Source organism: Saccostrea echinata, unplaced genomic scaffold, assembly GCF_033153115.1.
Source record: "Saccostrea echinata isolate AGI-Se365-2 ecotype Australia unplaced genomic scaffold, CSIRO_AGI_Sech_v1 ptg000046l, whole genome shotgun sequence".
Lineage (NCBI taxonomy): Eukaryota > Metazoa > Mollusca > Bivalvia > Ostreida > Ostreidae > Saccostrea > Saccostrea echinata.
Genome location: NW_026889795.1, coordinates 7,860,598 through 7,962,923, shown reverse-complemented (window position 1 = coordinate 7,962,923; position 102,326 = coordinate 7,860,598). Strand labels below are relative to the sequence as shown.

Here is a 102,326-nt window from a genome sequence, read left to right as displayed (position 1 = left end):
AACTTTTGTAAACGAGCTGAGTAAGTGTTAATCTGTTTGTCTAGGAGTTCTTGACCTTTCTCAGTTAGATCCCTGTGACGTTTCGGCCTGGCAGAGGCCTGGTTTTTGTCATCTTCTTCTTGATCAACCATCTGGTGTTCGTCATCTTCTTCTTCTTGATGATGATCACTCATCCTCAAATTCTGGGTTTGGTTCTGGCCAATTGACATTTATTTACTATGCTGTCTGGAACAGCTAGCTAAACCTCACACCTCACACCTCATACTTGATCATTGAAGAACACATGGTAACTGGTTCCATATTTATTAACAAGCGAATTCATATTCCAATCAGTGAATGAGCGAATGAGCCTAGGTGAGTGAGACAAAGTGAGCCTATGTGAGTGAGCCTGAGTGAGTCTACACGAGCGAGTAAGCGAATGAGCGAGTGAGCGAATGAGGTAAATAACTGAAATAAACAAAATCAAATACTATAATACTGATATACCAAAAAGACAATAACGGTGTTCCATAGAAATAGCTCACTTATAAACCTTATCATAATAACAAATTACTATAAAGCATATTAGATAAATTGAATAACAATAACTAATTCTCGTGACTTCAGTGACTTTAAACTTTACAAAAAATACCGGTCTGAATAAGTTTTCAATACACAAAAACTCTATAAATAATCACCAAAAAACTTTACAAATAATAGGTATGAAGTTACAAAAGTTTCCTATAAAAACTTACATGGTAATAGGCCACAAATCGTAAGAAGGTAGAATGTTACATGTACATCCTCATGGATGGAACTCTAATGGCAGACTGAATGAAAACTTGCACGAGAAAATGAGGGAGATAACTCCTGACACAAAAGATTTCCACTCAAGGAAGATAATTCAAAAATTTACAAAGAAGGATAACTCTTTCTGATATCTGAATAATACACATATTTCACTCCGTATAATTACACAAAAAAGCAAACAAAAATAAATAAAAAATAAGAACTGTGACAGCACAAAGGGAAAGAACATTCTGATTAACAATCTTTTTAATGTTTAGAAAACCTTTAATTCTGAATAACTTCTCCCACCTCAATCACCATATACCAACACTTAAACTTATATGTATAGAGCAGCCCGGTCCTCCGGGCTGCAATAAAACCTCACCCTATTCAACAGATTGAAGACAAATGAACTATTATTAGAGTTCCAAACACAGAAGTTTCTTTGTGCTTTGTACGTGAATCTATTTATGTTCATGCAGACTCAGGAATCGTATACGACAACTGGAGATGTGGAAATTTAAGGGTTTTAATGAGGTTGCTTAAAATTTCAAGCTGTTTCAATCTAAATTTTTTTCAAAGAATAATTTATTTATAAATATAGCGGCGCCCAGTATAAAAATATGTGTCAATCTTTAGGTCTTTGAGGGGCAAAGGTTCTGACAGAATGGTTGGTGCTGTTGGGATTCTCCTTCGGGACATCTTTCACATTTTATGAGTCTATAAGGGGCAGAGGTTCTGACAGAATGGTTGGTGCTGTTGGGATTCTCCTTCGGGACATCTTTCACATTTTATGAGTCTATAAGGGGCAGAGGTTCTGACAGAATGGTTGGTGCTGTTCGGATTTTCTTGAGGGACAGCATTCACATTTTATCTTACAGTATCAGATAACCAGTTTTTGGGTATAAAACTAACCATACCTTTACTAAAATTAAAGATTGTAAGGGTTTAATCCAAAATATTTTTGACAGTTCTTTTTCGGACCTCATGTATTCCATTTCCAAATGTTCTACAAACAAATTACAAAACCTGTCATATTTTGATAACAAATGTTTCGTTTTATAGCAACCTTACTGAAAAAGATTTTATACAAAGACTGAAAATTTGACTTGTAAATCTTCAAACATTTATACACTATGCGGACTCATTTATATTGGGGAAAAATTTATTTCAAACCTATGTCTGACATTCTCCTTTTGAGAAACCTTTTAAAAGGTTCACTCAAAAGGAGAATGTCAGGCATAGGTTTGAAGTAAATAATGGGGGCCATCAACATCTCTATAAACATTTCAATTCCTGACCACTCTATTATTTCAGTTAGGGTTAGAAATTGGGAAAATTATCATCCAACTACTAGTCCTACTTTGAGTTCTCCATTCCGTAGACAACGTTAAGAATACTTGATCAAGAAACTAGGCACCGCCTTTCCATATGGTTGCAACGACCACATAAATAATGTAGGGAATCTTTCAAGCCCACAATGTGCAAATGTGAATGTGAGGGGTCTTTCTAACAATACACCAGGAAGTAAGCATAGTCATGGACATCGGTCATTCAATAAACAAAATATACATGTATATGATGTCTCTTTTGATTCACTTCTGCCTAACGTCAATAAAGAATTAGGTCTTCATCACATTCGCATTTAACTTTATTCGGTTTCCTTGAAATTTTTAAATGGACTTTTTGAAGAAGTTAATGCAAGTCCATATGTAGATTCTTCAGCTGCAGAATACAAGCTAGATTTTTGTGATTATGTTTTGCCCAGCATAGGCTCTTTAAGCCATCACGTGTGTCGGGAGATAATTCTGACTCCACCCGTTAGTTCCTTAAGCTTGAATTTGCAAACAAAGCAATAGATGCTGTGAACATTAGTGATATTCTTACATGTAATCATAAAAAAGTTCAGTCTTGCATTCCACCATATTTCAAGTTGAAGTCTAAAGCTACACCCTGCATTTCCTACAGATATTCCAAAACTATTGCGTCCAAACTTTTAAATTATAAACAAACCATACAGTGCCTCAATATTGAACATCTGAAACAAGTTCCTCTTAGACACCTGATACCACCTCTGGAATTTCCATGGGTCCATGTTTTATGCCCTCTTCACATATTTGTAATGTTTATAGATTTTTTGAGATCGATCATTGTTGGTTATCTTCACATTCTACATATGAAGATAGAAAACAGCGAATAAGCTCAAAATATAATAAAACAATACAAATTGAGAGCAGGTCAGACACAAACTTATGAAATTCTAAAGGTGGATCAAGTGCCATGGAAGAATAAAATCCTATTTTCTCCTTTCAAACCCGACATTAACCCTTTCTCATAATCAAGAACCCTGAGTTACGCATTGTAAAATCAGAGCAAAATCAACAGCGTAATAATTTATACGACAAACATATCAGTCAACATTCGACCAAACGAAAGTTGCAATTGGATTTACTATCAAGTCACTGTAGAGACCTGGAGATTTGCAAAATGTTGACTTTTAACAGGACTGTTGACCAGACCCTTGTTACATCAACTTATTTCTCATTAGCCTTAATTCATTATATACAGATTTGCAGATCTTGCAAATTGAATCTATCTGGAGACAAACACTACATCCAGTTGATTTGGTTTGTTTCTTCATAAATAAGAGAATATTGAAACGTTGATGTCACCATGAACTTTATAAATTTATGTTTTTAATTAAGTTTACTATTAGTGTCTTTACCGCGGAGCAATAACTGGAAAGATTTGAAATGTGCAGCCTTCGTCATTTCCATTTGATGATAGACAATGTAATGGGCGGGTACAATTCGGCGCGGGCATCTAAAAAAAAAATATGGGATTGAAATTCTAGTTTGAAATTCATTTTCAATTCACCTCAGCTATTCTCATACGCACAGTATTAGTGATTGATCAAGAAGACAAATAATGTCAATTTCGGAATAGTTTGACATTTATGTAAATCAGAGTTTTCTGTTCATTTTTTAAAATTATAATAATATAATTGAAATAATAAGATGACGACCATTTGATTCATTAAGGGGGGGGGGGGTGGTGGTGGTAAATTTTAGAAATAAGAAGGAATGTTTTTAAGTTAGGACACCCCATCCCGTCCCGTTTTCGCTTGTCCAACTTTTTTTTAAGTATAGTTAAAAAAAAATGTCTTGTTATCCTAGAAATAAATATACAATGTATTCTGTTCTGTGAAGGCATGAACAGAAATGAATTTAACCCCCCCCCCCCATCAGAAATGAATTTAACCCCCCCCATCTTAAAATCAAATGACCGTCCATTTAAATAATTAATACATATGTCTTCTATATCTGTAACGTTTGTTTGTCTTTAAACATATTGGATTAAAAATTCCGATCTACATCAATTTCAAACTACTTGAGAATTGAAATTATATATCTTTTGGATCATACACTTTGATTAACACTTTGCGTATGAAAATTGCTTTGGTGGATTGAAAATCAACTTCAAGTTTGAATTGCAATCCTATCTTTTTGCAGACGTCCGTGTCGAATTGTGCCCACCCATATCATTGCCTATTATTAAATATTTTGACTGCAACAGATTCCAGTCTTGCCAGTTAATGTTCCGCGGCCTTATCTAGTAAAATATCTAAATGTGAAACAGATTCGTCAGACTTCTTGTTGCATACAGTGGGATAATCTGTAAAAATCAACACTTCAGTCTACAAATCAATTTAAGAGTTACATTAATAAGTTTGATTTTTTTCTTTGACTATTTCCCTTATTTCGATGTCTCCCAAATTATTCGGTACTCAAGAGCATGTTCTGAGTACGATCAATTTTTAAACCTAGATAGGCTACTGACAGATAAGTTGATGTTACAGGGATTTCAACAACCTCGTTAACAACACAATTGTTTTTAATTCTAATTTTTACTACGAAATATTTCGTCTAATTAAACAATACCTAATGCTCATGGCGAATGTGACCAGACAACAGGGTATGCTTATATGCACTTCTCCTTGGCACATGCTCCCACCTCTTGAATTTCCGGGGGTCCGTGTTTTGCGTCCTGTTTACAGATACGTATTATTTTCATTTTTTTAGACCCATTTAATTTTGTATCTTTATCATCTTCATTTAAGCTACTTGGTCTTTGCTATCAAAGCAGTTGTCCCCAGAATATATTTTTTCTTTATTATCACATTAATTAAAAAACTACTAGTATATTGTGGCCAAAAAAAAAAAAAAAAAAAAAAAAAAAAAAAAAAAAAAAAAAAAAAAATATATATATATATATATATATATATATATATATATATATATATATATATAGGATCTCCCATGATTTGTAGTTGGATATGATTTTTATCCAACGAGTTGTGTGTTTTTTATCCCCGAGCCTTGGCGAGGGGATAAAAACACACAACGAGTTGGATAAAAGTCATATCCAACTACAAATCATGGGAGATTCTTTTTATCCCATGTTTAATACTTCACAACCAATGTTTTACACTGTTTTATATAGGACTCCACTTTATTTTACTTCATCGCGCTAACGCAAAAACCATTGTGACGTCACAACTGTGGATTATGAAAAAATTATCCAATGAGTCATATCCACGGGATAAAGGGGTAAACATGGGATAATATATATATATATATATATATATATATATATATATATATATATATATATATATATATATATATATATATATATATATATATATATATATATATATAATCTGCTTACACAAGCATTCAATATTTAGAAGTGTTTTTCCTCCGTGTCAAACAAAGAAAAAAATTCCACAGAATAGAATTTTCATCTATAGCTATACAAATTTAAAGCAGAAGAGAGTGAAATGAGAATGTCAGTTATAATTATTATTTCAAAAGTGAACATCTACAAAAGATATACACTAAAAACTCTACAAACAATTTAATAAATTAACTCTCTATCTGAACATGCAACAAAAGTCTAGAATAAATTATTTATTTTTCTTAACCATTATTAAATTCAAAAAAGAAGTCTCTGTTGAGACAGTAACTCTATTAACCTTAACTTCAGTACAAACCTGTAGTTAAAACAAAGGAGGAGAAAAGTAGCACTTGAACTTGAAACTATAGAACAGCAATAAATAGAATAATGATTCTTGCTTTAGTTTCTTTTTGTGGCAAGATATCTTTCATCAGACTATTATATTAGAATCAGACCAAAACTGTAGGAGGAGTAGCATTTTGAAAGTATTTCACAGAAATTTCTATTTTTAGTAGCCATGGCTACATCATTCATTGAAATCAAAAGCCGATGTACAGAATTATGTATCCTAGTGTAGTCTACTTGTGTGCCAAGTTATATTGAAATCAGACAAGTAACGTTTTTAAAACTTGTTTACAGACGGACGGACGGACAGCTAGACAGACAGACAAACAGACGGACGATGGACACCTTACTATCGCATAAGCTCTTCTTGTCCATGACCTATAGAGCTAATAAGAGAAATGAACATCTACCTTTCTTGAAAGATTAGGCACGGAACGCTTTTCAAATTCTGTGTTTGAAGAGAATTGTTACATGACAAATTAACGAATAAATATTCTTCTTTAACTATGTTCAAATTCAAGTTATAGAAAATATAAATAATTCAATATTTTCATGTTGAAGAAAAATTTCCATAGAAACATATATCTGAGAATAAAACGGGCACAAAATAAATTAGAATTTCTACGTCCTTTCACCACAAGCGTGCATGTCTTTGGGAATCAAATCGTTGGATTATTGTCCGCGTACCACGGTTTTACTCACATAAATGTTCGTGTAAATTAAGTACAACTTGAAATTTAAACGCGTACCTTTGTCATTATCACAGAGATGTTTACTTAACCATCATTACAGAGATATTAACTGACTCATTATCACGCAGATGTTTACTTAATCATTATCATAGAGATGTTTACGTAATCATCATAGAGATGCTTACTTAATCATTATCACAGAGATGTTTACTTAATCATTTTCAAAGAGATGTTTATCATTATCACAAATATGTTTAACTTAATCATTGTCACAGAGATGTTTACTTAATCATAAACTTCGAGATTTGTACTTAATTATTTCATGGAGATACTAAATCAATTATTTTCATAGATATATTTAATTAATCATTATCAAAGAGATATTTTCTTAATCATTATCATAAAGATGTTTTGTGATCATCTCTTAACATCTAAGTACAACTCTATATCAAAACATCCATATAACGTATGTTATGTTATATTCGTATTTTATGAACAAATGTAGAAATGCACTTATTCGTAGTTAGTTTGAAGAGATAAAAAAGAAACCCAGTTCTACTTTTAACTGCCCCAAAACAGTCATAACCCATGTTATGAGACAAGAATTTCTATTTAAAAATATCTATGCTTAACTTGATATTTTGATGGGGTTTTTTTTTTTCAGAAAATTAGATTGTGTTGCATAAATTCCACTATCAAATACAATATCAGCCACAACTTGATTTTTTTTTAAATTATCAAAAATCTGTTGAAATTCGACAGATAACGAAGTGTTGAAAGCATTGGTTTTCATAAAAAAAAAAATACGTTTCTTAGGCTAATGTTATTACGGACTTTGTAATGATTAATATGAATTAACTGAACAGTTTTAAATCTAAGTGACATTTAAATAAGCTAATGAATTCATTTTTTTCTTGAAATGTAAACTAAATTATTGGTGATGTAAAACTTGTACTTAATGAATCCACATAATAAATACAAATTAAAAACAATTTACAAACCATTACATTGGAACCAGATGAAACCTTGTATGTCTTACATAAAAAAACTATAAATTTTCTTTGAAATCCAAATTGATTGTTTACACCAAGGAAGAAAAAGTATGAAATACGGAAATTCAGAATACATGTGCATCAATTAAGGCGACTTTAATTATCTTTGAAGTCTTTTGAGCAACCTTGCAGGCAATTTACAGTCTGCGCTTCTTTGATAAATGGACTCTAATTTATAAGAGCTGCTTTTGGTTTCTTAAACATAGATAAGGAACCTAAGCTAAAGGTAAGTCGTGTTATTCTCTGAATACATGTTTCTGTGTTTCTCTCTCCACTAATAATACTGTGATCCTCTTCATTTTGATGACCAGATAACACAATCCTATTCGATAACACAAATGTGTCCATTAAAAATAAATGTTCATGTAATTCACAAATAGTTATAAAGCAACATTAGAATTCTGATAGATACTTTCTATCAATTTTTTTGAACAAGAAAAGCTATTGACAAACAGTCTCATTTAAATTCAACATTTCGCAAATAAGTTTGTTTTTCTTCGTATAACAGACAAATAAAAAATTAAATTTTGACGTTATCATTTCTATCTGTATCTATAACTGGGTGAGAGAAAAAATATCGAGTACCATTGATGCTTACGTCGCATAAATAGAAGGGCAAAGAAATAACCTTTGGCATTGTTTCAGTCGCATTACTTTAAAAAGGAATCTATTCTGTGTTTACTGATTTATTAAGGAATGTTTTTAAGCTTTGTGTGAGTTATTGGTGTGTCGCACTAGCGCTTCATGAAAAATATGCTTACGTGCAAGTCTGTGTAATTTACACACCAATAACTCACACAAAACTTCAAAACACTCCTTATATTTACATTTTACGTGCTCAAAGGCACCAAAAATATACTCAATGTTTGAATTATTCGCTGCCCGATATTGTTATATTTTTACTAACGTCTCTGTAGCTTATTGTGACGTCACTTTAGCGCGAGTTTCTCCGTGCATATTTCTACGCCTGAGTATGCACGAAAATGGCATTCAAATCAATTTCACAGTCGGCTTATTAGAAAAATACAGCAAATGTAAATAATGAAGTTTAATGATACTATAACAATTGATGCCTGAATTGATATATATATTTTGAACCTATTTTGGTTAAAAATGATGCAAATATCAAATTTTTGAAATAATGAAAAAAAAACTGTAAACTTTCTATTATGTTTAAAAGTCTACCTTTTTGAGATTACCCTAATAATACTTTAAAATTTTCGTTCCCTTTATTCCCTTCACAAGTAATTGTGAAACTCGGAATGAAAAATTAAAATTTATTTGGTAAAGCTTACTCATTTCACTTATATAAACAAGACTTTATTTGTTATTTTTATGACTTTTGAAAAAGTTTTTTGCTTGTATCATCTATTCCTTGGTAAAAGAATATATTCATAGTGGCTTAGAAATGAAATAAATAATATTTCATGTCATTATTATATCATTATTATCAGCGTTTTAAGTGCTTGAAAATTTATCTTTATTATACATCAAGCTATTCGAATTCATCATTGGCTTTAAAAAGGTTGCAATATTCATAAATGACAAGTATACCTTACTTTAATGAATTTATAAAGAAAAACAATGTCCTACAATAAATATCAATATTTTATTATCTTTTCATTTTAGAGACCAATCATTCTAAAGTGAAATCTACCAATATGCTCAAATTTCTGGCAGCAATTGTCCTGGCAACTCTAATTCAGATTTCATCGTCACAAGATCCGACGTTAGACACTCCCCTTCCTCCGACAGTCCCTCCAACTTTCGACTCTACCATCGAACCTCCTGCCCTTGACTCTCGTCCTCCTACAGGATCTTCTCCATTCGACTCCCTTCCACCAACAGAACCTCCTCAACTTGACCGTCTACCACCCACGGAGCCTCCTCAACTCGACCGTCTGCCACCAACAGAACCTCCTCAATTCGACTCACTAGCACCAACAGAACCTCCTCAATTCGACTCACTACCACCAACAGAACCTCCTCAATTCGACCGCCTGCCCCCCACGGAGCCTCCTCAATTCAACCGTCTACCACCCGCGGAGCCTCCTCAATTCGACCGTCTACCACCAACAGAACCTCCTCAATTCGATCGACTCCCACCCACGGAGCCTCCTCAATTCGACCGTCTACTACCCGGAGAACCCCGTCAATTCGACCCTCCACCCTCTTCAAGACTTCCTCTTTTTGACTCTCCACTTCCTGCAAGACCTCGTACACTAAACTCTCCTCTTCCTCCCATGGGCTCTACTTCTCTCGATTCGGCTCCTCCTGCCGTTCCCTCTTCCTTAGACAATTATGGCGGGAATGTTTCCAATTACAGTATCATGTACACCAAAAACCTGCAGGACATAATGCAGAGGTTTAAAATCTCAGTGGCGGAAATGGAGGCGATGTTGGAAACTTACATAGATGGCGGGAATCCAACAATTACAAAGACCGTGTATAACCCTGATACCGGCACAAACGAGGTCAGTCTCTCTCTCTCTCTCCATTCTTTTATGCTGATGCATATTTATATTCATTATTTTATATAAGTATTATATGATTCAGTTACAAACTCCCATAGCAAACACAGGTAAAGCAATCATGTTATTTCGTTTTGATCATGGAGACTACTCACATACCAAAAACTATATTTTATTTAAAAAATACAAAACGGTTAGAGATGTAATACCTTTTACAGAATTATATGTGCACTACAGTAAAACACTGAGAAAAAAAAAAACAATCCTCCTGTTAATATATTTTTTTAATGAAAGAGAATCCCAAAATATGAAATAAAAACAAACGAGTTTTAAACTTTGAAGCAATAATTGAAAAGAAATTTTAAAGTGTGGATATCTTATGCATTTTATTGAGAGAAAACAATCTTCTGACTCTGTTTTTAGCATGTATTCTTTATCATGATTACAGACCGTGACACTTGATTTCAAGAGCATTGCTGAAGGTGAAGGGTTTCCAACTGAAGCCCTACAAAGGCCAAGACCGTCTGCTCGATCCGAAGCCCCACGAACCACTGATAATGTCTTGAATTCAGGTCCTGTTGGTTTGAACACAGTGCAACCCACAGAAACAATGCCTAACACAGTTTCTTCACCAATGTCTGAATTTCTGAGGAATCCAACTCCGGTGGTAGGGAACGCTATATCACGTGATTCCAGAGATCTAGATCTCACTGCGTTCAGAGAACAAGAAGCACAACTTATCGATGACCTGAAACTACTGATTCGTCGTCGAGAGGCATTAGATGAAAGTTTTTCCAGAGGAGAGTTAACTGATGAGAATTATCGAATTTCCCTAGAAAACACCGATATACAAATACGTGATAATTACGCAGTTTTGAAACAGATTCAAGACGCCATACGCGAATATCTTGGAATTGGAACCCCACAAGCGTTCAGTCAACAACCCCCAATGGTGACACCAGAGGCAACTCCAATAGAAGATTTTAGGGGTCCAGATTCAAGCGGCGGTCAACCATTGACTCCAGATGAAGAGCTGGTATTTATTCAGTCAGAAATCGATAGGTTAAAAGAAGCCAACGCTGGACTTTTGCGCAGACTTCAAAGTCTACAGATGCCAAATATTGACAGTGCTGCTCCTGCAACAATGAATGATATGCCTCTAAATCCAACAGTAGGTGGGTCAAGTCTTGATGCTATGAATTTTATGGATTCCATGGATGGAGCAATACCATCACCATCACCTGCACCAGCCATTTCAGATTTAGATACCTTTGTTAGACCTTCGCGTCCAATCCAAGGCACTGGTTTTCCAGACACATCGACTGATCCAATCATCGGTAATCGGATAGACGGAATTATTCCAGGTGAGGAAAGTAATGTTATTCCAAGAACACAGATTCGTAATAACATTGAAAATCTTTTGAATGAGTACAATCGATTGAGTCAAAGGGAAGATGCAATACTGCGCATTCTAAATCAAAATGGCCAAGTGTCTGATAACTTTCCACAAGACATGGTGGGGCTAACACAAGCTACAACAAGACCTGTTGATGATTTAGGGGCAGAAATGGAAAGAGTACGTGAAAACATTAGGCGTAATGCAGTGGACACTCAAAATGAAATTTTTCCTATTGAATCACAAATGCGTGCTGCAAGAAGAGATTCAGGTCGTATAGCCACCCTAGAAGCACCGTCCAGTGAAATTGATGTGAGTACTGTGGGACCTCAGGACCCAGGAGTGGAGAGGAATTCCTTTCCCGAAATTTTGCCTTCAGTCCAAGACACTGGTTTTCCACAAACGTCTAGTATTCCAGTCGCTAATGATGGGATAAACGAAGTTATTCCAGGTGAGGGAAGAAACATTATTCAAAGAGCACAGATTCGTAATAATATCGAAAATCTTTTGAATGAGTATAATCGATTGAGCCAGAGAGAGGGGGAAATTTTACGCACTCTAAATCAAAATGGACAGGACGTGGTTGGACAAACGAGAGCTAGTCCTGTTGATGATCTTCAGAGAGAGATGAACCTGGCTCGTGAAAACCTCATAAATAGTCCACTAGATAATACAAATGACATGCTTCCTATTGAGCCACAAGGGAGTGCAAGAAGAGTTTCGGGTCGCATAGCGACTCCAAGAACATTGTCTATTGAACCTGATTTCGCTGCTGCTGAATCTCAAATCCCAACAGGTACATCGTTAGGAACAGGAAATATGAGGTCACAATTCCCTGAGACAATGAACATATTAACAGAAGATACAAGGTCTCAATTCCCAGCATTAGATAGAATAAACATTGTGGATGATATTGTTACACGCCGGCCTGTCTTAGACACTGACGCAAGCAGAATAGGAGAGTCGTTTGTGAGTCCAAGGGTTCCAGCTCAAACATTGGATGAAATCTCGGTCTTGGGCACCGATCGTGTGCAACCCATTGTGGACCGAGGAGGAGAAATCTTACCCGATTCACAAACATTAAGTAGAAGTGCACAGGGTGAAAGTCTAATTTACAACGACGGTGATATAACCATGTCCGCCGTTCAACCCGTTGGTTCTCTAGAAGGTGATACTACTGTACCTATCGGACCAGTAGTTCCAATTAGCGGGTTTTCGTCCGAAGCTTCTGGTCTCCTGCTACCAAGAAATGATGCTATGTCGCTTCAAAGCAGACAAGTTCGATTCTTTAGTCAAAGGCCCACAACCATGGACACGACAAGTAGATATTTTCTTCAAAATGGCGGACGACGACAACTTCGTTATTTGGGTGGCAGAACAACATTGAGACAACCTTTACGATTAATATAATGTATGCAATGCTGTGTTAAGCAATCTATGACGGTCCTTATAACACCTGGGTATGTCGTATTCAATTAATGTCTTCCAACCTTTTTTTCTTCCTGAGATTATCATAAACATGCTAGTAAAGCGTTGTGTACATGGAAGTTATAAATGGAGATAAATATTACTACATTAGTGATGAAATTTGAATATTTGTTTAACGCATTTAATATGATAATCATATGATGGAATGTTAGTGAAAGTACTAAGTCTTCATTTTAAAACCTTTAAAATGACTTAAAATCATATATCTATTACTGTTCAACATTCTTATTTAAAGCAAGTATCTTAGATGAGGGGCAATTTATTGCATGGATAAAGATTAGGAGTGGGATTGGGATTGGGATAAGGATGAAGAATGGAATAGGAATAGGATTAGGAGTGATTTCTTTATTTTTGTACCTCCATTCTAATTTTTCTTCAATGTATATACATTTAGGCGATCGAAATGTAGTATTTTAAATATTGTTTTTTTTAAAATGTTGTTTATTGTGTGAAATAAATATATCTGAAGAAGCATTCTTGTTTTTCAGTATTTTTAACATTCAGTAATTCTTGTAAATTGATTTCAAAATCAGAGGTTGAAAGGGTCCAATGTTTTTACTCTCTCTCTCTCTCTCTCTCTCTCTCTCTCTCTCTCTCTCTCTCTCTAAATGCTTTTAACATATATTTTAAGAGTAAAAAACTGTAGATCACGTAGCATGTTAAATAACAATATAAAAAATAGAACTAACAATTTTTTTTATCAAATGTGCACATGTAAAAAAGAAAAAGGATGGGGGAATATAGTAGCACAATTGTGTGTTTGTGTGTGTGTGTGTGGGGGGGGGGGGTTTAGTATGTCCGTCTGTACGTAATGGAAGTGACGTAATTTACATGGGGATCGAATGCTGCCTTGATTCATCTATATGTATATTTTAATTTATTCTTCTCTTGTGTCATCTCGTATTCCAGTCACAAAAATAAAATTAAACGAGGGTATTATAAAACATAACATACAGCAGTTTGCCTTTTTCCAAGTGTAACTATTGAAAGTTTTGTCAACATCACTATGAGCCGCAGCAGCGGCCGATCTATTTGTGATTGTGTTAGAAAGAGAACATGGGGAAATGAGATGTTATTTTTTCATTATTAGTTGGGTAAAATAATTCATTAATGATACAAATATAAAGATTATGAGTAAAATGTTTTTAAAACTTGCTTTAAACTTAGTTTTTTTACTGTAGTTATTATGTTTAAATTTTATTTTCTATTCTTATCAAATAATTATTAATTTATGATTTTATCAAAAGGGTTTACAATAGGTACTCCGGCCCAGACATGGGAGTGTATAAGATATGAACGCAAATCATTATGATTTTCCGGATAATAATTGCAGTGGCAAAAGTGATGAATAATAAGTATGTAAAATTGAAAAGTTGATAGAACTAGTAAAAATTGCTTTGAATAATCATGCTAATTGAAGACTGGAAGTCTGGAAAAAAAATGTTAAGTCTTTCATTCTTTGAAAATCTTATGCTTTTCTTGGACGCTTAAGACAGTACCTTTTAAAAATGTTTAGATTTGGTTGCTGCCGATTTGATGCTTTGCATCAATTTTACTTGTTCACTGTATGTAGATACGTATTACCTTCGTACACTGAAGTCGATAAATACAGGTTTACGTTTCCGCAATTATTCGCAGAAATATTTATAAATTCACTGGTCATGAAGAATTGTTTTTTTTTTGTCTGTAATCAATAACAAAATCTGAAAATCAACATGTACTGTGTGTGAACGCGGGGGGGGGGGGGGGGGGGTGTTAAGTGAATAAGTGCCTGTGTGTAACGGAAGCTAGGCATGTAATAATTTATATCAGGATAGATATGCATTCTTGCGAGAGGATGCTCCGCTTTGCGGTGCCCTTGTTAAATTTAAATTTTAAATGTAAAGATACATTTCCACGAAGAAATATTTAATGTAAGAAAAGATAGACTTTAAAATATTACATTGCAGAAGCAAAATGATGTTATTTAAATTTACTTTTGCAATTCCAAAATATGAATGTCCTGTAAAGTTATTTGATATACATATTTTATCTGCGACCCAATACTCAAATTCATTTTAAAGATTTTATACTCATACTAGCAAAATTCTCACAAGACATAAGTTTTATTTATACGCTTAATATATCTCTATACATGTAAGTAGCAAGTAAGTACCGGGGTAAGTAAGAAAATTATTTATTTATAGTGACGTGTGTACATAATTAAATTCTTTTGTTTACAAACTGTATAAAATAACAATCAACACCCTGCCCATCGGGCCTATATGCCACTTTAAACACAAAATTGAAATACAATATATAAAGAAAATAAATAGCACAACGTTAAGAGATAAACAAAAAAGTAAATAAAGATAACATGTATTTACAATATTTTTATGTCGAAGGAAGGGTCAATTTAGTCATTAACCACAAATCTCCCTTAGCAAAGGGATTGGTTTATGATTTAAAAATCAAAATCAAACATCTCATAATTTATTTTGTTTGATCTGAGAGAATAAAATATCGAACAGTCTTAATTTCAATACTTTAATTACTCGGAAACATTAAATTTGATGTAATTGATCATACGTAACAATTCTACATATTCACGTGAACTATTATTGATGATACAAATTATGTATTCTGTATAATGATTGATGAAGACCACAGCGTGCTTCCCAATAACTCTATACTTTAGATGAGCTCCTATAAATATGCAGACACCTGAATGTCATAATTCACCACAAAGCCTTTTTTTTTTGGTTATGATATGTTTATAATTGTATAATATAGGGGAATCTTTTGAAGTGAAGTTTTTTACAAAGCAGAAAGAGAGAGACCTACACACCAAGTGTGTTATCATTTTATATTAGTGAGTTGTCATTAGATGTAAGTATACGTGTATATACATATATTTCATGTTGAAATTAATATGTATTCTAATATGAAAATGTATACAGGAATTTGACATGGATTCCTTAAATTGATCCTTGCTCCTATTCTGTAGCATTAAAGAAAATACTTTTATTTCATCCATTTCATTGAAGCTTCATAATTTGAAAAAATATATATTTTCTCTGGTATTCTATAGAGATTTTTTGAAATAATAATCATAGTATCAAAAAGTTTATGCTTCAATTTGCTAAAAAAAATAATAATTGTAAAATGGAACATAATAATTTCTATTATAATTTTTTAAATTTACTATGAAAGCCTTTTCTCTTTATAACTTTTGTATTTGGTTTTTATTTTGTCATTGAATTATTTGATATTTTATTTGTTTAAGTATTCCATTTTTAAATTCTAATACATATATCGTAGTCGAAAATATTTTTATCTAGACCAAAAGCACTAACAGTCGTGAAAGGAGGGAAGGCCTTATTCTGACCAATTAATTAAAAATTTTAAAAAAATGAAAATGTTAAGAAGGAAATCAAACCAGTTAATATCGCCATGGCATTTTACAACCTTAGTATTCAGTAACAGTTTGCTTATTTTTATCTAGCAAATGTTTTTATATCTAAACTATTTGATAGATTTCTCACTTTGCATATTTTCAATTTTTGTTAGGTGTGCCTAATTTTTCCCTTAATTCTAATGCGTTTCAACTGAAATTAAAATTTGTTACTAACTGAAACATGTCTTTAAAATGTCATGATGCGTAATATAAAATCAAGATTTTGTCAATACTCCCAAATATATAATTATGCTAACCAAATGTAAGGTTTCTCACTACTGAAGCTAGGAGCCTGTCTCTTTGTATTCTATTCTTAAGGTAAATTCTTTGCTCTTATTTTTATAAATGTCTCAAATAAAATGGTAAAACTTAATCTATTCCTGCAACAAATCATCGTATGTAACTATAACTTAACAGTATTGAACTTGTGATCTCTAAATTGTTACTGGTTATATGTAAAAAAAATAAAATAAAATAAAATAAAATAAAATAAAAATTATAAAATGATTCTTTTAGTCATGTTTTCCCGTCTTGTATGTAACAATAACTTTACTGAATGATATATTTGTTGCTGCTTGGATGTAACTATAAATTAAGAGAATTATGCGTATATTCGTCTCTTTGTGGCTGCTAGTATGTAACAATTACTTTACAGAATGATGCGTATGTTTTTCTCTTTATTTTTGTATGTTAACATCACTTTTCAGAATAAAGAGTGTTGTCATCCATTTAATTGTTGATGGTTGTAAGTAACATAATTTTACAAAGTGAAGCTTGTAATTATCTATCTGTTGCTGCTTTCCTCTCAGAATGATGCTTTTGTTGTTCTATTTGTTGTTTATTTTACAGAATGATGCGTTTGTTGGTCTCTCTGCTGCTTGCATGACAGAATGATGCGTTTGTTGATTTCGTTGTTGTTTATCTTACAGAATGATGCGTTTGTTGATTTCTTTGTTGCTGTTTATTTACAGAATGATGCGTTTGTTGGTCTATTTGTTGTTTATTTTACAGAATGATGCGTTTGTTGGTCTCTCTGCTGCTTGCATGACAGAATGATGCGTTTACTGATTTCGTTGTTGTTTATCTTACAGAATGATGCGTTTGTTGATTTCTTTGTTGCTGTTTATTCACAGAATGATGCGTTTGTTGATTTTGTTACTGCTTATCTTATAGAATGATGCGTTTGCTGATTTCTTTGTTGCTGTTTATTTTACAGAATGATGCGTTTGTTGGTCTCTTTGTTGCTGCTTGCATTAGAGAATGATGCGTTTGTTGATTTCTTTGTTGCTGCTTTTCTTACAGAATGATGCGTTTGTTGGTCTCTCTGCTGCTTGTATGCACACTGAGGAAAGGAACAGCTGATCATGTCAACAAAGACCCACCCCCGGGGGCCTCCGCGGACCCACAACTACAGATTATTTACAATGATAGGTTGAGAGAAGTGATGAAGCGATTTAACATCACGGAGGCAGACATGAATATAATGTTGTCAAATTTCGTAGAGGGCGGGAAGTCTCCAACTATAACAAAGAGCGTCCTGAATTCTAACACCGGCCTCCAAGAAGTAAGAAACTAATGACTACACTAGGGAAAGTACATGTACTTACTTCTACATACTGGTATTTCTTCTTTTCCTGCAGCTCTGTGAATCAAATGTTAAAAAGAAATTTTGTTAATCTGGATGATTCAGAAATATGGTTGAAATAAATTGTCTTTAATAGCAGGCGTTGGAGTGACGTACGTACTATGTACACATTCATGGTCGTCATCATTAGCACAACCATTGGTTCTTAAAGGGACTTAAACGTGGTCATTAACAGAAACAACCTAACAAAAATTTACTATCGTTAACTATAGTAAATATACTTTGATACTTTGATTTACTAAAGTTTACTGTGGAACTTTTTATAAAGATTTAGAGCCTATTTATTTCTCTAACTACGTACCAATGATGTGAATTTTTAGCTCTACTGGTCAGAGACCAAAAGAGCTTATGCGATAGTAAGGCGTCCGTCCTTCCGTCCGTCTGTCTGTCTGTAAACAATTTTTCAAAACACTACTTTACCTACAGTTTTGGTCCGATTTCAATATAACTTGACACACAAGTAGACTACACTAAGATACATAATTTAATGCATAGGTTTTTGATTTGATGAACGGTGTTGCCATGGTTACTAAAATAGAAATTTCTGTGAAAAACTTTCAAAATGCTACTCCTCCAACAGTTTTAATCTGATTGCAGTAAATCTTGCCACAAAGAGACTAAACCAAGGACCATTATTATAATATTTATTGCTGTTGCAAAGTTTCAAGTGCAAGTGCTACTTTTATCTTCCTTTGTTACAAATACAGATTAATAGAGCTACAGTCTCGTCCGAGACTTCTGGTTAAGATAATATCAGAAAATTGCTGAAAAGATTTTAAAAAATAAAATATACCAATCTGAAAATCATAATAAAGAAACTTTGATATACTGTAAAAATTTGATTTACTTAAGCAAAAACTTTAGTTTACAATAGCTCTTTTTTGTTAGGTCACTTTGAACCAGTATATTTAATTGAAATCTATTTGAAGAGGAAGTTGCCGTTGTTTTCTTTTTACAGGTATTTCATATGAGAAAGAGTGATGAGGATTTCTTACATGTGTAAGCTTGTATATTTTAAGAAAGATTACCGGAAGTGTGTTTCGTTGTTTGTAGGTCACATTGCATCATCTTTAATTCTCACACGCTACACCTGAAATTAATAGAACCTTATTTTACAATTGTAAACACGTCACCCCCGAACTGAACTTCCCTGACAACTTATTCCTTATTCTTGTGTCTTATCTATTTGTAGACGATCACGTTGGATTTCCAAGGCTTTACAAATGAATGGCTATCACAGGGGAAACGAGACGGCACCGCCCAAGTCAACGATCGCCAACCATCAGCAAACAAACCGAGACTGGATGCACTCGATTCGGTAGATCTAGCGAGTCTTGAAGAACAACGGAAGTACCTGATCCGTTCGATTTTGACCCTTGATGCCGAGAGTACGGATCTTCAAGAGGATCTTGAATTTGGAAGAATTACTGAAAATGTATACCGAGAGAGGGCACTATCTAACAGGCGATTATACCGCGATCTAATGGAGCAGCTGCTTAAAGTAGGTGTCACTGTTTTACACGTAGCATACCTATCAAAAAACTCTCTAGAGAAAAGTTCATCATTAGATATGATTGAAACTATATCTAAAGAACTACTCAGTTAGTTGCCGAAGTCAATATGCGGATAATATATAATTAAAAGATATTTATCTCTATTAATTTTTTTTGTTGATATAATTTATTTATGAATTGTGTGATGATGCCTTAAAAGATAATCAATATTTCATAATTCAATTAATAAGTTGAATTTAAAGATGCACTTGCGCTGATTAGATGATACTCAGGCTGATTAGATGATACTCAGGCTGATTAGATGATACTCACGCTGATTATATGATACTCACGCTGATTAGATGATACTCACGCTGATTAGATGATACTCACGCTGGTTATATGATACTCACGCTTACATATACATTTTGTCAATTCAGAGTTTCCATGTTTAAAACGATCTAAATGAATACGAAACTGTGCCATTTTACAGGTTCAAAATATTCTAAACGAATACGAAACTACAGGGGAATCTTCACCTAAGGCAGCTATGGCAAGGAGAGATTCGTCACGTGTTATAGCAACAGACACTTCCGGTCCAGTTACAGAGGTAGCGTCTACGCAGCAAGTCGTTGTCGAGAGTGAGCCAATAAAAAATAACGACGCATCAGTGCAGCTAAAATTATCTGAGCTTGAAGAACTCCGTAAACAAAATGCTCTACTTAATTTGAGAATTCGTGAAGAGCAGGAAATGTTATCACCTTCAGCAAACGGAATAATACAAAGACCCCAGACGCCAATCTCGTTTTCGACAATTATACCGGAAGGACGTGTTTCTTCTGCACGGTCTCCGGAGAGCGTTCGAGAAAAGTTGCTTGCAGAATATCGAGCTTTACAAAACAGAAAACGCACAATTTATCAGCTTTTGCAACGTTATAGGAGATTACTTTAACCTAATAGAATAGTGAAATATTTTTGTATCGTTCAGATAGTGAGAGATCAATATGTTGTGAAAAATTTCTTTCAGTGTACGCTTATTTAACAAACTAATCGTGAACACTATATCTCTTTGCACACTTGATATTCAATGCTGTCTGGCGGCGCAGACAAGAAATCATGCGCATGTGCGGAACATTGCTTACTGACAGTCGCAAATTAAAACAGGATTCATGCGACAAAAGATTGGACGTCTACCACATTTCACCTATTCGGCAGAACGGTGTATGTTACATGTGTGATTATAAGAAGTCTCGATGCATTGTAATAAATATGCATGTCATCTTTGTTTGCTAACATGCACAGGATAAAAGTGCACCTTTCAGTTAACTGATTGGTCACTAAAAGGTCTGGAATGGTGACTGAAGGCGGAGCTCTGCCACTCAGTCACAATTCAGTTAACTGAATGGCAGAGTTTCATCCTGTGAAGTTCGTTATATAAAATATCTTGTTTGCATGTTGGAATAAGAATTTCCTTGAAATAACCAAACTTTAAAGTATTTGTCTTTTCAAATGACGTGTACATCTCTTCATAAAAACCGTTCACGGTAGCTCAGTAGAGCGCTCGCTCCGTGATCGGAAGGTCGTGAGTTCGAACCTCGGCCGCGACTGACCTAAGCCGATAAAAATGGGTAGCAATTGTTCTTTCGCCATGCGCTCGGCACTTTGAAGTGAAAGTTGCGGGTCCTTCGGATGAGACCTTAAAAACCGATGTCCCGTGTCACGGCAGGCGTTGGCACGATAAAGATCCCTCACTGCTCAAGAGTACATGTACCGAGTAAAGGTCAAAATTTGAAGCCCTTCACCGGTATATGGTCACGTCTCTCTATGAGTGAAAACTTCTCGAATGGGACGTTAAACAACATACAATCAATCAATCTCTTCTTTAAAAAATGAAAAATACGAAGCTTATCACATAATAAAAAGAATCTGTACCCTAAATCTAGTGATTCACATTTGATGTCATACATTTCAAAAACTAATTTATTTTAAAATTGAAGTAGAAAATGCATGTGCGTGTACTTATGAAAGGAATAAAGTAAGAGCTGCGCATGCGCTAATATCAGTCCACAGATCAATATCATTTGTCCTTAGATAGATAGATAGATTGACTGATTGCTTTACTCCCCTTGTAAGAATTTTTTAGTCATGTGCAACATCACCATAAAGCGACGAAGGACTTCAAATTTAGACCTTTACACTGCACTTAGGGCAGTGAGGTTTCTTTATCGTATCAACGCCTTCCGCGTCACGATACCTCCATTTTTATGGTCTTATCCTAAAGCCCTTGACTTTCATTTCTAATGCTGGACGGTTGGTAAAGGAACAGTCAGTCAATACGTATACCTATGTAATGCGTCATAAGTTTGACGCGGCGCCGGGGGCGAGCATATAACCCGATACCTCCTGATCACTAAGCAATCGCCCGACCATTAGGCTAGCTGACCGGTCAGTTGTACTAGATGTACATAGAGTGTATTGATTGTTCCTGTTTGCAATATTCTGTATACCCTTCTTTAGCTGAAATAAAAAAAAATATCTATATATATTTATAATCAGTGATATTTTCTTGAGGACACCTGAGGTATTTATATTTGTATCCGTATGATAATCCGTCGTTTGTTTGATTGTCAGTCATGTTTGAGTTAATTAAAAGAAATGAAATTTCTAATGAATTTTCTAATCCTCTTCCAAGTTTTATTTTGATCGCTCTTTATAAAAAAAAAAGTCGACTACAAATACATTAAAAAATTGTGTGTGTTCCTTTTACCGAATTTCGACTTGAATTAAACCGGCGAGCTGTTAATTCTTAATTTCCTGAGCCGTTAAGTTAAAAACACAATTTTCACAAACTTTTCCTGCACAAGGTTGCCAAAATGCATGACTGCGTGCTTAAAAAAAGTAGAAAGTAATTAGACCTTTGTATATTCTCATAATTCCTTAAACATGTGCTTCTTTCAATATTTAAAGTTCCCTCTATAAGTTTTATTTTTTAAAACTTAAGCAAAAATTGTTGTTACTTTTCATATTTCACAGGGAATCCCAGTTGACAATCCGGATTATCCGAAAAAAATATTTTCGCCAAAAATCCTGCTTTTCTTTGTTACATAAACAAGTCCTTTGTTGCTTTGTTTTTTTTCATTTTAAGAAAAAGTTATTACATGTATTGCAACGATAGACTAGAATTAAAAACCACAAAAAGAAGACTCATCTTAAGAATTTCCTACATTTTATGCAGATAATGCACTTTACAAATTAAACTGAGAAGAACTTATTCTAGAAAATCAAAATTTCAATAGATCAATCTTACTCCAGAGAGGTTGTAATCATTTGTTAGGGCAAATGAAATGTATGCTGATTTATTTTCTTGCATAAAATGTGCATATATATATATATATAGAGAGAGAGAGAGAGAGAGAGAAGAAAATGATAACATGTAATTCAATGTACTCTATTTAGATCAAAGGTTAAAATTTAAAGCATTTTATTCTTTTAACAAATAATTGTCACAAAAAATAATCAATCATAACGAAATATGAAACCAGAGAATGTTACTAAAAATAGCGATTTATGTCATCAACTGTGTAGCGATTCATCACTTTGAGTGGTCGATATAATACACCTTTTGTAGAAATTGGAATGTCGTAAAAACAAGTAATAACACCAAGCTTTTAACATGCTTCGTGCATTGATTGGATTTAAAAAATAAATACTACCTCCTTTCATTGAGGCAATAGGTATTGTTTCCGAGGCTTTTTTCCCCAACCTTGCCTTTGTGTGTGTGTGTGTGTGTGGGGGGGGGGGGGGGGTTAACTTGTTATGCTTATTGATCCATTTGGTTTTGTTAAAGAAATAGATACGTATTAGAAAAGACCAAATACAGATAATTAATTATACGAAGAAATAAAATTTAAAAGAAGAAAAAAGCAATAAAAAAGGAAAGGAAAGAAAAGAAAACGAATAAATAATAATAATAAGTAAAGATATGGATTAATATTCAAAAAGTATTTAAAATTTCCGAGATCTTAATTCTTTTTTAATTCAGTTTTACAAGCATGCACCATTAATCATCAGAAAAGTAATATATCATATTTTATTACATTTTCAGCAGTGAAATACTGTGATTTATTTATTGAATAAAATTGATATTCTCTTACAGTATGAAAGGATACCAAAATGATATTCTCTCACAGTGTGAAAGGATATCAAAGTAAGTAAAAAATAATTTCTGGCCTGTCATAAGATAGAGATAGTAACTAAGCATCTTGATAGAGCTAAAACTGCAAATTTCTTCCCAAATATGTTGCTAAAATCCATGCTATGTGATGTTTTCAATCACACAACTGCTAAGCTACGATCGACGTCTCAACCGCTCAACTATGACGTCAAGCCTATGACACTGTGTTAAGAAAAGACAGAGGCAAAGGGAAAATCAAAGAAAATGTAATAAACAGAAAATTCAATGTTTTGTAGATGAATATGGAATTTATTTCACTCGTGAGACAGGATTTTTTGATATTTTCACTCGTGCTTCGCACTCGTGAAAATATCAAAAAATCCTGTCCCACTCGTGAAATAAATTCCATATTCATCTACAAAACATTGAATATCCTCTATGTAAATACACATATATATATTTGACGTTTAACTGACATTTGGCATGCATCTTTAAAATTACGCAGTTTCATTATCGCCTTAATAGTACCTGAAAATTGTATTGGATGCGTGTACATGTACAATTAGTTAAATTGAATATGAAATGATTTAAGATATTTCATGAAGAAATACTTGGCTGCAGATAGCGATATGCAGCATATACATGCATTAATAATTGTATAAGTGTTTATTAGAAAATGTTATGACAAGCCTACAAGAGATAGATCTTTTTTTTTTCTCGAGTAAATAGTAAAAGGGTTAGCCATAAACATGTAGTGTCTTTACAACGCCAGATTATGTCAATCAATTTACTGTTCCTCTTTCTACTTTGTTTTTGTATACCCAATCATTGCTCAGAATATTCCTTTAACTAATGCATAATTGAAATTAAAGTATTCATTTTCATCTGTATATTTATATTCATGAACATTTTTTTCCTTAACTGAAGAAAACGACAATGACATAAGCTTCAAACGGATTTTTAATTTCATTTCTAAGCCTTTTCGAATATTTGTACGTCAAATAAGAAAATTTTACAGAAAAAAGTTGCATTTTTGTTCAAATTCAACACCGTATATTTCACAAAATTTGGTGACAGTTTGATTTTATTGGTTAAATCGTTTACAAAAATGTATTTACCAAATCACTTGTTCAGTGATCAATCAACTTGATAAACTAGCCCATTATTCACCACAAAAAAGTGTGAAATTTTTTTTAGAGATAATTCGAGAGGAAATACCTATCTTCACAAGAAGGTAGAGTTCGACATAAACAATGATACATCAGTCTTACTGTGAGTCACCGACAGGTCTGCTTTCTTTGTGTAACCGCCCCCATCCGTCAAAATTTAAAAAAAAAATCGAACAGCTGTTTTATAATTCCGTTTGTTGTTTAAATACATGTATATATAATTTTTTTAATTTGTGTCTGTTATGTGTGAAGTTTGTGTCCTTTCCGAAAATATTTGATATTTTTCATGCCAAATTTATATATGAGAATGATAAAATTTGAGGAAAAAAATATTAAATTGTTTGGAAAGGGCACTAAGATTTAAATAATAAGTGAGGAATTATCTGTATTCATAAAAAGTACATGTTTTGAAACATTTTTTTCATTTCCTACATATTAGAGGAAAAATATCCATGTAGATGTGAGCATTCCAATTTATGTATTTGAAGACGGCTGGGGGGGGGGGGGGGTCTGTTTCCGTTTATATGCTTCAACAAATTAACGATTATAATCTATTCCTTTGATAAATGGATATTTACAAAGTAAAAGAACAAAAATGAGGATTGAAAGATCTAATGCACTTTTCTTGATCACCAAAAGTGCAAGTTAAACAGAAAAATCCTGCATGTATATCAGTTTCATTACAATTTATCCGATCTTCTCTATGTTTAAGAAGACTAAACACTTAATTTGACAACCTACCTTGGCAGTGCATGCGCACGTGCGGCGTATAAAAAAAATATTAAAAATGTCTTTTTAATGAAATTCCTAACCTTGAACGTTTCTTAAGTAAAAATTGATTGATGTATATTCAGGCTTTTACGCTCTGTACGTGATAATACATTAACATTTTTTTTTCGTCTTCGTCATATTTTGTAGCTATACGGTGCTTTCTTCTTCAAAAAAGTCTTCGTTTTTTTTTAAGTATAGCTTTTTTATTATATCAATCAATATTATAATGAAGGTATAAGTGTACATGTACTTAGCAATATACATCTGAATAAATTATAAAAATTAAAATACGGTATAAACCATATTCCTTATTACTCTAAATCTTTTATTTAAAAAAAAAAAATACACATTTCATTTTCATTTCATTTCATTTTATTCACTCACACCAACATCAGTGGTACATGAGGTACAATAAATTAGTCGTCATAATTGTGACAAAAATAATAAATTTAATTATGATACAATAGCATAAATGAGGGGCATATACATATGTACATAGTATAGCAATAAACATACAATGAAAGAAGAAAAGAAGAAGAAAAAAATGGTATGATAACATTTAAATTATGGAGGACAGACGGTGTCGTTTATTTTAGATATAAATATACAAAGGTTTTTTAAAGTTTTTAAGTTTGTCGTTGACATAATTTCAGAAAACTTAAGTGTATTCGGCGTTTTACAAAATCTGGGATGTAAAAGATTCTTTCTGATGCTGTTCAATGTTTTACATTCTAGGATGAAATGATATTCGTCTGCTATTTGCCCTGTATTACACAATTTACAAACTCTTTCATCCAGTGGAATATTTAACCATCTACCAGTTTCAATTGGGAGGTGGTGGTTTGAAGTTCTAAATTTTATTAGTATTTTTTGGAGTTTACTAGGTAAAATACTTAGATATTTTTCAAATCCAAAATCACTCTTAAAAATTTTGTAAATTTGACCTTTTGATGAATTATTTATATCACTATGCCATTTTTGAATAAATTGGTCGCTTAATCTTTGCTTCACTGCTGCAAGTACCCAATTCCTGTCAATGGGACTTTGTTCATACCAAATGTTGGAGAACCCACAAGAGGTTAAAATTTTATAAATGAAATCTACCCATAGGTTTTTTGGACCTCCTTGAAAATATTGAGAACATAGATATTTATACAAAACACAAACTATTTTGTTTTCTAAAGAATTCGGGGTAAGTAATTTTAACCAGTAGGAGATCATTCTTGTATAAATATTAATATACAATGGGAATCGCCCAGTCTCCCCATACACCATATACGAGGGCGTACTACTCTTTAAATGGAAAATATGTTTTAAAAATTTTAAATGTACACGTTCAATGATGTCGAGATTTTCATAACCCCAAATTTCACAGCCATAAGTCAAAATTGGAACAACAACTTTATCAAAAAGATCTAACTGACATTCAATTGGTAAGTTAAATTGTCTTATCTTCCTTATAACACCATACATTGCTTTCTGTGCTTGTTCACATAAATGTTTTTTGGCCTTACAAAATGAACCTGAGCGTGAAAATATTATCCCAAGATACTTGAATTCTTTTACATTTCCAATTGCATTATTATTATAATAAAATACCTTTTTTGACATTGGTCCTTTAGAAAACACTAGAATTTCTGTCTTACTAACATTAACATTAAGTTTCCATTGTGAACAATACAAATAAAAATCATCCAAAGCCTTTTGCAGATCTACATCTGTTTCAGCCAAGATAACAGTATCGTCTGCATATAACAAAATGAAAAGCTTAAGATACACATATAATTCTTCTTCAATAGCGTCAGTTATGCTTTGTAAACCAATAATATTTCTGTCCGAGAGAAACTCTTCCAGGTCATTAATATATAAGGAAAATAAAAAAGGCGATAGATTTTCACCTTGGCGAACACCAACATTACAGTTAAAATAATCTGTGATTGTGCCATTCAGATTTATCATAGATTTAATTCCTATATACATATTTTTGATGTAGTTAAAACATTTTCCACTAACCCCACTCTTAAATAGCTTATGCCACAATCCAGATCTCCAAACCGTATCAAAGGCTTGTTTAAAGTCAATGAAAGCGCAGAAAAGTTTTTTCTTTCTTTGAAAAAAAATCTGACATAAAAACTGTAAGGTAACTATATGATCTAAAGTTGAGTACCCTTTTCTAAATCCTGTTTGACTCTCATTAATTAAGTTTACTTCTTCAGCAAATGTTTCCAAACGTGTGCATAAAATACTTGTAAATAATTTTCCTAAGCAGCTCAATAATGTTATGGGTCGATAATTTTCTGGTTGTGTTGGATCACCTTTATTTTTATAAATAGGTTTAACAATGCCAATTAACCATTCATCCGGGACGGTACCTGAATCAAATATTAAATTGAACAGTTTTCTATATACGGGTAAAAATATAGTAATTGTTGAAGTAATATGTTCATTAAACACTTTGTCAAAACCACATGCTTTGTTATTTTTAAGCTTTTTGACACTGTTCAGTATTTCTTCATCACTGATAGCACAGTTTAGGATATCAACTGAAAAATCATTTGAAAAATTCGCTACATCTTCCTGTTCATCTAAGTTATCAGGAACAACATTACAATTTTTATCTTCATTCATATCTTTCAAAAAATTATACATGTCATTTATATCAACAGCACATTTCTTATTTTTATCGGATGCATTCAAAATTTTCCAATAATCTTTGGGATGTGTAGAATGCAAATCTTTGAGTTTTTTGGCAATATTCTTTCTATTATTTTTTATGCTCTCATCCATTGTTTTCTTATATATTTTACTCATAGCATTCAAATTACGCTTGTTTTCGGTCGATTTATTTCGATTATACATACGTTTAGCGAGATGAAACTTTTTTCTAGCGTTTCTACAGTCCCGATTAAACCATTGCTTATTACAATTATTTTCAACCCCAGCCCTTCTATCTTTATGGTACCCAAATGTTTCTTTTGCCGCACTAAAGAACACGTCACATATATCGCGTGTTACAAGATTGATATTTTCCTTTGTTACATGAGTATTATCACCGCCTAAATCATCAAGTTTACTTTCAATGTTATTTACAGCAAGTGTTTCAATATTACCACAGAACTCCACTGATTTGTTAGGACACCATAATTTTACACCTGAGTGATTTACACCTGTGTCGTTTGAAATAACAGTCTTACAACTAGATAAAGATACTGATAAGGCATTATGTACATCAGAATATAGGTTACAAAATTCGACAACATCAAAATCACTAAACAAATCAAAAATATGCACACTGGCTAAAACATAATCTACAGTGCTGCTATTTTTACAAGTTAAATCTCCCTTAAGTTTGTCGTTGCCTACACGACTATTTGCAATATACATTTCATTATTCCTACAAAAATCAATCAATTTATGCCCATAGTTATTTACCGTGGTGTCTTTAACAGTTCTTTCTAATGGTATATTACATTTTTCAAATATCGTGGATCTTGTTAAAATATCAGTATACATGTTTTCATTACAATTGTTTTGGTTCAATACAAATTCATCAGCTGTGAAAAAATCATTCATATTGCCTACTCTGGCATTAAAGTCACCAAGCATACAAAAATAATTTGAATCTTTATTAAAGTTGAGGAAATATTGTTCAATTTCTATGAAACAATCAGGGGAAGAATATCTACTTCCTTCTGGAGGTATATAGACAACTCCGCAAATTATATCTTTAGTAGTATTAAATAAAATTTTGTTTATCTTGAACCACATAACATATTTACAATCTGTATTTATCATGCTAACATATTTCACAACAGTATCTTTAATAGCTACAATAATCCCCCCAGATCGGGTATTGGAAAGTTTACGTCTATTTTTCATATAAGTAACAAATCCAGGTATTTGTATTTTATCAGAATTATCAGTTTTAGTTTCTGTTAATCCAATTATATCATATTTTGAGATGAAATCAACAAATTCCCTATAATTCAGTCTGTTTTTTATCCCACATACATTTAATGACAAAATTTTTACATTATTTGCAAATTGAGCATTACGGCGCTGGGTCTGTTCCTCCGCGCGATCCTATTGTCTGTTATGATCCGGAGATGATCCATACCGGGCTCTTTTGTTATCCCGTCTAGGCGTCTGGGTTGGAGCTCCTTGCTCTTGTTGTGCTACTCTTGCGTAACTCTGAGTCACTGGGGCGGATTCAGGAGGTGCGATGTATTTAACTCCATTTATGAAGAGAGTGTCTCGAACTAGCTTTACACGTTTGTGGTCGAGTTTTGCTTGGCGCATGACTGGATACAGTTTTTTTCTCCTATTCTCGATCTCTTGGGGAAATTGTTCATTCACCCACACATTCGTTCCATGTAATCTTCGGGCTGCATTTTGCCGGATGTACTCCCTATCCTTATAGTAGGTAAATTTGGCTACTATATTTCTAGGCCACTCGCTGAATTCATTTGCTCTGCCCATTCTGTGCACTCGCTCGAAAGGAATGTCATAATCAAGCCTGAATCTCCGACGTATTAAGTTCTGAATCACAGCCTCTGTATCCTCATCCTGGTCCTCTGGGATCCCTGAGAATACCAAGTTATCCCGCATTGATCTGGCTTTGAGATCCGTCACAGATTCTTCTAGTCTTTCCTTGGCTTCTTTTAACGCTTGGACTTCTGATGTCAATTTTTCTTCTAATGTTTTCTGAGTAACTGTATACTCGTCCAGGTTTTTCTTGACATAATCAACGGTCTTTTTATTTTTGTCTGCTGTTTCTTTCACCGAGTCAAACACATTACCTAATGCGCTCACATTAGTTTCAAGCTGTCCAAAATCATTTCTAATCTTTTTCACATCAGTATCAAGCTTTGAAGAGGATGATTTAAGTTCACTTATTGATGTCTGTATAGTCTCTAATGAGGTCATTCTTTTTTCAATTTCACACAATCGTGTCTCAAACCTTTCATTTTTTACTTCAATATTCGATAGTTTTGAATCCATCTGAGTAAGTAATGTATGAATGGTTGACAGTGAGATTTCGCCCTCATTAGATTGCCCAAAAAGTACAGTACGGCTCTGTGCCAGGATCTCTGAAGTTTCAGTCGCAGACATTGCAAATAATGAGTATAATACTGTAGTCCAATACTCTAATGTAATATTAAAAGAGTAATAAGATGTTGACGCAGAATAAATCAGCAGTTCATAACTATTGTCATTAAGAAACGTGAGTTGTTCTCATGAATTCTTACACTCGTTCTACGGGAAAACACCACATAATCATCAAAATCACCATTTCGGAGCATTAAAATACAATGCAAAGTGATCAGATAGATCAAATAGACTCTCTTATGGATTAACACAATAACTATGCCCTCTCAATCTCAAAAATATGAAGTTACTTTGATGTTTTTGTCGGAGCCTCTTGATAGACGACTTACCGCTTCGAATGACCTTCACCTTCACACACACACCCAAGGTTTGGCGTTCAGTGATTAATCTGTAGATAATGCAAACTACTGAAACTAAATTAATTACGGTTGATTAGTTTAATTGATTATCGATAGGGGGATATATTCGATCGTACAAGAGTTATCTACATACAAGGTAAACTAGACAGGTAGGTGAAACTTTTATTATTTAGTTTGTTTTCCAATATTTATTCGTAAAAATAAAATTCTCATTATCTTAGCAATATTTCGGGTAAAAAAAAGAAAGAACTGTAGAATTTTATTTATTTTCTAAAGAGGTATAATAAGTTGTGAGCGTTTGTGAATTTTAAATTCTGTCAAAAGATATTGCGTTCCTGATGCGATGTCATCGCAGGAATTTATTTCGTATACATCATCACAGACTCTTAAAAAGCATATCTGCTTAATTTCTAAGTCCTTTTTATTTCTCTTCAATAATATTGTATGCTCAAGTGAAACTTAGTTGAATTCAATTGAAAACATCTCATGAAAAAATAAATAAATTCGCCTTACACACTGTTTATTTGTTCTTTGAAAACTGAATTTATCTTTTTTTTAAAAATAACGGTTTGAAAAAAAAAATACTTACTATACATCTGCAGATAAATCCAGAACGATACTGAATAAGGTGGAGATGCTTTATCTATATTACTTTATTATTTCCGACTTTTGTGAACTTCATGCACTGTCTCAATATAATTATTTATGCATTTCATGTACTTATATTTCCAAATAAGGTTTTCCGAGGTTAATAACTTCTGACTGCATTCAAAGCTCCTCAGAATTCAGGAACGTTCCTTCCCCCTTCAACGTTCCTCCCCCCTTCCCCCGTCCAAAATTTTATGTTTTCTCTCCATAATGAATTAAGAGTTGTGAATTTTGGACCACTGACATTTTAGCTGATATGTGGACTAATAAATCATAAGAAGAGTTAAAAGATAATGGTATCTTTTTTTATAAATATACTTTTATACAGTATTTATTAATTCAATCGAACCCCCCCCCCCCCCCCCCCGCTATCCATTTCTCTCAATAAGCAAAAACGTCGATATGCTGCCTCATTATAATGTGACTGTTTCTATAGTTACCTTTCTTTTTTAGGATGGCCCGTATTTTGATGTTACTTGTATCGCTGAGTTTGAGTGGGTTTGCTTTATCTCAGGAGCCAGACAGTAACTCCACCACAGTAGATCCGCCGATCCAATCCGAGGTACCCAGGGATCATGCAGACGTTCAAATTCTTTACACGGACGAGTTGATGAAGGTCATAGAGAAATACGGACTGACTGATGACGACATAATGCACGTCACTAATAAGTTCAAAGAGGGCAATCCTCCCACTGTGAAGAAACTCATCAAAAATCAAGAAACCGGGGACGAAGAGGTAAAGAGACATTAGGGGGGCGACCATTTAATTCTGAGGAGGGGGAGGAATTAGGCTTTGGAAATAAATTATCTGCATGCCAGTAAGGCTTGCCTTGTCCTACTACCCCTCCTCCCCACGAAATAGAGATTTAAAGGTTGGCAATCCCCCTCCCTCCGTTTTTTTTTGTCAGACTTTTATCTTCTGAAATAAAGAAGAAAATAAATAATCTCTCCCCGATTATCTTGGAAATAAATAATTCTGTCTTTAACCGTAATGAAAATAAATATGACCCGAAAAAAATGCTATCAGCTCTCCCCCTCCTCAGAATCATACATGTATGTGATCATCCCCTAACTTGATCCTCATCCAATTTCAAGTTTATTCAATTCATGGTCCCCATGTGTAAGGAAGAGGTTCGCGGGAGGCGGGGAGGGGGGGGGCAAAATATATCAAAAGTTTGTGTCGGTAGAATACTTTTTTTTTTTTTTTTTTTTTTAGAAAATAGGGCCACAATTTATCATATTGTCGTTTAGTAATAATACAGTATTGAATTATTAGAAATTTATATAATGAGTACAAAACAATACATTTAAGTGACGTATTCCAACTTGGCCTATGCATATGGTGCTTCTTATCCTAATTCTTTCGTTATACTACAGGCAGGGATACAGATGTTCAAAACAACTTGGTATAATTTTTAGATTTATTAAATACATGTATTTTTTTCCAACTACACTTTTGTCTTGACGGCTCGACGTTGCACCAGCTATAATTAACAAATAACAAGTTGGAGTAAAACAAATTAACCACAAAGGAGAGTAAGTGTAACGTAAAGGCGTGACATCTTATAGATGGACAATTACATCAATATATCAGATAAATAGCATTGTTACTAAAATCACCCGTAAATCCCCGTCGTGGTCAAGGTGTAAAAATTATCTTTCATGGGATTAACTCTGTTTAACGCCAAATGATAATTCGATAAACTGAAAAAAGATTTTCATGGAATTTTAGACATTTTGCTAAACAAATGTGCCAAATCAGAAAACTTTCTTGAGAATTATTTAAAAAAATAACCGTAAGAAAATTTAAGTAAGAAGACAGTAAAAATGATGCTGAAATTTTGGAATCTTGGATTTTTTTTCATCACGACAAAATTAATTTTAGAAAACTGTTTTAAAGAGAATTATTTTTTCCGTCCTTGAAGGCATATGCAGGATCCATTGCTCAGTTTGCAAATGAATGTAGATACTGCAAGAATTACCAAAATACTCAAATTTCTATCTAAAATCCAATTTGTTCATGTTTTAACAACTTCAGATAAATTAGTTCTTAAAACGTGTCACTTGTCTAACAAAACTGCTTGAAAAATGTTGCTGCCTTTAGAATTCCCTCCCTTTTCTCCGGAATTATTCCCCTTCTCTACAGAGTTACTGCCCTTCTCCCCTGAATTGATGCCTCTTTTTCCTTCTAAGCTGAGCCCTTTTGAATTTTAATATGAATCAGCTTATAAGAGTCATCAATCTATAAATCCTTGATATAACATTAATTTATAATTTGAATATTAAGCGACATATAAACCTACGCATCCATAATCGCTATTTAAAGCATTATAAGTTTGTAGTTTTAGTTTTAAAGATTGACATTAATGGATGAATTTATTTGTGTTTCCAGATGGTCGAAGTAAATCTTAAAAACTTTATTGCTGGAGGTCACGTGACAGATTTGACACCGATTCTTTCTCCAACGGAAGCTCCATCAGAAGAACCAAGCTCTATAGACAATACATTACCCCCAGTAACAAACCTAACACAACCGATACCCGAACCGGAAGTCATGATGCCAACAAGAGAGGAAATTCTGGCTGGTCTCCGGAAACGTGAGCAGGATTTACTGGTAAGACTAGAAGAAAACCGTAAAGACTACGAACAAATAGCCCAGGAATTGATGGAAGTCCGGAAGGAAATAGTTATGAATACTCCTGATGAGTATGACTTGTTAGCAGGTGACGTAGTAACCGGGCCGGATGTCCCTCCCCCAGTTATATTATCACAACCTCCCGAAGTGCCTCCAAGTTCTTTTAGACAAACGCCCCCGGAAATCACTCCTAGACCTTTTAGACAAACGCCCCCGGAAATCAGTCCCGACGATGAACAAATTTTGAATGAGCAAATCGCCCGTGAGAATCTTCGAGCTCAAAGATTGGCAATTCTCCGGAGAATTCTTCGGAGGAACATCCTGAGAAGACGATTGGCAGCCTTGACCGGATTTCCGGCCAGTCTTCCTAGATCTAGAGAATTCTTTGTTCAGCCATCAAGAACCATTCTCATACCGACTCGTCGATTCGGTACACCTCTCATGGTTAGAATTAGCCGCCGGCCTTTATTCGTCATGCCCACTCCGGTCACTGTTCCTGTGGTGCAGCGTCAGCTTCCGGTTGTTGTAGATGTGCGCAATCCAGAAATCGAAACTAGACCTTTTGACCCAATACCACGTGTTACTGATATAGTGGTAGAAGAAGATACACAAGATGATACGGATATACCAAGGCCAGACATCCCCGCTCCAACAGAGAGCGTACCAGATAGTCCAGTTCCGGTTGTTTAACCAAAACAAAACAAAGAAACTAATCATATGACCTCCTAAATTTCCAACGGCAAATACAATGAGTTTTAATAAATAAAAAATGATAATAAAATGGATTTTTTATTTACATCAAAACTGTCTCTAAGTCAGTAAAACGAATTATATGATTTAAAACAATTATTGTTAAAATTGATTTGTATTAATTGTTTTGTTTGTTTTATTTCCTTAGAGTGTAGCTAGGCAGATCATTGGATGATAAAGCCTGACGCTCGTTTTACAAAATGTTCTCAATCGTCAGACGAAAATTTCCTCAATAATATATTTTTTCCCAAAAGTTTTTCATTGAAGTATTGGTTCTTTAACATGTTTCAAAAATGAATAAATAAATAAATAAAATTAAGGTACCTTAACACGGATTTCGACAAGATACCAGAGGATGTTATGTACTACAAATGTATATAATCCTATTAGATATTACTACTATTGCCAATATCACAATTTTTGGCATGTTTATCTTAGAAATTTTGAAAACAATTTAAAAATCACAAGATAATGATAATTATGATTAATTTGTTGTATATTACGAAGAAATACAAAACAGATATATTCGAGCAACGTGTCTATGGCAAGGGTTCTCAAAGTTGACAAATGCACTTTTTGACACATTTGAAACAAGCAAAGTAAAACGTTTATTATTGCTAAGACATCGCGCTGAAGATTAAATGTTTCATATTCACTTAATTTAAAAGTCCATGGTGAATACAGCCAAATTGCCTTGTTACTATATGGAAACAAAAAAGTACAACTCACTTTTGCATCGATTTGCAGTAATTACTTTTTTCACAATACTCTTGAACATGAACAAATGACAGTACATACAAATGATAGAAAATGTACTTAAATGCCTGTTGAAAAAATTATAACATTTACATCTTCCCTATAAAATTGGAACCACAAATATAAACAGAGAAGATTTTTTAGGCCTATTAGATGATTTTTTAGGCCTATTAGATGGAACTTTATTTAGCAAATGAAACGCGATAGTTTTCTAGAGAGTACGAATGTGTGTTATATTATCTTTGTCCGTCATTAATAATTTTTCCTTCATTAGTTGAATGACCAAGGGATCGTCAACTCATGATTTAAAGTCAATTTAACTTAATTTGTCTTCTACAATCATCATCCGTGATCATTCAAGAAATTGATTTGAATCAAGCTAATAGGGTTATATATTAAACTTTTCCCCCTAAAGATTGATACAATTTGGATTATGTTTCTATTGTCGGTAAGACGGTTTTGTTTTTTGGTCCTTTTGTTTTAAATACATGTAATTCCATAAAACAAAGCAAGATTATTTGTTTTTGGAAGAAACAAAAATCGTTGGTTTCAACAATTTGTTTACCTAGGATTTTAAAATTTATTTTTCATTTATATTAGTCCAGAGTGACCAGTATGAAGATCCGTTTTCTCTGCATACTTGTGGTTCTGAATTTCGCTGAACAAAACTCCGTTGCACATTTAATGTCTAAACAAATCTCGAGGCCAAGTCACAGTGTACCCATGCCATTACCCAGAACATCCGGGGATTTCCAGCCACTTACATACGGTCACGAGTTTAGAGGACAGGCCCAGCTAACAAAAAGTTTGGTAGAAATGATAAACCAACTACAAGAATGGTCAAACGACGTGTCTCATATATCAACACAATCTGGACTAAGAGGAAAAGACAACAAAATTCAGAGATTTTTATGCTACTACGATATATTTTGTAAAGAACTTTTATATATCGGCAATGCAAAGCGCCACCTAGAAAATCCTATAGAGGAACAAAGCGAACTGTATCGGCTTTATCTTCCGGTTGGATTTCTTAATCCTCTGCATGTTCAAGAGACAGAGAAAATGTATGCTGTGTTAAATCACGACAGGAGTTATCGTTCTTCTGTCTACCCTTCGACAAGATTGACAGCAAAAGAGACTCATTTGTCGGAGAAAACAACACCTCCGGTCTTATAACATCTTTGGTTCTGATGATATTTTGTTTAAACTTCCTTTGTGAATTTTATGTGAAAAAAAACTTGAATGTAGCGAATGATTTAGCGTTATCCGTGACAGGAAGGATAACTCTTTATAAAGAAACGAAATGAAAACAAAAATCGTAGATTTCGATCATAAGTACACACTGTAACTTTGTGTAACAATTATGTTCGGAAGAAGAATTAGATGAGAGAGAGAGAGAGAGAGAGAGAGAGAGAGAGAGAGAGAGAGTATAAATGGTCATTACATACTACATTTACTAGAATGACCCTGAGTGAAACATTATTTTGATATACTATTTGTGCAGTGTATACATGTATACTGTCGATCACCATATTTTGGCAACACCTTTTTTCCTGAGAAAAATATTTAGGATTTATAAGCGAGAGACACTAGTACTTATTGTTGTATATACATGTATTGTATATGCATATCTTAAAATCAATAAAAACATACGCGAGAATGAATTTTTTGCGAGCAGTCGGTCTCACTTGATTGCGCAAAAATAAAGCCCTCGCAAATAAAACGTGATTTACAGTATGTAAGGGGGAGTCTGGGGTACGCCTGATCCACAGTTTCAAATTGTTTTATAAGAATGAATGTAAAAGCTTTTGGATAAATTCTCTGTTACAAAATATTTATCGACTGATGTAAAAATCTTTAAGACAAAATATCTTTGAATTCACAAAACTTATTTCAGCAAAAAAAAAAAAAAAAAAAAAAAAAAAAAAAGCATACTTATTTAAATAGAGTCTTTTGCTAACAGAATTGCGTTTCAATTTTATATTTTAATTTACAGTTTATGAATTTTATTGGTTGTAAAAAAGTATACAAGAACCTAGTGTACTATCGCATGTTGACAAAATTGAAATAGAACACGCAGTCTGGTTATAACTTAGGATCATCTTATTTCGCGTAATTCTCTTTAACATTGGAATACTAGCAAGCGAAACCCTATGTTTAATTTCATGGTTATTGGTTGAAAACATCTTTGAATATTATGCAATTACAACTCAAATTTTATTTCCGAATTAAAGAACGAGTTAATTAAAACGACTTCTGGGTGTATTGGAATTTGTACGAGTTTGCATTGTTTTCTTGTGAAGTGGTGTGCTACCTTTGTACTTGTATACTGCCATAATCTTCAACCTAAGCGTACATAAAACCTGATACAGTGACGTAATATTGTCAAGAGTTTCTGAGGTTTCCTGGTGCGTCTTGTGATGTTGATTACTTCACACTATCTGTGTCTTGTAGAGTCTACAATATATATATATATATATATATATATATATATATGTGTGTGTGTGTGTGTGTGTGTGTGAGGGTGTGTGATATACGTGTATGACGTGCCGACTGAACACCTTAACTTCCCACATGCAAATGGACACTTCTTGTAAAAGGGAGTTAGAGGGAAGAAATGTTATCTGTTTGACTAAAAATAACAACTAAACATAGAATCAGACTTAATATGTATCGAAAAAGGTTTATTTCATTCCTTGATTTTTCACATACCAAATGAACACTTAACTGATACACAACCAATTGAACACTTTCATTTACACACTATCAACTGAACACTTCTAAAGCACACAGTCAACTGAGCACGTCTGACACACACTGTCATCTAAACACGTATAATACACACAGCCAACTAAGCACATTTAGCACACACACAGTCAACTTAACACCACTGATACACACGATCAACTGAGCACGTCTGACACACACTGTCATCTAAACACATATAATGCACACAGTCAACTAAGCATGTTCAACACACACAGCCAACTATAATCACTTCTTAAAGACATGCATGGTTACCTGTGCACCTCCAACACACAGTCAACTAACCACATGTGACACACACAATCAAATAACCATATCTGATACACGCAGTCAACTAATTAAAAACATCTTAAGTATACGATTAACAATACCATCTCCAGAGTCACCCGTGTGGCGCAGTGCAGGTTAGAGCGTCTTCTCTAGAGTCGCGAAGTAAGGAGTTGATCCTTACGTCGCGGGTTAGAATCCCACTGTGGGACCTAGAGACCGGTCCTTCGGATGAGACCGTATAAACCGAGGTCCCGTGTCGCAGTAGGTGCTGGCACGAAAAGATTCCTCACTGCTAAATTACCGTAAGTGTCGAGTACAGGACAAAATTTGCAGCTCTCCACCGACAAGTGGTGACATTTCCATATAAGTGAAAAAATCTCGGGTGAGACGTTAAACAACATACAAACAAACAAACAAACATCTCCAGATAAAAAAAAATTTAACAAGATAGAAATATTACGTCGATCTGCCCCGTAAACATAGTCAGGTATACATATTCTTTATAGACAAAATTTAGCACATCCCGGAATTCATGATCACTGATCAACCGAATCGTACAAAAAGTACCCACTCATGTGTTTTGGTTTTTCATGGTGAGAACACTTACATTGGAAAACGTTTAATTTTGTCAGTTGAAGCACAATGATATCAATAGAAATGAATCTTTTTTTTAAATTTACTTTGAAAAAGTCCATTAATTTATTTTATTCTGAATTTTAGCACAGCCAAGAAATGTAAATAAACATATTTTGAAATATTTTAAGTAACTATATAGATATATAAGAAGACGTTCTACTTTCCAATTTTTCCGTTTGCACAACTTTCATTCATCGTGCGTTCAACGTCTGTTCACCATGAGCTCATAATGCGCTCATTTCACAGTTTTGCGTTCAGCGTTCACCAACCGCTTGCGTTAACTGTTCACAAAGCATTGTTTTAAATATATTTTATTGAATACACAAAAGGATAGGAAACAAGTTCTTAAAACTAACTAGTTATTTTCTTTATATATTACAATATTTCATGCAAATTAAAGAAAAATAATACAATTGATACAAGTGAAAATGCTATTAAATAACATATCAACTAGAGAATCTACATGTTTCGTCAATAAATATATGAACGTTAACAGCATTAACAGCAGCAAATATACTGCTATTTATCTGTAAAGGCAAATTAACATCATTAATAGTAGATTTATATCAATAGTGACCAGTTCAAGCATGAACAAGCGATTGAAAAGATTACTTTTTGCATTAGAATAATTTTTGCATGCTAAAAAGAAATGTTACACATCTTTATGTTTTTGAACATAAAGGACTATTAATAATTTCCTTTATATAGATCATAGTTTAGTATACAGTAATGTCGTAGCTTAGTATGAATGATATTGATATCTTGCTTTACCGAAAGAAAAGTAGGATGGTGGATTTTTAATTTTTTGTTATCAATTTTTTTTTTCGAAATGTATGTTGAGATGGCTTTTCTGACCTCTGTTTTTAATAGTCAGGTACGACGGAATTTCTAAATAATTCTAATCTACATCTTGGAATTAAATAATCTTGTTTGTCACGGGTATTGCATATGGATACATTATCAAGCTTTTTGGGAACACTATTATGCAAAGATTCAGGTACTCTTCCCCTAAGAATTTTGAATATAGTAGTCATTTTTAAAGTTTCCCAACCATTTTCAGAATGAAGTGCTTCTCTAAACAAAAAATAGGTAGTCCTGTTACAATTCTAGCGGTGGAAAGTTGTATTTATTCAAGGTTTAGAGCAGCCATCCAAAACAACTGAAGCATATTCAGGATAGGTCTGATAAAGAGCTAGGTTCACTTTGTGCATAAAATGGCCCTGTCCTTATATCAATTAATTGACTATCACCCTCTGTCCCATATCATATATCAAAATAAAGTAGAGACTTGGTGCTTTCATTTCCTATAACAAAATTTCTTTTTGAGAATCCAGGTATTGGAAAACAGGCTTTGGAAAATGCAATGTTCTTGAATTTTGCAGAAAACATGCGTATTTGACTACCTTCAGCAAAGATTTAAAATATGAGCACAGCCCACGATCCAAAAATTAAAACATGTTTTGTGATCTTCAGAAGCAGATCTTTCATTATGTAATTGCATATTTTGGATCAAAGGTTGTGCTTTATATGAAATATTGAAAAAATACCTAAACTTTTGGCCATTTTTAAGGGAATTTACAGGATATGGGAAAAATGAGGCAATTTATGACGTCATATTGCATTGACTAGAGAGAGAATAACGTCAAGTTCAATAGATACACTGTCACCAAGGGTCCACGTTATAAATGTTGCATTTTCAACTAAAACTGAGCAGTTTCGATTTTTCAGAAATTCTCAGGGCCAAAAAAAGGCCCTAAGTGGCTCTTGCTCTTTAAAATTTTTGATGTTTTTCCTACCCATTTTGAACATCATATTTTTAGAGGCCATTTTTTTTAATTAGCACTGCATACCGTTACAACACCAATAAACATAATATCAGACCTAATATGTCTTTAAAAGGTTATGTCATTCCTTGATTTTTCACATACCAAGTGTACAGTTTACTAATACACAACCAATTGAACACTTTCACCAGAACACTTCTAACGTACACCGTCAACTGAGCACGTCTGACACACACTGTTATCTAAACACGTACAATACACACAGTCAACTTAGCACATTTAGCACACACACAGTCAACTGAACACTACTGATACACACGATCAACTGAGCACGTCTGACACACACGGTCTTTTAAACACGTATAATACACACAGTCAACTAAGCACATTTAGCACACACACAGTCAACTTATCACTGCTGATACACACGATCAACTGAGCACGTCTGACACACACTGTCATCTAAACACATATAATAGATGTATTAGAAAACGTTCTATTTTCCCATTTTTCCGTTAGCTCACTATTCTTTCACCGTGTGTTCAACGTCCGCTCACCATGAGATCCTCATGCGCTCAATATTCACAGTTTTGTGTTAAGCGTTCACTATCCGCTCGCGTTAACTGTTCACAAAGCACTGTTTTGAACATATTTTATTGAATACATCAAAAGCATAGGAAACAAGTTCTTATAACTTACTAGTTCCTCTCCTTATATATTACAATACAGTATGTCATGCAAAGAACAAGTCTCAATAAGTCTTATCTGTGGTCCCCGGTTACTCATCAAATTTTGAACTTTTATTAAAAACCTTAAGAACTAAATTATATTATTAAGTGATGTTTTTATTATTTGAGTCAACATTTGAAAATGTCAAACAATAGGTATAGACAACATAAGAAGCTGCGTTTTGAAGGTTGGGTCCCTTGATTTTCATGAATAACAAAAGAAATCAGTTACAGGTGCCCACTTCAAAGCTTTCGTGAACACCGAGCACAGGTTTGTTCAGAGTCGAGTTCGAAATATAATGTGTATATTATACATGTATGTATAAAGGTCCAGTGAAAATATCTTTGTTGAACAACCTTGTGCTCTATGTTTTCTAATTAAAAGTATTGTGATTTTGAATATCTTCATTTACTTGCGATTAGCCTCATTGTGACCTGCTGAGAATCATAACAAGCCACGTGGATTTGTATCGTCACGGGTAAATGCCTCTAGTAAATGTGCTCATTCGCAGTTGAAACGTGCTCAGTTTTATATCGGTCAGCTTTGAGTTGTTTCGTTCATCTTATTGTATAGCGTTTATTGCAAACAATTGGTAAATAGAAAAAAAATATTTGTAGTTGATTGTAAAGCTTGAACATTTGATTTTTTGCAAGAAAAATTTCAACAATGTTTCTTTCTGTCTCCTCTCTGAACCATATTTTTTTTCACTCGAAAGGTCCGTTGTTTGCTTTTATCATGTAATTCATTGAACCTTGCATTTTTCGTTCTCGTGAATATTGTTTATTTCCTAACTCTTAATGCACCTTGCCAAAACACAATAAAACTTATAATTTGTACGAAAATACCTATAAATAACAGCGCAACACCCCCATCCTAATAAAGAACGTAAATAAATCATATATGATGTAAAAGAAAAAATAAAGATATGAAAGATGTGAAAACCTTTGTTATAAACCAAAGTTATAAACAATGTTCTATTATTTGTTTGTAATTTTTTTAACAATTATTTACAATTATTTGTAAAATTACTTAATTTTTGTCCGCAATGTGTACTTTCACAGTTTCAATTATCTTCTTTCTATAGTATCTAATTTAAATGTCTCCGCCCATTTTCATGTACCGTAATTGAGAAACCGTAGTCTGTTCGGGGGAAAATGTTTCGGAATTTTTAAGTGTGATAGGTGTTAAAAATTGGCTTATTTTTGGGATATGTTAAATTATTCATCATATATACACGATATTTTAATTAGAAACACTCAGTTATACACAATGAAAACTTATAAAATACCATGTGCTAATATTTAACCGGTAAACTAAGGGTGAAAAAAAGGGACCACGCTACTATACTTAAGTGGACAACTCCTTAAGAAAAATAAAACAATTGATATAAGTGAAACTTCCAATATAACTTATTGTTATATTACTTGAATCTTCCAAGTAGGTTTCTATTTTGTCGTAACAATTTGATATCGTATTCTTTTTCATATTGTTGACTAAATTTCGGACCTTTCTATATGCGAACCAATAGGAATCTTTTTTTTTAGTTTATAGTGCTTTGTTACGAAGACGGTTTCCAATTCTTATTCGTTATTGTTTCACGTAGCACTGAATTTAACCATGGTTTTTCACGAGGACGAATGGTTACAGTTTGTTCATGTATACATTCATGAACACAGGAAAGGTATTCCGATGTAAAATGTTCAGCTGCAAGGTTTATTGTTTCATTTTCGTTGCTACTTTTTGTCCAATCACAATTTCCGATTAATAAGAGAATTTACTTTTTGAAATCTGAATTGTTATAAGCCCACACTTTATGCTTGTACGAACGATTATAATTTATACTGAAAGAAAGCGAAATATAAGTTGCTCTATAGTCACTGATAGAAGCGCCTATTGTTGGAGTGTCCGATTCGCATACTTGAATGTCAACAGATGTAAGAATTGGGTCAAGAAGCGTGCTCGACGTGTGTGAAGTTCTTGTCGGTTGTTTTAAACATATTTTATTGAATTAATCAAAAGGATTGGAAACAAGTTCTTGCAACTTACTGGTTCCTCTCCTTAAATATAACAATATGTCATGCAAATAATACATTAAAATATAATATTTTCAAGTGATATAAGTGAATAAGACGTCAATTTAAAATCTACATGTTTCATCAATAGATTTATGGACAGCAGCAAAAATATTGTTAGTGTATTTGTAAGCACAGGCAAATCTTTATCACCCCATAATAACAGGTTTTTTTTCAATTGTAACCAATTCATCAAGCAAAAACAGGTGGTTGAAAAGATTGTTCCTAGTATTTGCATAATTTCTACAAGCAAAAAAATAATAAGCCTCTCCATACTTTCCGCATGAACAAAGGGGATTGTTGATGATATTGCGTTTATATAGATCATAATTAAGTAAACAGTTGTGCCTTAGTTTAGTATGAATTATGTTTGTGTAGCGTTTGCCAAAAGAAAAATACGTTGGCGGATTGCTGATTTTTGTACAAGCTCTCAAGTTTTTACGGAATCAATTAATTGGAATGGCTTCTCTTGATTCTCATTTTAATAAGTTCAATTGTTTCACAGCTTCTGGTACAAATGGCCTTTTGAATAGTTCTAATCTACATCTTGGAATAATAAACTGCTCTTTATTGCGGGTATTGTATTTTGATACATTTTCATGCTTGTTTGGTATAATATTACTTAAAATATTCAGGAACAGTCCCTTTGTGAATTTTGAACATAGTAGTCATTTTTGCAGTATAGCGCCTAAATTTTAAAGTTTCCCAACCAGTTTCTAAATAAACTGTTCCTGTAGACGCAAAAATAGGAAGTCCTGTGAAAATTCTAGCCGCAGCTAGTTGGACTTTTTCAAGCTTTTTCAGAATCATGTTTAGAGCAACCATCCCAAACAACAGAAGCGTATTCAAGCATTGGTCTAACAAATGTAGTGTACAATTTTAAAAAGTTATTTCTACTCAATTTAAACTTTTGTTTTTTCAAAAGCCCAAGTTTTTTTATAAGCATTGTTTACAATACCGTCAATATATGCAGACTAGCTAAGATTCTGTGACAATATTAAGCCCAAGTGTCTATGGACTGTAACGCACTCCAACCTACCTCCTTTAAAGAATAATTTAGGCAGGACAGAAATAGATTTCGTGTTAAAGAAAACAACCTTTGTTTTAGATGTTCTAGTCGGTTCGAATTCAATGATATTGTTAACAAGTTTGTGTGTTGAAACAATTTCATGAATTATGTTTGTTTGTGGAGCATTAAGAAGATCTACCTGTACATTCAAGTCACCTACTAATAATATTTGAAGTTCGCCTATTTTGTCAATGGACCATGTGAGTTATGTCCAAAATCTTCTATCCCAGTTTGGAGGACGAGATATGCACTAGAGGTATTGTGGGCACTGAGCTCACAAAATTATACCCCCCCCCCTCCCTCGCGACCAAGCCTCACACATATAATAGTAAAGTCTTTTTTTAGCTGAGGGAAACTCCAGATATCTGTCAATCAGAATATAAAATAGGAGGTGCACAATGGTACAGTGTAATAAAAAAGATTCTGTGAAAGTCTCATAAATTTTATTCAGTGGTATATGAGGAGTTGCAGAAAAGAGATGGGAGTCTTCAAGTGATGCTGACATAAAATAATACACCCCAATCATTATAAACTCTGCCTTTCAAGCGGAGGTGTAAAACTATCTGTTTAATAGTTTTATCAAAGTTGCAAACTTTGAAATGCGCCTGATACAATTAATGCCTAAATGCGTATTTATCTCTCTTATGAAAGGATGTGATGGAATTACTAATCAACCATTAATTGTAAGTTTTAAAGAAGATGGGCTAATAGGGCGAACGATATTCCTTTAGTGCAACAAATATGAAGGTGAAAAATTAAACCTCAATTATAACAAAATTTTCTTTGATATTTCATCTGACATAAAAGTATACTTGATATAAAATCTCAACAATTTGCAAAAATCTAACAAAGAGTGAAATCATTTGCCCATGCATAGAATAGCATACACACAATGAAGAGGGCAAAAGGGATCATTTTCTCATAATAATTATAATTACCTATAAAACAGTCATAACCCCTCCAATTTAATTTAAAATTTCGCCAAATGACGTTTCATGTATCGACAGGTGAAATATAAATCTTTATGCGCTACAAATGTACAACAGTGCAATTTTTAATTTAAAAAAATGACTATGTACTGTAAACGTGTGAAAAACCATCTTCGCTAGCCAAGGGTTTACGATTCGCTCCACCCGAGTAGATTTTGGATCGGAAACCCTTGGCTAGCGAAGATGGCGAAAAAGTGACATTCTCCAAGAAGTATGTTTTATCTAAATATTATAGCTGTATATTTTTAAGGATCATCCGAAAACATATAATTTTTGCGTATTTATTGGAATATACGAAATAGTTTTTATCTGCAGAGTTTTACTGGTTTCATGCAAATAGCGAGCTCACAATAGAACCTGTCTGCAAACTTTTCTAATAACCCTAATATATTTCTAATCAAATGAGGAATAACGTCTAATGAAAACACTAAATGTGAGTGTCCAAAAAAGGTAGGTATACATTTTCTGATAGAGCTCTTTATGGATATAAGGCCTCGACGGAGATTACGCAAGTTGGTTACTGGTTTGAGTTTGGAATGGGTTTTTTCTGGGGCAGAATTGTCTGAATTAAAAATAATATTAATTACAAATTCTGATTTTATTTCTGTGATTTTTTTTTTTTTTTTTTTTTTTTTGAACAATAATTCCAACATGTACATTGTTGAGATCAACCATTGAACTGTTCAACTGATGTGCGCATCAAATAAGTTAATGAGAGCAAAAGTTAATTAAATTTGATTTTCGATTGCAAAAATGAAATTATTTTCGCAATAATTAAATTGATATCTTGAAATAATTCTTATGTATCATATTTTCATGTAAATTAGGTTAATTAGTTGAATTTGATTTGTCGGGTTACATTTGTTGAAAAACTTTATTACCATCTGAATCATGAAACCACGCCCCCAGCATGGTGTAGAACAGCAATAGTCACCATTAGTTATGCACGTAGCATCGTCTCTGAAACTGGGGGACAGGCGGAGAAAAAGTGACAACTTACCTGAAAATCTTGGACCAAAAAAAGGAAACTTGTCCAAACTCGATATCATCTTTCATGCTGATGGTGGTGTGGTAGTGGGGGGGGGGGTTAGGGGGAAGTTTCCAAGAATTTTCTTTTAAATAACATTCGCATCGGAGGATTTGCAACAAAATGTGGGGAGTGGGCCGCTAAGTCGATGAACTTTTACTATATACTATATTAGCAGTTAAAAATAGGGCACCCCCCCCCCCCCGATGCATGCTACGTGCCTGTTGCCCTCAACTACATGTAATATTTATGCAATATTGCGACAGAGACGGTTATTGTAAGGGTTTGTACGGTTAACGCATTGGCTCGATTAGTAGAGGCCTGGACAGACAAGACATCCCAGGTTCAATCCCAAGCACAAACGGATTTCTGTTACATTTGATGTCCAATGTTGTGATTGGGTATTCTTTATCGGGTAAATGTGATTACCCCCCACCCCCCACCCCACCCAACCCCCGGCTCCGGAACTACCCTACATGTTTTAGCACTCCTTAAGAAATGAGGTCACATCTATCTCTGGAGGGGTACAGTTTTATATTGTGTGATACACTGATTCCTTGGGTTAGTGGCTTAATTCCTTGGCTCGATTGATAGAGTATTGGACTGGCATGTTAGAGATTAATTCTGGGTCCAATCCCAAGTGGAGGCACAAATCGTTTTGTTACAACATGTACAATATCTTCAATGAGCTCCATATTTCATCCCTGCAAACGTGCTTGGAATCTTCTATATTTCGGTGTTCAGTAAATTATAATACACGAGGAATCATCAGTACATGTCACTCTGGCAAGACTACAACAAGACTACCAATTAGATAGATTAAATAAGTCGATTAGATAAATTATTCACGGAAGTAAACATAGCTAGAGAGTAATGTTTATTGACTAGCATGTTATGACTTGTAAACAGGAGATTATTTCGTTTCAGTTTTCACCATTTTGCAAAACTACCTGAACATCTTTCTGGAGTACTCATTCAAACTTCTTCAATCAGTTATTTATGTCCCCGGGGCCCGTTTCATCAAGGTCGACGCCAAGTCGTAGCGCCACGCCGGCGTAAAGTCGGGACTAGCACAAAGATATGCATTTCATTAAACAGCGTATCCTAACACCTTAGGCCAAATTTTTACGTCTACTCATGGGTAGGTGGAAGTTCGGGCGTGTACATAAAATAAAGCGACTTTACTGATCTGAAAACAATTTAGCCATTCCTTAAGAAGAATTACAGTAAATTCTAAGAATTTAAGTCTTTTTAATACAAACGATGCATTATTTAACTTCACAAACTATGAATATTTGGGGGAGCGGAAATTGGGGGGGGGGGGGGGTTACACCCATTTAGGGAAGTAGTTGACATGCAGTATTTACTTAACTTTAAAAAATTTCTTCATAAAAGATTGTCTTATTAGGGATTCATTTTTACACCATGTCTTAAGTTTTGATAATCCTGCATTTATACACATTTGATTGTTGTATTTTGAGTACGAGGTATTGTTTATACATTTTGTGTCATTCACTGAAAAGAAACCTATTAAAATGTTTATTTTGAAAAAAAAACTATTTTCCCTAACATTTTTTTTTAAAAAGGAAGCACAGTTATCTTCTTTAGGTTTGGTTAATATCTATATTCAAAAAAATATTTTTTTTTAACTCATCGTAAAACCAAGTAGGCTTTTTAAAAACTTTATCGTGCTCGAAAACTCCATTTCTTATTTACTCCACGTCCACATGCGTGGATCTCGGGGGGGGGGGGGGGGTAATGGAGAGTGTCCAGTCCTCTTCGCCGCAATTTGCGGAGTTATATATTCAGGTATACAAATCAAGAGTAAAGAAAGTAAAAAAATGCAAATGACCTTGGACCCCTGTTAAAAAGTTAAGTTAGTAGGAAGAACCATATATTTATCAAGTTTAAGAATTGAAGGGAAGGACGAAGGGAACACCCCCTCCCCCCCCCCCCCCCCCGAGATTTTCAGTTTTGGGAAAGAAAATTACGATGTTTAGCTTGTCAACAAGTTTCTCAGATGGAATTTTTGTTTACTGATGACCTACCCTCCCCACTCCCTTGAAAAAAAAATCGCGGAACCGCCTGCGCCCAGTAAAAAGTTGTTAACGTTCAAAAGACGAAAAAGATTCCGGTTGATTTCGTAAATATACTTGACTTTTGATGAAACTGGCCCCTAATCAGTAATGGTGTTTCCACTTTCAATTAAATATCATAATGATTGTTTTTTTTTAAATAAAAAACTTTTTAGAAATACTTGCATACGTAGTTTCAAGAGAAATGAGCATTATAAATTACAAGTAAAAGACCATATAGCAGTATTCTGTTTTCTGTAGAATGTTTTTGAAACTGGTTATAACCTAGAAAATTTAAAATGGGCCAAGAGAGACCTGTAGCGGCACATATTTTTGCCTTTGAATATATTGTCGCTGGCGACATTATATAAAGAATTGAGCTTTGGCACATATTGTCGCCCACCGGTACAAATTGTCGCCCAGAGATAAAATATACCTGCACACACTATCGCCGGCGACAAAGTGTGCAGACCCTTGTGACACATATTGCCGTCCTGAACATCAGAGTTTGCATGATGATAATCGCTGATTGCAATTAAAATTATTTTTACTACTTATCAATTAATTGAAAATTCATTGCACACAACGTAGCCTGCTGCGTCATTGTGCAAAATTGTAACTGCTCACGATGTCACTCGTTCAGCAGAAGAAAAATAAGGCATAACTATTATATCAGCACATTATGTCAACGACAATATGTGCCAATGAACGACACTATATGTCACTTTAAAGGATGAACCTTCATAACATTGCGATTTCGCCCGCTTACATTAGTTAATAGCTCTAAGCATGGGCTTCTCGATTACGGCTTTGTAGGTCATTGTTTTATTTGAATAAGACGGGGCTTAAATTAGTGTGTGTTAGAGATGATCTAAGTTTTATTAACGAAATTCAGGTCATAACCTTAAATTCATTTGCAACTTATTGTGTCAAAACCCTGTATTGCAAATGTTTTTTTTTCACATGCAACAGTATCTTGTTCGGTCCTAGTGAATCAGCAAAACATATAGTGGAACTCTTTATCAGACTCATTCAATGTTCACCTAGAAGCTGAACTACATGTATTCGGTCTACCAGAAGATGAACATACTTCTTGGACGACCAACACTTATCCTGTCTGAAGGGAAGGAGATTGAGTTTGAAAAATTCAGTGCTCAAATGTTGTCACATCCAGTGCACTCTACAACAAGCTGCAAGCAAGAATTTGTCAACGAAGAGTCCAACCCCCTTGTCTGGCTAACCTTTACTATAAAATCGTGTTCTATAATAAGTGTTATTTTCTGCTTGTTGCATTTTTTGGTATTTTTTCTTTCGTATTTTAATTATTTAAGGGAGCCGACTGGGGTTTATTGTGTGAAAACTACTATAGAGAAACTCTTTAATTTTATTCCATATGTACCTTACATTGACTTAAGTATATATGCCAAGTTTAGTGAAAATCTACTGTCTGGTAATTTTGTAGGGACCATCTCAAAATACAGGTACATTTACTATAGGATTATACATGTATAGGGAAATACCATTTTTTCGCACTTCGGAGCAAATTATACAAATGCTACTATAGACTTTTTGCCAAATTATATTATTTGATGGATAATACTATATTGTACATTTTATGCAAGAAACACAAAATTCTACCTTCTGGTTTTCAGAGGGAACATCTCAAAATGCATGATATATTCCTGTTTTTCTGGAGTACAACAAAACATGACCTGTAGATACCACAGATTCACATAAAAAATGATAAAAATGATTGTGAAATTCTCAATTTACTATGCTTAAAATTTCAAGAGCATCTATTTTATAAGTAAATATGCCTTATTTTACCCTGCTGCGCGAAGTATTGCGCAATGAAAACCCTAGTCGGCCCCCTTAAAACGCAGAGGGAGGGGGGGGGGGTGTCTCTCTCTTTATAGCGTGATTAATTTATAATTTATTATGGTGCAATTGCCTTGCTAAAAAATCTCTGTTACAGAGAGAATCAAAGATGAATGAAACGAGTTATATTTGAAATGATAAATTTACTGGAAATTTTAAATTAAAATGTACACATTATGAATATAGAATGGAATCTGTAAAAAAAATGTTCTTGGGGAACTGAAATCTTGCTGACTTCGCCTCGGGAAATAGGCTTGCTTTTAGGAGTACATGTATATCTTAATACTATTGTCGTCTTAAATGATTGATTAAAGGGAACATTAAGTATATTCGAATATGATAATGAAAATATCCGCAAATGCTTTTGTTCAACCTCCTCTTTTTCAAGAAGTGTGATTGCACTGGTCTGTAAAATTATTTCAAAGTCCTTGCAAGTAATCTATACTTCTATTTTAATGATGTGCACTGTTTACGCCTCAAAAACACGTGGAATTTATGGAAATGCTGTTTATAATCTTGTAAGTCGTGCCTCAGCGTGTGGACGCTACATGTACGTCCGTCCTGCAAAATGTAGGTTTTAGACTTGTAAGACAAACCTTACCGTGTGTACCGGCCCTAACATCGACTGCTACCGACACACGTTCCTGGGATATTTTTTTTTAAAGAAGACAAATTTGGAGTAATATTAAATTCAAATCCGTAAATAATAACTCCAATCTTTAATTAAAAAGTTTTAAAACTAAAGTTGTTACAAATAAAAACATATCAAAGGGAGGTTGTATTGAAATAGGTCGGCCAAATGGCTGAGGGTGGAGTGGGGGGATGTATATCGAGTCATATGTTTTGGAGGGTGCGTATCATTACCGCTACATTTTCAAAATTTTCATCACTGCTGCATACTCATTACCACTACAAAAAAGATAACATTACCGCTACATTACCTCTACATTGCCTCGTTCATTAGCCAGCGGTTTTTTTTTATGTACATATTGATTAAAAGTACAACAAACACTTGTATAAGACCTTTTTTTCTGCTCACCACGAGGGAAGTGAATATTAGACTTTGAGCAGATTTTTTTTTCACTTTTTTATATAAAATCTATTTTATGTAATAAAACATTTTAGAAAATATTAAAACAGAGAAATTGTTCACGGATAAAACACACGGTCTTCACAGAATTGATAGATCTTTGAAGGCCATTTGCTTGACGTAGGCCTACTGCTGTCTGGAAATCTCGTCATTTTCTTTGAATTTCGTTGATGAAAGGTATTAAATATACATGTATCGAAAATTATTAAAATTAAACAGCAATTCACATAACTTGTCGTGTTGACGTGCTACACGCACTTTTGAAGAACTTCTTGAGACTATTGTTAACAGATACAGTACACTCCGGATACAAAGTAAAACAGGTGCCAGGGACGAACAATTTTGATCCGTCATTATACCGCATAAACGAAAAAAGTGACATCTCTGATTTTAGTATCCATGGACATCATATTATATAAATACTGCATGTATATAGTTATATACATGTAAATGTTACCCTCTACTACATGAAGTATTTATTATATCATTCTATATTATATTATTCTGAATGTTTTATACAAATACAATTAAAGATGAAGCGCTCGCGCATAGATTGTGTGTGTGTGTGGGGGGGGGGGGTGATATCATCCGTCCTCAAGCAATGTTGATTGTTGTTAAATTCTATCTGGAAGGCGCAGTTTCATCATTCAGAGGATAACGGTGTTTTTAACAAATGTTTCTCGACGAATCAAATTCCAGTAATTTACATGAAAGTATAATACACCAAAATAACGATGTTGTATTTCAGGGCCCTCAGATACTCACTCTTGCTAAAATCTATAGTAATTATATAGGACAACGCTACTGGACTAACAAGCTCACTTCATAAGGCCACAGTAAATTAATGCTTTGTTTTACGTCTCCGGGCGAGCAGTTTTTTTCTGAATATTAAAATCCAGTAAAACTGAAAACAGAACTTCCCAGAAATACAAATAAATTGAGAAGTAATACTTCCTTTAAAGAGAAGTGACTGATGCTATCAAAACAAAGGATGCATTAATTAGTTTTAAGCTCTACTTTTCGATTTTATGTGATAGAAAGATCTTATGCAATGGTAGTGTCCGTCATTTGTAAGTCTGGACTTTCCACTGTCTGATCTACTTGTATTTTTTCAAATTGCTTCTCCTCTTACAGTTTTGCCCGATTTAAATAAAACTTGGAATACAAGTAGAGTACGCTAAGATACACTCAGTTCTTTGTTTCACTTTTTTATTTCAGTTAATGGTGTTGCCATGGTCACAAAAAAAAAAAGAATTCCTCTGAAGTTCAAAAATGCAATACGATTGTGATACATATATTATAGTATAACACCATGATTGCCTGACGTCACGTGCATCAGGCAGTATAAGGATTAATATTTCAGGGATCCGAAACTAAGCGATCATTCTTAATGAACTAGATTTTGTGCAAGCTGATTTACATTGGAATTTGTTACCTGCATTTAAACAAATACAGTTTGCAGGAGAAAGAATCATATACCTGATGCAAAATAATGATGTGTTTAAACCCTTCAGTTTTTTGCATGCACATGTTTATTCTTTGCGTTTCTTTGTACGGACATGTCCGTATAACATTTTTTCTGCGTTTCTAAACTACTGGATCAGTCCGTTTGCCTTCTTCGAAAGGGGTGACACAATCATTTCGCGCCAAAAGTCACGTAAATTATCTTCGCACCCTTTTCTTGGGTTGTTCTATTGAATGGGTGTGATAACTTCTATGGAAATAAGTAAATTATAAATGTTCATTCTTTTAACACGATTCTTAAGCTCCAGATTTTTTATTAACAGTAAATTTTATCTCATTTTTAAAGAGAACACATTGTATATGGACAGGCAACACTAAAGCAATGGATTTGCTGATTATTCTTACTATTTATCCTATAAGTGGACTAGTCTAATCATAAACAAACTCCCTCCACCTAGTAATGGGACATCCCTTCTTGATTCAGTCTGTTTTCCACCTAGCCTTTCTTTTCAGTATATCATTTATTTATAATGTACGTTACAAGGTTAGGTTTTTAAGAAAGCTTAGAAAGTCAGCGAGTAGCATATTATTTCATGCTTTGTGATGAACAAGGATTTCCTTTTAATACAGTGACAAGAGTGTAGGTCAGTGCCCTTAGAGGAATGGGCTTCACTCCACGACATCATGATCTGCACTGGTTTTCATTTCATAAAAAACAGGTTATTATAATTATGAGAAAGCCTAGGTCCTGAAATCGGTTGAAAAGAAAAACTTAACAATTTCAAAACTGTATATAAAGATGTATTTTAAACTCAATTATAATACATGTACACGTATATGGTAAGACCATCACCGCCTGAGTTTTGTCCGGGGGGGGGGGGGTTATTAGTATCTTGTTTTGTGCTAGCTATAAAGTGTACAGGTCATTTAGTTTGATTTCTAGAGCAGCATTGAAGCATTTTTGTCTCAAGCACTTCAAGACAACTTTCCCAGTTAAAACTGTTCATAATTTACTTCATCGTCGAGTGTGCATGAGGCGCGCTCTCTAGTAAGAGAGTACATGTAATATGAATTTCTTAAGAATCATCTATTTTTCTTAGAATTATCAGTGGCGGATCCAGGAATTTCATAACGAGAGGGCGCAGTAGAAGGCAGGGGGTCTGGGGGCTGTATTGAAACCCCAGTGGGTCCAGGGCTCCAGGGCAAAGCCCTGATGGGGGTTCGGGGGCGAAGCTCCCGGAAGCTGACGAATTCTTACAAATAAGAGGTGTTTTTTCCTTGATTTTAGCATAATGAACATATAAGTTCTACATACAAAAAATTCAAACGGGGTGGGGGGCGCACGCCAGGCGCGCCGGTGCTGGATCCGCCTTTGATTATAATCTACGCTAATAAATGACCAAATAGTGGCATGTCTTAGATATTCGTTAATCTGTTGTATTTGGTTATCACATTTGAGAAAGTCAATTGTACATCTTGTGTAATGAAGTATCGCAACTATGTCACTCCTTGATGACGGAAAAATCTTGCATATACGTTCCATAGATATTGATTGATTACATGTAGTCAGGCAAGCTTTTTGAAAAGCTATTACACTGTACTTGTACACATTAAAATTGCACTACTCAACGTTGTAGTGGTTATCTACATCGATAAAATTTCTTAGATACCACTGGGTTATGATCTTGATGAATGCATTCTATAGAACACATTGTCAAAGAGGAAGGACAACAATTTAATACCCAGTCTTCAGATAATGCGTTCATTCGTTGAACTTTATGCTTTTTTTTTAGTGGGCGGGGGGGGGGGGGGGGGGTTGGCACTGAAACTCGTGCTTAATTATCATTTTTTTTTAAATTTTCATTTTGAATAAATAATTAATGAATTATTAATTGGGAATAAAATCAAGACACTTCAACTCCTGTAGCATGAAAATTGTATTTAGTGAAAAGAGGTTTTGTGGATTTATGAACTCCGCAATGTGCTCTCCACAGAAGAAAGAAATAATCAAGATAAATTGGTTTCTTAAGTATTTCCAAAATTTCTTTAATGGGGTGTGCTCCAAAGCCCTGATTCAATCACACCTGTATCCAACCTTATTAATAATATATTATTTTTCTTAACCCCTTCCATCAATATCATGCAAAGCGGGAATTATGAAAAAAGGGGAGGATTCTCATATAAGTACCCAAAACGTGGAGCGGGAGAGGGGGTGCATAACATTTTCACCGATTCTTTTGTTGAACGTAGGACGGTAGCAGGGAGAGTGTGGCTGATTTTGGTCAAAATTTGAGGCATGTTACCGGATATTGTTACCGGATATTGCATATGCAAACAATGAATTTTTTAAGCTTGGTTACAAGTTCTAAAAAACTTTTGACCGACACAATCAAACATACATATATATTTGATAAAATGAATACGAATTTACTTAATTAATTCATTTATGTAATGAGAATATTTTAGCACATTAATGAATACGGGCTAGGCTAGTGGATCAAATAATAAAATAATAAAATAGACTGAGATTTGAAATATAAATAGTGAATAAAGCCTATCTCTTTACATATTTTCAAATTTGATTTAAAAAAAAAAAGATGAAAAAGTGATTGCAAAATAAAAAACCACCTGACCAGAAGGCCCACTTTAATCTTAACAAATAATTTCATTAATAAGGCAACTAATTCTGAACAATATTTGCATATATAATATACTGTTACATAGACAGAGATGTGTGTCATGTACAACCAAGTACAAATTCAAATTACTTATTAAATAGGTAAAACCCCTTATAAAAACTTCAAAGGGAAAACTTGACCCTTATGACTATAGGCTTAATTCATCTTTTTCCATTAAAATCATTTATTATTTTAAAAAAATCAAACTCGCTGTGTTTCTTCAGAATAGGGTGTACTTTTATGTTCCTAAAATTATAAGAATGAAATCTAATACACTGAAGATGCCAAAGCCAAAATGCTTGCCTGAGTCATTTTGTGTCTATTGCTCTTAAAGAGATTATTTTTAAAGATTTTTCCCCTCCATATTCCCATGAAAAATGTTGACACCTATATACATGTAAAATTTAACCCCTAATTTTAGTCCTTTTCTAATCCAAATGTCCATAATTTAAACAAAATTAAATACTGACACATAGATACATGCAAAATGAAAACCCTACTTTTAGCCCTTTCCTAACCCCAATGTTTATAATTTGAAAAAACTAAATCTATATGATGTTGTAATGTTGGCATATGAATTTGCTTTATAAATGTCACCCTGCTAATTATCACTTATACATATTCTCAGGCAAAACTTTTAACCCCTCTGCAGCTCTATCCTCGCCTTATGGCCAATGAAAAAAACTTGAATCTATGCTCATTAAGAAAACTCTTGGATAACATTTGTCTTATATGATCAAGTTGTTCTTAATTGTTCTTAAGGTATTCAATGTATAATGACCATATTCTGTACCTAATAAATGAATGGTCCAGTGTTTTTAATCAAATTAGCATTTTGAAGATGTTATCAAATAAAAGTACACCACCAAAGGAATTTACAAAATTTTGATTATTGTCCAATTAATTGCACCTTGAATATTATATTGAAGTCTATGGGCAGCGCATGTTTTGTTTAGATATTCAAAAAGGTAATTTGAACCTCATACAAATCTCTTGTGAAAATATGCATAAACTCTCTCTTTATTGAAATATGAAATAAAATAAGTCATCTACCACAGATATATTGACAAAATTTAAATTTTCTTCTTTGCATCAAGGGCAGATAACTCTTGAAAATGTTTACGGTGCAAAATGGTCATGCAGTTTCTAATATGTTATCAGTCATGTGAATTTGGTTCATTTTACTTTCATCATTAATATCTAGCAATACATATTTAACTAGTTTAAAATAATTCAAAATTGCTCAATATTCCTTCATTATACATTGAATACCTTAAAATAACAGATTTTTAATGACATTATCCCATTTTTCATATTTCTTCATTATCTCCCCTTGAAAAAAGATGCAGCACCTTTATTTGAATAAGCTTTATTCCTTTTAAGCAGAGATACATTGTACCAAATGTGGTTTACATTGACCAAATGTTAGAAAAAAAAGAAAATGTTAAAAGTTAATGGAGGACAAACAGTCAAAACATAAGTGTTGCATTGTTGGATACCAGAAACTTCTTTTTATCAGAATTGTGCAATTGAGCCTTTGGATCAGGTGAGCTAAATTCCATATCCATGTTTAGCTATGGACCTCACTGTTTAAACAGGTGTGCTATATCTTCTTGAAGTAATGTACACCATATACAAATGTTATTTTTAAGGCAACTCACTTCAATTTATTAATACTGGTACAATTTAGAAGATCTGAATTCCACTGGCAACTGTCAAAGGCAATCTAGTCTCACTTATAGATGAATCAGAATGTTTTTAAATGTACTTTTAAAGCTTTAATTCAATTGTCACAGCAGAATTTGTTTAACTTCCAAGAAATATTTTTCGAACTGGCTGGTTCTCTCAGTTGGACATTCAAGCACTCAAAATGGCTGCATGATTATTTTTTCTGATGAACACTAGGAATTTTCTTTTGTCCTGGTTTTCTTCTTTAGCCCACCATCTTGCATGCATCTATATTGAAATTAAATTTAAATGATCATTTAATCATGCATGTTTAAAAAAAAACACTTCAAATTATCAAATCCTTCCTGCATATATATATATATATATATATATTTACATTTCCAATGTCTTTGTTCGAGATAAAATTACAAATTGTAAAAATACTTTATTTCTACATAAATCTACTGGTTCATCGATAGGCGCGGTTAAAAAAAATCACGTGCGGGGCGGGACAAATAGAGACAGAAGCAGGGCTATTAGCACGGGAATTTGCAGAATCAGGAGCATGTAAATATAAGGAATAACTGTCAGATTTTTTGGATTCATGACGATGATCAATCGATTGGCTTGCGTGATAATTTTATGCATAAACGCCTTTGGCGTTTATGCAAATTATCACGCAAGCCACTCGATTGATCACATCATGAATCCAAAAAATAAGACAGTTATTCCTTAAATATATATCTATCTATATATATATATATATATATATATATATATATATATATATATATATATATATATATATATATATATATATATAACAGTGTATTATTTGAAATTGGAATTATTCGCAAATGTACATGTAATCTGGTTCCCCTTAAAAATTAGAAAGGCTATAATTCTGTCAAAAATCAATAAAGTGGAATGAAATGCAAACTTGATCTGTAACTTAATTATCAAGGTACACACACATGTACTAAAAATCAGCTAAATACACATGTACACTGTATCTGCGGGTGTTTAGTATGCTGGCATATTTCTGCCCTTTACATGCAAGTTAAATTATGTTAACATGAAACATAATTATGTAGACATGCAATTTATCTATGTCAACATGCAAAATAATTATTTTAACATGCGAGATAAATATGTAGACATGCGACTTATTTATGTCAACATTCAAGATAATTATGTAGATATGCAACTTATTTATCTCAACATGCAAGATAATAATGTTAACATGCAGCTTATATTTTTCAACATGCGACTTATTTATGTCAACATGCGAGTTATATTTTACATGCAAGATGATTATGTTAACATGCAACTTATTTATGTCAACATGTGACTTATTCATGTCAACATGCAACTTATTTATGTCAACATGCGAGTTATATTTAAACAAGCAAAATAATTATGTCAACATATGCATGCAAGATAATAAGTTGCATGTCTACAAACATATCTCACATATTGACATAATAAATTAACCCGCATGTCAACATAATTATCTTGCATGTTGACATAAATAAGTTGCATGTTAACATTAATTATCTTGCATGTTGACATAAATAAGTCGCATGTCTACATAATTATCTTGCATGTTGACATAAATTAGTCGCATGTCAACATAATTAATTCTGTTACATCTTGCTTGTATGATGTCATATAATGGTGTGCATAAGTAAAGTTTAAAATTAGATTCTCTTGAGAAGTTGGAAACTTGCAGGTAACATAATTATTTTGCATGTTGGCATAAATAAGTTGCATATCTACATAATTATGTTGCATGTAAACATAATTTATCTTGCATGTAGAGGGCAGAAATATGCCACCGATGCCCATAGTTTAGAAAAAAATCCAGAAAACCAAGTGATAAAGACTGACAGACAGACTGAAAGACAGATAAAGGGGAAACCTGTAGTCCCCTTCGGTTTCACTGGTCAAGGGGACTAAAATAATTACATATGGTGTACAAATATTTTGGAGACTCTCTGGAACAGTAGTATATTCATTAATTTTAAAATGAACATCATGAAAATATTGATCTTAGTACATGTACATGATGTGTCATAATAGAACATGCTAACTAAATAAATTAAAAGGAAAATCCCACTTTTCAGAGCACGGTTTTAATAAAACAAAAAGTGTGGAAAACCAAATGGGACAGACTGACAGACAGTCAAGGAGAAAATCTATAGTTCTCTCCAGTTTAAACGACATGGGACTATTAAAATAAGAAGTTTACACCCCCTCAAATGTTAAACATATAAAAAGATCCTTCTTTTTTGGATTGAGATTTTTTTTTTTTTTTTTTTTTTAAAGTGATATTCTTACATTTGGTGATCCAAACAGAATTATAAAATTTAAAACTAGATTTACATAAAATTTTAATGAATAATGAGTAGAGAAAACATTTTTTAAACATTAGAAATTTTAATCTATCCATTTTAGCAAATATTTTTCATCACTCGAATCATTCTTGCTATGGCAGATTAAATTTGAAAAAAATAATTATTAGATGCGTAGGTTGCAGGGGCTTTTGAATTAAAAAAATATTGTGTAAAGGAAGTCTTAACATACAAATATTAGCTGTACATATATACATTAAATATTATACAATTATTGCTGGTTTTTGAGGTCAATACAATGATTTAGACACCTGAAGAGTACAGTATTCACCGAGCCCGAAGGGCGAGGTGAATATTGTACTTCGAAGGTGGCTAAATCATCGTATTGACCGAAAAAACAGCAATTATTGTTTTATTATATGATTAAATGACACACACTCATTAAGCAATCCATGCCATCTTACTTGTTCACATCTATTGAAGTACTAGCCGAACATAATGAGAGAAACAGGGTTAAAAAAACAACCAGTTTTATCACATGTATTTTGGAATTTTTAATTCTAGTTTAGGGTCAATGTAGAGGAAATAAATGTCAGGCACATATATAGGATTGATTTTGAAAATGGGGGCATTAGAAGGGGAAAAAAATAACAACTTACCTGAAAACAAACTTTTGACTAGCCCCCCCCCCCCCCCCCCCCCAAAAAAAAGGAAAAGAATTCTCCCAACTCAAAATTTTATTTAGTGGGATATAAAGATCCATAAACGAGGGGAGTGGGGCTTTCATTGAAATTTTTTATACTTAAAATTTAAAATAAAACTTTACATTCTCAAAAGGTGGGGAGAGAGCGGCAGTCCTCCTGCAACCCACCACTCCCACCCCTCACCAAAGAATCAATGTGCCTTTCATTTTATGTTCATATGAATGGAAGTCAGGTGCAAGTGAAATAACTTTCCAAAACTATTTGCATCAATTTGGAATTTCCCTATCTATTTTTGGTCAAATGTAGAATAAATAATTCCTTATATTGACCTGAAAGGTCACGTGCAGGTCAATATAACGTAGTATTTTTCTAACATTGTTGGATCTCAGCCAATCAGAGAGATGGGAATTATTCAATCATATAATAAATAAATATATATATATTACCGTATATACTCGCCTATAAGTTGGTTCGCATATAAGTCGGTTGTATTTTTTTAGCTTTTATTAGAGGGATTGACCATGTTGACCGTCTAAAATATCAGTCTTTTTATAACTCGCCTATAAGTCGGACAAAGAGTTTTGGTCCAAATTACAACTCCCCAAAAACCGACTTATAGGCGAGTATATACGGTATATATACACTGTACTGTAGAAAGCCTGTCCACTGCTAGAATTCATTCACCATTTTTTAATAAATATGTTGTCAACTTACATGACTTAGTGTCTTCAACTTATCCCTCTTATCAGTTAAACTTACATAATTAACATGATTAACCATGTTATCTGACACATTTGCTTTCAACAGATTTTATCATAATCTAAAAATATCTCATGATTTTATTGCAATTATAAATTCATAAAATTTATATGTCCTTATTTGTCGCACATAGTCTCTTAATTAGGGGTGTTTGTTATACATGGACCAGTATATGGAGATAACTTTCAACTGAAGTTGGTTACCAGTTAAAGGCAATCTTAATTATCTTTACTTTTTTGGTTGTCAATTTAAAAATCAGAAAAGAATTCAAGTCATCTTAATTTAAGTATGACTTCACTGTACTTTACAAAATGTAAACTTTTTTTTTTTGAGATAAAGAATTTTGGATTACCATGATTACTGATTCCATAAACATGATAAATTATATTTATAAACAAACCTTATCATAATGATTGAAGAACACATTTATTCTTATTAATAACAATTTTACAGTGGAAACTTCAAGGAATTTTTTTTTAATATTCTATAGAACACATAGAACAAAAGTAAAAAAAATTAAGTGATATGCATCAATATATATCATAAAACACAAGTCAAAATATTGTGACAGTCATGATTAAATTTTTTTGCATTTTGATACTCATCCCTACTTTTAATTAAATGAATATTTACTCTACACTTTGTGTAAGTTTTGAATGAAAAAGCATTTATGAGATTAGACTCAAAGCAAAGCTAGGGGGCTTATGAACAACAAAACAAGAGGCCCATGGGCAACAACACTCACCTATCAGTCACTTTGGCCCTGCTGTTCTGCCACAGATTTTTCCCCCAATATACATGTGTTCCTAATGGCTATGTAAAATTTTGATCGTCTTTTGTGGCCCAACCCTATATATAGGGGCCATCATTTAATAAACAAGAGGCCCATGGGCCACATCGCTCACCTGAGCACATTGGCTAGGCAAAAGCACAATCAGTTCAGTATTGAAAAGACCGGGGGGAGGGGGGGGGGGGGGGGCTTGAATTTTAAACTACCTGATGATGCTTCCATGTAAATATAACAAATGGCTTTGTTGTACTTGAGAAGATTTTTTAAAAAAAATTCCCATATATTCCTTTGTAAAAATTTGATCCCTCATTGTGGCTCCTCCCTATCCCAGGGGTCATCATTTGAACAAACTTGAATCTACACTACCTGAGGATGCTTCCATATCAATATGACTAAACATAGCTTTTCTGTTCTTGAGAAGAAATATTTTTTCTATATGTTCTTATGTAAAACTTTCCATCCCCCATTGGGCCCCATCCTACCCCTGGGGGTCATCTTTAGAACAAAATTGAATCTACACTACCTGAGGATGCTTCCATATCAATATGACTAAACATAGCTTTTCTGTTCTTCAGAAGAAGATATTTTCCTTTATATTTCTATGTAAAACTTTGATCCTCCATTGTGGCTCCGCCCTACCCCCGGGGGTCATGGTTTGAACAAACTTGAATCTACACTACCTGAGGATGCTTCCATATCAATATGACTAAACATAGTTTTTCTGTTCTTGAGAAGAAATATTTTTTCTATATGTTCTTATGTAAAACTTTCCATCCCCCATTGGGCCCCATCCTACCCCTGGGGGTCATCATTTGAACAAAATTGAATCTACACTACCTGAGGATGCTTCCATATCAATACGACTAAACATAGCTTTTCTGTTCTTCAGAAGAAGATATTTTCCTTTATATTTCTATGTAAAACTTTGATCCTCCATTGTGGCTCCGCCCTACCCCCGGGGGTCATGGTTTGAACAAACTTGAATCTACACTACCTGAGGATGCTTCCATATCAATATGACTAAACATAGCTTTTCTGTTCTTGAGAAGAAATATTTTTTCTATATGTTCTTATGTAAAACTTTCCTTCCCCCATTGGGCCCCACCCTACCCCTGGGGGTCATCATTTGAACAAAATTGAATCTACACTACCTGAGGATGCTTCCATATCAAAATGACTAATCATGGTTTGCAGTTCTTCAGAAGAAGATATTTTCCTTTATATTTCTATGTAAAACTTTGATCCTCCATTGTGGCCCCGCCCTACCCCCGTGGGTCATGGTTTGAACAAACTTAAATCTACACTACCTGAGGATGCTTCCATATAAATATGACTCATCATGACTTTGCTGTTCTTGAAAAGAAGATTTTTAAAGATTTTTCCTATATATTTCTGTGTAAAACTTTGATCCTCTATTGTGGCCCCGCCCTACCCCCAGGGGTCAAGATTTGAACAAATTTGAATCTACACTACCTGAGGATGCTTCCATATAAATATGACGCATCATGGCTTTGTTTTTTTGAGAAGAAGATTTTTAAAGATTTTTCCTATATATTTCTATGTAAAACTTTGATCCTCCATTGTGGCCCCGCCCTACCCCCAGGGGTCATGATTTGAACAAATTTGAATCTACACTACCTGAGGATGCTTCCATATAAATATGACTCATCATGGCTTTGCTGTTCTTGAGAAGAAGATTTTTAAAGATTTTTCCTATATATTTCTGTGTAAAACTTTGATCCTCCATTGTGGCCCCACCCTACCCCCGGGGGTCATGATTTGAACAAACTTGAATCTACACTACCTGAGGATGCTTCCATATAAATATGACTCATCATGGCTTTGCTGTTCTTGAGAAGAAGATTTTTAAAGATTTTTCCTATATATTTCTATGTAAAACTTTGATCCTCCATTGCAGCCCCGCCCTACCCCCGGGGGTCATGATTTGAACAAACTTGAATGTACACTACCTAAGGATGCTTCCACATGAGTTTCATCTTTCCTGGCCCTATGGTTCTTGAGAAGAAGATTTTTAAATGATGCCATCATTTTTTCAGTAATTCCTAATTATCTCCCCTTGAAAGAGGGCGTGGCCCTTCATTTGAACAAACTTGAATCCCCTTTACCCAAGGATACTTTGTGGCAAGTTTGGTTGAAATTGGCCCAGTGGTTCTTGAGAAGAAGTCGAAAATGTGAAAAGTTTACAGACAGACAGACGGACAGACAGACAGACAGACAGACGGACAGACAGACGGACAGACAGACGGACGCCGGACAAAATGTGATCAGAAAAGCTCACTTGAGCTTTCAGCTCAGGTGAGCTAAAAATGAATCTACGCTACCAGAGGATGCTTCTTACATTATTATGTTTCATCGTGGCTTTAATGTTCTTGAGAAGAATTAAGCATTTTAAAGATTTATCCAATGTAATCCCTATTGTGGCCCCACCCTACCCCCAGGGGCCATGATCTGAACAATTTAAAACCTACACTACCTAAGAAAGCTTTCACCTATTTTCATCTTTTCTAGTCCAGTATTTCTTGAGAAGAAGATATTTAAAATTTTTCCTATATATTTCAATGTAAAGTTTTGATTCCCTATTGTGGCCCTATCCTACCCCCAGGGGACATGTTTTGAACAATTTACAATCTACACTACCTCGATCAGGAAGCTTTCAACTAAATTTCATCTTTACTAGTCCAGTAGTCTTGAGAAGAAGAATTTTAAAGATGTTTTTCCTACAATATTTTCAATGTAAAACATCCATTCCCTATTGTGGCCCCACCCTACTCCCGGGGACCATGATCTGAACAATTTATAATCTAATCTTCCTTAAGAAGCATTTATATGAGTATCAGCGTTTCTGCCACAGTGGTTCTTGAGAAGAAGATATCTGAAGATTTTCCCTATATATTTCATTGTAAAATTTTCATCCCCTAATTTGTGGCCCCATCATGCCCTGTGGGGGCAAGATTTGAATAATTTACAATCTACACTTCCTCAGGAAGCTTACATATAAGTTTCAGCTTTTCTGGCTCATTGCTTCTTGAAAGAATATGTTTCAATGGCCCCACCCTATTTTTGCATTTCTTGATTATCTCCCCTTGGAAGGAAACTTGGCCCTTCATTTTAAAATTTAGAATCCCCTTTACCCAGGAATGCTTTGTACCAACTTTGCTTAATATTGGCCCAGTGCTTCTTGAGAAGAAGTTGAAAACATGTGAAAAGTTTACAGATGGACGGACAGACACTGGACAATATGTGATCTAACTTGAACTTTCAGCTCAGGTGAGCTAAAACTGGAAAAAGGGTGGGAAGGGGGGTGTTAAGTCATACATGCACCTTGTCCATTAGCTTTCACGAAAATTAAAAATATATGTACATGTATTTTTAAAAAAATCAATGTGAGAAGCTACATCAGGGTTTGAAATTAACAGTCGCCCACTCGCAATTTGCGACTAATGTTCCATATGGGCGACTTAAAATTACGTTCAAGTTGCCCACATGGCGATTAGAAAATTTACGATAATAAATATTTGTTTTTTAATTTTGTCTGAATGTTTTGTTTTTTTCTCTTGAAAAATTTCATAATCAGTAAAGTGCTTTATGATTACCCGTAAGAAGTACTTATACATAAAGCGTCTAAGTGATTGTGTCAGGCACAATGTGACATCGACGGGTCAATAAGCCCAAGAAACCAAAAAGTTCTGTTGTTATTTGTGAATGAAAACGTGCCATGTGCTCTATATATGATATTGAATGATCATATCAATCTTCATAAACAGAAGAGTTCCACTTCAAATTTAGATAAGTCGTGCATAATGTTACAACGGATAGAAAAGAAACACAAAACACATGATAAAAAAGAAAAGAAAAATGGGGTTATTGTTTTTATATTCAATAGAAGGTGTGATAATCTGTGGGTGAATAAATTTTGATGTGGGTCCCAGAATTGAGGTTCAGTAGCCCACATTGCTATCAAAGATTACAAGTTAGTTTAAAACCCTGTACATGTAAAAATTAGTTAAAATTAAATGGTAGTAATTAAAATTGCTAGGTCATTAACAATCAAGATAATTGATATAAATGTCTAATTCACTTACCAACAATGAGATCCAAGTTCAAAGAGCCATATTTCCAATGGTTGATTCTTTGTCATCAAAACTCCTAAAATCCGTCTTAGTCTAACTCGCACATCTTCCTTAAATTTTTGAGAATCATGATTTTTGTTAATTTTGTCAGTTCAACAGTATTTCCTGACTTAATGGAAGTCTGAAAAAAGTCCTGAGGATTACACTCTACTATTCTTTTTTTTTCACACTCCCATGGAATTTATTCTGATTTGTCATATTTGGTTTCTCACAATCCTTAAATCTTTCTATTGTGGCTATACATGCTTCCTTTAAACTTGGTTGATATCATGTGTTCTATGATCCACCACAAGCTGTAGAACAGACGTCCTTCTTCTTACAGGGTTTGTTGATAAGAAATGTTCATAACTAAAAAGATAAAGTGATTCCCATCTATTAGAATGTTGCAGACCTTTAATGAAATATCAAGATTACAAACAGTATTTAAGCTCAAAGGTGCATTGAAACATTACTAATTGTGAGCATTGCAAACATAGATCTCTAAAACATCAGAGGTGGGATGAGTTGTCATGGAGGAATAAGCATCCCCTGTCAACTAGTTACACCTGCTGTGAGCTCCTTGTCATAATAGGGTGAAATGGATAAATCTGTAGACAATTCAGTATGAAAATAATGGCATAACAATTTCTGTATGAAAAACATCGATCAGTAAACATTTGACTTATCTGTACAGTAGACTGTATTTGTTAACAAGGTCATTGTATCAAACACAGAATTTGCAAAATGTTCAACCTGTATCATCAACTTATTTGCCAATAGCTTGCCTCATTTTAGTAATTGTTTGTACTAGGTACACATGCTCTTGTCCTTTGAATCAAATGGGAGTCATAAACTCCATATGAAGGTGATAATGCTACATAAGTAAGGGAAGTTAATAATAGAAAAATTAAAGTTATGTGTTTATCATAAAATTTAGTTGTTACTTTGCCATTAATGTCTTTGTCTAGTAAAATATTCAAATATGAAACAGATGTATATGCCTCTGTGGTGTCTTTAATTTTGAGTTCAAAGAGATAATTACATGTGAATGAAAAAAAAAATTAAATATAATGAATAGTGATCAATCTCAAAAAATGTATAAACATTACAAATCTGTGAAGTGCCTTGCAAAAACAAGGACCCCCTGGAAATCCCAGAGGTGGGATCAGGTGTCTAGGAGGAGTAAGCATCCTCTGTTGACCGGTCACACCTGAATAAGTTAATGTAGGAATAAAAATGAATAATTACTGTCCATTGATAAAGCATCATCAATACGTCATTATACATGATATATCTAATCATGTACCATTAGTATATATAGGACAGGAAATACAAAATATAGTTATTTATAAAACAGTGTACAGTGCTACCTTGGTATATTGCCAGCTTTTGTCCAAGGCAGATTTTGGCATTATAGCGAGGGTGGCAATATAACGAATTCTGCCATAAATTACAATTCAGTGGGTAATCAAAGCAAAATAAATAGTTTATGTAATTCATTTCAGTTACAGTCTGTTAATGTCATGCTTGTGCACATACGTATAAGGGAAGCTCTTGTTTCTTTTTGAAAAAGAAGTCATTATTTTTTTAGTTTACAATATTTTTACTGAAAAGAAACAAAATGTCAGAATATTGAACACCTGTCAATTCCCTGCTCTTTCGCCATGCTCTAAGAATTTAATAACCTGATAACAAAGATGTCAGTAGCCGTTATAGCCTCTCGGTATTAAAAAAGTTTTGAGAATTATTATTAATCTCATCTGAATCGAAAGTAGATTTTTTTCACCGTCTCAAGAATTTCTGAATCAGTTAAAAAGTTTGGTTGGTAAAGTGTCATGACGAATGGCAAGTCACGTGTCAGAATACGTCAACCTGTTGTAATAAACATGCATTCTTATGTTTGCTGGTACCTGTGTACTTCTCTTCCGATTCTGTTTTGATATTTATCAATCAACCCAATCTGTGCCCAACAATTTATGAAAAATTCAGGGATAACAGAATCCTTAATATTTTCACGTGCGGAATTATAGTAGTCTAAAAATAGAGGTGGGATTTCCTTTTGATCGATAGAATGGCTTCTTAATCTAAGGGGACACAAATGAATATTTGCATTTATTATGGTTGGGGGCATTATCCATGATAAGCAATAATCGGCGATTTACAATCAAATAGATCGAATATTGATCAATCAATTTTTTTTTCTCATAATCCAAATTTGTATGCTTTCTCTTGCCTGACGTTTCCATTACTGTGATGAAATAATTCTTCTTTCTTATAAAAACACGCCAAAGACATTGCTAATTTTGAGTTTTATTCACCAATTATTTTTAAATTAGCTGAATTCCTTGTCCAGCCCATTACGCTTCACCGCAACCACTGTCAAAGCACGGGTGTGTTGTCCAAATTACCGACCCGCTCTAGGTAATTGGCATTGTTCTCGAGGGTTTTCCTTATATAATTTGACCTTTTGTTTCCTAAAACCAGTGGCGGATGGCAATAAGCAGGGGTGGCAATATATCGGGTGTATTAACAAAAGGGGGAAATCCGTTCTTCGAGAATTCTTGGCAATAAGCGAGGGTGGCAATATAACGGAGGGCAATATACCAAGGTAGCACTGTATTTTCAACTTCAGCTAGGTCATCATATTAAAAAAAAATCATATATTTCCAAACATTGAGGAGTTTCATTGTATTTAATCTTGTAAATAATGTATCTGACCAGCAACATATGGCATGTGGCTTAATTGTGCTATTACGCATGCATCAAAATTTATTTCTAATTATAGCTTTCCTTAGTGTGCACACGGCCTTAATGCAAAGAAATTTGATGCGCAGTAAATTAATTTGAATTAACTTATTTGCATTAAATTGTCCATGTGAATGTGGTTCAGATTTAATCTGTATTAACTTACGTTTAATTCGAATTAAACCCTCCTTGTGAAGGCGACATTAAATGTACATATCTCATACTGTACACCCTCATCAAAACTTCACAACCAGATAATACATATTCTTGTCAGCTGTCAAAATCACATTCGCATGATTAAAATGAAAGTGAACGTGAAGTTGAATACCGATCCCGATTAGAATGAAGACAATTAAAGGACTGTTAAGGACCCTCTATACACTAAATCAAAAATGTTTTTAGTCCAAGATAAATAAATTGAACACTTTATTTGCATGTGTTATCTCACTCAAGTAAACAATGTGTAGAGATTTCTGTTCATCAATACTTTAATGTCTTTGAATATTTTTCGTAGGGTGTAAACATGCCATGTACCCTGTGTTGAACATGTTGAAATTCAAGAAAATGAAGTAGATCTGATAAGCTCATTATTTATACCTTTATACAATATGATTTTTTTATTCAATTGTTAAGAATGCTTGTATTAACTAAAATTCAGTAACAGACTGCTAGGATTTCAATTTATCAAATTTGATTTAGACCCCAGGGCGAATTAGTCTCTATCTCCATAAAAATACCATAAAATCAGAGCTCTTTGGTGTGCAGTATATACTAGAGTGTAATTGATTTGTATGAGAAAACTGAAATTAAAATAATCATGGAGGGTAAAAAATTGGGGGGGGGGGGTTACAATCTTTCAGATTTCTTCTAATTCCATCAAAAAATATATACAGAGAGCTTAATTTATGCAATCTAAGTAATTATAATACACAGATGATAACATTTCTTGCTCATTTGAAATTACATATACATTTGTAATATTCTTGGCACACCGACTTGTTCACTATCAACAAAATGTTTTCCTTTTAAATTAAATTTTAATAATCTGGTTAAGTGGTACATTCTAACAGATACTCTTTATCAACAAACTTCTCTTAACATAATTGATCACTCAGGTTTACAGCGCCTGCCAGTCAATCGATATCAAACATTAATTAATAGAGTCCGGCCTCTAAAAGATTATGAGGCCCCTTATATTTTTTGTTGTATTGTCAAAATGTCTTTTATTGTCTTTTTTACTATTTTTAATACACTTACAAACAACTTGTTCCTTAGACACTAAATAATGATTAAATAACTTGAGTTTGGTCTGAATTTACTGTGCTTTTCCAGTCACTGCACTTAAAAATACTATTTTTGCATCTACTGTAAGTTTTACTCGCATTAAGGTGTTGATTATATACATGTACTGTAGAAGGACAAATTTTCGTGGGCATAAAATTTTGTTATTAATCTTATGTTATCTGAGAAGGTTTTGTAGGCATTAAATTTCATTGTTATGAATGTAACCCTACTCATTATATTGAAATGTAATATTTCATGTGGGATTAACAACGAACAAATGACAAAATAAAGGAATATTTCTGCTTTAAAAGCATAATATTGTGTGTATATATATACACTGTATAGCCCTGGCCTTGGGGAACTGGAATCTTGCTCCCTCCCTCAATGATATACTTTAACTGTATAATAACATAATTGTATTCTCTGCAGTTGGAAAATCTTTTCATTAATTTTTCTTTTTAAATCCCTCAATAATAAAAAAAAAATCTCTTCATTTTGAATTTCAGTGGTTGCATTATACCCCAATAAATACATGTATAGTGTGTACCCCTCCTTCTTTGTTTTTTTTGGTTTTTTTTTCTGAAAATAGAAGTGTGCACACCATAAAAGAGAATTTATAGTAGTTCGTATTTGTCTAATATATTAACACATTACATATGGAATGCCCCGATGACAACAATGGCCAATGGTGTAGTATTAATTATCTGTCCTGTTTATTATGGAAAATAGCTTAATAATGAAAATTATCAGTATGACTGTCAGTTGCAAACAACTTTTTTTTTTTAATCCCATTTAAATAATTTTATTTTACTTTTTATCTGGACTACATGTATCATTGGTGAAGTTCTTTGTCTTTTAAACTGAACCTTTAATTTTTTTTATACTGGCACAATTAGCTGATAACATACAGACTTAATTTTAAATTTATTGATCCTCCCAAATATTTTCCGGTCTTGGGCCAACAGATAAATATGTAAAACACTGATTCATATGACTGTAGTATATTGAAATAATGCAGGAAAACATGTACAGATCATGTTGATACACAAACACATCATCATGAACTCCGATCATCAGAACTTCAGGTAGTTTTGTTTTTTTTCTGACATGTAGGTTTTCACTATTAAATGAATATTATATAATTGCATTCATACCATAAACTTCTCTCTGCTGTGTTCTGAGAATCCATGAACATTGATAATTTCTGATCCGAAACCAATGAATCTACCTGAAATGTATTATAATATTATGCAGTTTTAAAACATAAATTCCATGATAAATAAATAGGAAAATATATTCTTTAATTACTGTAACTTAGTAGAAGTCGCATCATTTTCATGAATCATCACAGCTATAAATACACATTCTCTCAAAACTGTCCCAATGCAATAATGCTTGCATAACAATAAAATGACAAGTATCAATCTTTAAATTCACATACTTTGAAAACTTTGTACATTAAAATTAGGGCATGGCACTGTCTAAATGCACAGCATGTCTTTGACATTAATATCAACTTATATAGCTGCACTATACCCTCAGGTTGCCAGGGCTAGAAGACCACGTTGAAGCAGGGGCCTATACATGCTTAACAATTATATCTATGTCCCTGGGAGAAGTAAACAGCTAACCCCCCCCCCCTTTCATCATTTAAATTATTTCTAATATTTACGCCTCAGTTGTACATGTGTTTTTTTAGTTGACAGCTTAATATGTACACAATATTAACAATGCTTTTAGCAGCCCACGTACCTATATATAACCCAGGCAGACTGAACGTTTCCCCGGCCCATAACACGTTGTGACCGACTCTACTTTCGTTTTTAATATGAAACCTTCGAACTTAAATTGACATGACACATAAACAAGACGCGAAACGCAAGAAAACATTTAAAATTTCTAACATATTTTGCTACACATTTCAAAAGATCAACGTTGATTCAATAAAAATCGAAATATTAGATGCACGTACATGCAGAAATAGTTTCTCTCCGCGAGTACAACATATGCCAATACGGAATGTGTTTACCTTCCCAGAGACATAGAAGATTTCTTTATGTTTTTACTAACATTAATAATAATAACTTTTAGTTTAATGGTTTTAACCATTTATACTGCAATCATGCAACGATGCACATTGTAAGAATACAGCATATACATGTATACATATCGTAGGAAAATTATTGAGTAAACAATAATGCCGTAATGTCATAATGGACACATATCTTTACTCATTTATTCATAGGCCATATTTAATACATGTACATAAAATTTATTTATTTATTTACAGATTTTGTACTTACCTTTTACAAAGTTTACTTCGTCCTCATGTACATGACTAAGTGTGAAACGGGTACTGTATTATGATGTCATTTACGACGTCATTTGATATAACGAGCATGCGCACTCGCAATGTGTGTAAGTCTCGCCGAGAAGAAAAAATGATGGATCGGTGGTCATCTTATACACACTCATTACACAGATCTCATGCATCCGGTCAAATTAACACTTCATTTTTTTGAAATGGGATGCATCCTAGGACATTTTCTAGTTGATTTATGACAAAATCCAACTGAACACCACCATTTCGTGTTCATTTGGATTTTTCCGTGTTCATTTAAACGTGTGCCGTCTAAAGCACGTGTCCAATTGACAGGGTTTACAAACACACACAGGGTGTGTGTGTGTGTGTGTGTGTGTGTGTACTTTATCCGTACTTAATGAACACATATATTACACAGATTTTGTACTTCAGAGTAAGTGTAAAAGTATTTTAGATATAGACTTAACTTGCAGGTGGAATAACTCAGAGACATGCACTGTACTAACATATATAAGTTCTAACTAAAAACTGAAAACCATTCATTATATCAGGACGGTCATTATCGGCCACAGAAGCGGACGATCTATTTGTGGTTTTGTTGCACATGGGGAAATGAGACGTTGTTTCTTTTTTAGTTCGGTAAAATAATTTGTTAATGATAACATGCATAAAAATAATGAGTAAAAATATCTTAAAAACTTGTTTTAAACTAATTCTTAATTGTTGTTATAATTATGTTTCAATTCAATTTTCATTTCTCAGCAGATACATGTAATTATATAAAAAGTATTTATTATAGGTACACATGGGAGTGTGTAAGATATGAACCAAATCGTTGGGATTTTCCAGATAATAATATAGTGGTCAAAGTGATGAATAAAAATTGAAGAGTTGGTCAAACTAGTAAAAATTGTTTTTAAGCCACGAATGACACAGAGATATGTTTTTCTACACTTTGCATTTATTGTGTTGTCCATCACCGCGTTGTGCAGCAGTCTGCAGATCGCCAGCACGTGGTTCATCTGGAAATCTGACTATAAATAGGCCTACATCAAATACATTAATTTTTTATATTATATAAATCACTGATTGTCATATCACTCTTCTCGCACTTTCCTTGAATGCTTACTTGTGAAAATATTTTTTTTTTAAATTTTGTTTGCGCTTTGCATCAATTTTACTCGTATCTTCTTTATTTGCAATTTTCATATTGTTGAGAGTTTTAACATACCCCTATGAATAATCAGGTACTTTGTAGTTTTTAAGAAGACATGTTTTCTATACATATCTCCCTTACCTGTCTTACCTGTCTCATGTAGGACCCTCTCCCTTACCTATTTCATGTAGGGCCCTCTCCCTTACCTGTTTCATGTAGGGCCCTCTCCCTTACCTGTCACATGTAGGACCCTCTTACTTACCTGTTTCATGTAGAGCCCTCTCCCACACCTGTCACATGTAGGGCCCTCTCCCTTACCTGTCTCATGTAGGTCCCTCTCACTTACCTGTTTCATGAAAGGGCGCTCTCTTCCACACCTGTCTCATGTAGGACCCTCTCACTTACCTGTTTCATTTAGGATCCTCTCCCTTACCTGTCTCATGTAGGACCCTCTCCCTTACCTGTTTCATGTAGGGCCCTCTCCCTTACCTGTCTCATATAGGACTCTCTCCCCTACCTGTTACTTGTAGGACCCTCTCCCACACCTGTCACATGTAGGGCCCTCTCCCTTACCTGTCTCATGTAGGACCCTCTCCCTTACCTGTTTCATGCAGGGCCCTCTCCCTTACCTGTTTCATGTAGGGCCCTCTCCCTTACCTGTCACATGTAGGAACCTCTCACTTACCTGTTTCAAGTAGGGCCCTCTCACTTACCTGTCACATGTAGGACCCTCTCACTTACCTGTTTCATGTAAGGCCCTCTCCCTTACCTGTTACATGTAGGACCCTCTCACTTACCTGTTTCATGTAGGGCCCTCTCCCTTACCTGTTTCATGTAGGGCCCTCTCCCTTACCTGTCACATGTAGGACCCTCTTACTTACCTGTTTCATGTAGAGCCCTCTCCCTTACCTGTCACATGTAGGACCCTCTCACTTACCTGTTTCATGTAGGGCCCTCTCACTTACCTGTCTCATGTAGGACCCTCTCCCTTACCTGTCATATGTAGGACCCTCTCCCTTAACTGTTACATGTAGGACCCTCTCCCACACCTGTCACATGTAGGGCCCTCTCCCTTACCTGTCTCATGTAGGTCCCTCTCACTTACCTGTTTCATGAAAGGGCGCTCTCTTCCACACCTGTCTCATGTAGGACCCTCTCACTTACCTGTTTCATTTAGGATCCTCTCCCTTACCTGTCTCATGTAGGACCCTCTCCCTTACCTGTTTCATGTAGGGCCCTCTCCCTTACCTGTCTCATATAGGACTCTCTCCCCTACCTGTTACTTGTAGGACCCTCTCCCGCACCTGTCACATGTAGGGCCCTCTCCCTTACCTGTCTCATGTAGGACCCTCTCCCTTACCTGTTTCATGCAGGGCCCTCTCCCTTACCTGTTTCATGTAGGGCCCTCTCCCTTACCTGTCACATGTAGGAACCTCTCACTTACCTGTTTCAAGTAGGGCCCTCTCACTTACCTGTCACATGTAGGACCCTCTCACTTACCTGTTTCATGTAAGGCCCTCTCCCTTACCTGTTACATGTAGGACCCTCTCACTTACCTGTTTCATGTAGGGCCCTCTCCCTTACCTGTCACATGTAGGACCCTCTCACTTACCTGTTTCATGTAGGGTCCTCTCCCTTACCTGTCACATGTAGGACCTTCTCACTTACCTGTCACATGTAGGACCCTCTCACTTACCTGTTTCATGTAGGGCCCTCCCTTACCTGTCACATGTAGGACCTTCTCACTTACCTGTCACATGTAGGGCCCTCTCCCTTTCCTGTCACATATAGGACCCTCTCCCTTAGCTGTCTTACCTGTCTCATGTAGGACCCTCTCACTTACCTGTCTCATGTAGGACCCTCTCACTTACCCATCTTATGTAGGACCCTCTCCATTACCAGTTTTACCTGTCTCAAGTAGGACCCTCTCCCTTACCTGTCTCATGTAGGGCCCTCTCCCTTAAGACTGCGGAACATTAACTGGCAAAATTGGAAATATGCAGCTTAACGTCATTTCCGTCTGTTACAATCAAAGCATTTAATGATAGACAATGAAATGACCGGGTACAATTCGACAAAGACGTCCGAAAAAACATTGGATTGAAATTCTAGTTTGAAATTCATTTTCAATCCACTTCAGCTACTCTAGAACGCACGGTGTTACTGATTGACCCAGAAGACAGATAATTTCAAGTTCGGAATAGTTTGAAATTTATATAAAACAGAATTTTCTGCCCAGTGTTTTTTAGGGAGAAAAGGGGCATATATTTGATTTCTCTTTGGTATGTGTGTGCTGGGGAGGGGGGGGGGGGAGCTGAACGATCTTGGAAATAAATAAGAATGTTTTTTTTTTTTACTTTGGACAACCCCTCCCTGTTTTTGTTTGTCAAACGTTTTTCAGTAAAGACAAAACTAAAAAAAAAAGCCCCCCCCCCTTCTAGCATCAAATGGCCGTCCCCTGAAAAAAATAACCTCCGCCTTCTATTACTTTTACATGTCCTTAAAATTATAGGCTAAAAAGCTCATATAAATATGAATTTCAATTAAACAACATGTATTTGGGAATTGAAATTATTTGTCTTTTGGATCATACATTCAATCCTTAGGTTTGAAAACAGCACAGGTGGATTGAAAATGAATTTCAAACTAGAATTTCAATTCAATGTTTTCTCTGTTCTCGGACGTCCGTGTCGAATTGTACCCGCCCATTTCATTGTCTATCATTTAACATTTTGACCGTAACAGATGGAAATGACGCGTATGCTGCATATTTCCAATTTTGCCAGTTAATATTCTGCGGTCTTACCTGTCTCATGAAGGACCCTCTCCCTTACCTGTCTTACCTGTTTCATGTAGGGCCCTCTCCCTTACCTGTAAAATGTAGGACCCTCTCACCTGTCTCATGTAGGGCCCTCTCTCTTACCTGTCTCATGTAGGGCCCTCTCTCTTACCTGTCTCATGTAGGATCCTCTCACTTACTTGTCTTACCTGTTTCATGTAGGGCCCTCTCCCTTACCTGTCACATGTAGGACCCTCTCACTTACCTGTCTCATGTAGGACCCTCTCCCTTACCTGTCTTACCTGTTTCATGTGGGGCCCTCTCCCCTACCTGTTACATGTAGGACCCTCTCCCTTACCTGTCTTACCCATCTCATGTAGGATAAACGTGATGACTTTAACTTTTCAATCGTCAACTTCCCTTTGCAGGTATGTTAACGAGGTTCGCTCCTGAGCTTTTGAGCAGATTTATATCTTACCCTATATTTCAAAAATTCTGCGTAAAGTTTGAATTCTTACAATAATTTTGGATTCTACAATGCCAATTAAACTATATTCAGTTAAAACTCCATGACTTAAATCCATACCAAAAGCATTAAGTGAGGAACTATATTTTGTGGCGGAAGTTTTTTTTATAGAAGAAAATGATCATTTTTTCTCTTTCGAAGTATTTAAAGTATGTTAAGTTTGAATTCCTATTTCTCAATGCAGTCTGCACACAGAGTTGTTTTGTGAAGTGAACTGTTTTATACTGGTCCTAAATTATATATTAAATAAACTGTCATGAATTTTATCATCATATTTAATAAATATAGCAAATATATTTTGAAAGTCAAGAAAAAAATATCCCTATTTTAAGCTTAAAATTAGCACTATTTTAGTAATATCTAAAAATTTACATCACAGACCCCCACTTTTTATTTTCTTTTCTGAATATATAAGATACTTTTAACATTTCTTCTTAAATTCAGTAAAATGTCATTACTTTCAAATGATATTTTTGCTTGTTAAATTTTTAATGCCAGAAAAATGAATTTTTTGAGTGCAAAAAGGTCAAATAATTGAACATGCGGAGTAATTTGAAAATTTTTTCGTTGACACAAATTTTTAGGTGTCTATTCAAGATGACATAAGTCTGTGTTTGTTCCCATAATTTACTTGAATAAAAAATATTGGAGGAAAAACTTCAAAAATTGATTTATGTGTAAGACGTATTTACAGTGCAAAAAGGTCAAACTAAATGCTCTGTAGCACCAAAAGAAGCGCATTGACCCCCATTTTTTGTTTTGATTTTTAATTAAGCTATGTGTATAAATTCAGAAAATATACTTGATAAAAAATTCTCATTACTTTTGATGGCAGGATCGTTACTTATGCAGCAATATACCTTCATCACCTGCATACGGGGTATATATCTCTCAGTTGATTCGATACGCAAGAGCATGATCTCCGTATGTACAATTTCTAAAACGATGTAAATTATTGACAAATAAGTTGATGAAACAATATCAGCTGTCTCGTTTAAAGTCATCATTTCGTAAGTTCTATGGTCGATACAATGACCTTGTCAGCAAATACAATTTATCATTGAGTCCAATGATGACTGACGTTTTTCATACTAATTGTTAGGCCATTATTTACACACTGAATTGTCGACGGATTTTTCCGTTATTTCCCGATCATGACAAGGAGCACACGGCGGGTGTGACCGGTCGGCAGGGGTTGCTCACTCCTCCATGGCACCTGATCCCACCTTTGATGTTCGGAGGTCCGTGTTTGCGCTGCTCCTATTTTGTATTGTTTAATGGACTTTTGAGCTTGAATACTGTTCGTTATCTCCATATATTTCACTGTATTCTGTAGAGCCTCGCCCTGTCATGTTTCAGGTATGACACTCTCTCCTTTACCTGTATTCTGTACAGCCCTCGCCCTGTCATGTCTCAGGTATGACACTCTCTCCCTCACCTGTATTCTATAGAGCCCTCTCCCTGTCATGTCTGTCATTTCTCAGGTATGACACTCTCTCCCTCTCCTGTATTCTGTACATCCTTCGCCCTGACATATCTCAGGTATGACACTCTTTTTCTCTCAACTGTATTCTGTAGAGCCCTCGCCCTGCCATGTCTCAGATATGACACTCTATCCCTCTACTATATTCTGTTGAGCCCTCACCCTGTCATGTCTCAGGTATGACACTCTATCCCTTACCTCTATTCTGTAGAGCCCTCACTTTGTCATGTCTCAGGTATGACACTCTCTCCCTCACTTGTATTCTTTAGAGCCCTCGCCCTGTCATGTCTCAGGTATGACACTCTCTCCCTCACCTGTATTCTTTTTTCAGTTTTTAGGGAGGGGGCACTAAAAAGCAAAACATTCTTTAACAAGCAAAAATAAAAAGGTCATCGGACGATATCATTGCTATGTTTTCTATCGTACACTATGTATCGGAAAGATTATTGTTGGACCCCCATCCTCCGTGCTCTCCCGTTCCTACGGCCACGAAAAGTGCATGTTTCAAAGGAAACAGATGGGCAGAAGGAATGAACAGGAGAATGACAGAATCCTTATCAAATTACGGAAACTCATCCGCTCAAAAATGAGTTAATGTAAAACATGCGTGTGACCTTGAAGTTTGATCAGAGTAATTTAAAACAATGAAATGTCTGATAAGCGTGCAATCTACACACAATAGACTTAATCTGATACAAGTCAGATAAACTAACGTTAAATGTCTGGAGAAAAACGCGATTCATTCATAACACCTTGTTTACGTTCTGAATGACTAATAAAAACATGGCCGGTGGATCAAAGAATTATTATGACAAAGATCTCTAGCATGATAAAACTTGTTAAAACATTCGATCTTATTTATTAAGAAGATAGAATGGAAATTCATGTTCTGTGAACTTTTAGATCCGCCCCATTAATTCTTGGCGCTGGCAAACGTTCAGCTCTGTCACTGCTCCTTTAGGGAAATGATTGACGTCTTCTGCAAATGCTTGTGTGCACATGCGTCATCGATGTCAATACTTTGTACAAAGGTGTTACGAGTCTCAAGGAGATTGCTTAGTTATGCGGAAAAACACAAACGGAATTTTTAACATGTTAAGGACAGCGCCCTCCTGCGATGTTATAGCAGTTAATGAACAGTTAGATTGTAGAACGCATGACATGAAAAAATGTCAAATAGAAATTATTCTATAAAATGAAAGAAAAAGGGGAAAAATCATCTGAAACACATCTGATAGGTGTGTTAGGAATACATGTATATTTATGTAATGAATGTTCTGTGGTGCCCACCTCCTAATATAACTTTTCTGTCTAGTTTACTTGAGATATGGAGGTCAGTGTTGTAAATACGTTCGCAAATTTTGCTAATTATTAAGAGAGCAGAAAAATAAATCCTCTGCTAGAGTTGCAAATCCGAGGTTAAGTACGTCTAATGAAGCACTTAATGCTATTTTCATTCATCTGCCCAAACATTCAAGAAGAGACATAAATATATGTGTAATCGTTCGGGGCTTCTGAATAAAGTAAACGTGATCTTTCTACTTCTCACTAACACAAATGATTATTAAATAAATTTAGATAAAACTCCTTTATTTGTTTTTTTTGTTGATGCTTAAAAATCAGTTTATTTTTGACTATAGAAAAGTCAGCTGACAAAGAATAGCGGATATGTTTGAAGTAGCGAGCTGCCGAGCCTTCGAAATTATTTCATAAAAATTTTATACCTTAATTGTGGCATAGGAAAAGAAGTGCTCTATTAGACATATGAGGTTTATATGTAGGAAATGCAAACTTTTGTTGAGGTTATTTAAAAGATTTTGACTGAACTCCCCTCCCGAAAAATGAAAAGAAAAAAATTCGAAAACAAACTTTAAAAAAAAAAATAAAAGTTAAACAAAATGGTTTTACCAATTAAGAAAAAAAAGAAAGAAAGAGAAATGTCCGTCTGTGTTTATGTAACGAAACGATACCCCTACCAGGAACAGGTTAAATCGAAAAATGAGAAACCTTTCAACCACCCAACAACAAGTTGTTATGAATCCAGTATGTCGAATTAATCTGTTATTGTGTCCTGATCTCTTTTCTTTGGTAATTGACCGATTAAATGTCTTGTCTGTACACACAGAGCCGCTAATCCAGAGCTCACTGCCAAAATCGACCAATGCCAAAGCTAGAATGAGTTAGGAATTTTTTTAAAGTTCCATCCTTTTCATGCATTGAAAACAACATTGGAGAGGATATCGTTAGCCATTCAATGGACTCAGAGTGGACGGCGTGTTTATGATTGACTAAATCAGTTCCCGGTCGTGTGTATGTACTAGTAAGTCAGTTTTTACTTATTCACTAAAGAGTCCGATATGTCCGTAACTGCCAAGATGACGCAACATAATTTAAACAAACCCCCAAAAAGATTTTTTTTAAACAAAATTAACTCGAAACATTATTTTTTTTCTGGAAAAATATGTACGATTAGAATAACTTTAGGACATTAATATTGCTAAATTCCTTGACAATCCGGAAAAGTAAGTCGATTTTATATTTTTATGTAGTAGGAGTGTCTGTAAAGTGCTACACTGGCATGTTTAAGTTTGAAATATTCTTATAAATACAAAATAAATATTTCCGACATTGTATGTTTGAAGGTATGTCTGTTAGTTTATGAAAATATTGCGCATTAATTATATTTTTAATGACAATAGAGGCGTATCTTTAGTAAATGAATAAATCTTAAGGACATACGCAACGTACCTTACCTACTGATAATTTTTCAAGATATTCTGAATTTAAGATTATAGTGCCATCAGATGTTCATAGACAAAAAATCAGCATGCATTACCAGGGGTTTCGAAAAGATATCAATTAATGAAATTTCTTGTATAATTTAAAGAAAAATATACAAAAATTACTAAGCATATATTCTCGGTGTTTTGTTTATCCAAACTTGTTTTAGAAGAAGTGTACAACAGCATATTTAGACATAAAAATGTAGCAAACAGTTCCTTCAAGTATTGGAACTCTTCAACTCCAGGAAAAAACACAATAAAGTTCAAACTACGTTACGTATGTCCTTAATATAGTGTTTATTTACTGTCGTGTTCTTATGATGTCATCCCTGTCCATTGTTTACAAAGAAAAAAGAAAAACTGCACCGAAATATAAATTTCTGATACTTAATGAATAGAATTCAACAAAAACATCCAATTCTCCGAATTTTATAGAAAATGTTTTACACGAATCATTTATTAAATCTGAAGTTCAGTTTCTGAGATTATCACGGGACGATACTTAACGAAGGATTTTCCAGCATCTGCCCACCACCCTACCCCACCCCAACCCCACCCCGCCCCATTCCTTAAATAGTCACTAAGCCTGAGGGAAGGTTAATGTACTCGGCACTTAAAATCTATCGTAGTTAGACAATGTTAGACATTCTACCTATTGTCCCTGTTCAATTTGTTCATGTCGGCACTTTCTTTATCAACAATTCGACTAAAGTGAATTTTATGAATTTAATTTATTTAATGTGTCCTGTTTTGTCAGCAACCATCGGATGGAGATTTATTTAAAACTGCTCTTTAATAATACAATATTTTACCAAAATACTCGTAATATAATATAAAAAAACGTTTTATGGTCGTTAATTAAATTGTTTCTTTTCACGCCCTTTTTTGCATACTTTCCTTAAGTGACAAACGTTATTTTAAATACTTGCGGAAAAGAGACAAAAGTTGGTTAATATTTCCACGAGTTACTAATACTAACCAATCAGTTGTCAGCATCCTGAGCTAATCATGTTCAAGGTTTCTATAAGCGTCCCATTCCCAGGGGATCTTGTTGTTAATGGGTTAGTTTTCACTGCAGTCTTCATAAATCACTGACCTATTTTTGAATTCTGTCTTCATATACATGTACATGTATAACTGACCTAATTTTGTTTTCTGTCTTCATATATCACTGACCTATTTTTGTGTTTTCTGTTTTTAATATTGAACTTTCAATAACCACTTCCTCCGAATTCTGAAAAATTATCAGTAATATTGTTCTTGTTGGTTTTCCTCCCTTTTTCTAAATAATTTTCCTTTCAAAAATAAGACGTGAAAGGTTTATTCCCATTGTGGTCTTTATTTATTTTTAATACTAGATTAGTATGAAATGTGTAAAAAATATATTTAAAAAAAACTTTTTAAACATGACAAAATTAAAGTACTTGTAGGTAAAGTCGGATTCATATTTACGTATTGAATCAATACTTTTTGAAAGGTGTACGGTGTGTGCAAAAATGTGCGTTAGCGCGTTTTGAAAATTTGTTTGCACACACCGTTACAGTTTTGAGACTACATCTTTCCAAAATAATAATAATAATAATAATAATAATAATAATAATAATGATTCATTTCTTATATTTACAATTTTTAATTCCTTGCCTTAACTACAATTGTGATTTATATTTAAAAATCCCTGTATTATCCTTCGGGTATGTTAAATTTAATGGAAGAGCCTGTTCAATGTGAGCGTGAATTTTGATTTTCGATTATGACGTTGCACTTGCACGGCGTTCAACGTTTGTGACGTCAAAATAAAATACATACTTTAACCTTTTGACCACCCGTTTGTGTTATGGTGTTTTGAATGCCGTTGCTTTTTTACACACATTATAAGCAAAATAACTGTGGAATGTAAATATATATTGATGTATAGGAAGCATTTAAAACAACTATTAATAGAACTTAGCAATGTATCAGCTGCCTGCAGCGGTCAACATGAATCTACCGATTTGCATCGAATTCTTGCTTGCTTAGAATTTCTAACCTTCATATTTCTTTTCATATTGCATATGAATTAAGTTTGCACAAATTTAGTTTAAACATTTCCTATCCTAAACATCACTTAAATTAATTTGTGAAGAAATTTGATTTTTTTAAAATCTCTAACGAATTATTATTATTTGCAGATTTTCCGGTTTCAAATATTACACATGGCGATTTTGAGTTCTATGCCCTGTTCACACGGAGAGTTTAATTCGAATTAAACGTAAGTTACTGCGAATTAAATTTGATCCGCGTTCACACGGAGAATTTAATGCGAATTAGTTTAATTCGAATTAGTTTACTGCGCATTAAATTACTTCGCATTAGCTCCGTGTGAACGCTAATGGAAGCTAATTCGAATTAAATTTTGTCGCATGCGTAAGGGCAGAATTAAGTCACAGGCCACATGTCGAAGGTCAAATATAGGTACTTGTGCTATTTTTGAGTGGAAAACAAAGGAAAATTATGTAAATCACTAAAATGTGTACAGACACTATGACATTATGTCAAATGTATGTCTGCTCTGCACAATATGACGTGATTTGTAAATGACGTCATAATAGCCCCACTGAATAGCTTTGTTGTAGAAATAAAATTATAAATCGCATTAGTTTACTTCGCATTAGTTGTCGTATGAACGCAATTTAATTCACATTAGTTTAATTCGCATCATTTTACTTCGCATTAATTTACTGCGAATTAAACTCTCCGTGTGAACAGGGCACTAGATTTGCAAGTGAAGTTAGAGAAATATTATAAAATTGTGACTTCTGGGGTGGTTAATATTTATTTTGATACCTAAGAAAATAAGTTGAAGTAATAAAAACAACAACAAAAAACCAAACAAACAAAAGAAAACACAAAGCAAAAAGAGCATTTTAAAGTCATTTTTTTGAGAAAGAATTTTTTTTTTTGGTCTTGTTAAGAAAAACTTCAGAAAATTAAAACAAAATATTCAAGAATCAACGTGAACTTTCTCATTATCATCCTTAGGGAAAAGGGTAACTGTATATAGTTAATTGGAGGTTTGTGATACATGGAATTGTGGTATAAATCAAACATTCTCAGTGACGAGGAAGATCATGACGACTTTGTTTTTATATCTGTACCTGTATTAAGGTCATTTCAGAGTGCAATGAGCCCTTCACAGCTCCTGACTTACACAATGGCAATATATGCTTTTAAAAAACCCCAAAATATCCATGTTTAAGATAAATTAAAAAAGAAAAAACTTTATTCCGTACGACAAGTACAGTGTAGCTAGTATTCGATAGAACAAACAAATAAACCAACATATGCATAAAAAAAATAGAGGTACTGTGATCACTGAGTTCACAAAATGAAACCCCTCTGCCTTATGTTTATAAAAGCAAAGTCCATTTTTTGTTATGGGAAACCCCAAAAATCTGTCTGATTAGAACATACAGTCCACAATGGCACTATGTAATATAGTTTTTGTGAAAGTTTCATTTTAAATTCTATTCAGTGGTTTAGAATGAGTTTCAGATAAGAGATGTGTTTTTTTGTTTTGTTTTGTTTTGTTTTTTTTTTAATTTTTTTTTTTTTTTGTCTTGTACAAAGTGTTAGGGACGTACGGACGGACAACTCTTCACTTTCAAGCGGCCGGGGAGGGTTTGGGGGAAGGGGGGGGGTTACGTGTTGACCAATAAAACGGTATGATGTAGACTTTATTAAACATAAGTAAAACATTAATTTTACCGATAACGGTAGGATGTAGAATATATCACACATAAGTAAAACATTATTTGAATGGTACGAGTATTTATTTACCAATAAAACCGTATGATGTAGAATACTTCACACATAAGTAAAACATTTTAAAAATGTTTACCAATAAAACAGTGTGATGTAGAATTTATAACACATATATAAGTAAAATACTAACCTGAAAAGTTAAAACTGCTAGACAAGTAATGAAGCAATAAAACATAAATATTATTTCGCTTAACATCTATCATAATGAATCTTAAATTTCAAAGTAGCTTTGATCACCATTGTTCAAGGACGTGTATGAGAGAGGATGACAAAATATACCCGTACCCTACATTACTTCAATGTAACGGGATTTACATACATGTACACTTAATAAAAGGATCATTTCAGTTCACAAGATGTTTGAATTGGCCGTGATACTCAGTATATACATAAGAAATGAAATTAAAAAGTACCTTCGGATGGAGAATTAAAAAAAAAAAGAAATAAAAACAAACAAAACAAAACAAAGAAAGGACAGGAGATTCTTTTAATTTTTTGCAATAGTTCGAACTTATTCACACATCGGTCTTGGTAAGTATATTGAATAATACGTCTTAGCTCGACAATAACGTCTTGGTAAAGTTATAATAAGCTTTAGACCATTAACTGGACACCCTGAATATGTGTATATTAAATGGTACGTTTTAGTTCGAGAATTATGTGTAGTTATAGTTATAATAAGCTTTAGGCCATTAACTGGACACCCTGAATGGTTGGACCTGACCTAAGGACTTAAAAGCCATTAAGTTTTTGTTGGCTATTATTACATTGTGGAATGATTGCTATATTTAACGGCAAAATGTTAAAAATAGAACGGACATCAAGGCTCTTGACCTTTTAAAGAGGTAGCCTCTACTTAAAACAGTCTATTTGGAATACGGTTTAAAGCCCATACATTATCGTAAACAAGTTAATATTTAATAATATGTGACTGACGCTTAAAACCATCTTCAAAAAAAAAAAAAAAAAAAAAAAAAAAAAAAAAAAAAAAAAAAACCGATAAATTAAATGCAGTGTGATTTATTATTATTTTTTCATCGAAATGAATTTTAGTTTCTATTTGTAAATTAAAATTAAAGAAAAAAATGATTTTTTTTTTTAAATATTGTATTTTATATTTCAAATTTTAAGAATCTAAAGTACGCGATTTTCAGTTTTGTTAAAATTCTATAATTAAGGACAGATGATACAATCTTTTACCAAACACCTGAAGTCATGGTTTTATAAGTAAAATTAATAAGCTTAACCGCGTAGTATTTAATTTTCCATTCAGAGTTTCATAAGAATGGGATTGAAGATGACAAAAAAGGTAGATTAATAAAGATGGTTACAGAAAGGTAGAATTTTGAACATCATAGAAAGTTTACAATTTTTTCATATTTTAGAAATTATTTACTTACATCATTTACAACCAAAATCAGTTAAAAAAAAAATGTTCATCCAGTCATCCATTTTTTATTTGTATCACTTGTCCTTAAATTTTTTAACTGTTTTACAAAGATTATCCTGTTTAGGCCAACTTTAAAAAAAATTGTTTGGTTGCCCTCTCCAGACCGACAGGCTAAAAAATGTTATGACTCAAAACTTTTTTAACCTTCCGAAAACAATTATTTTTTTTATGCATTCCAGAAAATATATTTTGAAAATTCAGAATTGATTCGAAAAATTTCTGTGAAAAATTTTTTTCCCATCTACCTACCGACCCAAATTTTTCATCCTGAGGCGGGAGAGTACGGAAGTCCGTTAAGGCCAGTTCAATGAAAGAAATATTTTTTATTGCGTTTAAACGCAATAAGTATTGCGTTTAAACGCAAAACATTGCGTTACATCGCAGTAATCATAGCGTTCAAACGCAAAACATTGCGTTAAATCGCAATGTATATTGCGTTTAAACGCAAAACACTTTGCATTTAATCGCAAAAGATTGCGATTAAACGCAATCTTTTGCGTTTAAACACAAAAACTTTGCGATTAAACGCAATAGTTTTTGCGTTTAAACGCAATAATATTGCGATTAAACGCAATATTTTTGCGATTAAACGCAATAACATTGCGATTAAACGCAATATTTTTGCGATTAAACGCATTATTTTTGCGATTAAACGCAATATTTTTGCGATTAAACGCAATAATTTTGCGATTAAACGCAATAATTTTGCGATTAAATGCAATAATTTTTGTGTTTAAACGCAATAATCTTCGTGTTTAAAGCCAGTCATTTGTATCAAACCTTGCAAAGTACAATGGACCCACGCATACTTATATCTTTTATTTCTTTCTCTTTTTACTTATTAGGAAATTGTGTATTGTCTAGCTTTATAGAATCAGATTTCTCCGAGCAAACGCTCTCTGAAAGGATAAATCACTAATAAGAATTTATAGAGGAGAAAAAAATGTCTGGTTGTAAAAACAAAGGCAACCTGAGAACGAGACATGTCTTAAGATTATTATTGTCTTCATTCTTAATGAAGTTTTGGTCAGTTGCTCTGTTAAAAAAAACTATCCCCTACGTTGCGGTCACAATTTTTTGCCCATGTATAAAGGGATTTTTGAAAAGAATTGAGGAAATGTGGGAATTACGCACAACATGAAGAAGTATTTAGACTTATATGTACATTCATAACCCTTCCTATGGTTGCATACAGTAAACACAAGAACATATGTGATGGATTTATATGAGATCAAAATCAACTGAAAACAGATTGATCGATGTGTACTACATGTATCAAATTGACAAGTGCTATTAATACCACTGAAACATTCTCTGTAAGTTGAGATGTACGTAAGCAATTGATCTGAGACTACATTAAGAGTTTTGGGTTCTAATACATTTACGACATTCAGGTTGTTAGGATGCCACTGTTTTACTACAATTTTCAAAAAATGGAAAATTTTGCAAAAAGACACAGAACAAATCGGATCTTTTTAAAGTTGAAGTGTCGGATCCTAGTATATGTACATGTAATTATAAGATTTGACTAATTAACGTTTGATTTTGAAACTACAGTATCATTGCGTTTAATGCAAAACAAATCCTTATAAGGAAGGATTATTGCCTTTTAAACGCAATGATTATTGCGTTTAATCGCAAGAATTATTGCGTTTAAAAGCAAAAATTATTGCGTTTAAACGCAAAAAATATTGCGTTTAATCGCAAAAGTATTGCGTTTAAACGCAAAAGATTGTGTTTAAACGCAAAAGATTGTGTTTAAACGCAAAGTGTTATGCGTTTAAACGCAATATACATTGCGATTAATAGCATCTTTTGCGTTTAAACGCAATGATTATTGCGATTAAACGCAATGTTTTGCGTTTAAACGGAATAATTATTGCGTTTTAAACGCAATAAAAAATATTTCTTTCTCTGAACTGGCCTCAACGGGCTTCCGTAGGAGAGGGCAAACAAACATTATTTCAAAATTGGCCTTATGTAATTGGTACTCGTATTAAATGAAGTTTGAACAATTATCCCTAACAAAAGCTTAATATAGTTTACTAAAGTTTACTTTGGTAAATTCTTTGATACTTTGATTTACTATGAAACTTTAGTCTTGAAATTTTTTGGACATTTCAAACCTTAAAATGTCTTAAATTCGATAACAGTAATGTAAAAGTTGGAAATGATATGTGAATATATACAAGTCATTGTTTCATTTAATCTAAAATATATGCATGTATGAATTGGAGAAGATAAAAAATATAACAATTTGAAATCCATATAATACAAATACATTGTTTTACTATAGTAAAAATTTTTGTTAGGTACTGGGATGGTTTCACTTTCAGATATTATATTCAGATACAAGGAAAGGCAATACATGTATGACATGTGTTAAATCTCTGAATTTATGTATATGCATTGGATAAACAAATTTTTAGTATATCTAAAAATTGCAATTAACCCGTACTTTATTGGACAGAAAGCAGTGCTCAAATCTTCTCCATAGGGCAAACAAATACAAAATCAGAGATATAGAGATAACGAACAAATCAAAGTCTATCCAAACAATACAAATCAGGAGCAGAGCAACTACGGACCTTCAAAACATCAGAGGCCAAATCAGGTACCATGGCGGAGTAAGCATCCCTTGCCGACCGGTCACACCCGCAATGTACTCCTTGTCATAATCAGGAAAAGTCTGTAGCCAATTCAGTGTGTAAATAATGGCCTACCAAATATTTGACTTCATGAAAGGTTGTATTTGCTGATAAGGTCATTGTATCGACCATAAAACTTGCGAAATGATGACTTCAAACAAGACTGTTGATATCCTTGTTTCATCAACTTGTTTGTCAATTTTAGAAATTGTTCATACGTAGAACATGCTGTTACGTATCGAATCAACTGGGAAAAAAAAAAAAAAGAAACATAAGTAGGTGATAAAGGTATTGCTGCATAAGTAAGGGAAGTTGACGATTGAGAAGTTGGTCATCACGCTTATCATAAAGCTTTGTTGTTAAGTTATCATTAACGTTTTTTTTCTAGTAAAATATCCAAATATTAAACAGATGTTTCAGACTTTGTGGTATCTTTTATTTCAAGCTCACTGGGATACAAAGCAGAAAAGAAAATAACTATAGTTAGTTTAAGGATTAATGGAAATATACAATGTAGAAAAAAATGGTCATTAAAAAAATAAAAAAAGAAAAAGGGTAAAGTTCACGATGCTCTTCATATATGAAACAGAGAGGTTTCTTTGGTATTTTATTTTTTACGCATGCCTTATCTATCTTGAATTCTGTATTAATCGTCCATATGATTTTGTAATCTCCTTTACGCTGTTGTCAAATGGTGATGAAATTCAAATAAATAGGAGATTAAAAAATATATAGAAGTTGTTCGCAATCATTGTTTTATAATAATCTTAATGAATGCCGAAGAATATATTATCTTTAGTTGCTGATGGGCAATGATTTCTATCACTGCATTAAAAGGAGACGGGAAAATTAAAAAAAAAAATAATTAATTAAATTTTTATTTAATTAAGAAGTGCATTCCCTCCTCTAATCACATTTCAAGTCAATTGAACCCTAGCGTGTTGAATTAGCCACTAACTTCTCTTAGTAGAATTATTATAAACCTGGCGACTGTCGGCTGTGTACATGCAAGACTAATTCAATTTATCAACTGAAGTGAAAACGATAACTAAATAATTGTATGTTCGGCGTCGGGTCAGGCTAATTGCGTGTAAAATCTTTGAACGGAAGATTTAGTTAAGCACGCCCGAAGTGGAAACATTTTAAATCAATATTTTGAAATCCGCTTTTCATTACAAGGTCTAGATAAGCACATGTATGTTCTGCTTTGAGAATTGTTACTCTTATGTTTAAATATCGAATACCAACAATAACAAAAAAAAAAAAAAAAAAAAAAAAAAAGAATGTATTGCGTTTTGTATACCACCCCCTGCACCCAGTATGTAATTTATCAGATGTAAAATTTTACATTATTTATATAACTATTTTTTCATTTGAGTCATTAATTACTTATTTCCCAGGATTTTTGTAAAATTGTATTTGTTAACAAACTTTCAAAATATAATAGATAATAAAGTATGAGTCGATCTTGTGAAATATTGCTCAAGACTAGGACGCAGAACATGCGTATCGAATAAACTGGGACATAAACTCCAACAGAGGTAATCTGATAATGGTATATTGCACAAGTTCCTGTCCTTATTTGTATACATCGGATCACAATAATCATGGGTCTCTAATCTTCATGTGACATTTTTATAACTATAGTATCCAACCGGTTTCAGTTTCGTTTCCTGCTCAAACTAGTAAAACAAAACATTAATAAAGTCTTTGAGAGTTCTGTTTCCGATCATAATTTAGATTCAGCATCTGTGCGATTTAAAAGTACATGGTTTTCCGTTTGGTTTAATAATTACTTGCTTATAAGGGGATTTAACTCCTGTCGGTCAGTCTGACATAAGATGTTGTATAAATTCATCAGAGAGTTTGCTGTTTATTGCCGTTTTAGATTAAAACATTATTTCTATACTTTGGTATAAATATAACATCAATACATTATGTACATATTGACTTCTGATCCTCTCTTATTAGCTGAGAAGCTCTACACAAATTCTGGAGGGATAAAACTGCCATATTAAGTAAAACGTTTATGAAACTACGATGACAACCTCATTAGAGTTGAATTTATTGATGGCGTCGTATGGCTTTAAGTGTCTCTCTTAAAGAGACATGTTTTAAGTTTTCTTTCCGTACATCTAGTTTTAACTGGTTCCTAACAAATCACAGACCATTATTATTTTTATCAATGTTCAACTCTTCATTGAATGAAGGTTACAAATCCTCAAAACATTCTAACCATTTTACATAATAATTGTTTGACATGTAAAAATGAAGTGGTTTTGCTTCAAAATACCTAGAAAGGCTTTGTAACAAATGCACTGATACCTTGAACCTATTCAAAAGCCTCTGTCCTTCCATTAGTTTTGTATCATACACGTACGTCTCTAGATTAGTCTTGTACCACTCTTACCGATATTCATACCTAGATCTTCAGGGCCATTGCCAGGTTTCTGGAAAAGGGGGTAAGGAAAAGGTCTTGAAGGAGTGCCCCATCCCAGAAGATAATATTTTTTGTTAAAAATGGGTGGTTCCTGTGCAACCCTTAGTTTACTTATGAGACGTCACCACATACTGGTAAAGGGCTTTCACTCGGTACTCAGGGTCATATTTTTATTCGCCCAAATCGCATCCTACGCACCCCCTCCCCATGACGTTCTTATATTATACACCTATGTGTGACTTTGCTCTTGTATCGGACATCAATGGCCCTATTTTGTTTGTGACATACACCTATACATGTATTACTATAAAAGTCTTCCATGGTACCACTATTTCCATCAGAATTGAGGTTGTTTCGTATATACCTATGGCCATGAATTGTGGTGGAATTAATGGTGTATTGTATTTGTAAAGGTGTTTATGTACACCTACATGGGTTTTGTAAATAAGATTTTCTGGAGGCATGTGTAATATTGGTCAAAGGTACACGTACATGATTGATCGAGTTTTGAAATCTTTGTTTTATTACATCAAACCGAACCAAGTACTTTGATATGTTGTTTTTAGTTCACCTAGCTGAGCTGAAGGCTCAAGTGAGCTTTTCTGATGAATTTTTCCCCGTATTTTCTGTAATTGTCGTTGTCGTTGTCATTGTCGTTGACGAAAATTTTTCACAATTTCATCCTCTTCTCAAGAACCACAGGGCCAGTTTAAACCAAAATTGATACAAAGCATCCTTAGTTTAAGGGGATTCAAGTTTGTTCAAATGAAGGACCCCGCCCTCTTTTAAGAGGAGATCATTAAGAAATAGCGAAAATTGCATCTTTTCAAAAATATTTTCAAGAACCACTTGGCCAAGAGAGTTGAAACTTATATGAAAGCCTCATTACAAAGTGTACGGTGGAGCAACAATATGCGATAAAAGTTTTACCTAGAAATATATTCAACCTTGCACATAACTTTTGATTGGTTGGAGCTATGGTTTTAATATTTCACATGTGTATTTTTGTGACAAGACCTTTCTTAGGGTACCAACATGCATTTGTATTTCTCTCTTGACGTAGACCTTGGAGTGTGATCAACTTTTGCAAAATTTTACCAAACTTTAACCTTGGCCATAACTTCCAAAGGATCGGTGATAGAGCTTTCATACTTCACATGTGTATTCCTTGTGATAAGACCTTAATTACTTGCATACCAACAATCTTGACCCTTTGACCTTGACCTTGGAGTTTGACCAACTTTTGAAAAAATTTAACCTTTGCCATAACTTTTGAAGGGTTGGTTCTAGGGCTTAAAACATTTCAAAAATGTATTCCTTGTGGCAAGACCTTTCTTTGGGTAAAAACATTTTTGATCTCTTGACCCCAATTGAGAAACTTTAACCTTCGCCATCAGCTGCCATTCGGGAGCATCAGTGTTTTACAAACACACCTTATTTTTTTTAACCGTAGCTATTTTTATTTTTAAATTTCAGTAATCAAAATGTTTTGTTAACTAAAGAAAGAATTTTCATGATGAATGATGTTAACTCTGTAGGGAATATCTTTACAAATGATTTTCTACCGCCAGTCAAACCTTAAATTATTTAGTATGCAGTAAGCACCACTATTTTCGTCGTTTCATTTAGGATCTTTTGAATTTGATTTCTAAGACAAGGGTGGGTTTTTCTAAGAACCTAGCTTTTCCCAGAATGATCTTATGAATATCTCTATGAAATATGACGGGCCGTCTGGTCGAGCTGATGATCAATCCGGAGTTAATATTGCTGAAACGCGTGACAACAAAAAGACCTTATCGTTAAGTCAGTTCACGAGTGGGTATGCAGTGAATGGCTACTTTCATTTCAGGAAATTAAAAGCTAATAGTCAGTAAATAGAATGAATGTTCTTCATACAATTTTCTGGTTTGACACGCCATTACTGTTTAGAACTGAACGAAGCAAACTTCTGATTATCTCCCTCGTGTTATGAGTAAAGTATATGTATAATAATTATAATTCCATTTTCAACGATAGAATCGGAAAGGCATTTATCCATAAAAAATAGTTAACACTCCAGTACGCTTATACATGTATTTAAAGACTCTTTGATTTCATTATTTTTTCATTGAACACCAATTTTGTTGTTTTTGTGGTTGACCAGATCACGTGATTACAATTAATTATTAAGATAAAATATATGGAGATAACGAACAGTATTCAAGTTTAAAAGTCAAAATCAAATAACTTACAAATAATAGAAAATGACGTGATAACTGTCCACGGAATTTTGAGTCAACCAAATTTTGATTTTTTGCTAAAACCACGCAATTTACAAATAACGTAAACTTATTTCATTCTAAAAATTTGCTGGATAAGGAATGAAACTCGCCCATGAAAGCAAAATAAGGTGTGATATATTTGTATGCCCAGGAGCATGTTTAGTATACAGTTACATACTTGTCACGGTGTGAAGTATGAATTTATCGGACTTATTGTAAATTTTAAATGAGTAAATTAACCTCTGGGATTTTGTATTAATTGTTATAATTCTTTTTTTTTTATTTTTTACATCGACGAATGTACATGATACTTTTTAAAAATCTTTTATTTTGTTCTATCTGTGTTCAGTATGTAGGTTTTGCTGTTGAAAATCATGCTCAGCTGGAATCAAACCTTCAGTTCTAATACATCCTAAACTCAAGTAAAAATATATTCCATGCTAAGTCTAAATTAAAGTACAAAAACTAGAACACGTGTTGGTTTGTTGAAGGTTTATTGAATCTGCGTTAACAATAGGAGGAAGACTCGGGGTTGGCCCAGAATTAGTTTTTGACGGATGAATTCATCCGTCATATTTTCCATTGAAGAATTTATCTAAAGTCTGATTGTCCAAAATCAGCTAACTTTCCGCTGGCTGGATAAATTGTGAATTAACTAGGGGGAGGTAAATGCAAAATTTACAACATGATATAAAATTGAGTATACAGATAAAACTGAGTATACAGTCTTACACAAGCCACTTAGAATATTCAAAGCTGAAACGATAGAAACTTTTCATGCAATCAATGCAAATGTCATAATTAATTCGAAATATCAAAAATAAAGAAATTTCTAAATTAAATTTAAAATAAATAAATAAGACATAAAAGAAGAAAGAAGGAAAGAAAACATTAATAAATGGGGAAATTGCTATCTAAGTAAAGTTCAAATGTTTTCAATTTGGTAAGTTCAGCCAGTTAACCAAATTAAAGGTGTTTCATTGCAGAACAAATTCACGCCCCTAGAGTTATATAAAACATGACAAAAATAAATATCTCCCAGACTTATGTACTTTTAATATGGAGTCATTAGTAATTAGCAAATTCTAATCACTTATTTTTTTTAAAAAATTGTTAACACACCAAGTAGATTAAAAATAAATACATTCATTCAATTAACTAGAAGTTCCGCTCCTCAGAGTTTATTCATCTTTATTTTTTACCTTTCTAAATATATAAAGAGTTTAAACTATAAACGTAATCCTCTTATAAAACGGTTACCCGCTTTTTTGAATTTTACAAATCCATTTACACTATGCTTCATTTCTCCCTCTCTCTCTTTCTTGCATTCATCTACACCGTAATATCTTTTTACATTGATTTCTTTTTTTCTACCGCTCCCTAAGCTTGTGAGACTTAGAGGTACAATTCTCTCCTAATTTTAAATCTTTGTTAGGATTGTGTGTTGGTGAGGACTGACCAGTGTAATTCTCGTCCATTTACAGCAATGTTCTTTTTCTTCCTTTTTTATTTAACAGAAGTATGAAGGAAAATTAGACACCTAGAGTGACTTTATGAAACCCTATTGGTGAGTACAATTATTATATTTTTTGATGTCCTGTAAACGCCTTTGGTGAGTACAATTATTATAATCTGATTAACTTTAAACGCCTTTTGGTGAGTACAATTATCGTATATTATTATTTACTGTAAACGCCTATTTCTGATGACAATTATTTCTATTCTGTAAGATTTTTTTAAATATTTTGATTGTAATGAATTTGTATTTTATCAATATATCGATTACGATGGATGATTTAACGAGGTTCGCTCCTGAGCTTTGGAGCAGATTTATATCTTAACCTATATCTCAAAAATTCTGCATAAAGTTTTAATTCTTACAATAAATTTGGATTCTACAATGTCAATTAAACTATATTCAGTTAAAACTCCATGATTAAATTCCATACCAAAAGCATTAAGTGAGGAACTATATTTTGTGGCGGAAGGTTTTTTAAGAAGAAAATGATCATTTTTTCTCTTTAGAAGTATTTAAAGTATGTTAAGTTTGGATTCCTATTTTTCCATGCAGCCTGCACACAGAGTTATTTTGTGCAGTGAACTGTTTTATACTGGTCCTAAATTATGTATCAAATAAACTGTCATGAATTCTATCATCATATTTCATAAATATAGCAAATATATTGTGAAAATCAAGAAAAAAAAATCCCTATTTTAGCTTAAAATTAGCACTATTTTAGTAATATCTAAAAATTAACATCACAGACCCCCACTTTTTATTTTATTTTCTGAATATATAAGATACTTTTAACCATTCTTCTTAAATTCAGTAAAATGTCATTACTTTCAAATGATTTTTTTGCTTGTTAAATTTTAATGCCAGAAAAATGAAATTTTTTGAGTGCAAAAAGGTCAAATAATTGAACATGCGGAGTAATTTGAAAATTTTTTTGTTGTCACAAATTTTAATGTGTCCTTTCAAGATGAAATAAGACTGTGTTTGTTCCCATAATTTATTTGAATAAAAAATATTGGAGGAAAAACTTTAAAAATTGATTTATGTGCAAGACGTATTTACAGTGCAAAAAGGTCAAACTAAATGCTCTGTAGCGCCAAAAGAAGCGCATTAACCCCCATTTTTTGTTTTGATTTTTAATTAAGCTATGTGTATAAATTCTAAAAATATACTTGATAAAAAATTCTCATTACTTTTGATGGCAGGATCCAACCTCCTTAAGTATGAATGAAACTGTCAGCCAGAGAATCCGAGTTTAGCAATTCTTATGTGATCCACCAATTTCCATTCGATTCTATTCAGTGTTTGATAGGAAGCCAGTGGACTATGTATATTATATTTCAAATTATTTGTTTTTGATAACCCAATTTCCTCTAAATTACATGTTACATGTATAAAAAAAATTACTTAATGCTTAGTTATCTTGAACGGGAATCTACGGAATAGAAACCGTCGACGGCAATGGAATCTCATAATAAGCATTCCAAATACAGCATGGACAATTTTTTTTCAGTTACAAAAAAGAAAAAAAATCAGCATTTAGAAACTTTATCACGACACATCCATCCACCTTCTTTATCAAGGAGTGCAGCAATCTCATTTTCAGACTTAAACTCTTATTTAACTTGAAGAGCGATAAAAACAAGTCTTCACAATGGTCATTATTTCTTAACTTACCATTAAGTATCCACAGATCAGTTATTTTTAAATATTAGAGACTCACAGCTGAGAAAAGAGACTAAATATTAATTCATCATGGAAAGGAACCAATCCTTTTACATTGCAATAGGCATTGCCGCATTAGAAATTAAGACGCGGTTATTGTTGTTGTTGTTGAGGAACAAGGATAAAAATCGTCACTTTAAATTCACCAAAATTCACCACACTACAGTAAGCAGACTGTCCTTATTTAGTTTTTAAAGTTGTCTAAAAATTTAAGATACTCACAAAACGACCTATATAGCCTTATGAACCTTCATTCTTCAATGGGCAGTCTATCTTTTGTAATTATTTTTGTTTTATATTTTAAGTATTACGTCATCACTCTCTTGTGATAAACTTGTGACATTCATGTTTGATTTTTTTTTATGTAATTGCTTATTTGACAAAAGTTCGGCAAGTCATATCTTTATCTAAAATCTTTTCTACATAATTTCATTAAGGAAAGCACACATATTAAAAAAAAACACATACTCAGAAGATCTTCATTTATGATATATAAGTTTTTGAATAAACACAAGTATGTTCAAATTTATGAGCACGAAATGCTAAAAATAAAATATACAGGTAGGCCCTACAGAAATTATTGAGAACTAATGCACTTACGGTGTACTTACAATGTACACATTCCAATATAATGTTACAGTGGCGGATCCAGAAATCTTGAAAGGGGGGGGGGGCATTTTGGGGTCGGGGTGGTGCTCACGGCCACACAAAAAATTGATTTATTAAATTTTATGTATGTTTGGAACACAAAAGGGGGGCACGGGCCCCTGCCTCCCCCCCCCCCCCAAATCCGCCAGTGCGTTAATATGATAAAATCACTAGATCCATCCTTACCCTCATCTAAACCTTACAGATTAGAAAATAATTTTATTGCATTGTCTCAACATTAATAAATGCTTCATTGTAAGATTTTCTCCTTCTTTTACGACGTTAAGCTACCTTAATCACTGAAAGGATATATACAATCTATTTTTTCTTTCGCTGACGTATACAGTTTATTTTTAGATTGTCTCTACCTACAACTCTGCAACTTGAATGCTGTTAGTACTTTCTTAACCATAATCTTTGAAGAATTTTGTCTCATTAAAATCGGTTAAGACGTATAGCCCTCATTGAAAGTGATTAAATGCATACATTGCATTTGCCCCTCGTTATGCTTTAAAATTACAATACAATTTCCAGTTTATGCATGTGTTTGTATACATTTAATAAAAAGTTGACGACATCAAGCTTAATTACACATTTTTTGTTTGTTACTTTTATGCATTAGAGGATGGCAATGCGATGGAAATCGGAAAATACCAGACAGAAAGTCATAAATTTGTGGATAGGATCAGCACAAATATTTTTTTTTTAAAAAATCAAAATAAGGGGTTCTCATTTTAGATTTTGTAGATCCGTTTTCTTAATTATTGAAAAAAATAGGAAAATTTACGGACAAAGTTGCTTTTACAAGTACGTACGATTCATGATAAATTCTACTCCTTTTTTTTTTTTTTTTTTTTTTTCTCAGATTTTTCTCCATTCGCTCTCCGTTCGTTGATGGTTTTATCCTTGTTCACCGTTCGCTCTCCGTTCGGTCACAGTTTATCCTTGTTCATCGTTCTCTCTTCGTTCGTGCACGATTCATCCTTTTTCACAGTTCGCTCTTCCTTCGATTCGTTCACGGTTTATCCTTGTTCACCGTACGTGCGTGCGCGCTCTCCGTTCGTTGATGGTTTTAGCCTTGTTCAGTTTGCTCTCCGTTCACTCACGGTTTGTACGCTTTTCGTTTGTTGATTCATGTTGATCGCTTGTCGTGTGTTGAGATTTGTTCCTTGTTTCGCTTTTTGTCCTTTTTTGTACTGCGTTCATCCCCCCCCCCCCCCCCACACACACACCGTTTACTTTTGAAGAACTCCACTTCAAAATTCAGTTTGTCCATCTTTTACTCACTGCTCAAACTTTCGTTGTCGATGTTTTATATCACATTAAAAGATAAATTAATGTACGAAAGCCTATTAGGATCAAACTACGGTAAAAAAAAATTAAAAGGCGTTATAACGCCTTTTCAAAAGGCGTTATAACGCGAAGAAAGGCGTAATAACGCCTTTTGAAAAGGTGTTATAACGCGAAAAAAGGCGTTATTACGCCTTTCCAAAAGGCGTTATAACGCGAAAAAAGGCGTTATTACGCCTTTCTAAAAGGCGTTATTACGCCTTTCCAAAAGGCGTTATTACGCCTTTCCAAAAGGCGTTATTACGCCTTTCTAAAAGGCGTTATTACGCCTTTCCAAAAGGCGTTATAACGCCTTTCCAAAAGGCGTTATTACGCCTTTCTAATAGGCGTTATTACGCCTTTCCAAAAGGTTTTATTACGCCTTTCCAAAAGGCGTTATTACGCCTCTTTTTTTTCAATACATGACTTACTTAGCCCACCCTGGGGGCTGATTATAATTAGATTTCTAGGAAAAAAGATTTTTAAATGTGTATAATATTTTTAGTGTTAAACCAACTTAGTCCTTCTCTGATGCCAGACGCTTCTACCAAGGTGTATGGATTTCAGAAATTTTGTTGAAGGCTAATTGCTCATTATACCTATGCAAATACTTTGCCTGTTTTTCACCAAGAGGAGAGAAAAATATTTCAAATTTGACATGAATTTTTAATACGTGGCTAGCAAAGCCCACAGCTGATTCTGCCTATTTCCTGGATTTTCAAAAGTAGAGTGTTGTCTTCTCTTTATATGCATGCAAAATGCAAACAACTGTCTGCGAGATGTGCAGGAATATAGAAAATGCTATAATTTATAATATAATTTATAATATTAAAACTATAATCTAAATATTGCATCAATAAAGATGGCTTTGGTTCAATCTTTCATATTTACTATTTTAAAATAACGCCTTTCCATTTTTGGATACAACTCCTTTTCAAACAGACCGGTAGTACGAATGTGAGTGGGGGGGGGGGGGGTTCCCCACCCCACTTTTTGGGAGAATAGTCTTGCTATAGTTTAAATATAAAAAATCATTAATTGATTGCTTGGTCCCTTAACATTTTGTTGCAGTATGGTTAAACTCGGGCAAATCATTGCATTTAAAAAAAGTTTTACCGAAAAATTAGAAAAAGTTTCCCCTCAAGTTTAGGCAGTTTATTTTTTTTCGGGGGGGGGGGGTCTTGTTTTTTATTTGCTTGTCAATTTTATGGGACCCCTCCCCCCCCCCCCACTTTAAAAGCACGGGCCTGTCAAAGACATAATAATGGGCCTTCAAAAGGCATAATAACGCCTTTTTGAAAGGCGTATTAATGCCTTTTAAAAAGGCGTAATAACGCCTTTTGAAAAGGCGTAATAACGCCTTTCGAAAAGGCGTAATAACGCCTTTGAGAAAGGCGTAATAACGCCTTTTGGAAAGGCGTAATAACGCCTTTTGGAAAGGCGTTATAACGCCTTTTGGAAAGGCGTAATAACGCCTTTTGGAAAGGCGTAATAACGCCTTTTTAAAAGGCGTTATAACGCCATTTAGAAAGGCGTAATAACGCCTTTTAGAAAGGCGTAATAACGCCTTTTGAAAAGGCGTAATAACGCCTTTTTTCGCGTTATTACGCCTTTATTTGCGTTATTACGCCTTTTTCCGCGTTATAACGCCTTTTCAAAAGGCGTTATTACGCGTTTTTTCGCGTTATAACGCCTTTTCAAAAGGCGTTATAACGCCTTTTAATTTTTTTTTTACCGTAGTTTGATCCTAATAGGCTTTCGTATTAATGATTACATGCATACACTGTAAAAAATCAACAAAAAATAATTTAAAAAATTCCCCAAACAATAAATTCTCCCGATTTTTTTTTGTTACATATATTTGAATATTAATATTATTATAATATTAATTTATATGTTAAAATAATTTTTTTAAAAAGTACTAGTAAATATAAATAGGATACGAAACAAAATTATGTATTTATTTCATTTTTTAAGAATTAAAAGAATGAAAAGGTATTCCACTGATTATGACTCCATCATCCAGGCACTCACCGTGCAATTGCCATTTCGTTGACCGTTTTAGTTTAATAGGCACATTCTCGTTTTGTTCTAACTTTTTTCGAAATTTTCCCCGCTCCCTTTGTCCTCTGCATTTAATCTCAGTTTATTGTTCGCTGTAAAAGGTCGGTTAAGTTCAAAAACTTTTGTTCCGCGCGCGTTTGCTCACATTTTTAACACCTACATGCAGCACTGATGATATGCACGTAAAGTTGCGGGAACACGATATATCATTTTCCAAAGACAATGAGATGTTGAATTTGAAGACCACATCTCTGAAATCCCGGGATTTAAAACTGTAGTACATATATTGTTGTTCATAATTTATGTATTGGATGAAAATGTTGGAACCGTTTATTCGAACTTGAGCATGTTTATTACCTCCCATGAATAAAAAAAAATGACTGAAGGACATATTAAATATTAGGTCATGCTTTAAAAGTCCTTTAGCAATGGTTAAAATACATAATTTGGAAAGGGAAAGACATTCGGTTTTTTCTTAAAACGTTGCTTAAATTTGCTTAAAACTCAAATGTGTAAACTTAAGAAAATCTTTGTAG

General features: G+C 33.7%; 3 protein-coding genes and 1 long non-coding RNA gene across 5 annotated transcripts; 3 read left to right on the top strand and 1 right to left on the bottom strand.

Annotated features, from left to right (window-relative positions):
- The first annotated feature begins 9,230 nt into the window (after positions 1-9,230).
- Positions 9,231-13,426, top strand: LOC133202134 (uncharacterized). The gene is made up of 2 exons (XM_061337911.1): positions 9,231-10,071; positions 10,517-13,426. Exons 1-2 carry the CDS (start codon positions 9,259-9,261, stop codon positions 12,872-12,874), a joined length of 3,171 nt encoding a protein of 1,056 aa, XP_061193895.1. The 5' UTR covers positions 9,231-9,258; the 3' UTR covers positions 12,875-13,426.
- Positions 13,427-15,742: 2,316 nt separating this feature from the next.
- On the top strand, positions 15,743-20,805 carry LOC133202050 (uncharacterized). Of its 2 annotated transcripts, none has more exons than XM_061337826.1 (4): positions 15,743-15,820; positions 17,691-17,952; positions 19,226-19,534; positions 20,020-20,805. In XM_061337826.1, exons 2-4 carry the CDS (start codon positions 17,692-17,694, stop codon positions 20,476-20,478), a joined length of 1,029 nt encoding a protein of 342 aa, XP_061193810.1. In that variant the 5' UTR covers positions 15,743-15,820; position 17,691; the 3' UTR covers positions 20,479-20,805. The 2 variants fall into 2 exon arrangements, with proteins under 2 accessions (XP_061193810.1, XP_061193811.1); XM_061337827.1 differs by lacking the exon at positions 15,743-15,820 and adding an exon at positions 16,667-16,706.
- An 11,385-nt stretch (positions 20,806-32,190) lies between these two features.
- On the top strand, positions 32,191-35,176 carry LOC133202039 (uncharacterized). The gene is made up of 2 exons (XM_061337813.1): positions 32,191-32,492; positions 34,149-35,176. Exons 1-2 carry the CDS (start codon positions 32,211-32,213, stop codon positions 35,079-35,081), a joined length of 1,215 nt encoding a protein of 404 aa, XP_061193797.1. The 5' UTR covers positions 32,191-32,210; the 3' UTR covers positions 35,082-35,176.
- Positions 35,177-57,777: 22,601 nt separating this feature from the next.
- Positions 57,778-66,883, bottom strand: LOC133202135 (uncharacterized). Its single transcript, XR_009723202.1, has 2 exons — positions 66,803-66,883; positions 57,778-58,380 (listed from the first exon to the last, which is right to left on the bottom strand). It is a non-coding gene; the product is annotated as an uncharacterized LOC133202135 (long non-coding RNA).
- Positions 66,884-102,326: the final 35,443 nt, after the last annotated feature.

Bases quoted from the DNA above. Each gene is read 5' to 3' on its own strand.
- LOC133202039 (XM_061337813.1), top strand. From the start codon at position 32,211: ATGGCCCGTATTTTGATGTTACTTGTATCGCTGAGTTTGAGTGGGTTT. The intron at 32,493-34,148 runs GTAAAGAGACAT...TTGTGTTTCCAG, and splicing joins AAGAAACCGGGGACGAAGAG to ATGGTCGAAGTAAATCTTAA.
- LOC133202134 (XM_061337911.1), top strand. From the start codon at position 9,259: ATGCTCAAATTTCTGGCAGCAATTGTCCTGGCAACTCTAATTCAGATT. The intron at 10,072-10,516 runs GTCAGTCTCTCT...TCATGATTACAG, and splicing joins CTGATACCGGCACAAACGAG to ACCGTGACACTTGATTTCAA.
- LOC133202050 (XM_061337826.1), top strand. From the start codon at position 17,692: ATGATGCGTTTGTTGGTCTCTCTGCTGCTTGTATGCACACTGAGGAAA. The intron at 17,953-19,225 runs GTAAGAAACTAA...ATCTATTTGTAG, and splicing joins CTAACACCGGCCTCCAAGAA to ACGATCACGTTGGATTTCCA. The intron at 19,535-20,019 runs GTAGGTGTCACT...GCCATTTTACAG, and splicing joins TAATGGAGCAGCTGCTTAAA to GTTCAAAATATTCTAAACGA.